We start from the raw sequence: 121,896 nt of genomic DNA, 5'->3' as shown, positions 1-121,896 counted from the left end.
TGTGTTGTGCGAGGGAGAATAAAGTTGAACTTCAGATTTAAGTTCCAATTTTTAAATGAGTGGGTGTGAAAACATATAAATTAAATACTTGGTGTATTTTCCATATAGAAGCAGTACCAGCAAGAAGTCAGATAAATAGAGAGTTTTCAGGCCCAATTTGTAATGCTGTCATCAATTGCAAACACCTGAGCTAGAGATTGAAATCAGGTGAGCTGAGGGAAGCAGACTATAAAATGGAGGTCAGAGGAAAGAGGCAGAGTTTAGGCCTGGAGGATCCCTGGAAACAGCTGGGGAAGTGGTTTTAGCAGTGTCTTAAGGTGGCTAAAGTGAAGCATAGAGTGGGAAAATAGGTTTCTAGGTGTTTTCTGCTGATAGAAACAGTATGGCTGGATGGGCTTTCGGTTTCACTTTTTTGCTTTATGTTTCTGGTAAGTGCAAAGAATTCATGCTGCCTTATAAATCCCCCCTCATTCACTTTCAAGGAGCCTGTGGTTCTCTGTGTGTCTTTAGTTTTAAGTTACTAGAAGCAGCAATGGAAACCTTCCAATGGAAGTCTATTGCTCCCATGATTGGGTTAATTTGGGTATTGCTGCAGTGAGAGATGTTGCAGGGTGTGGATGCTTCTTGCCATGGTCCCTGACAATGCTTTCTTAGTAGTTAGGAGCTGTGTGTTTTCTTCCTTATTAAGGCATTTCTTGTGTTACCTTTATTGTATGTCTAATAACACAAATTCATGGCGGAAGGATTTCCGCAGCAGACTAAGTTCCACACTGTTCTGTCCAGTGTGTTCTTTTGTAAGAACGAAATTGAATGGACAATAAGGTGTTTTCCTGTTGCTGCTCTTCTGCCAGTGGACTTCAAAATCATAAAGGGGATTTTAACTCGCATGGTCTTATCCCACAGCAGCTTTATCCTTGGAATGTAACACCTTTTCCACCCTTACTCTCTAGCCATCCCAGGGGAGGTTATCTTGAGTGTAATACATAAAGGGAGAGAGATAAATTTATATGTGGATTGACTCCACAACTCGTTAAAACTGTAGAATAGGTATGCTTTATTCAGCTGAGGGGCATGTGGGATAGTTCCTCCAAAGGCATGCGCACCCCAGCGTCCTTTTCCCTCTACATTTATTGTCTGAAGTGTTACATATGCAATAGGTTACACAACACGCCTATACATATTCATATCCTTTCCCCGCTTCATATTATAATGAGCTAAAACTTCCTTCACGCCTGCGCAGTGCCTCCTGGTGGTCGTGGGCAGTGGTCTCGAGATGAAGTAAGCGAGTCTTCCTCGCTCTCGAACTTTTCACCTCCGTCTAGCACGCAAGCTCACTAGTCCCTTGGCTTCGGCTCAAACCGCAGTTCCAGTCTCAGCCGGGTCTCAACCAGATGTATGGTGTTGCAAGAGAAACTTTGACCACCAGTTCCCCTTTTCTGATGTTCTTTCCTTTCTTGTAAGAGTTTACATGAAATACCAGCTGCACTTTCAGACAAATACTTATTGTTAACCAAAGAGATTAAAGGGAATCGGAAGAATAGCATAGGTTTAACATTCGATTATTAATTCAGGCCCCCTATCAGAATGATGCCAGCATACCACCCAGTCATGCTGGGATTCTCTTCTACTTACAGATAGAAACATTTCTGTATGACGGCAATTAAAGAAAGGAATCCCCAGTCTAACAAAGAGCTCTGCTAGAGAGCTGCAGCGTTTAGGCGCTGGGTTGGATTTTATTAGTGCGATGAGATAGGAAAAGGAGAAGCTTGTGCTTTCTTTGCTGTGCAGATTCTTGCTCTCTCCCCTTCTCTTTGGGTGCCTCCGCATGCTCCCTCCCTCTCGCTTTGCCGTTGGGGTGGGGAAGCAGGGACGCAGGTAGGACAGGCAGCCCTAGGCTCCCTCCCAGCCCCGGGCTTCCTGGGCTGGGATCCCCTGGGCTGCACCATTGGCATGCGGCGCCCGGCAGGACTACATCACCGCTAGAGGAGATGCCAACGCAGACCGGTGCTGCGCCGCATGCAGCCCGCAGCGCCGCCGGCAGCTCGGAGTGCCCAAAGGTAAGAGCGAGTCGTTCCTTCTGCTGCACTGGAGAGTGGGGAGAAGCTGCTGCTGCAGCAGCCTGTGGGGTCTCGGTGCCGAGAGATGGACAGCCGGGGAGGCGGCTCTAGGGTCAGGAGAAAGCTCTATTAAACTGAAAGATGCTGCTGAAAATGAGGATGCTGGAGGGCTCGGAGTCAGTGTCTGAGTTGGGATGGATCGGTGGGAGCTGTCCGGGACTCTTTTAGCTTAATGAGATTGGAGGGGTCAGAGCAGTCATGAGCAAAGCTGCAATTTAAACCTGCCCTGCTGCTCTGCCCAGCTGCCCTTGCCCTCTGCGGAGTGCGGAGGAGCTGCTGTGCTTCAGTTTCAACTCGGGCTGAAGCCAGCTTTAAAGTACTCCTGGTGTGTGTCCAGGTTGTAGTGGGCTGGGGGGGAAGAAGGTCTTTGCATGGGGGCTATTGTGTCCACATGGGAGCTGTGTGTGATGGTGTGGTGTGGCACCCAGGGATGTAGGGGATGTGCTGGTGCCACACACGCACTGGCCCTAGCACCCTGTTTTAATTGTCCTCCCTTCATTATCTTCCCCAGTCTCCAGGGGAGCTTAAATGCAGCTAAAGCTAGAAAGTACAGCTAGTCACCTCTGTTAGGAAGGAATAAATGACGTTACAGAGAGAAAGGGATGATTTGGGGAGCTCGTGAGGCTCAGTTTCTGCAGGGCAGTTGTTACGGGACATGGATTCTCTGTCAAGAAGTTCCTGTGCATGTGTGCCTATAGAACATCCTGTAACACATCCAGACATACATCTCTGCAGGGACTATTTTTCTTTTAGAGGACAAGTGTTGTTCCAGGGAAATTTACATTATGTGTGTCAAACTGCAGTAATAGCAGTATGATCAATAACACCAAGATCCCATTAAAAATAATGGGCAGGAACTGGCTCCACAAGGATGTTACTTGTCAGGGATGACCTCGTCTCAGGAGGGAAAAAGGGAGTAACAATGCAGTGATTATAATGTGTAGGTGAGGAGCATCACAGTGCTCTGTGCTGAGGGGAACTCTTGTGTTTAGTCTGGTCACTTGTAAGCACATACTGGAGCTTAAAGGGGTGCTCTGCCATACGGAGTCATGGCAGAGATTTCAGGTAGGATGAAAGTAAGTCATGTGTCTGATATGGCATAAAAATTGCTGTTTCATCACTCCTCTAGATCCTCAGTATTGGGAGAAGAGAAAGGAAAAGAGTTAATTCTCTGGCTTACCCAGATATTGTATATTCAATAATGCCGTACTGAGCCAGACGACTGTGGGCACCAGCTTCTGAAAGCACAAAGTGAATGTGAAAAGTCGAATAAGGAGAATAAAGGCACATGATCTAGTGCTGGTATGGGGGGGGTGGGGGAGTGGGGTGCGCGCTTAGTTTCAAAACAGGGATTGATCCAACCTGCACCTGCAGGGAGAGCTCGGGATGCTGAAGATGCATCCCTTTCTTGCCTGTGATAACCTCTAGGCTGGGAGCATTGCATTTGAAGTAGGAGAGGTGAAAAAAGCTGGGAAATCCTCTGTGATCCATGGTGATGCTGTTGCACCCGTACAGCACACTGCTGGACACAACGTGGTGAGACAGGTCTGCACTTGATGCAGCAGAAGCCTGATTCCCTTCCTTGCCTGTGCTGAGTGCGAGCCCCCAGGTCCTTCCTTCTCTGCCCAGGGTGGCCTTTTCCTGGCCTGGTCACAGAGTTGCTAATGGTCCTGTTGGGGAAGCCAAAGCTGACCTTGAAAATCCTCTTCTTGCATCGTCAAGTCAGCAAATTGATTTTCCAGATCATGAGCTGAACCTCTGGAATTGTTCTCTTCTGAAAAGATTATGGAATTACTCCTGTGCTAATGAGTGCTTTCATGTTAATGTGACTAAAAGTCCCAGGAGGATTTTAACAGCCAAGAAAAAAAGGCACTGTAGGGAAGTGGAGCTCATGGTGCCTGTGTCAGACCTTTATCATTTGGGGTAGAGGGGAGGAGGAAGATGCCTGAAGCTGGGAAAAGAGGAGGGTGGAGGGTGATGCATGGTCTGCTGGGAAGCTGATAAATCCATCGTGAATACCTTCCACATCTCCCATCTTCATCCCTCTTTCTGAGAGGGAAAGCAGGGAAGGTAACGTGTTACCTATTGCTTTTCCTTTTCACCAGCTCGCTGCCAAATGCCCATTCCCTCTGGCAGCAGTGATAACCCAGCTCTTGGTGACCTGCCAGGACAGCCCCAAGGGCAGACACAGTCAGGTCACCATCCCCAGCTCTCAGGCAGGCCGTTGCAACCTGCAATGGGATTATCTGAGTGCAGTGCTTCCCCTTCTACCCTCCCGATGCTTTGCTGTCAGGCTCTGTAGTTCAGGACCATGATACTGGTTTCCAAATATACAACAGGACTTTCAATGCCATGACCCCACCAAAAGAGTGTGGCATTTATTAGGGGAAAATGTGCTTTTGGGGAAGTGCCTGCCAAGATCCTGCTGGCTTTTATAGCTACAGTCTCACCTCTGCATTACTAACCCCAGTCTTCCTGCATTGTAACTCCATGGGTTAAAACCAGGTTGTCCCAAATTTGAGCCGGAGCAGAGTTAACCCCCTAGAGATGGGAGGGAGAAGCAGCACAGGGAAAACATCTCCATGCCCCATGAGCTGCAATGCAAGGGGAAGGCTGGCCTATATTTAGGTAAGGGCTCTGCACAGAATGGGTAATCCTCTTTCCCTGAATTATCCAGCTTGGGGATTAGACTGCTTTAAACTCCCCCAGGGCTCAATGGAAGCTGGTGGTGATGGATAGAGGGAGGGAGTGCAAACAGGCTGCTGGTGACTCATGTGGCTGCTGTAGCCAAGAGGTCACTATGGGCCCAGACTCAGTGACACATGAGTGACGTTCAAGGCAAAAGGGAACATTATGGCATCCCTATTAGGAAAGAACATGGAGCTTTATAAATGTGGAGATGAGGGAGTGTGGCAGCAGGTAGGAGGAGGGACAAGAGACCTCAAGCAGCAGTTCTCCAAAGTGTAATATCCTTGCTAGACTTTTTCAAGCTGCTTCACCAGAAAAAGGGATGCTTTTTGCACTGCAGCTGATCTGAGAAGATGCTCCAAACCCACCTGCTTGGGCTGGCTCTGCAAATACAATTATGGGGGTGCAAGTAGGGTTAATCTAGTTGGAGTGCAAATGGATCACTGTCAGTATTCCATTAAAATGTTGAAAGGAGGCCAGTGACACAGCTCAGGGACAGTGGGATGTGAGGAGGCAGGCAAGATGGATTGCGATACATCCTGACTGTTTGACTCACAGTTACGGAGCAAGTGTCCTGTGCATAGAGAAGACAGATTTCTGTCCTTTATCTAGTGCACAGTGGTTGGAAAAAAGGAGAACTGTAACTAATCTCACCCTGGGGACTTCTATGTGCCACAGAGGGGATATTCTTGTCACCCCTACATGTGGATTTTGGGTCTTTTGTTGGGAAGAATGATGTGGCTGAGATCCAGCTCCACAGGATGCCAAAGGGGCTTTTCCTTCCAGTGCCGAAGGCAGCAGAAAAGGTATGTGTGTGTGTGATCCATTTGTGAAGCAGGAGCAGAGTCCTTGTCTGGAAGCCTGGGATAGCTGGCACTGCTGACTTTGTGTCTGGGTTTGTGGTGGGACCACTCTTTTTCCTCCCTTATTCTCCAGAAGCTGGGAACTGTCTCAAAGATCTCTTGATTGAAGACTGAAGCTGAGTGAAGGAAGATGTGATTTATCTGCTTTCACTCAGCATACCAGGCTTTAACTGGGAAATCAGTGCAGCGGTTTGATTTCCCCAACTCCCTTCATATTGTTGCCTGGGTGTTTAGTCGCCTTGTTCTGGAGTTACACTCTCCTGTGGACCCTCATAATACAGCTGCCATCCTCAGCTTCACCCTGGCCACCCTTGTCAGGACTGCTGAAAAATCAGGTTTATTCATTGGGAGGCGAAGTGCACAAAGGCGCTTTATTTTTCCTCCTCTTAAATCAATTTATTCTACTGCCTGCTCCTTATCCTACATAACCTTAATCAGGGTTTCTATCCTATTGCATTTTACCCCGCACAGAACTGGGACAAATCGAAAGCCTTGTCCTGCTGCTCAGCATTCCCTCTTTTACTCACATCTAGAGGATGTCATTTAAATAACTTCAGAGAAGTCTGAATCGAAGAGGGAATAAATGACTGGTGTCCCAGCTCACTGCTAGGATGGAAAATGGCTTGTCTGGCCATACAGCTCCTGCCTTGCCCTGACACACAGAGTCAGTGCAAACCCTGGCTTGTTTCTGCATGTGAGGTTAGAGCTAGAAATCACTGGAGGATGCCTGGATGGAAAAAGGGAATCGAGGAAGGGAAAACCAGGGAAAGTCTTTGCCTTTAATGTGTGCCAGTGTCTTTCCTGCCTGTGTTGAACATCCCCAATTTCCTGTTTAACTTAAAGTCAACACATCTGTCATGCTAGCATCTCTTGCTGCCTGGTTCCCCCAAGCCACCCCCCTCCCATCTGCTCTCCCTCCTGCCTCCAGCCTCCCTCCACTCCTATTGCCTTGCGGCTGCGGGGGGGTGTCTGTGCGTGCGCCTGTGTTTGCTGCTGCCTGATGGACTTTTCCATTGCTTCCGCTTCAGTACCTGGATGCAGTCGCAGCGGGATGATTGGCTTGGCTTGCAGAGCATTTACTTCTAATCTCCGGCTTGTGACATCCTAGCGGAAAGGGGAGACCCTTTCAGGAGCAGCTCCACAGGCTGGAAGGAGGGGAAATGGCTTGTGCATGGCTGTGGTGAAATATTTGCTAGTTCTGGTAAGTGATGCTTTTCTCTTTGGTCTCTTTCCGGACAATCCGTCCGGATGCAGAAGTAATAAGGCTTAATGGGGTAAAAAGCACAGGGAAGGGAGCTGAAAAAAGAGACAGAAAGTCAATGAAACACGTTTGGTTTATACTGAAGCTTTTCTAAGGGTCAGTGCTCATTAAAGCGATTTAATTACTATTAGCAAGAGGCTGGTAGCTGAGCAGATCAGACAATGTGTGTGCCTCAGCACTCAGAGCAGCTTTCACTTGCATGCATTTTCATCACGCACTCTTCTTCTTTTCTATGTGATTTCCAGCTTGGTTAGGGGTACGTTTGGAGCTCATGGCCAATCACCATGGGGTGGTCCTAGGTGAGCTGCTACCTGAATGCTTCTTTTTCTGCCCTGTGCTCTTTCCTGCAGGTTTGGAAGGTCATTCATGAATTCTTGCTCTTAAGCTGATGCATGAAGCCCCTCAACTTTTGTAGCTGATAAACTGTCTCCATTGTGAAGTCTCAGTTTTTCTCTGAAATCAGTTTTCTGTGTTCTGAGAGTAGCTGATATGTAGAGGTGCAGTTAAATGTGTTTGGTAGGAAGAGGGTCTAGCTGGGCTAACACGCTGCTGGGACTGTGAGCTATCTGATGTCCTGGACGTTGCTTTACTCTCAGTCAGAGGTTTGTGAGTTGGTTTATCTTGTATGACTCTCAAAATGGGTCTCCTGCTTCTCAGTTGAGTGATGGCAGAGCTTACAGTAGGGATGAATATAGGGACCTTGTTTAAAGAGGATCAGGGAATAATAAACCTAAGAGCAGTCTCTGCAATCTGGCTGTATTCAATCTGCAAAGGTCTGTACATAACATGCCTCTTGACAGGAAAACAAAGGCAAAATACAGCGGTGAAGCTTTGGCAATTTTGGTGGCAGGTACAAAGCTGTGACCCTCTTGACAGACCTGTGTTCTACCCCAAAGCAGGTGCAAAATTTGATCTGGGGACCAAGACAAATGCTTTCTATATTTATTTATGGGAGAGTTGAAAATGACCCCTGGAGAGCACTGCAGAGATTATTTGTTTATAAAAATATTCCTCTCATGATGTATTCATCCAGGAACCTCCACTTGCTGAAACCTCACACATTTTCTACTCTTTGATGTTAGAATCGGTGACGCTTAGGAGTGGGGCACTGTGGTTATTGTGCTTATTCTAGAGCAGCCTTGAAGTTTTAAGCACCAATTACATCCAAACAGAAAGATCCTCCTCTCCTAAACAGCAAGTTTCGGTTTGCATTTGGTTCATGTTTGTTTCAGGGTGATGCGCTTTTGTGCCAAATCTGTGCCTGGAGATCGGTGGGTGAAATGAACGCAGGGAAGTGGAAGGGGCTTTGCGTGACTCTAAATCCTGGTGCTGTGCAAGCAGCAGAATGCAGGAATTGCCTGATTGGTTGTCTTTGGGGGGTTGATGATTATATCTGCAAGGAAACCTTAGATGAGTGCTTCCTCTAACAGGAAAGTCATGGTTTGTTTCAAAAGGTTAAAATACTTTATTCCATATCTCTTAGGGAGAACACTTCTAAGCACCAGTAATTTCTATTTGTTCTGTTGAATTATCTTCTAAAACATGCAGAAATGTCATTGTCAGCATCTTTCCTACTAGTTTTGTGTTTATGTGCACTTGGCTTTTCTCCCACACGGAGTCTGAGATGTGGGGTAGTGGTGACTGTGCTTTCCTGGTCCCTGTTGCAGTGCTGCCTGGAAGGGTTAATTTCCCCTGTTTAATTAATGGGTCTGTAATATTTATAAAGAGAAAATCCTCATACCCATCTGTGGTAATTCTGCTGTGTCTGCCAAGATGAAATTCTCGGGCCAAATGAATATTGCAATATGCTAGATGTACAGATTTTTATAGCATCCTGAAGATATTTCCTGGGAGATGCTGGCTTGATGTTGTGCAAATGAAGGACTGATCCTAAAGTCTTTGTCTCTGGATGGAAACAGAATTGAACATGCTACAGAATTAATGTTATGACTTCTGATTGAGTTTTAGTCTCTTTTCATGGATGTTTGGGTTAAAAAGGGTGGATTACCCATGTGAATAATCCACTTGGTAAGGACAGGGAGTCATGTGAGATCCTAAATGAAGAGTAGTCCAGATTGTTCCTGTGAAGACACTTGGCATCAATGTGTCAGCATCCCTTCAAGATCTCCAAGGTAATCAAGGAGATGGAAGATGAAACCTTCCCTTGCCAGGGAAACTTCCACATTATTTAATTGGAACTGGAATCCAGTCGCCTCATCTTGGCTCTCCAGATCTTTACCACATCTGCTAGATTACCACCAGCTATTTGCGTTTTAAATGAGGGCTTCCTCCCGCACAACCCATCTGCTCAGCCTGTTTGTTTTTCCCGTGCAGTCACGACTTTGAACACATTTATGTCGGTAGAAGCACAGTGGGTTTTGGGGGAGAAGGACAAGGGGAACAAGGAGGCCTCACAGATTCCTTTGGCTGGGTTGGCTTGGATAGAGGAGCTGGGTTAAAAGAGAGGGAAGAACTTCTTACAAAGGAGAGCTAAGCCAGGGCAGGGGAACCATGCAGCTCAGGCCACTTTGGGGACAAATCTTCTCTTTTACTTTGATTAGTATTTATGATTAGATGTCGTAGACCCTTCCACATCTAAGGTGACAGCTCACCTGGGTGTGTTCTTCACTTAATACCAGGGAGGAAGGAGAAATTAAAACAATCATAGAACAGTTAGGGTTGGAAAGGACCAGACACTCATCCTGATGTATGAAAGCTCTTTTGGATTTACAAGCTATCCTGGGTGGGTAGATCCTGAGTTTAGTCAGGCTTGTAAATCCAGTAAAAGAAGCAAAATTCCTCTGGATTTTCACCAGAGTAAATGATACATAGACTATTATGAGGGATATGGCACCTCATAATGTAATAAACACAGAAAGTGATCATTCTGCTCTCTGTACATGAGCACCCTGGGGCAAAGGGCAAACCTCTTTGCTCAGGGCAAAGAGCACCCTGAAACACGCCAGGGAAGAGAAGAGGGGGGTGATCTGTACTCATGGCTGCTTGAGGCTACAAAGGGTGTGGGACCTCTTGCAACTGGGGTGGGTCCTCACATGCTTGCAGCCCACTGCAAGGGAGGAAATCTGACCCAAGTTCCTCTTTCTTATTCCTGCTGAAGCTCAGAGTGGGCGCTATTGGGATCAGCCACTTCTTGGGGGGGGGGGGGGTGCATTTGTCCTTCTGCATCCCCACACTACGTGCACTTGCAGCCCGAATTCAAGCATGTTTTAGCAGGGCTGTCTCATTGCAGGGATCTAGTGTGCGTTAATTATGAGTGAGGTGTTAAATGATTTATACATGCACCAGGACTGAGAAAATCCCAGTGGTTTCTTCTCCTAATATGTAGCCGCTGTTGGCAATTAGTCAAGTTTTCCTGGCATTCAGGCTTTTTTGCTTATGATACAGACCCGAAGTTGCTGGGCTTCATGGAGGCTGAGCCTTCCTGGTAAGCCAAGACTACCTGTGGCCAGTGTAAAAGGAGGGTGGACCCATTTCCAGGCATGACAAGTCCTGCCATCACTGCTGCCATTCATTAGTGCTCTAGGGATGGTGGTGATGCTCTGGTATTGGGCCAGCCCTGGGAACATGGGGAATGCCTTTTGCTTTCTCAGACCCAGAGGATAAGAATTCAGAGCAATTTTAGTTAATCTTGTATTTATTATTTAGCACTAATTGAATATGCTTTTGCTGCTTTTTTTCCCTTCTTTAGATAAGGGTGTTTCTGGTTGGCAATTAGTATCTAATTTATAATGCTAGCAAGATAGGATCCTTTATTGTTAGGAGCTCACACACTGCAAGTCATGAGAGATACTGCCTTTGTTGTAGCTGTGCTTGGTGCTGTCCCCATGGGTGCAGGGCAGCATAGGCACCTCCAGCCCTGGGTGTCCAGCAGCAGAGGAGAGAGAAGCCAGAGCTTTGATTGGGTGCATGGGCTGGAGAGGGTACAGGACTCCTGCGCGAGACGCTCATGGACCATTTCAGACCGGAAGGCATTTGGTATTTTGACCCTTATTGAAGCCAGGCATGACCACTGACTAAAGCAGGTCACTTCAGGGTTCCTTCTTAAAGCTCTATTTTAAAGCAACTCTCCTTTAGCATAGTGGCTAAAAGCAGAGACAGCATTGAATGCAGCAGAGCCAACCCACTAAAGGATGATGTCCTTTAACCCCTCTAATCCCCCTGATATACACAGGACAGGCACTGAGGGAATGAGGAAAGATTAGGAAAAGCCTGAATTTGCCCACACACACATTGCAAGTTCTGCAAAGCCTTGCCTGGAGCCAAGATTTACACCCTGCCTGCTTTAAAGCCAGGAAGAAGTGGGAGAGAGCTTGAGTCCTGCTGACTTACAATTGCAGGGCACTGAGCACAGCAATTTCCCAGCCATTAATAGGAAAGTAAGATTTACACCTGGGAGGCAGCTGAGGAGCTGGAATTGAGGAGTGCAAAATAGGGTGTTTAAAAGGCAAGCTTTTGAGAGCTGCCTGGTCTGAAGCAGGGCTCCTGTTTGGCTTTATACCTTAGTGAGTTTGGAAAGGAGGTGATGCTCAGGATGGAGGGAGGTGAGGATGGAAACAACCCCCTTGTCTGCTCTGTGTCAGGCAGCTGCTGGTCCCTGCTCTTTCAGGCCATGCAGCTGATTAAATATTGAAAGGGTTTGGTTGCTGTTGCTTGGAAGCTTCTGTCTGGATAAAAATGAAGTTATGTGAGGGCAAGTTTGTGCTGGTGCAATCAGTCTGTTTAAATACGGCTGGCTATGAACAGTCCAAAAATAGCTTGGTGGGTTTAAACATCAAGGCACCATCAGCATGTAGGTTTGGGTTATTCCTTTTCAGAGCCAAGGTGTGGGAGAGCTCCAAGGAGGAGGGTATTGCAGATGGGGGTCAGAATGAGTTATCAGAGAGACTCTGTGGCATTCAGAGGCTGTTGTGGGTGCTCCAGGGCTGGTTGAGATGGAAGCTAATGCCTGAGGTTTGCATGTGCACACAGCAGCCTTGCTCCAGGGTCACCTGCCACACACCCTGGGAGAGCTGGTGATGGATGGAGATGTGGGGAGAGCGAAGGGATTTGTGGTGCGTTATAGGATTAGGCAGAGGCAGGAGGAGAGCTGGGGTTATGGGAAGGGGCCAAAAGTGGATGGAGGGTATGATGAAAAGGTTGATGGTTTTGCGAGGCTGCTTATAAAGAACAGGAGATCTCTATGGAGAGTCAGGCACCAGAGACCTCAAGGAACTAAGCAATGGTAAAAGGAAACCAAGGGTCAAGGAAGGATGTCCTTTGACTGGTGGCACAGCCAAATCTCAGACACACACAAGAAGAGCTGCTTTCTGGCAGAAGGAGGAAACCTGACCATTTTTCTGCTTTCCAGCCAGGCCCACTGTTGCACACTCATTTATGAGATGATGGGGAGTCAGGAGCCTCCTAAGCTTTATGGCTTGGTACCCTCCCAGCAGAGCAGGACAAGCCTTTATGGTCCCCATCACTGAGTACTAGAAATTTCCACAGCTTTTGCATAACATGGGTAATGTAGTCACCAAAATCACTACTAGCACCCGTTTGTGGTTTCATGGGATCATTCAAAATTGATTCTTTCATGCGTCTAGCCCCAGTGAGGATGCAGCGATTTCTGTCTCTGTGGGCTGTGTCCTGCAGGGAATGTCACAAGAGTCAGAGCAGCAGGGCTTGGCCAAAGGCATTTAGTCAGTGAGCAGCACGCGGTGGGCAGGACATCTAGCCTTGGGGACAATGACAAGCTGGGTAGATAGGTGCTGGTGCCAATGGGTCACACAGAGGAAGAAGGGAAAGTGTTTCCATCCTTCCTCTCAGTTCTTGCATTGGGCTGCATTTATTTTAATGTAGGATCATCACTGAAAATTGCTTTCCAGTTTTAATCTGTAAATTCACTCGAAACTGCTGTAATTCAATGGTAGCATCCTATGGTAGAGGAGTCCTGTAGAAACTCCTGGGAGTAAATGTACAAACAAAGCTTTGTTTACTCACAGCTGAAGTGAACTGGGCAGTATTTGCTAAACCCAACAAGGAATTTAGCAGCTGATGTTTTACAATGGACAGAAAAAAAGGCTTGTATTTGTCTTTCTTGTTCTGACCAAGGGGCTGTGTCTGCAGCAGAATTTGCTGTTCCCATCTTTGTTATTTAGAGCTAATTGAAACTTGATTTCAAAAATTACATTTATCAGTTCAGCTTATAGCAGCCATTAATCAGCTCCTAAGTGGTTCTTTTAATGGTGTTATGTGACAGTTGCTAATTGTACTTGATTAGAGGAGCATAATCACCACAGAGCTGATGGATGGGTTCTCAGCTGAGCAATTCTGGATGAATTTAGAGCCCCGAGGTTCTGATCCATAACATATTTGGAATCAGATTAAAAATCCAGACTGGTGGTGTCAGAATGGGATGTGTGTTACCGGTGAAAGTAGTTTGATAGAATTTTGGCACCTTTTTTTTGTTCTTTCAGAGCTTCTACTATAGCTGTTCAGTTTCAATTATTTTCTTCCTAATTGTTACTTAAAAAGTTGCCTTTGCGCTGGGAAATATTCCATCTGGAAGGTTTCCAAAACAAAATATTCCCGTTGACATTTAAAAATCAAATTCTAAAGCAGATTTTTATTCCTACTAGATTTAGATAAACCATTTGAATAAAAACCATCCAGAATTCCCATCTCCAGTGTACTGTGAGATGCAGGACCTGTTAGTCATTATTTAATTAACCATTGTTGATGGGTTTGGTTTTTTTTTCCCCTCATACGTGCTATGAAATAATGATTTTGGCAGATTTACAGCATCTGAGACCATGTGGCTCAGCAGGATAGTGTAACATGTAAGGAAGAAATATAGCACAGTACATCTGTGCTACGCAGGTTTTTCCCTCGAATGGGAAATAACGCGGTGTCTGCCAATGCCATGAAGTTGTGATTAAAGCTGCCCAGGTGAACCATTCAGCTCAGGATAGATGTTTCCCAAGGATCTTTATTTCCTCTGCATTTTCCTTGTAGGCAGGACTCGCTGAATGAGAGGCTTTTCCCCCTTTTGATGCTTTGTGAAGGTTACTTTGGTTGTGGGATGCCCTGCTGTGCACAACCCACTGCTCTCACCAAAAGATGGTCTTTAACTCCCACAGAGGCTTTGGCACCTGAGTTGTTAAAGATAACCTCTGTCTTTTAGTTAGTAAGTCTAGCTGCTGTTCAGCTTCTTCCTTGCTTTCCAGTTTTCTTTCAGTTTGAGGTGCATGGGAAGGACTCAGCACAGAGGGATGAGAGGCTATCACAGTGGGATGGCAGCTGGACCAAGCGATGCAGGCTTGCGGCCGCCCACCCACTGACATCCACATCCCGGCTAGGGAGCCAGCGGATGCTTCAGTGGCCTTTCCACAGCAGCAAACCCCAGCAGCTTCTCACCCTGCCCTTACAGTGGGCAGGGTGGTGGCAGCTGGCAGGTCCCTGCCCTGTGGGGGTACAGGGGATAATGGAGTTGCTTCCCTGATTAACTCTGGCAGCGGCTGCTGTGTTAATTAGTGGTTGAATATGGGATGCCAGCAAGAGGCATTATTAATTTATCCACAAATGCAGCTTGGAGCTGAATAGGTTTGGGGTGGATTTCATTCCTGATGCTAGTGAAAATAGGTATCCAGCTCTTTCAAAGAGAGTGTTCGAGCAGGGCGTGCTATGGCTGTTTCCACTGTGAGGCTCTATCATGAGATGTTATCTATGTGTGATTTCAGTGCAGAGTCTTCCTACCTGGCTTCATTTCCCACCCATGTGGCCCTGCTTGCCCCTGTCAGGGTGGTCATTCAGGTTTCATCTTCCCACTAGGAAGAGGAATCCTACTTGTTCCAAGTGAGGGAGACCTGGTTAGGCAAAAGGGGCTCCTGAGAAGTGTCTAGAAGTAATTTACCATGGTTGCAGAAGCAGTCACTTGCTAGGACCATCCATGTGTGGTTAGAGCACAATAAGACAGTGATCTCTCAGGACCCAGCTCTCATGCAAAGGACAGATGGGATCCACAAAGCCTTTAGTAACTATACACGGAGCAACCCTTCGGGTTTGCGCGTACTTGGAGCATCCCAGTGAGCATGACTTTCCTTGTAGCTGGAAAAGAGCCATTAACAAATGTTCATTACAATAGTAACCATTTAGCCATTGGCTTGTCTCCATGGTAAGATCTGTGCATCAACAAATCTGTTTCCTGCCAGTTCCAGGTAGACAGATGTTTTTGTTGGGGGTGTTATGGAGACTGTAAATGATTTGGATCAGGATATTGTCTGTGCTGCGTCTGCTTTCATCAGATGCTCTTTCCAAAGGACACTGGAGATAACATCTCTTGAGTGGGTGATGAGGGGGGGGAAAAAGGTGGAATGTAATGGGAGAAAGGGTGAAAATGGAGTTGCTTGTTCAGGTACTGCGCAAGGAGGAGGGTTTGACTTTTCTCAGTGATTGCTGAGTCAAGTGTGCATAACGAAGTTTACTGAACAAGCCCATTCTGCATCCTTATGCAAAACCTTGCTTGAAGGCAGCCAATTACAGTGCAGGTACATGCCCAGCTCAGGAGCTAGGCAGGCTCCTAATCTATATTTCATGAGTTTCAACTCTCCCTGAGGCTTCCTGCTCTGTGCTTGCAGTGAAGGGCTCCTCAGCTGCCAAAGTGATGGTGACTCAAGTAAAACAGATGAAGTTCCCTGGATTTACCTCCCCTGGCAGCCTTGGCCTCATCCTCTTTATGCTGGGTGGCATTTGGATGCTCTTTCAGAGCATACCAGCAGTCAGGCACATGCAGTAGCCACCAGCTGATGCTCAATCTACCTGCCATTGGGCTGACAGAAAACAAGCTGCTCCTTGCACCCTGTGCAGGTTGGTAGCCAATAACAGTACTAACCCCCTCCTGCCATGCTCTGGTGTCTTTCCCATCTTTAATTCGTAGAAGGGTTAAGGTAAGGTCTCTTACATCTTCTGGCTCAGCTGTACAATCAGTGCGGGGCTCACTTACAGGATACTTTCCAGCAGGATGCCTTTGTTTTTCAGCATCCCCAATGACAAGATTTTTTTCTTACCCGTTAAAGCCCTATCCTTCAGCCCCTAAATACTGCTGTCGAGAAACTTTGGTCTCAACTGCAGCAGCAGCTTGAATTCCAGGCTTTCACACCTGCTGTGAATGTCCCAGCACCTGGCCAAGCTCATCTCTCATTGCATGTGGCTGGGAATGGGTCAGTAGCAGTGCAGCACTACAGCTTGCTCTCCTGGTGTATTCCCCATGCAAACGTGGCCAGCTCTGCCTGAGAAGTAGACAGGGTGGAGATTCATGACTTGTTGACTGCTTAGAAACTCTTTTTATTCCCAATTGAAATGTCTTTCCAGCCAGTGCTTATTCTTGTTCTTGCATTCACGTTAGATCCTCGTCCATGGCTCTCAGCACAGCTGGGTCCATCTGGACAGTCCATTTACACTATCAATGAAGCCAACTGGTTAAACATCAAAGAGAAGCTCCCATCTCTCTTTGGAGAACACGCTCCTTCCCTCTGGTCAAAGACTGTTCATCCAAATGTTCTTAGAAGAAAATAGATACTTTCTGGACAAGTTGGAAACTTTTTCTTCTCAAACCTTTCCTTTTGTCCATTTCCACTGAAAATGACTGAACCCACTGCAGAATTCTGAAACTTCCAGGAAAACCTGCCAAATTTTGAGGAAAAGTATTGACTGATAGGAAGAAAAAGCTTTCTAACACCTCCATTTTTGATAGAAAACTGCTTTATATGCCTGAATGAAACAGGCAAGCAAGGAGCAGAAAACACTTCAGACCTTTAATATTCAGGGTTATTCTACTTGTTTCTAGTAGATTCCCCATTTTCTAGGCTCTCTTAGTTGGAATCATAAGGAAGAAACAATGTCTGTTCCTATCAGCAGAGCTGTATTTTTAGAAGACATGTAGAAAATAGAGGTAAGGTTGTATTTCTTCAAGTAATGTGTGGGCTTTCCGATTGTGCTCCCCCTTCTTTTCTTACTTTGAAATTAGGGTGGAAATGCTGTGGGTTTTGAACAGCGTTCGGACCCAACTGTGCCTGTGTAACTTCTTTATATGGTTTTTATTGTGGAAAGAACAAATGACTCATCAGAGTTAAATCTTCAGTTGTCGATAGCGCAGCTTTGTATTCTTCCAGCTGGGATCAAGCCAAGGGAATAGTCATGTTTATCTATGCAATGCACATCTCTCAAATCTGCTGTTTGAATTGCTCTGGGGTACAAACCCAGGTGATTTTATGACAGGTAATAACTGCTGTAATTAGGAACCTAATCAAATATCCTCAGATCTTAACCTTCTTTAAGTTGATCAGCTCAGGGGGCTGATTTGGATTCTCCATCTCCATACAGTCTCATATAGCAAGTAAAGCACAGATTTCTGGCATCCTTCGAGGTACCAGATACTGCTCATGAGCATCCCATAGACCAGGGATGAATAGACCAGCAGCACGAATAGTGGCTACAAAGTTCCTGTGAAGTATACTGAATGTGTTAAATCACACAGAATGACTGAGCTAGAACAGGGCCAGGAAGGGCAGGAAAGCTTTGCCACCTTCCAGCAGAGGAAGTCAGCAGCACCCCAACCATCTGTGGCAGCACAGCAGATTTGTCAAGTTAGTGTTAAAATGACTCTAAGAAGGATCTAATCCATGGCTTGGGGCAGGTGCTGAGGGTGCTGTACAGAAGGATCATCAGTTTTGCCTTCACTTGGCAGCCAGGGTTACTCTACCAGAAGGAATCAGTGCTGTCCATGAGCCAAGGGAGTTCTCTGCATGATGTCATGCTGCAGGGGAACCCCTTGCTTCGGAGACCATGGGCAGTGCTCAGCTCCTGTGAAAAGATGAGAGAATAAGACAAGTTGGGCAAAAATTCCCTGCTTGTATTTGGGAGCTTTTCCACCTTGGACTGGTTGTCAGGGGTAAGTGGGGACCCTGAATGAGCTGGGCAGAAGTGGCTGTTGATGTATAAGAACAGCACTGAGGCACCTGGGGATTATAGTGGGCAAATATCAGGCATGAACTTGGTTCATAAAGCCCCGCTGTGTTTTGCAATCACTGTAATGAGTAGAACACTTGTACTGGCCACCCATTTCTGACTATAGGTTTGCTCCCCCAGGTTTGTAACAGCAGCAGACTGGGGACTCTCATAGAGAAACAATTCTCTGTTTCTAACCACTGAGGAGACTAATTTCCAAGAGATCAGGTGGAGTTACTTCCCAGAGCAATCCTGCTCATCTCACAGTAGAATGTCAAGGTACACTGCTTGCCAACAGGAAATATGTGCTCAACTCTCCATCAAACTCTGGTAGCCTAGATGTAGGCACTGTGCAGCTGCTGTTGAACAGATACCTCCTTCAGAGCCTGGATCTCCACTAGCCTTGGAAGGACAGTCTAGATGAGGATAGCTGGGAAGGTGACACATAAGAAGCAGGTAAAGCTGTTACCTGCACTTTTGTAGGGGGTGGACACTGCTTTTAGACACCAACTTTCGAGATGTATGGATTTATTAAAACACCCCAAAAGCCACAATGGACCAAATGCCTCACCTAGAGGATGCTGTATCTGGCCTGGGCTTGTCTGGTGGGTGTGTTGTACCTGTTTATAGCTCTCTAATTCTAAGGAAAATATATTGTACGTGGATGCTGTGTGGTGGGGAACAGGCTTGCACAGCAGTGTGTGGCAATGGAAAGCAGTGAGCTGTAAGCATCCATCTGCCATGTCATGCTGGGGCAGCTGTGGCATGTGGCCTGTGAGTGCCTCCACCAAGGGCTATGGGCCAGTCCTGGGGGAAGGTGTGGGCGCCAGCACTGCAAACAGTGGAGTTCTTGGCAGGACCTCGTCCTGGTCATGGCTTATTAAGATCTATGGAAGCCTCTATTATCCAAGGCATGTCTGACGCTCTGCTTCTCTACAAGGAACTAAGAAATGTGTTGTATTTGGAAATAAAAGCTCTTTCCACAAACCAGTTCTAAAACCCATCTCATCCCAGTCACAGCAGCAAACCCATTTACTGTTGAACAGAGGCAGGCAGTGCCTGGCCCCCTTTCCAACACTGAGCTTAAACCGCAACAGGCTCATCAATGCCTTTTGCTCACAGCTCTGTGCCTATCACTGTGGGTCTTATGCACACAAGAAGAGTAGAGACTCAGAGCTGTCCTTGTTCCATATTCGTTACCTGGGTTCCTCCTGTCTGTGCCTTGCAGGTGAAAGCTAATGAGTGAATTTAGTTTCAGGCAAAGCACCAACTTTACAGCCCTGAAAACCAGCCTCTGCGGCACAAACATACCAGCTTTCCCAAGAACAGCTTTTGGGCTGCCATTGTCCAGCTGAGATACAGCACTGTCTGCCTCTGTTCCCATGCATCTCACAGCGTATCTGAGAGGTAGGAAGCACTCAGTTCCATTGCCAAAATGGGAAATAGAGGCAGAGACAACAGTCACAGAGCCTTACCAAAATTCTGTTGTGGAGAAAGAATATTATATATAAAACATCCAAAATGGATCTGTTAGTCATGGGTCCATGTTTCTCATCCTACCATACTTCCTTCCAGGAATTTATGCCAGCATCCTTCCAGGTATTTATGCCAGCAAGAGAACTGGCCAGCTCTTGCCCCTTCTGCTTTCCTTGCAGGGATGGGATCTATTACTGCACACTTGGCACTACTGGCTACTGTGCTCTGCTTATTCCTGCGTAACCAGAATGATTCTGCAACCTAGCAGATTTTGCATTCATCACTAAAGTGCCATCAGAAGCAGTCTTTTTCCTTAGCCAGTCTGGGTTAGATGAAAAGCTTGATATCCACCCACTGTCTGCAGGCCATTCACTGGCTCCCTGTCAAGTAAGTCTGATGTTACACTTTGATGAATAACTTTTGATCGTCATCTCCTTCTTGCCACTTTCTTCACCTGGGATGTTCTATCCTCTTTCCCACCAAGAGGCACTGGCATGATATGCCTTGAAGTATTTGTTATCCCCTTGAAATTTGCCAGCTAATCCCCTCAGGCTCGTCATCTGGAGGACACCTGCTCTCACACTCTATTTCTTGCCTGCCTTCTCCCGTATATCATCCAGGTTTCCTGCTTCTAGCAAAAGCCTTGAACTTATTTTATCTCAGGTTTACTCAGGATGTGATAGACTGTATTTCTCTCTTCCCCCTTGGGAACAGAAGCCATTTGCTATGACAGCACTGTCTTCTGGTGTCATTTCTTTGTGAATAGTCCCAATGTAGCCGGTCAAGTGAAAGCCATTTCAAGCCTTCCTGTTACTGCTACTCAGAGAGTCCTCTAGCCTGGGATCTCTTCTCTGAGAATGGGCACCAGAAAGTACATCAACTAAACAGTTACAGAATAGCCTACAGCAGAGTGAATTTCTTCTGATGCTTGCCTGATGTCTTGAAGAGCAACTTATTTCTCTGGTAGGAGAAAAAGCAGTAGAAACTCTAATGAAACTCATGTTTTCCTCTCCCTTGCATCCATCCAGCCCCCACTTTCAATGCTGCCAAGGCCTTGCCGTTTATCCCTAGAAGCCTCACAGGTTAGTGTGTAGGTAGGGATTTCCTTGTCCAGGATTCCCGTCTCTTGCCTTCAAATTTCCTGAATATGCCTCTGTTTCTTATTATGAGACCAGACGTAAGTGCATCTCATTTACATTTTTAAGACAAAGAGACTGATTTTATTACTTCCTTATTATAAGAAACAATTCTCATGTACCAAAGCATCCTTTGAAACAGAGCCCGGATTTAAGGGTATGGAGGGCAGATACTGCTTGGAGACCCCTTACTGAGCCTGCTGCCTCATTGTGCCTTCCCTTCTACCCAGCATGGGGCTTGTGTCTGTGCGTTTGCTTAGCCACCCGTGCTGTCTGCCAGCGGGTATCTTCACCCAGCCCTGAGAAGGCGTCTTGCAGAAGTGTTGTCAACTGACTTGGGGTTGAAGGGAGGAATGCAGATAGAGCTTTGTGCAGCTGTGCAGGACGTGATCCCTAAAGCTAGGTGGGGATGAATAGTATCAAAAGTAGGAGTATGTGTGAACAACACATCTCAGGCTGCACTGGGCTGCAGACGCTGCCAAATTCAGGAGTTCCTCTATGAGTACTTGGGAAAGCAGGAGCTAGAGGAAAGCTTGAACTCTCTGATCCCACTCATCTGCTCATCAGAAGCCCGGTGCAGGGATACTGCTGTGGGGGCAGTTGGCAATAGGTGATCTCACAACCCACATCATGGCAGGCAATCCTTAGAATGCTTTTCAAGAGTAGCTCTCCATGCTTTTTAAAGCCCATTGTGCCTGGCTCTGCAGCACACAGCATGGCCAGCTCTCTTAAACCTCAAGACTATCAAAATGATGGGCACACAGCCACCAAACAGGCAGAGCTTTGAGTCGTGTTTGTTGATGCATGCACCAGGGCACATTATGACAGCAGCAGTGCGATACACCATGCCCCTGATTCCCATCAGGGAGGCAGATATTAAGTTCCACATTGCTCATATCTTGCTAAAAGCCATATTCCTCCATTAAACTCACTTCCAGGAAGACAGCAACTGGAATTTCTGCTGTACAGCCCTTGGCAGGCTTGAGCTGAGTAAAAGGGACTGGGCTTTGGGAGGGGATACAGGGATTCCCTTCATTTCAGTATCTGCACGATGGAGCACGCTTACACCAGGGAAAGTAAGGACTGGTCCCCAGGTCACAAGATACTGGCCCTCCCTCTGTGCATGCTAGGGCAGCTCCTTTGCACGGGGATGCCAGGGTTTCCATTGCCTTTCCATTTTTATGAAGTCTGATGACTATCAGTGTCTTTAGCATGTCATCTTTGGGTAGAGCTGAAGTAAGAGGAATGGAAGGACAGCTATGAACCTGTATTATTGATTCTGCTTAGAATCAGCACATTGGAGGTCATTCACGGGAGACTCTGTTCTTGCAAGCATAATTTAATGATCACTGTGGCTTTGGCAAGGACAATCTGAAGTCCAGAAAGATGAACTGTTGAGCTCTGTCAGTGGTTAGAAGATTCACTTCCCAGTTATGCCTGTATGTTCCCTACACTGTCTCTGACAGGTAAGGAAAGTAAGTTATTACAGCTCTTTTGCAGACAAGGAACCAAACCTCAAAGTAACTGTTTTCCCTAAGGTTAATTGAGCCATTTCTGCCGTTACAGAAAACTGGATGGAGTTCTTGATGCTGCCCAAGACATTAAACCATCTTTCCTGTAACCAAACCTGAGCCTGACAAATGGCTGCACAGGCATGTATTTTTCAAGCTGTTTCCTTACCCTTTTCATATTTTTCAGACAAATTACAGGTGAAACATAAGCAGAACTAGCCTGAGTTCAACTCTCCTGGCATAAATTACACTGACAGCAATTTGACTTTCGCTACCATCCGTGCTGCAGTGCCCCTACCCACAAGCATGAGTCATACAAAGCAATAAATAACAGCCAAATGCTCCTTCTGCCTCGACAGGTGATTTTGAGGGTTTTCTCCATGTGCGCACTTGAGCTATGGTGCTGTAGCCTGGTGATGTATTGTAGCTATTAATTTGGGGAAATGAAGCTTTTTCATCATTAGTGTCCAACCTGAGCATGAGAATTTATTAGGCTGCTTGGGAAGCAAATGCAGAGCCTTCTCACTGCTACGAACTCATATGCTTAATTGCTCTTTTTAATTCTCTTTTACTGGCTCAAGGCAACGTTCATTTCCAAGACTGGGTACTCCAACTACTGTTATGCCTTCTCCCTTCTTTTCTGGTCTTAACCTTATCACCCTTGCCTTGTCCTATCCCCTTTGCTATATGTCATGCTTTGCTGTTGCTTTCTCACTCTTTGGCATCTGCAGTATTTCCTCCTTATTTCAGTGGTTTCTTCTTTTTCTTTTCCTCTCCTTACTGAAGAGGCAAAAACATCATTTCAGAAGACTGAGAGACAGTAGATGACCTTTGGCACAGCTGAGAACCACACAACTTAAGGCTTTCAAGATAATGCCCAAACTTAAGGCTCTGTGTAAATGAGCTGCTCTTGCAAAGAACTATCCTAAAGGCTTCTGCAGGAACAAGGAAGGAATATGGGATGCTTAGGAAAAACTACTGCCAAGCAATCCACCTTTTCATAATGTTAAGGGGCCCACTCCATGTCCTCAAATTAGCTGTGCTCCTCTTCTGCTGCATGGTGCAAAAGAAACTGCCGTGGGCTCTTTTGAATTGAAAGTCTCCATATGGGTATAAAACACAAGTATAAATGTAGCGTTGCTATATGTGAGGTCTTATGTTACTGTTAAGTCAGTGCCAATATATTCCAGGTCCCACAGTAATTTTAGCTTGTGCATCTATTCAACAAAAATACATCTATTTTTGTGATATTCTGCAAGATGCTTGTTTTAAAAATAGGTTCTTCAAAGATCTGGGAATCTGACATATTCAAGATGCAGTCTTCCAGCTAAGACAGGCTTTGCAAATTGCCGTCTTAAAGAAGAAAGCGTCACTGTGGTTTTGTTTTATCTGTGATATATGTGATTCACAGAGTGAATTTGATAACCAGATAATGGAATCTGTGGAATTATCATGGATGCTACAAAGTTCAGGTTTTCAGTAGTATTTCATATGCAACAAAAGGGCCAAACTAATCAAAGTGCTATGAGAATGGATGGAGCAAAAACAACTGCTCCAGTGTTTTCCCTGCTACATAACCATGAAAGCAGTGTCAGAATGAACATCTCATTAAATCTGTTGCTGCTTGCACTTCTCCACAGACAAGGTTCATAACGAACAGTGCATTTGCAATTTTGGAAGCTCTTGTGACCACAAAGCAATTGTATTGGAGGGCGTATGCAGAAAAAAGAGGCTGAATTTAGTTTGAGAACCACCCATCTTATAATAATAACTTATAATAACTGTGCTCCTCAGACTTGATTGTTGAGCAGTCACAAAGGGAAACCTAAGCATAAAACTATTAAAGAGCATCATGGAAGCATAAGGCTGGCCGTGACAGACTGTAGCATAGGGGATTTCTTGGAGTGAGCCTGTATTCTGGCACAGTTAGTGCCTTGGTGTATGCTTCACTGGAGCTAGCAAGCAACTGTCTCTAGAGATGGATGCTTGAGCATCCTGAGCTGGGAAAGAGCTGTTCCCAATAGCAGGAACAGTTCCCTGCGGGGAGATTTCTCAGCCTTTGGAAATGTCTCTGCTAAAGCCCTTTCTTAACGTGCTCTGATACCATGGTGGAAAACAGGAGGCAACCTTGAAGGGCTGCTGTGAGGTGCGTGAAATCATTTGTCCTTCTGTCTCCAGTTTGTGGGGAGTTTCGCTGGTGCCCCAGCAATGGAAAGGTAATCATGGACAATAACTGAGGATGCTTTTCAGTACCCAAGACACTGCAGCCATTTCCCATTTGAGACAGGAAATGAGATGATGCATCCTGGCCACAGCAGCGTGGTAACTCTGGGCAAAGAGTGATTTTGTGGCACAGCACGTTGAAGGCACTTTGCATGGAGCCAAAGGAGAGGGGAAGCTTCAGCAAGGCAGAAAGGAGGGAAGGAGTGCTGTGGGGTCCGGAGGCAGGATGAACAGATGCAGCAGACCTTGACGCTGTTCTATTGGAGGCTGGGGAAAGAATGAGGTATTTAATAAAGACATTTGCAGGAATAAAATCCCTTCTGTAAGAAAGCAGCACTCAGAAATCACTCTGGGCTGGGTCTGCTTTCATGACACTGTCACTGGAGAGAATCTATTCATCACAGCCATATATTAATTAGTTAATTAAGTGGCTCATTATTTAATAACACAGGTTGCAAGTGTGATGAAATTAAAGTCCCCTTTATAGCTAGAGGCACGTTTTGCCAATAAGCTAAGCAGTTCACAGCTAATCAGGCATGTTTGCTGTCTGGCACAGGCAGAAGTTGCTGACTTGCAGACAGTTTATTTCCAAGGTTATTGCTTACACTCATCTCTGGGAGCTTGTCAGGGCCTCCAAGCCCAGTAAGGTTAGGCCTGTCCAAGGGCAAATGCACAGAGAAATGCTCATTAAAGTGCACCAGGGCATCATTGTTTAGGTATACATTAAATTACCTCTTGGTTTATGCTGCCAGGTGTAATGCTGGTGGAGGGATTGGTTTATTAATAAGCAGCTAAGCCTCATACTCTCGTACTTTACGATATTTAAAAAGATAAGGATGTAACCGACGCATGTGCTGGATATTTGGCACTGATATGGCTTTTCCAGGTGATTTTGGGAAAGTTTCTTGATTTACATCTACATTAGGGTATTCCTGAGTATTCCTTGGTATCCAGGTCAGGGTTTGTACCTCCGCTCCACATCGGCAAAAGATTTATGGGGCAGAAATGCTCACTGTTTTCTCGGTTATCATATCAAAGGTAGCTGGGAGTGAAGGAGAATCAGATCTTAGCTTGCTGGTCTGCAGGTAGGCTGGGAGTATGGGACACAATGCACAGCATTTCCCATTTCAGTGCTCAGGTGAAGACTTAGTCTCTCTCTGTGTTAGGTCAAGGTGTGTAAAACAAACATAAAGACTTTTTCCAGCCTTTCATGGGAGGGGTGAGCACTGTAGCCTGCTTAAGGTACTATGACAGTGGGAGAGGAGGAGAGGGAACTGAGGGATCTAGGAAAGATTAGAGACCATGAGTATTTTCTCAGCTAAAAGACTGTTAATCTCAGTAAGATGGTCAAATTCCTGTTCAGGCATACGCATTTCTAAGTTCTCTTCGGGTAAATTATCGTTTCCACAAGACTCTGGCACTTGAAACCAGACAATCCTCTCTCACACCCTCCATGGTTTTGTTCTTTTCCCCTTCCCTTCTGACTAAGCTCTCAGCTGTGATTTCTCCCTGCTTTTGCTCCTTGGAGCAAGTCTGTTCATTATTTATTAGCTACCATACTCTTACACCATCTGTCTCAACTCATTATCCATATTCAGCTTGTCAAATTGACCTTTCAAGGCCTTTCTCTGGAATTCTAATGTGTACTCTGTCCCTCCTTATACAGTTTTGTGCTGCTAAACCATTGCCTTCCAACTCCTACTGTTAAATGTCCCTGTCTATCTCACGAGCACCCAGCTTCATTGTCTGTGTCCTTATCTTCAGAAAAGCTGTTTATTCTGCTTGACTGATGCTTGTTCTTTGTTTCATCTGCTACACGTTCACTGTGCCAGCTTGCTGCAGCACATACTGTCTTAGATATGACCTTTAAAGCATCTGCACCAAGAGAATATCAGGCTTTAAGATATAATCTCCCTTTAACAATCTGGAGGACTTTCTGTCCCTTTGTTCATAACAAAATGTAGTGGATTACAAGTTAAATTCAGCACACAGCCACTTTGCTGGGGATGTCACCACCACATAAGGCAATGGCATTTTAGTGCCCAGTGTGCTGGAAACCAGAAATCTCCCCCAGTGCACTCAGGATGGATTAGTATGAAAAAGTGTAATGGCATTAGAGCACTACAGCCAGATTCTTACTTATCATAAATCAGGATAGTTGTTCAATCAAACTGAATTATCTGTGTTCATATCACATCCGGCTCTGCCCCCAAATTCATAAGGTATTGCAGATGCCTCGTCTTCAACCATTATAGCTCCTCTTCACAGAAAAATGTGTTGCTGTAGCAAAGTAATGGGGGACTCTAGGACCAAATTACACAGTAGGTATTTTATTGTGGTGGAACAAAACACACACACTGTGCACCTACACAGAAACACATAAAACCCACCACAGATCAATAGGGATTATCCAGAAGCCGTCAGACAGCTTAAGTTCAATTGACTCTGTAGCAGAGAATTTGGAACTGAAATGCTTTTGTTGTTAAATTATTAATCTGATCTGCTGGCAGCACACTAAATTGCTTCAGCTCTGTTTCCCTCACATATCTCAATATACCAGGGCTGCATCAGCACCTATCTTCTATCATTTGGCAGCATGGGAAAAATGAATAACTGAGTCTTGTCCCAGAGGCCCCAGCAGCATCTTAGAGCAAATCAATGATTTTTACACCGAAAAAGAGACTTTTACCTTACATGTCCTACCTGTGCTGCAGGGGAGCAGCCATTAGGTGCCGTCTATACTGTTGAAAGTCAGTTCTTTGAAGCAGATGATTTCAAGCCAATGACTTTCATATATCTTACTTTTCTTTTCACTCACAGCTACTAATATGGAATCTGTGGCGCAGATAGCTTGCTTAATAAGCTCCATGGAGAGTTTTTGAACCTGTGTTACACATCTATCAAATAATTTCTTAACAATAAAATACAGTCTCAGGAGAAACTTGTTTTTATCCTTAGTTTTCACTTAATGCAGCACTTCCCTCTGAAGCCCTGAAAAAAGACACCTCTTTATCCAGAGTTCAAAGCTAACTCCTTTTAAGGGTAGCCCTGCTTACAGACTTTGGTTTTTAACTCTCTCGTTGTCCAGACCCAGTTAGCTTCCTGTAAGTATCTGCAGCCACAATCGATTGTTGTAGACATTAACACCTAACTTTATGCCTGAAACCCATACATTGACATGCGCACACCTATAATCACTGTGTCTTTGTTTTGGCAAAGTGGCTCCTTTTTGCCTCTAGCTACCATGTCACTGAATAAGGGAATGAGAAAAGTCACATATCCACCCTGGTTTTCCTGGACAAGAGCAGAAAAGAGACTTAAGAAAATACATCCAGGGCTGACATTTCCAACCTAGGATTGTGATTTAGTCCTCCCTTAAGAACGCTTGACTGTGGTTTCTTTTGGATATTAATTGCAAGGACAAATTTTGCTGCCAATCTTGTGAGACTGGAGAGGGAATGGGAGGAACCAGAAGGCATTTTTATCTAGGGCTGTATGTAGTGCTCCCATACTAGACTATAATCATATATAAACTTGCTTCCCAAGGGCTGACCTGTATTTCCAAAATAGAGACCATATCTCCAGCTGCTTAAATCACACTGATTCTTCAGTGGCCAGTGTTCAGATCTGAGAACATCCTCCTGGAAATTGCCCAGGGCCTCATTTCTCATCACCACCATCTGATGAAGATATCTTATGGAAAGGCAAAGTAAGGAAGGTGACTGCTGAAGACCTGCATGAAATGTGACCTATTTTGATACAACCACCACCTTAGATAGCAGTAATTACTTTTATCCTCTCACAGCTATCTTCTTCCTAAAGTGCTTTGGAGTTCCCTGCTCTGAGACTTTCCTCCCTGTCTATTATTCTGTCAGTGAAATAAAGTTGCAAAAAGTGAAGCAAGAATTAGTAAGAACTGGGGCTGAGCTCTAGCAGGGATAGCCCAAGTTGGGGTTATAATCCTTAGATATGGTGAGAACTGCTGTTACTCATAAGCAGTAGGTGTCTTTCCCCCCACAGTTTGTGGATCAATAATATATCATGGCTTTCATCCTTCCCTGCCCATTTCCCCCTTTATTCTGAGCATGATTTGGACCATTAATCCCTGTCCTTGCTCCTTGACTTTCGATTTCACTCGGTTTCCACCTCTCTGCATTAGAAGCCTCCTCATTTCCTTTTTCTGACTTCCCTCACATATATATTCTCTCTTGATCTGGCAGCTTTTCCCCCTTCAGGATCCTTGCCAAGAACCCAACCTTGCCATCTGCCCAGGAAAGTGATGCTACTGCTCAGCTCTCTTCTGGATGTTGTGTGGCTGCAGCAGCAATGTTAATGTTAGCCAAAAAAAATAGAGGATTATCAGAGCCCTGTGGAAGAAAAGCCTCTTTTCTGCCCCACAGCACAGGTACTTTCAGTCATATGTGTATAACTGGCAGGGTTACTTTCCCTATATTCTTTCTCTGTGTTGCACCTGCGATAATGTTCTGTCCATGAGAGTAAAATGGAGAGTTTCCAATGCAATTTTCTTAGTAAGAAAATGCCAGTTTTTAAAAACCTGGAGGTTTTTTAGGGGAAAAAAAAAATCAGTTTCAACAACTGTTTCCAATAAAAAGTGGATTTAGCAGCAGCCACACTGGCATTTCTTAAAGCAAATGTTTGGGTTTTGGTTTGAAACATCTCCCCATGAACCCGCTTTTTTTTTTGTGCCAATGAAAAGGGCAACCTTTTCTAGTATAAGATGAAATATTTTTAATGGATGGCGATCTGAAAGTATTGCTTTTGTGAATTATAGGCTTGCAGACTAATATTTTAGAATTTTTTTATTATTATTATTTGTACTGGTTGGAAAGAGGAAAAGTTTCAGCATTCTCCTAAGGGAAAACCGCACTTGTGTTGCTTAATAAAGGGCAAGAATTCAGTGAAAACCTGACGAAAACCCTGGGCAAAACATTTACTTTTCCTGGGCCTCAGCTGTGAAGGAGGGAGCAAAGGGACCTCTTTTCTCCAGTTTCTGGTTTATTTAGGCTTTTGGGGGTACATGTTGCCATCTATTCAGCTGTAAAGGGTTCGAGTAACTGATCTACAATTCACACCAGAGGAAGGCTGTGCTGTTCCCATTGTGCAGCCTGGAGGGACACAGAAATGCTGAGAAGCCAAGGGACAGACCCAAGGATGCTCAGCCTGCAGCACAGAGCAGTGTCCCAGGCACGGCAACACTTCACCTCCATATGGCAACATGACCATCAGACGCTGCTCCAGTACTCAGTCTGTCTAATAATGTTTGTGTAATTGCTGGCTGGCTGCCTGAAATCCAGGATACTGCTCCCCTGGGAGCTGTGAGTTGTTAAGCATCTCAAAAATCTCGCCCTTCGTGTGTGCAAATGGATCCATTAATTGCATCCTCATTGGGAGGCTGAGATTGGAATTTCACAAAACCTTATCTGCACCATTTCCTTTCTCTGTTCGGAGAGAAAAATTTCCTCTTAGGGATTTTTTTTACAGTCAGCTTTGTGACTGCAGGGTGTCCTTATGGTCACTGTAAGATGTGGGCATCTTCCCATTGGTGCCAGCAGAAAGCAGCTCTGGGGGTGAGGGTTGTTTTGCTACAGCGGTTGTCCTTCAGGCAGAATATTAAACTGCTCTGCCATCTGTTTTACAGGGATTATTCTGGTGAATGCTAAGGATCCTTGAAAGCATTTTTATAGTAGCCCTGTATTGCTTCTTATCCTTAGCATTCGTATAACCTCTCCCTTCAGCTGCTGACTTGGAGAGTTTTCCCTTTCCAAGTATGCAAAAAGAAGGATCCGTATGTCAGCTCCAAGCCTTGGCAGTCTCCCCACTGCATACATATGTGCACCCACACCTCCCTTCAGGCTCTGGCCTGGCTCCCACAAGACAACAACCTTACTCCCTTTACCTTCCCAGAAACTCCATCATGTTCAATATATTTCATAACAAATCACATCTTCATAACTGCCCTGCTCACTGATTTGCCATAAGTTCTGTTCTCTGCTAGAGCTCAGCTCTCTAACAAGACCCAGACTCTCTTCATTTGATGCCAGCTACAAGAAACCCTTCCCTGCTTTCCTTCTAAGCTCTGCTACCCTTCAGCCCACAGTTTATTACCTGGGCATGCCAGGCGCCTCCCTTACATACTCTTTCAGGGGCAAACATGGGTGTTAAGCTGCTCTTAAAAGTCCCTTTTCCTACAGGAGATGCCATTTCTGTTATGAGTATATCCAAGGCTGTAGGTTACTATTTTAAATTGCAGAGCTCAAATGAATTCCTGGCTAAGTATGCAATATCTGAGCTGACTAAAGAGCTTAGGAGTGCAAGAAAAGTGCAAGGTGAATAGTGTGTATTAAGGAGTTGCTGTTAAAGTGTGCAAGATACAGGACTAATTGAAGGAATTACAAGTGAGGAAAGGAACTGTATTCCCAGTACTTCAGGTCTTTGTGTCCGAAGCTCAGTTTAATGGGTTACTTCAGGGAGACCCATAATGAGGCTTTCCTGCCTCTCCCCTCCCTCCCCTGCAGACTTTGCCCTACAGAGCCTAACATTTGTTGTGTGTTTAAACCTCGCTTGCATGTTTCAGAAAGATAACTTGGTTTAAAAGGGTCCAAGGTTGTAATAAAATCATAGAATCATAAAATCATTGAAAAAGGCCTCTAAGATCATCAAGTTCAACCATTAACCAGGCATTTCCAAGCCCACCACTAAACCATGTCACTAAAGGCCTCATCTACACATCTTTTCAATGCTGCCAGCAATGGTGACTCCACCACTTTCCTGGACAGCCTGTTCCAGTGCATGACAACATTTCTGGTGAAGAAATCTTTCAGAATCACAGAATCATAGAACGGTTTGGGTTGGAAAGGACCTTAAGATGATCAAGTACCAACCCTGCTGCTACGGGCAGGGACATCTCACACTGAACCATGTCACCCAGGCTCTGTCCAGCCTGGGCTTGAACACTGCCAGGGATGGAGCATTTACCATCTAAATCTCCCCTGGCACAACTTGAGGCTATTTCCTCTTGTCCTATCGCTTGTTACTTGGGAGAAGAGACTGACACCCACCTCACTACAACAGACTTGACGTGATGTGTATATTTGTCTCATGCTCTCATGCATCACTGTGAAGGGTAATTATAGCAACTCAAGCCTGCAATGTATATGAGAAGTCATGATTTCGTACCTAAATGCTAAATGGGGCTGCTAATATGAGTGAGTGCAGCTCAGCTTGAGCTGAAATATATATATATATATAAATATATAAATATAAATATATATATAAAGAAAAGTCATTAAAGGATCAGGCCTAGAGTGTATCAGCCCGTGCGTATGTGGCAATGAAAGGAAGCAAGCAGTGTGAAGTATCAAAGTAAAGCATTCAAGAGTCCTAAGTTATAGCCTGTCTCTGGGCACTGCCTGCCTGTTTTCCTAGAGTGATCCCAGAAAATATCCATCCTAGAGACTGAATGGGAAACCGGTGAGTACTATTTGCCACAACCTTTTTTCTGAATTATATGTTCTTCCCAACACAGGTGGCTGTCACTGGTCTATGAGAATTGTCAGCTCATGCCTTTATTTCCTATGATGCCTAAGATGTAAGTGATCTCATATGGTAAATAACAATTTCTGTGTACCAAGGACAGTGTGTGGATGCCTTAGTGGGTCTTTTCTAAGTTTGTGATCTTTGGTCCTGTTATTGTGAGAGGTAAAGATTTCAGCTTCCAGCCTCAGCAACTTTTTAATAGGGAATGAAAAGATTCCCAGCACTTAGCCTTCAAGAACATACTTTTACCTTTAGAAAAAGTAGGGGTAGGGCCTGTGGAGGCTCGGAATCTGATCAGTTCTGTTACTGATCATTGGTCTTCTTATTACTTCATTTCCTAAGATGAGTTTTCAATCCACTTGTGTAGCAACCAGAAAGGGACAAACATGGTGAGGTCACCGTGCTTCCTGCTCCGATGTTTGAGGTCGCTTTGAAACATAACCTGCCAACACATGATGTTTAAAAACTTCCAAAGCAAGACCTAATGTTCCTTAGCACATATTGTTCTTTTTTTCTGTTTGTAAGAGAAAGGTTTTTCCCCTTATTTTTCAAAAGAAAATCTATCTCTTTGGAACTACGTTTTTATTGCCTTGGAGAACACGATGTTCATTCGTGACACAAATCTTTGTGTAAACAAGAAAGTTACTTCAAGACTGGGAGGTTCTGAGACTCAAAAGTGCTGCTGGATTTTTTAACCATTAGTGGTCACCCTCCAGCATTGCAACAAAAGCTGTAGAATCTTCTTACATGCTTCTGATGGCTGTCAGATATATTAACTCCCTTGCGCATTAACACTTCCATTGCGGATGCGGAGCTCTCTTTACTGCTGCCTGCACTGGGGTCTCCTGGTCTTTCTAACCTGATCAGAATACCTTTGGGATTTATTTATTTATTTATTCATTGCTTTATTGATTGCTGTTTTTCAGCCCTGGAAGAATGCCCTGCTGCCTTTTTAGCTTCATGCAAAATGCATTGTGTGGTTCAGCATAAAGCAAGGGAAGAGGAAATATATTGAATGCAATGACAAATGGCAGAGAGGTCAGAGGAAAGGAAGATACTCTGGCAGGGTCTGCAGAGGATGTCTTGTAATTACGTGCCATAAATACATAGGTCCTAAACAGAAATGCAGAGGAATGTTTCATGAAGTTTCTTGGAACAGCGTAGGCAAGGCATGGCCATGACTCCATGCCGACAAGTCTGCTCTTTGCTCATCCTGAATGTTTGGTCTGCCAAAAAATCACAGCATTTGCAGAAGGAGTGACGTCCTCCTGAGAGTGCTTCTACTGAATTTCTCCTCCAAAGTCATTTTAGCTGTATGTTACCCATACTGTCTGCCAAATAAGATCACGAAGTGCAGAGGTAGCACTGTTATTTACGGTGTGTGCATTTGCTCACTCTTCTATAGGTCAACTGACTGTGTAGGTAACAATGCCCACATATATACAGACATGTGCCCATCCATGTCATTTCATAGCTCATTCACACTTTATTTATGCAAGTAACTCAAAGCTTAAAGGGAGGTCCACGTCTTGTGCATGCCTACGCTGTGCACGCTGTAGCGTGACTCTACTCAGTTTCCCACGTGAGTCCCCTTGCAAACTCCTTGTCTACAGCTGTGTGCAGCAGCAAATGCAGGAGAGCACTGGAGAGCCAGCTGGCTGAAAACTGCCTGAAAAGTAATGGAAATCAGGTGTCAGAAATGAGAATGTGCTTAGATGTGACTTGGCTTCCCTTGGTTTTCCCTGCAGAGAGCAGTGATTCTATATTAGCTTTGTTTTTTGCTCTCTGTGAAAATCATCCTCCGTTGATGGGTAGATATGGGAAGAACAGAGCTTGGTGTGACTTTCAGTGACTTTATCTTGGCAGACACTGCATGCAAGTTGTGCATCTGTCATACAGACGGAGAGACACTAGGGAAAAAAAGAAGCCATTAAATAAGATTAAGTTTGGGATCTGGATGAAAAAAGAAAACCAAACTCATCTTTTGTGTCATTATGATGTTAGGCAGTTGTACGTCCCTGGATAGATGGATAGAAACCTATTTATCAACCTGAGAGCTCTGTTCCAGCAACCCAGCTCCACAATGTTCTGCTCTCCGTAGAAACCAGGACCACATGTGGGAGGCAGGATTTCTGGGAATGAAGAAATTGGGATGACACATTACTTGACATTCTGCTTTAGGTTTCCACTTAAATTGGTCATTTTTAATGCTCTTTTTCATTTTAAGGCTTTGGGTTTTGATGATGCAGAAACATTCCTCAAACACTCTGTTGCCTTTTCTTTTTTTTGCAATAGAAAAGCGTGTCTTCAAAATGTTGGGTGTTAAACTCAATGCATGTGTGCTCGCCAAGGTTATTGCTGCCTCACTGCTATTGTTTCCTCTTTCTCAGGATATGACCTTCACCACCACAATGAATCAGGGAAAACCTGTCAAATCCTCCTAGCTCCCAGGCTGTGCAATTTGCTGTTCCTTGCTGTTCACCAGACAGCAGCTCTTCCCACCCAAAGCACAGAAGAAGCCAGCAAGTTACAAATGACAGCTGAAAAGTGAAGCATTATCAAAAGCTGTGTGAGACTCTGTCAAAGAGAAACTTTATATAGTAATTCTCCTTCTGAGCCTGGGAAACTGTGTATCCCATCAGTTCCAAAGAACAGAGAGAAGATATGTTCAAGTAAGCAATACCCAAAATTGCTCAAAGTAATATATATATTAGAGTATCTACACACAGTGATCTACAGCAATTAGAAATTTCCATTCAGAATGGATGATGGATATCGAAACACAAACCTCTATCAAGGGGGCAGAGATGCAAACCAAGTCTCAGATGACTACAGGTACCAGGATGGTAACTATGAAGGGTATTCACCCAATGACGGCTACTACCGTGGTGGGGATGAGCCTGCTCATGAAGAAGATGCCCAGAGTGATGTTACTGAAGGCCATGACGAAGATGATGAGGTCTATGAGGGAGAGTACCAAGGGATTCCACACCCAGATGACATTAAAGAGAAGCAGAAGAAGCGAGCTCCTGCCATGGCTGATGAATACAGAGACCGTGCTGACCTCATGGCAGAGAGGATGGAGGACGAGGAGCAACTTGCGCACCAGTATGAGAACATCATTGAGGAGTGTGGCCATGGACGCTTCCAGTGGACTCTTTTCTTTGTTTTAGGGTTGGCACTGATGGCAGATGGGGTGGAGGTGTTTGTGGTTGGATTTGTTCTTCCCAGTGCTGAGAAGGATATGTGCTTATCCAGTTCCAACAAAGGGATGCTAGGTAAGTGCCACATGCAAACAGCTCTTCTATGCAGTTAACAGTAGCTAGAATATCTTGTAGTGAACAGCTGATTTCAGGATCTTCTCGTGTCTCTTGTATTGCATTTCATACATAGTCATGGCTGGGTGGATCTGACTCAAGGGGGATTTGCATGGTCCTGAGAAGGCAGCTACTCAAAAGCAGCAGAATTGCACCACATCAAAGCCCACCTTATGAATGTGCTGTGACCCCAGTACTGAACAAGGCAGCTCACAGTCAGCAGGTCCACAAAGCAAAACCCACACAGGTGCTCAGGGACAAATCAGTGAAAGGTTAAAGGTGGCTTTTCCTACCCGAGGATGTTGTGACTTGATTTCAATGCTTTTAGAAACAACATTGTAATGAGAAGTCCACAAAGCAGTACCATCCGAGCATGACAGTTATAAAAGACATATGTCTGTTCACTCCAGATCAAACGCTGTGGCTCCTGATGCTGTCCTGCTCTCCAGAGTTTTCCACTTTGCTCGGGTTTCCCTTTTCTTTATCCCAAAGTCCCAAATGACTGATCTGTGCAGTCTGTTCCTTCTGCACGCTAACTGCTCAGTCAGAGCAGTTTGCTAGTGAGTACTGGATCAGAAGTAGTCAGTGGAGGTTTGTCTTAGGTCTGTGGAAGGCAATTAATGTGCTGAAGCTACTGGCAACACCATTTTTACATCACCGTTAACATCTCCCTGTGGTGAAAATACAAAGGCTTAGTTATTGGGAGTGAAACTGAACGGAAAGGTTTGGGTGAACAAGATTTTCCCTTGCACACTGTAAGCCAAAGACAGCAAAGCCTCCCAAATCTCCAAGAATCAGGAAAGGATCCAGCATGGCCTATAGTGAGAGACAGCTGTGCAATAGTACAGTACATCTGGAAGGAAAACAAAGTAGCTCTCAGAAAAACCTCTTAAAGAAAGCGAGGGTATGTCTTGATGGACATGTACTGGGGTTGTGGGGAGATCCTCAGGGTCTGTAGTTCATACAGTCTGGCCTAGAAGCCCTGTCTGAAATAAGGTAAATGCAGATTTTGGATTAGGCTCTAGCCCTTGATTCAATTGTATTTGCAATGTTTTCATACGACAAAGGCAATGGATAATTATCCATATATAAACCTCTCACCTTGGTGTACTGAGGTCCTACACACTTTGCTTTTTCTCCTTTTTCCTTTCACTGGAGGTTCAGGATGTTGTTTTCTATAGTTAGCAAGGTTTGGACTGAATTCTGCGCCTTAAAGATTTTACTAACTGCTTTTGGTTCAGAAACCACTTTAAAAACCTAGCTCAAAATATCTCAGGTCAGATACCTAAAAGCAAACTGTTCGCAGTTGAATCCTGGTTTCAAAGGGACTTCCTAATTTACCGGCTCCCTGTGGGACACTGGGCTGGGCGCCTTTTCAGTGATGAGACCTTCTCTGGAAAGCAGGTCATTTATTTTGGTGCCTGTATGAAAGCTGAGATCTTCTGAAACCCTGACCCCATAAATACCTGTCTCTGTAGAGCTCAAGCTCTCGCAGGCACCAGAGTCAGAAAACTTCGAATGTCACAAGAAAATCTCTCTTTGAAGTATTTCTGGCCCAGCCACAGGTAAAAATGAACAAGAAATCTCCCCAGTGAGCTCGTTCTGCTTTTCCCAGCTTAATATTTCCAAGGCAGAAAGTTCAGGGTGTTCTGATAAGCTCTGTAGGAGAAAGGAGGCATTTGGGTTCATATCCAGTCCTAGCTCCAGCCTCCCGCACATCAACCAAGCTAATCTGGAACTGCTAATCAGAGGAAGAACTCTCTTTTCACTGCCTTTCCTGCCCACTTTTAAAGACAGTTTTGAGAACCTGGTTTTGCAGGACAATTTCTTCTGTCCTTAGGTTGTTGTTAGGGGGATCTGCTGCCAAAGCTGCTGTTTGTGCTATTTTGAGGATTAAGTATGAGGAAAAAGAAGAATTTTCCTAAGCCCAATAAAAGTTGATTCATCTTAGTTTGAGGCAGAGTGGAAAGTGGGTATCTATGATAGTACTCAGTTGTTATTGATTGGCATTGAACATGAGGCAGGTCGCTGATTCAGACTGGTTCATTTGTTAAACATGCTTTCTTGTCTGCTGGATATTTCTCTGCTCTAGGTTTCCTCTTGGATCTGAGGTTTGTGAGATGTGAAAATGAATTAAGCATGGCTTAGAAAGCCTTAGATTGCAGAGTGGTGCAGGGGTATGAGTAAAGAATCCCCAAGGGCATGAGGAGGATGCAGTGGGTATGGGGCTGCCAAAGGGTGCAGTAGGGAAGAGTGCAAGCCACTGGGTCTGAAAAGGACAAGGAGAGCTTTCTGCCAAACTAAGGGCAGCAGCAGGGAGTGGAGGGTGTTGGAGGTTTGGCAAGCAGCAGGGCAGTGCAGGGACACAAGGTTTGGTTACAGACCTGCCTCCAGCACAGCCTGGTGTGCCGAGAGCTGCGCCTGCAAGAGGGTTTCGTTCCTTTTCTGAGCAGCTGTGGGTGCACAGCGTGATAAGGACAGTCGGATATCAGCCTCTGAAGGGAAAGGCTGGGAAGGTGCTATTGACGGAGACAAGAACATAATCTTCCTCAAAACCTTTCCTAGATTAGCTTCAGCACCCATCCACATACAACTAGAAAAAGGTATCTCCTAACAAAGCTCTGAGCCTCCAACACATGCTCATTTCCCTCTCTGTTTCCATTCCCTCAACACTCTATGTGTTGTGCTATTGCAAATTTATCTTGCCAATGCTCAGGGTTCAGTGACTGGTTGACTTGGTGGCAACCAGAGCTCTTCACCTCAATTTCTGCCTAATGTGCACTGATGCTCTTGGGAAAGTGTGTCTGCACATAGTGAATGGAGGGACTGATCAGAGAAGGCACAGATTTCCCTCAAATCATCATGAGTTTTTAAGGAATCAGGGTTGTTACCCACACGTGATTACTGCTCCTTTCTTTGCCCCTATGTACCAATAAATATGTACAGACAAACTCACCTTTATTCCCAAGTGACTGCTCACCAGGTGGAGTTCAAGTTGTTTCCAGTTGCTGAGATCTGAACACACAAGAAGGTCTCAGCCTTAATAAGAGAGGCCAGGAGGGAAAAAAATGGGAAGTAAGTCAGATAAGTAATCAACCACTTGCTGGAACAAGAAGGAACAAATAAGAGAGCTAAAGTAGATGCCCCCTAAAGACCAATCTAGTAAAATTCAGCGTCTGCTAAGAGGACACTTTGCATTAAATACTCTGTATATTGCCTATTTTCCCTCCCTCAGAAAGCAAGAATGGAAAAATATCAAGCAAATTATGGCCAAATTATGCAAAAAATTACAAATAAACAGATGCCCACAGTGTTTCATGAAATGTGTGAAATGGATATGACACATCTTAGAAAACGTTTACATGTTGTTCTGAAAATAAACATCTCACCATCAGATGCAAATTAACAGCTATCTCAGCCCTAAATATCTCTAGCGGGACAAAACACGTAATTGGAGGTTTTCTGTTACATGAAATGCTATTCTGAAGATGATTAAGGGGTATTAAAAAAAAAAGAGAAAAATAAACAATAACTGTATAGATTTTAACACTTTATTTTCATTAATTTTTACCACTAGTTAAGAATAATTTTGGGTAACTCGTAACAACACTATTTGTCCATATTCATTGGCTATATCAGCTTTGCTGAGCCTTTACCAAGAGTGGTCATGCTACTAATAATAAATGTCTGAAATTTACTGGAAGAGGATATTCCTTTTCAGTATAATACATCCTGCCATAAGCAGAGGGGTTTTTATCAGCTAAGGGTAATCATATGAAAAGTCATATAATTTGTAATTATTTACTTGCTGAAAGGCACACAGTATCATTATTCGGAGAAATAGCATATAAATGTATATCTTCAACTGCTTTTAATCACCTCTCAGGACTAACCATTCTATGACTAAATATGTTTACAAGCGTAGAGCATTAAGTACACAGCAAGTATAAAAGATGGTGCCACAGTGATGTTTTAAACTTCTTCACATCCTGCATATAAAGAACTCAAGGCACAGATAAAGAATCAGCCTTTCCCAGATCCCCAGTTGCGTTATCATCATTTCACAGTTCAATAAACTGAGATAAGAACATTTTTAAGGGCTTTGCCCATAACTGCAAAACAGCCACACCAATGCCGGGAATAAAATGGAGTTTTCAGGCACAGAGCTCCCTTTTCCTTCTTATGATTTCATAATAATATTTTAAGGAGAATATCATCTTACAGACTCTTAACCTCACAATGTTAGATAAAAGTACAGGGAAAAGATCCTATTAGTGATTATGCAGTTAGGTAGCAATTCAAGCTTGGCTGTGTGAGTCGGGTTAAACAGGATGTGTAACTATATCCCTGCTTTTAGTCATGTGAAGAGGAAGTTTTATTATCAGCTGAGATAAATTCCAGCCTTTGCTTCTCATTGACCCGAATTCACCTGATATTACAGTAAATCCTAATCCCCTTTGCAAAGCTTCATGGATTTTCTCCACTTCTTGATTTTTTTCTTTCCTGGATAAGCACAAATGAGCCCAGCTGTGGCTCCCTTGCTCTGCCATGGCTTGTATTGCACCTTCATAGCCACAGATAACCACCACAGCAACCAGCTAAACCCTGCTGAGATCTGCATCCCAAACACTGGGCATGAATTCCTGGTGCAAATTTGCTCTTGGGCAGAAAAACTCCCAAAGAGCATCGTCACCCTGAATAGTAGGGACATCTTAGGGAAAAAAAGGTGGTTGTGATTTGGGATCACCTTCTGCAGGTCTGATATGGGGATGGCTGCATCTCCATTTATATACACTGCAGGAATTTCATCTGACGGGAGCCAGCACAAACAGGTTTTCATTTAACAGCAAAGGGTTTGTTTGGCTTCCTCTGTTGAAAACTTCGCTTTAGCAGAGGGGTTGGGTGGGGGGAACCAGATGGTCCCATGAGTATTGTAGTGATGGACAAGTCCCGTGGGGGGACTGTGAAGCCGGCTGAATGTAAACAGCCACCCACAGCCTGCTGGCAATGCCGGCTGAAGCGTTGGGCGCGCGTTGCCTCGCCAGTGCTGCGTCAAAGCGCGCATGGATTCACGCATCCACCTTTGGCTTCCGTGTGCAGAATAGCCTTGATCTCAGCAGCCGGATTCACCCGGCATCCACCCCCAGAGCTCTGAAAATGGAAAGCTGCCTTTCACATGGGTGATCCATTTCTCCATGGCAGAGTCATCAGCTGTAGATAAAGTCTTTCTGCTTGTGCTTAATCAAGAAGGCAAGAGCAATGAGACAGCCCTTTCATTCGATTTCCATTTACAAGGTCATGGGGAAAGCACTAATAAGCCTACAAGGAAAAGCAGATTAGGAATTTCACAAAGAAAGGGTAAAAAATGATATTCAGCCCTGAGGTCATTTGCTACTGATACTGTGCCCTGTTCTGGGACACTCCAGCCATTGCTAGAGCACAAGACAGTCGCGTGTATCACTGGTTTATTCCTCTCCTTATATTACTTATGGACAATCAGAACCTGTTCCTTCCCTTATCCCTCTCCCAAACTGCCCAGACCTGACCCTCTAAATTTTGTCTGTGTCCATAAAGTGCACCCATGTATAACAGATTCTTCACCAGTAAGAGTGTTTGGGGTTTTCTTCTTATTACAGTTCGAACTGCAAGATATATAAGGTCCTAATCCTTCTCTGTTGTCCAAATGCTTTCCCTCTTTAAAAACCTTCTGATTTTTACCATAGGGCTGTACTGATAGTAGCTTGGGCTTTGAAAGCAGGTGAGGGCTTCCACATTCCTGTGGTTACTGGCTCCATGCAGACCTGTTAGCAAAGGCAAGAAAACCTTGCTCCTGGACCCAGGCAGCCTCCTCGCTTTCCTGACAGCCCCAGGGACTGCAGGATTAATTCTTCCCATTGAGCTGGGTTCTTTTCTGCTCATTTTCCATTTATTTTACAAGTCTTTGTCCTGACATGGAAGGGATTATTTTCAGTTGTGCCTTATATTTAAGAACTTTAATCCCATTAACTGTCAATGAAAGAAATTCATGCTTGTGGTGGAGATTTAGGTAAATCTTGAATGTTTTGATTTCTTTCCTCATAAGTATACATTTAATCATATTGAAATAGTAAAATGCTAGTGTATTTTACTATTGTGCAGCACACACATAGCTGTATACTGCATCTGCCTTTCGTTTTTCCTATAACTTCAGCTTTTAAGTCCACAATTCCAGTCTAACATGGAGTGCACAGCTTCCATTAAGGCTAATAGATTTCTCAGTGTGAAAATCCTGTATGTGTTACCGCTTTTCGAATGGGAAGAAGCCCAATCACATATTTTCCTTATAGCTTCAGCATTGTATGAGTCATAACCTGAAATTTATTCTTAGAATTCCTGCTCTTTCGTTTTCTACTGATTTTATGGAAAGCTATTGCAGACTTTCCCACGGGTATACGTTATACTCCATTACCTGTGGCATTACCCTGCAAATAATGGCTTATTCAGAGTTGTCTTTAACATTTCACCTAAGCATTGTATGTGTTAATTTGAAAGCTGAGCCCTCATAGCACAGCCTAGGTCTGCATGGTGTGAAGCTGAGTTTCTGGTACAGACTGTTGTGGTATTGTTCTATAGAATATTTGGTGGACAAAAGTAACACAGCAAAAGAATACCATTTAGTAACCACTTTTCTTGGCCTAATTCTCCTTAAAATAGAGTTTCTTTGATATGATCTGGACCTCTTTCAGAGGTAACAACCATCACTGTGCTCTCCAGAAGACTGTGTCTCCTGCATGGAGGCTGAGTAACTATTCCAATTCTTCCCTGGGTCCCTGCCACAGCGTTAATCCAGGACGCCTCAATCTGCAAAGCCTGACATTGTTCTGCACCTTGGGTCCCAAGATCCACCAGATGACAGTGTTTTATAGCAGCTGCCCCAACAGTTTTAATGATACTGGCCAGGACATGCAGTCTTCCCAGAAGAGACCTCTCCATTATAATAAAGCATCCTGATGATTTTGTTTCAACCCTGCAGAACACATTTTGTTGCCAGGATCTTTCCCCTCATAAACTGGCCAAGCAGACAGCCTCTGGTCATCCCTGAGGCTTCTCTTACAACGGATTTTCATAGTTTTAAATTTCTAAGGGACAATGCATCCATCCATTAATTTATCACATACAACAGCCAACTAAAGCCACATCTTCTGAGTTCATAACATTAACAGCTCTGCTGTGATTTATGTTTCTCACTGTTTCATAGAATCACAGAACGGTTTGGTTTGGAAAGGACCTCAAGATCATCTAATTCCAACCCCCCCGCCATGGGCAGGGACATCTCACCCTGAACCATGTCACCCAGGCTCTGTCCAACCTGGCCTTGAACACTGCCAGGGATGGAGCATTTACCACTTTGTGGATGCTGTCTTACAGAGATGTAATCTCTCTTCCATCACAAGTTTGGGCTCCTCGGTGAGAATCTGCAAGGGTTTGCTCACAAAAGCAGCTCCACTTCACTCCTTGATGCCCTGTTTCAAGCACTGCCACATTCCATGTGGGTTGGGCTGTGCTGTGAGCCATTGTGCTGGCAGTGCTCACTGTTGGATGGGTGGCTGTGATGCACCAGTGAGTACAGGGTGCATCATCACTTCCGTCTGCTGGCTGCAATCAGAGCTGCTCCATTAAATGTAGCTCAGGAGCCAGAGTAAAAGCATTAAGCCTCACAGCACTGCATTAAAAGTCATCCTTCAAAACCATTTTGGACTAACGTAGTTTTTTATCTGTATTGCTTATAATTTGTACTTCACCAACAAACTGGAGGCCAAAGTTGATAGAGAAAGCGATCGCACATTCTCAGTATGTATTTTCATTCTACTGTATGTATCTTCTCTGACTGCTGCAGATCAGCATGTGAAACCTTTACACACTTACATATCATCTCACCAGGACAGCTCAGGTCAGGAGGGAAGGGCAGGGGATGTGGGTATTGATTGCACAGAGCCCCATGCTTACGGTGGAGGTACAATTGCACTGATAAAATCCTGTGCTGTGGTTCTGGTACAAAGGCTGTTAAGAGGCGAGAACATTTATTTTGCCTTTGACACAAAATCCTGTTGTCCATTTGACATTGTGTGGATAGGAAAAAAAGTAGCATTGTTCATAGAGAGGTGACCTCACCACCCTGCTGTGGAACAGGAGGGATTTCAGAAGTCCAAACTTTTCCACTTCTGATTGGTGTGAGACAAAGCATCCTTCAAATGCTCAGTGGATCTCTGCTGTATACTTTTTATTTAGTAATGCATTTCCAGTCAAAAGAATGACAGGACTGGCTGCCAAAAAACCCTTTGCATTAGTCCTTGGCTAGCTTTGCTGCATGCCACAGAACAGTCTTCAGCCATCCGAACGATTGACTTGTTTAAACATCAATGAATTGCAAAAAAATTCATTGTCACCTTCTTTTCCAAGAGATGTGCTTGGCAGAACAGGTTGTGAGGAAGATGTTAGCTCTCAAGAGAAGTCAACACTTGGTTCAAGGTGAGGAGCAAGCCTCCAAAGGGTTGTCCTTCAACCATGCCTGAAAAATGTTGCTTTTAGCTGCACTTCTTCAGTCAGGCACTGTATTTACTTGCTCAGCATCCGTTGCCTTTACTAGGGGTCAGGGAAACAGGGACCACTGCTGCTTTTCTTGAGTTACGGTATTTCCTTCAGCCTCTGCTCAGCTGGGTTTTGAAACTGACATGCCCCCAGTCTCCAAACATCTCCAAGACTAATTTTTTCCTTCAAGAATTCCCTGCACTGCAAATTCTGCTTTCCAGCAAGCAGGTATTCCTCCATCCTGACATAGTTCAGCTCCTCTGGATCATATCCAGTCATGATCCGATCCCATCAGGATATACACAGCAGGACTGTGTAGCATATAGGCATAGACTATCATCCTGCTCATCCTGCCTGCGGTGTCCAAAATGATACAGGAGGCTGGGAGCAGCCTCTTGCACCTCTCTGCTCCTCAGGAAACCACCTTCTTCTGAAGGCAGCGACGGTGACGCTGATCCTACTCTGTGGACCACTAGCTTTCAGGAGACAGCTCTGAGAGATACACAGCTTAGTAGCCAAGGAGCTGCTGATGCATTAACAATGTTCTTGGGTGTGCTGCCCCAAACTTTTCTTGTCAGCAGCTGTCAGAGCCATTGGAGCATGCAGTAAAGTCTCCCACTCACTAAGGGTTTTGGTCCTGCCATGCTAAGGCAGAGGCAGCCACAGCCATACACAGCAAGCAGACAAAGCATGAAAGGCTTTGTCTTTTGCACCAGGACTTCAGCAGCATTAATCCACCCATTGACAGTCTGACTTCTTGTGGTCTTGCCTCATCTGGGCTTTTCAGAGGAGCCTTGGAGACATATGATCCTGCCTGATCCCTTCCATCCTTACTTCTTTCCTGGCGCAAAGGAATGAACAGAGATTTGTTCACAGATGATGCTAAAACAAAACTCTGAAGCCCAGAGGCCAATACAGCCATCAAAGCCCTGGTCCATAGCGAGCCAGCTGCTGCACTGATCAATTCCCAGATGATGTTCCTTAACAGCAGTATAAATCATTTCATTCTAGTTGATCAGTATTTTCATCCCTCTGGCACCAATTGCTATCAGATTTTAAATGCTTAGTACCTGATCCTCCTGTTCTTGCTAGCAAAAGGACCATAACCTGTGACTCTTCCTAGGACTACTGCTCACTGAAGTCTCTATATCTGGAAAGCAGATAAAATAAATGGGGGAAAAAAAGTATTCCTGGACCTTTGAGCTTTTATTAATTGGTCCTAGTTACACTGGTGCCCTCATAAAGGAAAAGGCATAATGACAGGTAACCCTTCTGGTGGCAATGTCAGTAGAAGAGACAAGGACAACTGCTGTGTTTTCTAGGCCAGAATCATAAGCACATAGTGAGCTGGGTACAGGGAGCCTATTCTTTTCTATTCAGCCTGGCACTAAATGTAGCCTCTGAAATGATCTTTTGAGGACCTCATAGTAGAAGATCTAATGAAGTCAAGTTAAAGAGAACAATTCGTTTTCTTAACAATGTCAGAGCAATAACTCTACAGAGCAAACTGTCAAGACAAGCAATAGATTCTCCCTTCTCCTGAAATTCTCAGATCGAGACTGCACTCTCATCCTTGTCTTTTAGTTAGATGCCAGATCTTGGCTCAGTAACAAGGGAAGTAGTTGTACTACACAGGTGAGTCTCGGTAACAGACTGATCCTTTCAGATAAAACTAGGAAAAACAGAATGGAAGAGGTGATACACCGCAAAGGAATCATGTGTAGGATAGGTAATGTGCAAAGAGAATTAGCTATGCTTTAGCACTCTCTTTGCTCTCACAGCTTTCTGAGCATAAACATCAGCCAGAGAGAGCCCCACACATCCTCAGTCCCATTGTGCTCAGGGGGGTTAGTGCGGTTAAGACACCAGACTTCTCTTGTATTGCTGGTGGCACATAGCTGGGACACGTGCATCCTAAGCTGCTTATGTGTGGCCATTGCTTACGTGCAGGGGATATGTGAGCAGCAAGGTTGGGAAAGAAAGATTTGGGTCTAATCAAATGAGGGTATGTCTGTACTGCATGAAGCAGTGCAGTAGGAAGTGATGAAGGCTCTTGGACACAAGGTGGGAAAGCTAGGTTCCACCAATGGATAGAGTTTCTGGGACATGAAATAGCTAATGTGGGGGGATACGAGTATCTCCACGTTATTGCATAATATGGCAGCTAAACATCAGGTACTATACACACACTTTAAAATCTGCTTCTACATTGCATGCCATTTCCACCTGGTTACCAAACTCACTGTCTCTCTTTCTCACTTCTAGGTTTGATAGTCTACTTAGGAATGATGGTGGGGGCTGTCATGCTGGGCGGCCTTGCTGACAAACTGGGAAGAAAGCAATGCCTCATCATATCACTTGCAATCAACGCTGCCTTTGCGTTCCTCTCCTCCTTCGTCCAGGGATATGGATTCTTCCTTTTCTGCCGCCTTATCTCGGGCCTCGGGTGGGTAATTGGTGAATCCATCCCATGTCCTGGAGGAGTCTCATCATGGCTCAGCAGTTTGGATGTATGGGGTGGGAGAAGGAAGGCTGATCAGGAGATGCATCTCTGGTACCAAGCCGGGATGCACTGCTGTTTAACATGTGTGGTTGCATTACCTCACTCTTGACCCTTAAAGCATTAGTGGTAAGAAAGTTTGGTCATTGGCATTCTTCTGGTACTGTCTAAATTGTGCAGTTGGTGAAAGAGACTGATAAATGCCCACCTCAGTTTACAGTTCTCACTGACAGGGCCTCCAATGAGGCCCTCAGCAGTTCCCATTGCCTGCCTGTATTTTGCCTTCCTAAAACGAGTGATCACAAAATAACACCATAGAAGATGTCTAGGTGAAGAACAGGGCATTACACTGCCTTGATATAAACTGTACAGGAAATTCAGCTTTCATAAGAAGGACCTTGTTTATCTTTGATGTCTAAGACCAGCCCAGCCAAAGAGATAGAATAATTTTTCCTAAGTCCCACCTATGTGCAGCGTATCTGTGAGTGTGACCTTCCTTCTTTACATGTGCAATCCTACCTACAAAGACGTGGAAGATGTCTCTTATTCTTCCCATGTGCTGTTTTTTCTCCTCAGAATTGGGGGTACCCTCCCCATCGTGTTTGCCTATTTCTCTGAATTCCTATCTCGTGAGAAGAGGGGGGAACACCTGAGCTGGCTTTGCATGTTCTGGATGATTGGTGGCATTTTTGCCTCAGCAATGGCTTGGAGCATCATCCCACATTACGGTAATTGCTTTGTGCTTTTGATTTTTCACACCACCACATTCCTGCATCACTAAACTACCCCAAAACCCCGCACAGGTAGCATTATTCAGTCCTTACACATCCCAGCATAAACAACACTGAAAATAACAGATACTTGAAGTGCACACAAAATATCTGATAAATAGACAGCAGATTGATTGACTGATAGTAAGGCTGTAAATAGTACTGATGAGGGCTGCTTTGCATCAAAAGCTTCAAATATACCTCTGGAATTATACTGCCAGAGCCTGAGCTCTTAATCTAAATGTCAGTGTACCCAGGGAAAACCGGACTGAGATTTTGTTGCACAAAATCATCCAATTATCAAGAATAAGTAACTTTAACCAGGAAATTACTGGGTGCTATAAATGATTGCAGTGAGGACAGTACGTATTCTTTTCCTTAACCAAGTGTCAACACTCTCAGGGCTGTATATCTGGCAACACATCTTGCCAGCATGTGATGGGCTGGAGTCACATCTGACTTCCCCTAAATGGGTTTAGGAGCGGAATGGGTTCCCCGCCCAGAGCTGGAAGTAGATGGATGTACTCTGGAACACACTGGTGCTCTGAGGAGCAAAAATCTGCATGTTGTGGTTTTCCTTGTAACTCGCGTATACCCCAGGAAAACATCAGAAGCAAATATCTACTGGAAAAGATTAATTCCCTTGCTATTCAGTGACACCAGCTGTTGGCAAAATCCTGTTTGAGGAAAGGAGGACAGGCCACAAAGACCATAAAGAAAAACACTAGCATATACCTATCAAAACATTTTTACCATGTTTAAAGTGCACTCAGCATAAAGAAATGTTCACGCTTTTGATTGATTTGACAGAGACTGTTGGAACAGGCAAACTTACTGCAGAGTGGTGTCAGGTTGAAAGAGTTCTGTTATCTGCAACTACACTTGCTTTAAAAAGCCCTCACGTATTTCCATTACATTTCTTTTTCAGATGAGTTTTTGGGGCTGTATTTTTGTAGCTTCTCTTTCTGATTTCCCATGTTCCACCTACTATTTTGGAACCTGGTGAAATGAGTAGAACACCATGAGACTGATTCAGATGAGACCGCTGCAAAAAACATCACTCGATGGTTTCCTCAGTACGTGGATAAAAATGTTTATAGAAAAGAACAGAATTAAACATTCCTTCTAAGATTTGAGCCTAGAGAAGATAAAAGGAGCAATGTAAGAATGATGCTGTACTTTCTAGTCCTTAGAAGGGGAATAGCTGACCTGGTTAGGTATCAGGAAAAGAGCAGGAGAGGGGGAATCTCAAACACAGGATTAAGATCTTGAGTCTTCTAAGTTTGAATCCCAGCTCAGGTCTTGTAGGTCTGGAAAAAACCAAACTTGATTTCCTAGCTTGCTTCCATGAAATGTGAAAAGCATGTGTGATGTAGGAGACGGAAAGGAGCTGTCTCTAATGTGCCTCTCAGATCAGAGAAGCTTTAACCTTTATAAACTTTTTATAACATCACCAAGAAGCAGTGAATTATGGCCCTGATTCCTCTACCCTTTCCCAGCTTTACTTCCTTACATCTGCATGGAGCTATTCTTATCACTAGCTGATTTCTAAGCGCAAAGATAAAAGTTTGTTAAAAGGCAGAGCCTAAGCAAGTATGTCCCATTTTCTGTAATGAGCATGAACTCAGCGGCTGTTACCTACTGAGCATGCTATTGAACCTCTAAGAGTCATCATTACTAAGAATAGCAAACTTCCAGCCTGTCCCCATGTCATACAGTGCTGTAAAGTTCAGAGCTGCTTTCTGAGAGAAAGCCTCAGAATGCCTTTGTCAGTATCGTTACTTTTTGGCTTTTTCTATTTCCAGGCTGGGGGTTCAGTATGGGAACCAAGTACCACTTCCACAGCTGGAGAGTCTTTGTGCTTGTCTGCTCTCTGCCCTGTATCGCCTCCCTGGTGGCACTCAAATTCATGCCTGAAAGCCCACGGTTTTTGCTGGAGGTAAGATGATTCATCTGAACGTGGCAGTCTGCTATCAGCAGAGGATAGCTGGTCCCTAATGCGTCACCCTCTGTCTGTCTTTGTTCCATCAAACATGCATAGAACAAGCTCAGAGGTAGAAGGGTCTACATTAGCTCCGCAGATTGCTTAAACCCCAAAGATAACAGACTGCGGGGTCAGTCACGATGGTTAGTGGTTTACTGCCACGTGTGGTACAGAAAGAAGGTGGTGAGGGCTGGGAATTTTGTGAGTCAAAGGCATTTTGAGAACATCTCACAGAGTTTGGGCATGTAACTAATGAATCCTGAGGGAAAAGCAAAGGGCAGAATACATTTTACTGAGTAAAACATAAATCTCAGAAATCTTTCGCAACTATTATTTATTCCCGTTTCACAGATGTGAAATGTGGCAATACCTAGTGCAAGCTAACCCTGCAAGTCTTCAGCAGAGGTTCAATTAGAGCCCTAAATCTCCTCATCCATCCCCATTTCTTTTATCTGGTTTGAAAGCTCTGTTCCTGACTCCTTTCCTGCCTCAGACAGTTTTAGGGTAACTCATTTCTTCAGCACAGAGAGGCTGCACTCTGTGAATGCAAACTGCTGTCAGCTCTTTGCCTTAATGCAGCCAGTGCTCTATGTGTGCTTCTCCACTATACTGGACCTCTAGAACTGGTTTCTATGCTTTGATAAATTACTGAGCTGGAAACTCCAACATCTGTTTTCCTTTCTTTGGTGCTTTCAGATAGGTAAACATGATGAAGCCTGGATGATCCTCAAGCAAGTTCATGACACCAACATGCGGGCCAAGGGCGAGCCAGAGAGGGTGTTTACGGTGAGTTTAACAAAGCCATCAGTATGTAAAAAGTAGGTAAAAGCTGGACATATCTTCCTCAGTGCAACACAGTGCCAGTTTATTCCTCCTGAACATTCTTTTAATGTAACCTCCCCTAGTAATCAGAAAAAAGTCTTTGAGATACATTTTATGTATTTAAAGTTTGATGTCAATCTGGCTTCATTTCAAGAATTAGTCAATCCTGTGAATTGCAGTGAGTACTCTTCATTCCTGGTGTTACTCTATAGCACATAGACCAGTGAATTTCCAATTACATGCACAGGTAATTAGTCTGCTTTAAGAGACTAAAACCAAATAAAAGAGGTATTAATCATGTGAGAGACCTGAGTCACTCCTTTCTCCATCCTGGCTTCTAACCAAACTCTGATTAAACTTCACTTACCTTCTAATGAGCTTCCCAAACTCCACCTGCCTCATATCCAATCTTTAACCTCTCCAAGGGAAAGTGGGATGAGTGGCTATTACTCATTAGTCTGCAGCTTGTTGTGAAAAAGGTCACACCAGTGGCCTTCGTTAACAGTAAAATCAGGTAAAGGGTCTATGCTGGGGTTAGGTGCAAATTACTGTTATTCAGTTGTAAGCTCCCAGTGAGCCAGCCAGGGAATAGCTTTTGATTTATGCTTTTAGAGATGAGAGGATGTGTGCTCTTAAATGATGGAGAAAAGGGGATATAGTTATATGTAAAATGCCTTTTTTAAGCAAGGAGAGCAGAGCTCTGTGCTTAAAATGATTGTCTTGAAACAGAGCTCCTCAGGAGTGATCCTTCAAGAAAATTAAAGTTTAATATCTGTGCATGACAACTGTGTGCAGGTTCAGGTGGGTACTTAATGAGCACGGGTCGTTTTTAGGCTACTGGCCATTTGACTAATGTGAGCCTTGATAGCAAAGAGAAAACTTCTCTTTAAATCCCTACTTGGCTTTGTTGTAATACTGAGCTGGGCTGGCCAGTCCTTCTGCATGGCAGGAGGAAAAGAGGGCTGAAATTCAAATGTCTATGTATGTGTGTGCATGTATATATAGCTATATCTCAAAGTATGGCACTATGAGAGCCTGAGCTGAGTAGGAGAATGAAGGAGCAGCTGTACAACACCCATTAGTGCTCATTACTCCATCCAACAGTGTCATGACTGCTACAGCATGAGCTGATCTCTGTATCACACCTCGAGGTGTGGCGCACCGGCTGACTCAAGATGTGCTGACATCCTCTGGCATGGGCAGGCAATCCGTGCGGCTGGTGTAGCACAAACTGTCAGATTCCATGTTTTTCTGATAGGCCAGAAGTTGTCAGTTTGTGGTGAGTCAGCTGGTGCCAGGACAGTTCCCAGATCTGACATTTAAATGGTGCCAGCAACAGGAAGAGCTGAGCCAAGGCGCTCATTCATACGTGGAGATTTATTCAGCAACTTTTCACCTCCTTCTCGTATTTACTAACAGATCTGGTTTCCCTGAATACGTCCTTCATTTAAAGTTACTGAACAAATATTTTTGGGGTCCTATTTTTAAAGTTTCTTGATCAGTCCAGTTCAGGGGCTCAGCGTTGAGAGTTCAGGCTGGTTTAGTGAAGTGAATTGATTGCGTGGTGCGGGCTCACTTGATGACAGGATGCATTTTCAGATGCTGAGATTCCCATCTACACATTCATTTGTCATAGCAGTTCTGCCAGTGGTACTTAAAAGGTGCTGAATGAGAAACATTCCTGCCAGTTGTCTTTAAAAAGATCCTGAGAGTACAGTTAGATGCAAATACAAGTGGCTGATCTTGGAGATAACTTTTACTGTAATTGCCTGGTCCTAATTTCTAGTGAGAATCTAAGGCATAGAGAAATAGTAAGGCAGCACACAGACGCATTAGCCAATAAATTGAGGTGGATGCGATGCACTGAAAATATTTCATGGAAGGAGAGAAAGAAAGGATGGAGGAATCGACGGAAGAAAAGAAGGAGGACTGGCTTATTTCTGTACTAAAATCTCTTGCTGTAATCGAATCAGTTAGCTCATTTGTTAGTGATGACATTCAAGGAAAAGATAGTATGGGATATCAGGGGGAATCATTGTCCAAGGGACAGTGGAATTTAAATCCACTGAAGATCAGTTGTAGAAACTTTGGTCCAATTTTTGTTTTCCCCTTCCCCAGGTTTCCTACATCAAAACTCCAAAGCAAGTGGATGAATTTATTGAAATCCAGAGCTCAACAGGGACCTGGTACCAGCGGTGGATGGTCAGAATCTCAACTACTTTTAAACAGGTAAAGAGAAGAAAAAACATCCCACAAGGGCTTTTGAGCTTCTTGAGGCTCCAGTGCCTCATTGCTTCAGGTCATTGTGTCTTGAAACCCTGATTCTCACTCAAGAATATCTCCTGCTGTTTGCAAAGGGCTGTAATCTGATTGCACTTCTAATGCAGACTGGTGAGTCTGCAAACTGCCACACTGCCACCCAGGGCCCAAAATGCCCCTGTAAGCATCACAGTAGTCCTGCTGTGCAGAGCTTCCAGGACAAGTGCCAGGCATTGACTCTTGTGGGCAGATAAATATTGATTTCCTCTCCCCCAAGCCGAAATGAATTTACCACCCACAGTGGCTTCGGAAGAGTGTTTGCACCTTGTTCCTGCTGAGGCTGAGTTTCTAACAAGGTTATATTGTCTCTTCTGCTAATTTAACCTGTCACACGCTATGCTGCTTACCTACGCCCATGCAGAACTTGGTGGAAAATCTTGCTAGATATAGCATAGGAAGATGAGCTTAAAGTAAAGGAGAGTCGTTCTTATTCAATAGCAATAAAGGTGCTATACTATTACTATATTTATGTAGCAAGTTAAGAGCATAGTTGCATCCCCTCATATTCTTGGCAGTATTTTCTGCAACAGGTCAAGATGAGCAGGTTTTGGACTGCCTCCTGCTCTGCTTGGCTCCATCCTGGTCTAAGTTCATCTTATCCCTCCTAAACGGCCAGCTGCATTTGGGTTTTTGCTCTTCAGTGAGCTTTGGAGCTTGATTTGAAAGCTCCTCTGAGACCATGCATGTATTTGAAAAGAGAATGTCAGAGGGTTTGAGAAAAGGCTCATATCCACATTTACTGATGCAACCTGAGAGAGGCACTGCTTCACCCAGCTCAGCCCTAGTCATGCACTCCAGCTCATCAGGGAGGGTTCAGATCAAGCACCCTGGCACATAGCTGAATAAGTGATCTTTTTATAAGCCATTTATCTTGGTAAATGTAATTCTGAGCGAACACTGAACATGAGCCATACATCTGAGCCCTTTGTGAGCTCTTTTTACTGCCATTAGATTTATGGTGCGCTCAGAAAGAGCCTGTTAGGGTGTCCTTGTAGCTCATTCTTTCTTGTGGATTTGTAGGTCTGGGACAACGTGCTATATTGTTTAACAGCCCAGTACAGGATGAACACACTGATGCTGGCTGTGGTTTGGTTTACAATGGCCTTAAGGTAAGGTACTTATTTAACTCAATGTGCTTCTGACATAAGTTGAGTGTTTAGAGTAAGGAGATGCTTTGCTTGGTCCTGTGTCAGAGCTAAGCAAGAGTTTGCATCAGAAATGCATTTGCGTTAGGTATTTAAGAAGTTTACATGGTATGAAGTAGATCATTGGAAAAGCACTGCAATATTTGCAGTGCTGGTATCTTATATCCCTAATGTATGTCTACCATCCTACTACAGTTACTATGGCCTTATTGTCTGGTTCCCTGATATGATCCGGTATCTCCAAGAAGAGGCATATGAATCCAGAGTGAAGGTCTTTGATGAGGAAGAAGTGTCACACTTCACCTTCAATTTCACCCTGGAAAACCAGATCCATAGAAATGGGGAATACAGAAATGATAAGTAAGTGACGAGAACTTGGTTTGATGCATGTGAACTGAAATTCATTTCTAGAAAGCTTTTAGATGATAGATAGATAGATAGATAGATAGATAGATAGATAGACAGATAGATAGATAGACAGATAGATTTTTTCACCACCTTGTAAATCCGTTGTTCTTTTTGACACACAGTCTGTAACTCTCAAATCCCAAAGACAGTTTTCCACAGACCAAATATCCTTTTTATCCTGGTTTTCACACGCTCTGCCTCAGCCACTCCATCTCCAGATCCAAAGGGATGCCTGTGAGGAGTCCTGATCCCAGCAGCCCTGCCTTGGGAACAGGGCAGTGGGTGCCGCGGCTGTGCTGAGGATGCTGAGGTGACTTCTCTTTCCTTAGCGCGCACTGACATCTACTGGTTTTGAGCAGCAGAGCTCATCACTTGCAACGAAACTGCTCTCTGCTGCATTGCCAAAACAAAAAGCTATTTCTATTGAAGTCCTTGATATGACTTATCCTGCTCTGCATCCTACAGCCCATTAGTGTGTGCTATGCCATGGCCAATTGTACTACTGGTGTGCTTCTCCCACACTGGCCAGCATCTCCCCACAGAACGAGCGTGTCACCTTCTCTTTTAGTGCTCTGAAGTCACTGAAGTTACTCTGGCAGAACAACAGTGTTCTCCTCCCTTTCTTCTATTTGGTCTGGGCCTATTGGTGTTTGTTCTGCATCCAGCCTAGACCAAATCACTATAGTGATTCCACACTATCACTATAGTGGTTCCACACCACTACAAATCCTAGTGATTCATAGCAGGCTATTATTACTCGTCTAAATACCAATAAAATGGGTGAGAAAATACCCCTATGTAAATTCAGTGGAGATGCCATTGCCTCAGGCTACACTGGGTGTTGCTCCAGCTGCCTTGCTGGAGGTGGGGAGGTCCCACTGCATGGTCAGTGTTACACAAAACATGCATTGTTTTAGTCTTCACAGATGAAACCGTACCTCATCATTCAACCAGGTTGTTCGTCTTCTCTCAGAAAGTATTTGTCTCAATTTCCTTGGTATATATCTGATAGACATTGGTGGGGGACTCCAGCATGTGTCCCCATGTCCTTCCAGAGACCTTCTCTGCAGCAGGAGCTGTGTTTGATTGTGCAAACCTAGCCCTCTATGGGCATAATCCCCTGCCTATCAAGCAGCCAAACAAAGTCTAGTAAGAAGTAGGTGGTGGTGAAATTCAGAGATTGGGGATTGGGGACCCTTATGCCCAGAGGAGGTGCTTAGTTTAACTGCACTGAGAATTAAGGATGTTCAGTACCTTGCAGGATGAAGACAAAACTGTGTGCATCACTATTTTCCTGCCTTGGTCCCCTCCAATTCGAAAACTCAAAACCTGATGAAGCTACACTCCAGTAATACTCAGAGCACATCTCAGTATGATTCTAGCTGTGTTTTCCCTCCAGCCTTTGCCTGTGAGGTAAAACTCCATTGAACACTAGGCCATTGCTACATGACTCTTTTAAAGATGGGTATTAAGAAATCAAACTGCAGGAAAAGGGGCTTCTAACAGCCTTTGGGAGTAAATACATCACTGGCTATTACTGAGCAAATGCAGAACAGCTTAAGTTTTCCTGTAACCTCTAAGACCTTCTACATGGAGCAAAAGACTTGAACAGTCTTCTTGTGGTATTTTGTGCATTAGTAATATCTGTTAGTAGCTTCAGTTAAGAAACCCTGCAGTGCCCATTTACTGATGTAAACAGCCATCATGCTACACTGTGTTGTAAGTGCCCAATTCAATTAGGTTTCTGGGTATATGTTAGAAGGTGACAGGTATATGTTATTTGGTGATGGTTGTGGCCTCTTTAACTACAGCAATAACGGTTGTTCTTAATAGCTCTTTACGTCTTCCATACATGCCTGTGCGTTAAGTAATACATCTTCTCAGTGTCCCTGCAGAGTTTCACAGGTAAATCAATATTGTGTCATCCTTCAGGCAGGCAGGTCAGACGTGTCAAGCTTCCCATCAGAGGAGAAATCAATCACCTGACACAGTTGATTATTTTTACTGTAATCTGTTTTCATTACACGATAAGCAATAGCGCTCAGAGATGGTTACAAGCAGAACTCAGATAATCTTCCTCCTCTCTAGAAACATTTTTTGCTTAAAAATCACTTCAAGCTTAAACAACTGTCAGAAGCCTTTCACCAAAGGGCTTAATGGGCTCCTGACAATGCCTGGTTTTATTTATGCTGGAGGAAGGGGCAGAATAAAGAAAGCAGCAAGGTCAGCTCACAAAGAGAATGCCATGCACTGAGTGAAATATGTCTTCTTCAGATAGACTTGTACTGAATGTGAGAGCATTTCTGTCCACTCAGCCCTAGAAGCACATTAAAGGTCCATCTCTCTTTAAAAAAAAACCAAACCCTTTTCAAACCCTTTTCTCTTACTAAAATACAAAATATGTAGGTATGGAGCTGCAAGAACAGTTACACATTCAAGCAACACCTCTCCCGTAAATGACCCTAGAAATTGCCATTATGCTCTGTCTTTTTAAACAACCCTCACATGTTGTACAGTGTAGAAAATATCTTAAAGCACAGAGTGAAGTTCTGTTTCCTGCTCACAGATTTATTGGCATGAAGTTCAAGGAAGTGAGATTTGAACATTCATTGTTTGAGGACTGCTACTTTGAAGATGTGACATCCAGTGAGACCTTCTTTGAAAACTGCACCATCATCTCTACTGTCTTTTATAATACTGGTAATGGGACTCCTGCTATGGTCTCCTCTCCATTCCTAGTAATCAAGCACTGTTTTATCAGACTGTAGGAAAAAGGATGATAGGGATCTGTGTGTTTGTGTGTGTGCTGGGTAATGAGAGTGATGATGGAAAAAACAGGGTGATGCATTTGGAAGGAGTTTTCAGGTTGCTCCGTTGGTGTTTTTAACCACATGGCTTCTGGCATGATTGGCTGCCGCACTGGAAATGCGAAAGACTGGGCTCAGACTTTGGTAGGTTAAAGTAATGGCAAAATGCTTAGCCCTTTATCAGCTCAATTCAACAAATACAGCTTAAAATACAACTTTATCCAACCTGTGTTTGATGACCATAAGCAGTATAATATTTATTGATCTATCCTGAGATCAATCAAGCAGGATTCAGACTTTGCCTCTTTCCCTCACAGATCTCTATGAACACAAATTCATCAACTGCAGGTTCATAAACAGCACGTTTATGAAGGAGAAGGAAGGCTGCCATCTGGACTTCGAGGAGGACAATGATTTCCTGATCTACCTGGTCAGCTTCCTGGGCAGCCTGTCTGTGCTGCCAGGCAACATCATCTCTGCGTTACTCATGGACAAAATAGGGAGGATAAAGATGATTGGTGAGTGGGCATGGTGGGTGCATGGAGCAGGTCATGACTCTGCTAATAGCCAAGGTTATTGTGAAGGTCTCACTACTGATGCAAGCAGAGATGGCTCAGGTGAGGATGACTTGTTCCCATATCAAATACAGCAGAATGGTCAAAAGGTCTTGAGGGTGAGGCAAAGGATATACTCTGGCAGTGAGCAAGTTACCTGCTCCCCATCTCCTCACCCTGCTTTTTTGTGTATCATCTGTGACATCCTCCTTTTTTATGTTAGCTTTTATGTCAAAGCCTGTATGTTCATCCAGTGCACAGTGCAACAGGGTCAGAATTGAAGCAGGACCCCTTGGTGTTGTTGAGTTGATGCTGACATCCATAACACTCTGTATAAATAAGCCCTTTGCTTGTAGCAATGAATATTCACAAAGATTATTTGATGTGGCTGCTGGACAGCCCAGCAGTTCCCTCTTTCGGTTTTCTGATTTCCAAATGATTTTACAAACAGCTTCAAGGAGCATATGTTAGATTAAGTGACCGTGCCACAGTCAATCCCTTTAGCATTATGGGAATAAATTATCACCTTACCAGCTTTATGGTTACTTCGGGAATGTCTGGTGTTGCTTGCCCCAGGGTTCAGACCTTGCTCTCCAGGTACTATGGAAATCATGCCTCGAGGGACAGCCAAGTGAGTTTAATAAAATCAGCGATGTAGCTCAGGGGTAAGGGATGAATCGCTTTCTCGAGCTCACCTCTCTTCTGAGAACAGGGGGATGTTTCGTTAGCTTAGCCTCACCATCAGACAGGCTAAGGTAAGCAGGGTGACCCCACCAATGTGTCAGGAAGGCACCCTGAGCGTTCATGTAGTGAATTTGGAAAAGACCCTAACAAACCAGAGGGTCTATGGGAAATAAAGCAAGCTGCATGAGAATCAGATTGCTCACCCAGCAAACATGTCAGCATTTCAGCACTTTGATCGGGAACTGAGCTGACAGCTGGAATCCTAAATGCTTATTTCTCCTGCAGAATGAAATGTACAGGGCAAAAATTAGTAAGGACACACTGAAACGTTTCACTGTGGAATTTTCAATTGAAACAACCTTTTGGCATCCCACCCGCATCACTCTGTTGAATGTATTATTTCTGGTCAGCTTAACATGAAAACTGAGTTTTCTTTTGCATTATGTGCCTTGCTGGCACTTCGGTTTTAACATGTTGCACTAAATCCTCCCCTGTGCCAAACAGCAGATCTCCTGGTGCCCACATGGTGGCCCTCATGCAGACCTGCGCAGTGGGGGATGTAGTTGTGTGTGTGGAGTCCTTCACTGCAGCTTTTCATAGGCACAGCCCCACAGCAGGCAAGATGCAACGTCATGTCCAAAATGAAGCATTTCAGTTCCAGTTCAGCATCCATATAATTCTGGATGGTGCCAAATGGATTCCAAAAAACCCAAACAAGCAAATTGTTTGGTTTCCTGACAGTAAATAGAGACATTTCAGCAACAACAGAAATTTCCAGTAAAAGGTACTCCAACTCAGCAAGAATTGCATCTTTCAGGTGGAAATTCCCAACAGGGTAGAAGGCAGCTATCCATCTTTCTGAATCTCAACTGTGCCTAACTGAGCATGAACGCTCTCACTTTCTCCCTCAGTGGTATTCATAAAATTATGGCTCCTGCGCAAATGTGCCATGAAATCTAATGATGTTCTGATAATTAAAAGAGACCTCAAGTATTTAATACAATTGACTGTAAATTATCCTAACTGGGACTAGAAATGTAACAAGTGATTTCAGTAAGATATGAAATGCACAAGCTCTTCACACAAAACTCATCCTGAAAAACCTTCACAGTGATTCTTCCTCCCCATTGACTTGCCTGTGCTCTTCTTGGGTCCATCTGGAAGCTTGAGATGCTGGAAACCTGCCTGGAAAAAGCCTGTCTTCAGAGTCTCCATAGAGAAGACTATCATCAAAATCAGATGGTCATTGAGAACATTTTCAGTCTGGTTTCCAGCATCAGAGAATGATAGATAGGCAGTATCACGGTACTTTTAGATTCTTGAAGTTTCAATTCATTCCGGGATGAAACACCATCACTTGAAAGCCATCTTTATCAACAAATACGTTTGCTCAGCTGTGGACAGGGGAAACCAATGCCAACATTCTTCTCTTGGTTGCCCCCATAGGTGGCTCGATGTTGATCTCGGCAGTGTGCTGCTTTTTCCTCTTCTTCGGCAACAGCGAGTCGGCAATGATCGGCTGGCAGTGCCTCTTCTGCGGGGCCAGCATTGCTGCCTGGAATGCCCTGGATGTGATCACTGTGGAGCTCTACCCCACTGACAAAAGGTGCTCAGAATATTGCTCCTTTTAGTCTCCATCCTCTGACACACAGAATCATTAGGGTTAGAAGGGACTTCCAGAGATCATCTAGTCCAACACCCCTACCAAGTCAAGTCACCTAGAGCAGGTTACACAGGAACACATCCAGGAGGGTTTTGAGTGTCTCCAGAGAAGGGCACTCCATGAAAAAGCCACTCTAGACACATGTAGATGGGGAAGGTGTAATTTTTTATTCATCTTCACCAGTCCTTAAGGGCTGGGTAGTTCTGCAGCTCTGTTGGATGTGCACAGACATTCATGAGCATAATTCTGTATGCTTGGTGGCTTGCACACAGGGAGTCCTGTGGGTGTATGGAAATTATAGGCAGACAAAATACAGAGTCTGTCATTTCCATGGATGTTCGTGGAGGTTTGGCCTTTCAAGTGTATCCTCCAGCCTCTCGCCATAGCGCATCACTGTGACAGCCTTCCCCTCCTCAACCTGGAGACAGCCATGTGCAAAGATTGGCTTGAGAGGTGGGGCAGCACAGGAAACTTTGGGAGATTGTGCTGCAGATTATCTTTCCTCACAACATCATTATAAGCCTTTTTTGCCTTTTCCAGGCTGCTGGGGGAAGCCTGAAGGGAAGGAGAAAGACTGTGCTTTGAAGGCACAAGCTTTTGGGTGAAGCAGGATTTGGAGGAGAGCTGTGTTTGGCTCCCTGGTGACAACCCACTCCTGGCAACACTTGGAAGGGTTTTGACAAATTCTAGAGTAGGTTGTGTCCTGCTGTATTTGAGGAGGCCAAAGGCTGACATAATGGGGCACTGCAGGACTGGGGAGAAGCTAAGATGGAAAAGAGAAACAAATACACACAGACATTCCACTTAATCACACGGACATGCAAAACAGTGATATCTATTTATCCCTTTATTTATTCTGCCTGGCTTTACTTGCTAGAAGTGCGGCCTGAGGAACACAAGAGCATTCACAAAATCAGCCATCCAGATCTTCTGCGGTTACACCAAGAACCTTCCTCCTAACCACTGCTCTCTGCTTTTCTTTTCCACAGGGCAACAGCCTTTGGCATCCTCAATGGGCTTTGCAAGTTTGGTGCCATCCTGGGGAACTCAATCTTTGCCTCCTTTGTAGGGATAACTAAGGTGGTTCCCATCCTTCTGGCTTCCTCTGCTCTGGTTGGAGGTGGTCTGCTTGCTTTGCGCCTGCCAGAGACTCGAGAACAGGTCCTGATGTGATCAAGTGAGGCCAAAGAGGTTGGGGGGGGGGAGCAGATGCAGAAGAACTAAAAAGAGCCGTGTCTGGGAAAATCAAAATGTCCATTTCTACACTGCTCTGTCGATACCTCAAAGAAGACAATGGAAGCAAAGAAGAGCCCCAAGGGATAAAAACACCCCCCCTAAAACACCATTTAACAGTCACAACTGGTGCATGCAGCTACCACACACCCCTTGCAGAGCTTGGGTTTAACCTTGCCTACGCTGGGAGCCTGCCCTTTCCTCTCCACCCCAGTGTAACAACACAGAAGAGAACATCAGTTTCATGCATGTGCGAGCGTGTCTGATAGGAGAACAGATCCTGACCCCCCCATGCCTTTGCTGAGCTGTGAGATGCTGCCTTGCCCGGTGCTCCTTGGCAACTCATGTCAGCTATGCTCAGACACGAAGGGCATTCGGAGTGGAGGCAAGTGGCAGATCTACTGTAGGTGAACTCCAGCAATAGGGATGGGAGCAACAAATGTGGCTGGTGACCCTAACTGTCTTGGTTTGGGGTTACCAACTAAACCACCTGCAAGAGTGAGAGAAGCCTGCTTCCTGGAGGATGTGATGGTGGATGCTCTGCTCTCTCAGAAGACTCAGGGTTTCAAAGCCCTTTATTGTCTTTACTTGGGCATAGAGAATCACTATGGTCTGGGAGCGGAATATATACATAATTTTATATATATATGTGTTTACACATACTTGCAAACGTACACACATATTGACGTTATCAGCTATTGAAATTTGCAATTTTTAATCTCAGCACCCTTAAGAAGATCTTAAAAGAGACACTAAAAAGGAATCCCAATAATTCAAGATTATCTGCAGTCATAACCAACTTAGTGACACTTCATTCTTTATAACCAGACACCAAATATTTAAATGTATTGATGGCTGGGAATTCATATTTCTATGATGATTCAGAGGGTTTTTTTCCTACTGTTTTCACAGAGGATGAATTGATAAGATGTTGGAGCATTCCACAAACCAAATGTGTACATATTATCCAGTGTAAATAGGGGACTTTTTTGTCAACTACCTTAAGTATGGTAACTGTGAATTTACCAGCATTTTAGCCATATTATTTAAAGAATATGATGCTTGATTTTCTTATATACTTGGGTCTCATTGAAGCACTATAAGCACAGTTACTTAAAGCCATTTAACTTGTTACACAGGGAGTGCACGCAGCAAGCTTTCACTGTACAGAACATTAAATTCTCCATTAAGGGGCCCATTTAAATTTGATATCGTGTAAAGACCATTTCTGGAATTCATATGCCCTTTTTATCATACAACTTAAGTCCTGTTGCATCTCAAAGCAACGTGAGTTGTGTAATTTGGGCTGTATTTTCTTAGGAGGCAAGAATGAAATGCATACCATTAAATAACACACCAGTGCTCACAACTGATGAGATAATGCTAATTAAACCCTTTTAACAATCCAAACAATAGACCACAATTGATCAGAAACTGTCATATAATGCAGGAAATTTGTCTCACCAGGATACTTAGTGACATAAAAAGTTCTTTGTACTTTTGTAATTGATCTCCCCATTTACCTTTCTTTGGATCCATTTTTTTCCTCCTTTTTTCCACTTTTCTGTTAGAAAAACAGGCAAGGCTAGGCTGAAATCCAGCAGGTCTAAAGTCTAACACCTCTGCCTTCAGCTGCACAGCCAAATACTTTAGCAGCACAGGACCAGTCCCATGCAACAGTGGGAGTCAGCGTTGGTGCTGCTGCAGGGGACAGCTGAAGGACACAGAGTGTGGTTAGATCACAAGAAGGAAATCCTTTGCCGATGAGGCAAAGCCCTCTAATGAGCATCACTTTTATCATTGTGTCAGTCAGGGATAAACACTTACAGAGCAGCTAGGCTACAATGGGCTACTCGGGATTTTTGAGATTTATTCTGAGGCTTATGAAATTGATAGAATCACAAGCTGGCATAATAACTATGCTTATTATGTCTCATTTCTTCATTTTATGGGTAGCTTAGGGCCTCTTTTGATTTGTCTTCAAAACAGCAAGGTTCCTTCTCTAAGGTAGGAGTGAATGTAATTATGTCCTTTGGCAGCAGTTCACAGCTTCTGCTGAGAATCATAGCCCAGAACATGGTTTTGGTTTTTTCTCTTTAAGAATATCTGGTCCCTTCGCACGGTGAGAAGCAGCTAGATACATATTTCAACACAAATGATTGCCATGGTCTTTAAGTTTCATCCATTTTGTTGGGCTGTGCATACCAATTACCACATTCCAATGTTTCATTTTCTGGACTGTTCTGTTGTGCCGCTCTGTGGAGCCAAAGCCCCTCTCTCTCTCAGCTACCCATGTGGCTGCAGAAACCCTTTGCACCCCTAAAATCCATGGGTCAGTCACTTGAGGGCTAGAGGACAATGCAGGTGTGTTGTGACAAGGTGCCTGTCGAGAGTTTGCGACCTAATAGGAAAGGGCAGACATACACAATGGCCTGGGAAAAGACAACACTGAACAGAGAAGGAAGAAAGGAAAAGCTAATGGGAAACAATATCGCCTAGCCTTAGACACCTATGAGTTAGATGTCTGGATCTGAACTCATTGCTCTGTGTTCCCATTATTCTCAGCTGAAACACATAGGCAATATATGTGACCATGCTCAGGCACCTTGCTGAGAAGATGGCTTGCCCTGGATAACTCTGCTCTTCTTCTGTAACAGAGAAATACAGGGCAACAGCTCCAGCTCAGGCATCAACCTTTTTGATAGCTGGACTAACATCTCCCATTCAACTTCAGCGTGAACAAGGCTTAGTCAATACTCCTCATGTGTTTGTTTATTGTCCTTGTCAAGGTGTAAATCACTGTAGGCTTCACACTACTGCTCTCCAGAGCAAAACGATTGATGGGTGACGTCCCCTCAGACTGTGCTCTGGTTTGCATCTCAATTTCAAGCCATGAGATACCTGCCAGGCTAAGCCTGAGCCATTGAGTCCTGGAGCATCATGCAGGGGGAGATATCTCTCAGGCTCCTCCTCTGATGGCTCAGCTTTATTTCTACTGCAAAATCAGCATTATACCTTCAGTGCAAGGGACCAGCATGCCTCCTCCATTGGTTCCTCCTGCCTCTCTTTGCCACAGTGAACAGTCTCCTTGTCTTGGATCATCCGCAGAGAAAACTGCTGACCACAGGTCCACTGATGATCTCTGCAGAGCACTGCTTCCTTGGATTCATGAACTTTACTGCGACAGGGACACAGAGAACCAAGATAAGGGACTTGCCTTAAATCCCAAAGACCTCTTCCAGAGGACACCAGGACCTCTTCATGTGTGCATGGCACACCAGTACAGCCATGCAGCCAGGGACTTTGTGGCGTGGGAAAGGTGGGTCTAGGGAACCCAAACTGGCCTGCTGTGATTTAATGTCTTTAGGGGTACAGCAGTGTAACAGGGCCACAGGGGGAGTTCAGTACTGAGTTTCTAAGCATGCAGAAACAGGCATTTAGAGGAACACAAAGCACTGTTGATACTACTGTAAGACACCAGTGGTATTACAATAAGAGTTCTGCCTCCTTATCTTTCCTGTTGATTTAACTGGCTGTTGTATACCTATTCCTTTAATTTGGTTGTGCAGGACAACTCCTGTCCCCTGCCTTTGGCTCTTCTATGTCCTACTGGTGGTGGCTGCAGCTTGTGCTGGGTGGGGTGATCCCCTCCTTGCCCATATGATCCTTATCCCCTTGGAATGTTCTGTGACTTATACCCAGTGCTATATGGATCTTTTGGACTAAGAAAAGGGTCACTGATGGAAAACCTGTATCCAGATCCGGACGTTCAGCATACTGGGGAGCAGTCAGGCAGCCTGATCTCCTTCGGTGATACCGGAGAGGTGCACTAAGGGATATTCCCTGAGCCTGGAAGTGGTCCAGCCCCAAGGCTGGGTTCACGCAGGGGCACAGAGTGAGGCTGCATGGAGCTGAGCTTTCTGCAGATGTGCAGGTCTCCTCCACATCCTGCTTTGAGACCTCCAACAACAGAGTATACTCTGATACTGTTAAGGAGGCCCTAGGTCCATTTATGTTCCCTGATAATGTCCTTTGACTTTCCAAAGGACATACAAAACCTGAGAGTATATTTTTAGGTTTATGTAGATTTGAGCCCCATCTGTTGTATTTCCATCAAGTTTCTCCCTCGGTTTCTTACCCTTGTGTTAGCAAACGCCGCTTTTAAGAAGAATCAAACCTGGGAACTGTGAAGGAAACAAATTGAAAGAAATTTCTTTGCTCTGTGTGGTGCTAGTGCTCTGTGAACGTCCACACACTGCGAGTTCCACTGTAAATAACACCCAGTGTTGTGCATTTAATGAAATGTTTCGTTTAGATGTTCTGTCGACTGTGTGTGAAATAGACAATTCCGGTCCCTTGGTTCCTTTTCATCAATTGAAACCTTTCTTCTTCTATGAGTTTTTTTATTTGATCTGTGTCTGGTTGTCACTGGAAATTGCAGCTGTTCCAATGGACTTCGGTTTTGTTCTCTCTGTCACATTAAAAAGCTGGAAATAAACGAAAGACTCTTGTAGTGTTTGTGTTTCATGCGCATTTCGGTTCCTTTTACAAGGGCTGCTGCAAGTAATTTCCCCAGCCTGACAACGTGGGGACTTCTGATGTTGGCTACTTGTACATCTTTGCTCTCTCAACTAATCCCGCCTTGATTAAGTCTCACTTCTATCAGAGTTCTTTCACACTGTGTACTTCCTAACACACTACATTCGAAAACCTTTGTCCTGAAAAGGTTTTTGGTGGAGGAAGCATGAAATATTTTGAAGTGCCATGCAAAACCAGATTATGTCCTAAAAAAGTGCTGCTTCTTGTAGCTTGGCTGATCATTTGACTATAGTATGTACTCTTATGGATGTATTTCTAAGGATGTGTGCTATTTATTTGCAGCTGTTTGTATAAATGTGATTATCCACCCCATGCCTTCAGAGAAGGATGACAGAGACCAGTATAATGTTAACAGCCTGGAAGAAGAGCTCATGGCATAAGCAGTGAAGGCTGCTTGGCAGATGATGGGGACTGTGCATGAATTTCACCTTCACGCAGCCATGTCTCTTCCCCCAGACCCACTGAAGGTCAGTAGGGTTTTAATTCCAAGTCAGCTGTGGCTTGTTTTTAAGACATTCAGGTGCTGAAAGGTTGTCAGGTCAATCAGCACTTAGTCCTCTCGAGGTAATGCTGCACATGCACAGGCTAAAGTTAGTATTCAAGTGAGAGATAAAGGGCGAGAAGATACTGGAAATACAAAGGAACCATGAAGGTACCTCCACCATCAAGAGGCTACATGAGGTGTTTTTCTGCATCTGAGGTTCAACCAAGTCCCATAGCACCCATTTGAGCTGGGGTCCTGTTGAATGAACCGAAGCCAGCAGCAGTCTGGGGGAGCTGGTAAGGACTGGTCTCAGGTGGGAGCTGCCAGCTGAGTTTTGCAATGCTCATACCTGACTGCTGAGTACAGAACTATAGAGCCAACAGTCTGTAAGCATCTTCTGTGTGTTCTGCCTTCATGTAGGAATCGGTGTATCAGCAAACACTGTCAGAAAGCTGTTTTCTATGAAGTGGGCTTTTAACTAAGATCAGAAATTTGCACTAGAAGCCTTGGAGGTGCTTTCGAGTGGTCCTTACTCCAGGCTAGTTGACATTCTGCGTAAGGCTGAAATCTCAGGAAAAACCCTTATTTGAACGTTCATACAAGCTTGCTGATAAAAACTGTGCATAAAACAGCCCGACTAATTTTACAGTAGGGCACGGGGAATTTAAGAGTAGGATTATGTGATACGGCTGCCTGAGATAGCATAGGATGGACTGGATGATAAGAAAACCCTCTGAAATCTGGGTTCCTATTTTTCCGTATTGATGATTCTACCTCGACCATCTCACGTTTCTCACTATGTGGAGTTTCCAGCACAGATTCCCATAGTTACTGATAAATGACCCAGATTCCCTGGACATCCAGGTTCACCCAAGCTGTCACAGAAGGTTATAGGGTGGAGGAAGAAGGCTGGAAATGACGGCATTCCATAGAGCCACTAAATCCAGCAATAGGTCTGAGTGATGCTTCCAAATTCGGAAGTAACTTGATACTGGGAGTAGGATTTCAGTTAGGTTATGGTAAGCAGCTCCTATATCTTATACCCTGGGTTTGAGACTCTTAAAGTAGACCTCAAACTTATCAATTTGAGTTCATGCTTGTTGAAAAATCAAGGGAAGAGCAGCAACTTGTCCAGGCACTTATTGCTGGGAAGTGGAGCCCTGTTTTTCGAGCTTGTATCAAATTGCTGGACGCTGAGTACCCTACCAATTCACAACCATTGATGTGACTTTGTGGCTGCTGTTGGGTAAGGCTGTGTTTCTCAGACCAGTTTCTTGTAATCAGAACTAAATGATCACACCTGACTTTACTGATTCTGCCACAGCTGTTTCGGGCCCGAAATTAGTCCTAATTAGGCCAGAAGATGGCAGCAGTTGCACACAGCATAAACTGCGGGCTCCTCGGTGTGGTATTGACTGCTGAAGGTTGTACCTAGGAGCAAGGTTCGCTGCTAGGACCCGTTCGTGCACAGATGGGATACTGCAGCAGTGCTGTCAGGTACAGTCACAGGGCTCTGACCCCCAAGAACCTCATGGGAAAGGGCAGTGATTAGAAAGTTCAGAGAAGAAAGAGCCCTGGTTACTACTAAAGCTTTTGAAATGGGAGATGGGCAAACCTGAATCAAAGCAAATGTAATTATGGGGGTGAAAATATGAGAGTTTCTGCTTCAGTAAACTTGTGCAGTTCTTGTCAAACTTTCTTAGCCTGCTGCTCTTATGTGTTTTTCAGGGGAGATGTAAATCCCTTGTAAAAATATGGTGAGACTCCAGTTAGAGGAGAAAAGCTCTGGGCTGGCCAGTGCCTTACCTATAGGAACCACTCAGCACAAGCAGTGACCCTTGGGGCAGCCTGTTGAGATGCTGCAGTGAATAGGTTTCATAGACAAGATCTCCAGCCCAGCCAATTGTGGCAAGATATCACCATCATTTCCTCCCAGGTGCCTCTTTCACCAGCCTCGAGCAGAGGCAGAACCTTCTGCAGTCAAAATCTGAGCTCTTAAAATGACAAGGTTCTTCCTAGGGTGGTTTTGTTAACACTTCCCACATCCCTGTGTTAGAAATATAAGACAAGGGACAACACAAAAAGGACATGGAACTGTTGGAACAAGTCCAGAGGAGGGCCACGAGGATGATCAGGGGACTGGAGCACCTCCCGTATGAAGACAGGCTGAGGAAGTTGGGGCTGTTCAGCCTGGAGAAGAGAAGTCTGCGTGGGGACCTCATAGCAGCCTTCCAGTAGGGATGCTGGGGAGGGACTCTTTGTCAGGGACTGCAGTGACAGGACAAGGGGAACGGGTTAAAACTTAAACATGGGAAGTTTAGATTGGATATAAGGAGGACGTTCTTTCCTGTTAGGGTGGTGAGGCACTGGAATGGGTTGCCCAGGGAGGTTGTGAGTGCTCCATCCTTGGCAGTGTTCAAGGCCAGGTTGGATGAAGCCTTGTGTGGGATGGTTTAGTGTGAGGTGTCCCTGCCCGTGCAGGGGGGTTGGAACTGGATGATCTTGAGGTCCTTTCCAACCCTAACTAGTCTATGATTCTAACATGTATATTCTTAAGTGCTATTGCTTACCACCTCAAAACAACCTGATCCTCAATGCCTTCCCTAACTGGGTGGCAGGTGATTCAGACCAGAGTACTGAACCTGCTGAAAATTAACTGGGTAACACCAACAAACACTGCAGTTTTCCTTCTTGCAGCTTGTAGAAAGCACAGAGCTCAGTTTGAGACCTGTGATGTAGATAAGCCGGGGCTTTACCCCAGCCTTATGAGCTTGCTGCCATCATAGCTGGATGCAGCTGCTGGCCACCATGGGCTTTATGTTGACAGTTTCTCTCTGAGAACCAAGAGTTAAGGATTCTGTGGAAAGCTTTTGCTTCACCATAGAAAATAAACAAAGGAGCCATCGGGTAAATGCAAACAGACCTAATTGTAAGGAGACCAAAGGCAGATCTCAAGTGGCTTCATTCCTCTCTTTGTAACCCTGGCAAAGTAAAGAGACTCACTCCAGGGATCTGTCTCCACGGTGGAATGCCACAGGCAGGACAGCAGCTGGAGCCGGCTCCACACCAGCTGTGGGGTATCAGAAGAAGTTGGTCATATTTCTCCAGAGGGAGCCCTTTCTTCATCTTGAAATCTTCTGCTCCAGCTTGGGATGCAAACGTTGTACTCAGCCTCTTGAATGCATCTTTGAATGACAAATTCAGTGCTTGAATTCTTTCTTATTCAGGATAAGAGCTCGGAAAGCTTCCCAGCATCCTGTTCCTTCCCTTGGACCCCTGAACAACAAACTGCTCCTCAGGAATGAGCCGGGTACTGAGCACATAGGCCTATAAATATTTCAGAACAACTTCTTTACAGCCTTGTTTGACCCTATCCAAAGAAACCACAAAGAGTTTGCAGTCCTGGCTTGGTCCAGCTGTAGGATCCTGCTAATCGCTTTGTCCTCTTTCACATCCCACCTGGATACGGACAGGATTTGTCATGTTTGTGTTGGTCTCTGGGCCAGATGCGAGTAGTGACTCTTGCTCTGAGTTGTGACCTCTGCATCAGGGGCCCAACTGATGTTCTCTGGCAGATTTTCAGAGGCTTTGGGATGCCAGTTACTATTGAATGTCCTGAAACACTGTTGTTTTGCTGGCTTTTATTTCTGGTGTGCAGCATGTCCCTCCTCCAGGTCAGTTAAAACAGCTTTTTCTTTGAAGTGGTGCAAACGTAGCTCTGGGTAACCGGTTCCCTTTTCTCCTTGGGTCAAGGTCCAGTATAAAACCTAAGTGGGAGAAATGCTGGTTAAAGAGAAACAAGAAGTTACTCTAGGTCAATGTCACACTCACCACAGAGAAGTTCAAGGCTGAAGTGTACCCTTAAGTCACAACCATGACTACTGCACCCTTCTGATGCCCACTGGGGATGAAATACTGCCCTAGATAGGCCTTAGAGTTAGGATTTTACAAAGAAGAAGAAATCCAAATGGGAAAATGATGCCAGGAAATATTAAAAAAACAACCAAACAAAACCCTCAAATTCAAACCCAAACCCTTTTATGGCCATTACCTGCTCTTAAAAACAAAGTTTTAGTATTGCAGCTTTTCATGGCCACTCCAATTTCAGCTCTGGGAGAAATTCTTATCTGGAAATTGATATCCCAGTCTGCTCCTTGGCAATGCACAGATAGCCTGAACAGCCTGGTGGTACTTGTCTCAGAATGCTCAATCAACAGCAGTTAGAAGATAAACCTCTCATACCCTCTGAGAGAGACAAGACCAAAGCTTATATCCACTGTTGCAGGAGTAAACGGTGCCGCAGACAAGTTGAAATCCGCAGTTCAAACCCTGTGCATGTAGGGGAGAATGTGTGGCCTGTTGTTGGCAGCCTTGTTCACTTAGGGATGGTGTTTTGAAGAAATTCATTGATAAGAGAAGCCTGGAGAAAACAAGATTAGCCTGGAGAAGAGAAGGTTGCATGGGGACCTCAGAGCTGCCTTCCAGTATCTGAAGGGGGGCTATAGGGATGCTGGGGATGGGCTCTTCATTAGGGACTGCAGTGACAGGACAAGGGGTAACAGGTTCAGACTTAAACAGAGCAAGTTTAGACTGGATGTAAGGAAGAAATTCTTTACTGTTAGGGTGGTGAGACACTGGAATGGGTTGCCCAGGGAGGCTGTGAGTGCTCCATCCCTGGTGGTGTTCAAGGCCAGGTTGGACAGAGCCTTGTGTGGGATGGTTTAGTGTGAGGTGTCCCTGCCCATGGCAGGGGGGTTGGAACTGGATGCTCTTAAGGTCCTTTCCAACCCTAACTATTCTATGATTCTATAACAGGAGCAGCTTTGAGATTGGCTCCACGGAGGGGAAACTCAGCAACCTCCAGTCTGCTATCATTCCTTTTTCAGGACTGCCTTAAGACTTTGGAGCAGGCTTAAATAGGGATTTTAACATTATATTGTTTGGATTTTATCAGAAATATAGAATATTTTATTCTCCTGTGCTATCTTTTTGGTTGCATTTGCCAGCACAGGATGCTGAGCCCTTTCAAAGAAACAGAACAATCCCAGATAACTCCCAAGAACCACAAGTAATATAGACAGAAAGCCTGTATGCATGAGATAGTTGCTTCTGATGAAGTGCGCATGTGATCTTACACAGGGTAGCTGTTCACTGGAAAGCTGACAGTTCTTTCTCTTCAGAAGAAAGACTTTGTGAGTTAGATGTCTGAGGTGATTCACAGCGCAGCAAAATCTGGGGAAATTGCCTTCTGTCTCCTTTTGTTTCTCTCTGTTTTATGTCTTAATCTTCAGGTATGGCTTCCCGAGGTATCCACCCTCATTCGATACAGTTGGATCTGGTGACATGATGCAAATGCAATGTTGATATTTAGGCAAGATTATGTAAATCCAATATATTCATTCACTGTAGTCCTGGGAATTCTCTTATCAGCAACATAATAGAGAATGCATTCCTCTGGTATGAGAGAGTGGCGGGGAAGGAATTAGGGCTGAGCTAACCACCAGGCATCTCTCAGCCAGGATTTCCTGATGCATGACAAGGAACGAGCACAAGGTGAGAAGTTTGTACAACAGAGATTTCCACTCAGCGGCCCTACAAAAGGCACACCGGTCATTCTTGTATAACTGCACAAAGCGTTAAAGCCAACATGGAGTAAAACCTAGATCTTTCTGTTGCTTCATAGGGATCCTAATTTAGTTCGGTGTCTTGCCCTAGCTCTGATTTAGGGATAAAGCCTTAGTTTCCTGTCCCGAGTTGCTCTGTGGTTGTAGCTTTAAGCTATTAGTTCTTGTGTTCCCCTTTCACTCTGTAACAAGAACCTGTTGCCAGACATCACACTTACGGGTAAAGTCCTTGGATGGTGGCCTGATTAATGTGGTTTCAAAATGACACATGGGTGATGATGCTGTCAGTACCTACATTATGTTCTTGCATCTTTCTTACTACTTACCTTTGCAATCACAGCTCACAAGTGACTCCTTTGTTTTCCTTTGGACATAGTTGAGCTTTATTTATTGTCATTGTTGTTATGCTATTATCAAGGTAACCTGGCTGATGGACTTACAGGCATTTGGTAATGACTTCCGCAAATCACAAAGATAAATATACCTTCCAAACCGAGGCATAAGCAGAAGAAGGACAAGGTGATGATGAGTTTTAAAGAAGTGTCCTTTTAAGTCAAAGATTCATTCCAGACTGAGCTTATCATGCAGTGAATAATGTACCTGAGTCTTTGACAACAGGAAACAAAGGCACCCTGTTGCAAATATACTATCACTAACGTAGCAACTCACATTATTAGTTGAGAATAATTATTTTCTCCAAGGAAAGTATAGACCTTCAAAGGAGATAACATCTTAAGTCACAGCAAATTTTAATTTAAATTCAAAGTGTAGGAATGCACATAATGCCCCATCTCTCTGTTGTCTGGCTGGATTGGTGTCATTATAGTGCTTTAAAGACAGCCCCAATAATTGAACTAAATACCTGCAGCCTAACACTTTGCAATTTCATTTTCTCCTTGTCAGACTGTGTAATTGATATTTGTACTGGAGGTAACAAAACAGAAAATGTGAAGGTGTTGATAACTGCCATTACTGTCTCTTAAACTGCCTGAGAGATGGTAAGGACTGGATGACAGTGAGGAACTGGTACCTTTATAATAGAATATAAAACCATTCACGTGGCCTAAACCTGTAGTCAGTGCCTGCCTGGATTAGGATTGGTATGGATCCGATACTGATCTTGTGTGCTAACTTCCGCTAGCAGAAAACCCAGTCCTGTAATGAGCCAAGAGCATTGACCTCAAGCTCCCAACTTGCTGCAGAATATGACTGGGGATCTAAGTTTCTTGAGCTCACCTCTGTGTTTGCAGTTTGCAGCAGAAACCTTGTTGACATCACTTCAGAATCATAGAATCCCAGACCGGTTTGGGTTGGAAGGGACCTTAAAGTTCATCCAGTTACATCCCCCCTGCCATGGGCAGGGACACCTTCCACTAGACTGGGTTGCTCAAAGCAACTTGAGTCAATTCAGTGGAGCACATTGGAAGATCCGTTTTGACTACACTGATACGGGTATTCCTCTTTTACAACACTGGTGCTATCTATGTTCATGTCTGGAGAGACTAGAATGGCTGCCTTAGCAGGTCTTTTCTGAGGAATCAGCTATAACATAGGCCATTTTCCAACTCCGGAGCTAACGTCAAACCAAAAGCTAGTACCTATCTGCAGACTGCTGCCTTTCCAGGTGCTGCAGCAAGCTTTTCCTTAGGATCACAGCTCTGAAGCTATGTAAATGCCCAAAGACTTAATATCTTCCATTGCTTTCTGATCCTTTTAAAGTTTTGCTTTCAATGGGGCTGATGGGTTGTGGAGATGCAAATGGCCTGTAGAGGTGACCCAAAACCTGAGGACTTTGAGAACCAGGACTTTTGTGTTTAAATTACTTGTCAGGAAAACAACAAAAGCAAACATCACCCCACTCCCTTCAAATATTGAATCATTTGTTGAGAACATCTTCTGGGGTGATAGATAATTGCTAACTGTTCTGCCTCCAAAGCAGCTCAAATCAACCTGGTGACATTTGTTTCAAATGGAGGCAGTTATTAATAGGCTGCATACTTATATGACTTCTTTACAATGCAAATTGCTTCTTACTGAGCTGCCTTTATCCCAGCTTTTGGGCCATTTTATCCATATGTTCCTGACATCTCCTTGGTGCTGTCTTTTCCTCCATAGAGGAAAGAAGAGTGAAAGCCCAGTTGACTCCACAGCTTGAGGTAACACCAGGAGCTCTGGGAATGTCCACCAGGGATGTAGGACACTGCTCCAACAAGGATTTGAAGGCCCTGGTGCCTCCTTTATTGGTAAAACGGTTACCAGAATAAGCCCCAGAATATGGCCAATATACTTGTTATCCAGTGCTCAGAGAACAAAATGCTTGTACCCATCTACTTGGCAACGCTGATCAAATAGAGAAGTTTAATTTATTTGGATTTTAGAGAGGCTTTGGCAATGTACAGTGGGGATCACCTTCTCTTCAGCATTATATGAAATGTATATTCCTAGCACTTCAGAACTAATTTTTCAGGCATTTCCTGGCTTTAAGCCTCTCAGTTTGAAAAATAATCAGTAAAACATTCAAAAAGGCTGAGGGAAGGTACCAGGGATGGGGACAGCTGTGAGTGCTTGCCGATGTTCCATGTTGATTGCTGTTTTCATCCTCAGTGTCAGGAAGCAAAACAGATAGGAGAAAGCAAATACAGTGCAGGCTCCAAACAGGATATGTAAATGCAAATCAGCATAGAACAGTAGCAATGACCCAGGGGCAAGCACTTGCTGGAGAACGGAGGCTTTCAGGCTCTCAGATGAGATTTAAAAATCCACATCCTGAGCTCTTCTTGTCAATAAAGGATTAATGAAATGGACAGGCACACTGTGTATGACATGGGAAGGTATCAGAGAAGTAAGTACTGAAATCCTGGCTGTATTTTTGAGTGCAGCACAGTATACTGAGTTGCTTTAAGAACGGAGCTTTTGTTTCTTTGAAGACATGCCCCCACACTGAAAAATGCCCCTGTATTTATGCACTGATGTAATTAGACTTACTGCAATATGTATATTATATAAACAGACGCTGGTAGCTCTTGTGGTCAGATGTAATTTAGAAACGCAGATTACTATTATTACTAATAACTACGATCACGACCAGCTGGGGTTTATAACCCAGGACATGTTACTTCTGGCAGTCTATTACTAATGTATGTGTCCTGATCATTATCTGATAAAAAAGCCAAGCAAAGCGCTATGCTGCATGTAGGAAATCATCTCCTCTGCACTGCTAAGTGAACTAAATGCATAGGTACCATTAGTTCTCCATTATGTACTCTTCCAAGTACAATTAAGCACAGAAAGGGGCTTAAACTGGGGCCTGTTGTTTTCCCCAAGTGCGTGATGTAGGTGGAGTTGGTTTATTATGCCCATTTCAGTTCTTGGTTTTTCAAAGAAAAATGCTAAATGGTCTCATTAAAACCTCATAGAGGAAATTTATTCATCCTACTGAAATACTTTTGGGCTCTTCCAAAACCAGTAATCAGAGTCTGAAGACAGTCATCTGCCTTGCTAATGGACAACAGTTAGACGTGTAATTGATTAATTAAGGAAGGAAAATCACTGCTGGGACCAAGGGAGGAATCCACAACTTCAGCGGGCGTTGAAGTGAAATAGCAGCTCCTCCTGGGCAAAGCAGCTGAGTTAGTTTCAGGTATTCTTGTTCTCTTTATATTGCTTCACCTTTTCTATAAAGGTTCTTAATTAGTATCCCAGTGTTTGCTGTGTGTAAGAAACAGGGAAAACAAGAAACATTCCTCCTTTTCCAGCTGGCAGAAGGGTATAGTTTGATGGAAGTTTAGTATTGAGTGTATTTATCTCCATGTGGTCGTTCATTGGCTTTATGTGCGTGAGCAATAGTGTATCTGTAAAGAGGAAACAGAACTCGAACAAATGAGCTCTTTGGCAAGCTCTGGGTGAGCATGGTGATGCCTTATTCCTTGCAAGCTGTGTGTCATGATTTACCTCCTATAGAGGTTGTTTCTCCTGCCTCACTGCTTGTTTGGAGCTTCACTGATGCCTCATAGCAAAGGTGTCTCGCAGGGCCCTGGCTGATGAGATTTCACACACGGGAAGAGTCAAACATAAATATCTCAGCAGATAATTTGAATGGGGAAGCAGCGCAAATTAAAGCCATTTCTGGCAAGCCCATGGTGAGTGTACAGCTAGGCGGATGAATTGTGCTCTATGGGAGCTCTTTTGAGGCATAACACTTCTTCAAGAACAGAAAGAAGTGGGACACTGAGGGATGCTGCCTCCACATAATATCTGACTTGAGAGTCACCTTTTGCTTTGAAAAGACTTTCTGGTCTTTTCAGTGATATGGGTATTAGTGGCTGCATCTAAGACAAAAGACTATTGGCTTAAGTGTTTCCCATCACCAAACGTATTGATTTTTCTATGGCTCTTGTACACCTCCCATTCTGGGTTTGTTAGCTTAGCCTGGCACAAAACTCCAGGAAGATCCAAAGATCAGGCAGAGATTATAGTGGGTTAGAAAGAGCCAGGGAGTGTTGAAAATTGATGAAGATCCCTAAGCCTATGTGTTAATAAACATCCTGAGACCTCTAATAGCCGAGCCATTGGCAGTTCAGCCAGGCAGCCCAACCAAAGCCAGTTTTTAATAGTTAGAGACCAAGCTGTTCAACTTGCTCTCTTCATCTGCCCATTAGACACCTTTCATTAGGCATTGCCACCCCATTTATGCACTGGTCAATGAATTTTTGGAGAACAGATGGTTCTTACAAATACCACAGACAAATTCAGACCAGAAACAGGCAGGTTTTGTTATTATGTTCTTGAACATATGTAGACTTCAGGTACAGGTTTGGATTCCTCACTCCCTGTACTTTGGACCTTTCATAGCCAGCCTACTACATATTCTTTAGAGGTTAGTTTTGCAGTTGCTGGTGTGCACATGAACTGTTCATGGTAGTGATGAGTTATCTCAGTTGGTCATGACGCGTCAAGAGACTAAATGAGATAACAAATGCTTTCCACCCAAGTTGTCTTATTAGATGATGATTTTCAAGTGTTGGAAATTGTCGGTAAGCAGCTACAAAAGAGCATCCCCGGGTTACCTTCAGATTTCGTAGAATGTAAATTTAGCTTTTGGGCAGATGAAATATACAGAAGTCATCAGGGGCTTATGGCAGGAATGAGCAATTTCTATCCCGAAATTCTTAAAACCAACATTTTTGTGCATTTGCTCCTCAAAGCTTTTGTGATTATTCTGAAAGCAAATTGAACTTTCTTCTCTCAGCTTTACTCAGATTTCGCTTGTGAGTGGCAAAGATCTGAAGTCACGTACATTTCCCTAACTGCTCTGAACAACTGTAATAAGCAACTTTTTGGAGGTCATTTAGAACAACATTACTATCCAGTGTCATATCAAGTTTTGACAAAGCACTATTCATTTGGGCTGAATTTTAAGCATGATATTAACTGTGTGATATTACCAACTCCGCTTGGTATCAGTGGGGCTAACAATGAGTTTTAAATGCTACACTGAATAAGGATGGATTCAAGCAGGTGCTTATTGTTAAGCATGCACAAAAGCACCTGACTGATTCAGGACCTAAGAGAGATAAATGGAGAAAGTTACAGAGCAGCTGGTATCTCTGCCTTCCTATCAGTGTGATTTCCATTCAGCGAGCAGGTGAAAAGGTAAAGGAATCAAAAGATAAAAACTAGATTAAATTAAAGAAGGAAGACAAACAGGTGTTGGTTATGTCATGGGCATGTTCAGAGTGGCACGTTGACCCTGTCTGACAGGCCCCCTTATATGGATGTGCCCTTTCTTTGTGAGGAGCAGATCTATCTTATGGTTATGAATGATGGCCCAATAGAAGGATTATCAGGATAATTATTCATAGTCCATAAACTATCAGAGGAGAACCTCCTGGTCTTCTGATTTATGTCAGCTTTGAGACCAAGCCAGAAAGCCTGTTATTATGGAGCAACTTTGTATGCACGCGCACGCTCGTGTGTGTCTGCGTATGCAAAACCTGTCACTGTCAGACGCAATAATGGCATTTTATTGGAAAAAATTAAACTTCCCTTGCCCTTCTGGGCTTAGATTCATCTTGGAGAGGCAAAAATGAGGGACCTGCTGCCACCTCAGCTTCACTGACTTATGATTGAAGCTGATTTTATTGTAGATTTTGTTTTCTTACACATTCAGATGATAATATGGTTGAGAAGGGAGAGAGCAAGAGTGACAGCCAGAATTCCCATGTTTTCTTAAGGATTATGTAGTTTTCTCTTGTTTGATCTCTCAAACAATTTGACTTCCGTACTGGGTTTTGTTTTACCTGTGAAATGAGAATAGTGATACTTCTCTACCTACCTAAGAGGAACCATAGTATCATACCATGGTTTGGGTTGGAAGGGGTTGCCATGGGGGTTTCACTAGACCGTGCTGCTCAAAGCCCTGTCCAGGCTGGCCTTGAACCCTTCCAGTGACGTAGCATCCATAACTTTTCTGAGCAACCTGTTCCCATATTGCTCGTATGTGCAGTTTTGTGGGTTTCCTGTCGTTCCAGGATTGTGGAACTGGGAGCTGTATTGAACTGTCATTTGCCCCTTCTCTGGATGGGAATTTGTTACGCACACACACAAACACCATTCAGTTCATGCTCTCATCTGTTGGGAATATTTAGTCTTCTCATGATACCAAACCCAGTTCAAGGAAATCAATTCATTCAGACTTGTGAAGACAAGGATACTGAAGGAGGGAAATAAATTAGTAGAGGATGTTTAGTCTAATGGATGATGAAAAACTAAAGGGTTTTAAATGTTAATTTATTACCACTGAGACTAGCAATGGGATTTAGAGGCAGGAAGAACTGAAGCTCCTGAGTCAGATTGTCTTCTTGCTGTTACCTCCATTCTTCCAGTAGAAGGCCCAAGGTTTGTATCTGTTGGTTAAAGTGGACAGTGTGTGTAAGGCACAGCAGATAGCCTGTAGGATGTCTGCTTAAAGCTATCAACCTGTAAAGACCCTCATTCTGTCACTATCTGAAGACAGAATAAAGGTGGCATGTAAGTGTTTAGGACTGAAGGCTAAATCAAGAGAAAACAGAATGGAGGATAAGCAAACAATGAAGCGACAACAGCGAACATGACAGGCAGGGACATCTGCAGAGCAGCCTCTGCAGTCCTGATCTGCAGAGGCTAATCATGTCAATCTTTTAGTTCATCCTCGTGCAATTAAGATCTGCTATAACAGATGTAGTCTATGGTTTCCTTGGAGCTGTTCCAGCCTTCAGAGACCACCCCGGCAACATCTCACAAGCGTTTGATAGAGCTTGGGTCACTCTGCTAACACAGACATAGCTGCTGTAGCTTCCCCTGGTAAACTGCGCCTTTAGGAGCATGTCTCCTTTCAGATCTTCTGCAGAGGTAAACACAGTCATTCTGACAATACTCTGTCCCCTGTAAAAGGTTTTAAAAGTGCAGTAAAATGCTGAATCATTTTACAGCCTTGACCACCCCAGCTACGCTGACAAAGATTAGCAATGCTTTTCTGGCCTTTATTTAGCTCTATAAAGAGCAGACAAAAGTCTCCTTTGTAGCCCTAGTGATTTTCAGAGGATCAAGGAGAGACATTCACCCCACCTGCACAAAGAGATTTGGCAAAAGAAGCAGGGACACATTACTGGAAGCTGATGACTCCCATCATCTTTTGATTCTTTATCTGCTGCCTAAGAAATGGTGCAGTTACAAAGTGTTTGTTGATGGTAACCATCAAAAGCAGAGAGTATATGAAATACTCAGACTTGTAATTACTTACTACAGTAAAATGCAATTAAGTGCCCAATTCCCTTCTAAGCACCTCCTGCCTTCATTTTGCCTTCCTCCCCATCCTGCAAAGCCAAGCAAATTAACAGCAGGAAGGGTTAGATCATAATAATGTTCCAGTGAAAACCCTAAAGCAGTTGGCTACCCTAATGTAGCTACCTGAACTCGAGCATGGGCTGCTGTCTACTGCAAATACAATTTCCGTATTCTTACTTGACCTGTGCAAAATTAAGTACTAGACAACCTGCTTAGCTTCACTAAATGGACTTTATTTAATAACATCAACTTTGTCTCCTCTTCCCTTTCATTGTGCCCCTCCCAGAGTCATTATGTATACTGATGGATTATTTTGCAAGTAGGAAGCAGAGAAAAAGCTTTTTGAGTGTTTTCAAATTTAACTGAGTTTTGCTTGTTGTATAGAGGGGTTTGGGCTAGGAGCTATCAATGGGCACACACAGAAGTGTACTTTTGCGTGGTCCCCTCTCCTGTGAAATGTGCAGGAGTCATTGCTGAGAGGCACATGGGCAGAGCTGGTCCAGCTGAGTCCTCTGGGCTCACTGCTGCTCCTTCGAGGGTGTGGCTTGGCTCCTGTGCCAAAACCTAGTCCTCAGTGATGGTTCAGAAGGAAAATGCTCACATGTCAGGAAATGTATTATTAAACTTCACTTGTCAGCTTGAAGCCTGATGCTGATGTTGCTGCCTTAAAATGAACTCCTCCTTCATGCTAGTGCTTTAATTGTTCTACAGTCAACTGATCTGAAACAGCACTCAGACCATCAGGGACCATCATCACTGCAGCTACACCAAAATCAAGTCAACTTTGCTGCTTTGTTCCACTGGGGCTTGGGTCCAGCCTCTGGGTTTCTATATCCATGCAGAATGAGCAGCATGTTGTGGGCATCTGATGTGTGAAGTGTGGTACATTCAGCTGAGCCCCTGAAGAGGAATGTTCTTCTGACAAACATAATATTTGGTGTCTGCTGAGACAGAGACCCAGTAGAACAGACTGGCCACTTAGGCAGGGAAAAGATAAGAGATTGTGTTCAATGTACTGTATACAGGAGTCCTTTTTTCAGCATATATCCTATTAAATTAACTGGAAACGAGTGTTCATCAGTCTCTCAGGGAAACAGCCTGAAGCCTTTTCTTTTCTCTTCACATCAGACATTCATCAGGCCTTCGTGACTACACTGGCTTGCAGGAAAGGTCAGAAAACAGCTCTGCAAATACAAGTTGGATTTCCAAGGGCCAAATCCTTTAGTCCTTACATGGGAATTTTTCAATAAAATAACGGTTAAATTCCACAGGTCAATCCTGTTCTTTTTAATCAGCCAATGATGTTGGGGTTGTACAGAGACTTCGAATTCCCCATTGCTTCTCTCCAAAAGTGGGATGAACTTGGAACTGGGGTAAAGTTATCCAATTTGTGCATGCTGAAAACCTTCAGGTCTTTCTTCTTATTCCAGACATCCGCTTCAAGAAAATTCATACTGATGATTGTCAGATATTATTCCACGTTCTGGCAAAGAGCTAAGGATTTACTTTAGAGAAAACTGCTGGCCTCAGAAGTGCTTGTGAATACTTCTTGTTATTTCTGGTGGAGAATGAATACTTCTTCTGCTTTGGTGGCAAGGTTAAAGACACATTTAGATCCATTTGTTGTGACTCCATTTGCTTAGGGAGATGGAGATAAAGCCCAGGTTTGGCTTTGTTCAAGTGTCTCATTTTAGTGCCTCTTGTTATATACTATACTATTCATGCTATTATATGTTATAAAATTCTACTTAGAGATAAGTGAATTTGAGACGGGTGAATCTCACTTCTTTGTGGTTGAATTGGGTGGCAGAGTCCTGCAGAAAGCACAAGTTCAGTTTTCCTTCTCCTATTTGTATTTGTGGAATAGATTAAAAGTGAACTCCTGGACCCAGGCTCTGGAGAGAAATTTAATGCCTCACTTGCAGTCTGCATGGCCACAATTTGGTGAGGAAAAGCCATCACACAGGCTCCCTGGTTGATGACACCTCCTGCAGTTATGCCATCGAAGGGGCCTTTCTTGTGCCTTGTGAAGCTTTTCCAAGTGATAAATGGTGCTTTCCTGTCTCTCCATAACCATCAAAACCTCTTAATGAATTTCATTGCACTTTGACAGTGCGCTATTGCCATAGGAGTGAATTAACATGGAGGGAAAAGTCAGTTTTCCGCTAATTCACATCATGTTTTTCATTTGTCACATTATCTCCTCAGCTTTAAAATCCTTAATGCTCTGGGTATAAGCTACTGATAAATGACACAAACTTTCCCCATTCATTTATGCACTTGTATAATGCATGAAGAGTGCAAGGTAAAATCAGTCCATCTATAGATCTTCTCTCTCCTACCCTTGAGGCTCTGCAGTGACCTGCAGGAGCAGATGTACCTTGTGGAATGTCAAGGGTGAGTTAACAAGTCTGAGAGATTTCAAGTGAAAGCTCTTCAGGAAGCTGAAGGAAGAACACCACTGTCAACTCCTCCATTTCAAGTGAGGATGACACAGCCCAGTCTCCTTTAGCAAATTCAATCCTGACGATAACAGCGCAAGGAAGGTTGGCTCTTGAGGTGAACGTTTGCACTGAAAACCCGCAGAGCCTTCAGGGCAGCCTTGAAATGCTTTCAGAGCAAATGCATATTTGGATTAGCTTTTGCAATGGCTTTTTCTTCTTATTAACTTCTTGCATGCAGAAGTCTGTGTAAATGTTTGCCAAAATCAAATCTGAGGGAATGAAAGCACTGAAACAAAGGCTTCTTCCTCCAAGGGAATGGAGCAGTGTTTCCAAGACTCCAGCCAGGAGCAGTGTGTAAAAGCATATGTTGCAGTCCAGGTTGTTGCTTGCCTCCTCTACATTTAAGACTCAAACAACACCCAGATTTTGGGCCACTATATTGGCTTGTATTGGCAAGCTATACTGGTTTTGTGGGAAAAGAAAACTGAAAGGGGGTGGTACTTGTTCCCCTTACAGGATACCTCATCATTAAACAGCCCTGTCTTGCTTAACTGCTCTAAATCATCCTTCTGACATGCTGACTAAAGGGGACTGTGGCCATTTTTTCTTCTCATTTCCAACTAGATCCAAACTCAAGTCTCCATGGATGAATAAATGAATGGATTTGTTTTATGGCAGCACTTGGCCCTCGGTAAATGTCAGAGGTAAATTGGGATTGGGTTAGGGTTTTTTTTATGTTCTTGGGTAAGAATATTCTGGGCATGTGCTGTACATGTGCTTCCTGAGGAAATTAATTATTGTGTTGTTATTATTATTACCATTTAACACTTGTATGGTGGTTTACATCTTCAAAGCACTTTGCAAGCGTTTAGCTAATTAATTAAAGTGCATTTCATGCAAATCCGCTTCCATCTGGATTTACAATCAGCCCTCCTTCATGGGGAAATTATGTCACACATAAACTAAACTGAAAAGCTTGTTGGAGCTGGGAGCAGTAGCTTGTGTGAGCAGTGGGAGGTGGAAAGTAATGATGCCTCTACAGCTGCCTCCCTCGGCTGGGGTCCTGGTGGCTGCGGCATTGATCGCTGTTCTGGACAGCCTCTAACACCAAGAGACTCACAGCGAGATGCATGCTCAGCACAAGATTTAGAGGCAGCCCAGTGGCTTTATTTCAGAGGCGAGTTCTGGAAGTGTTGACAAACATCTGCTGTTAATGGTGTTCCTCTGCCCTGTTTTTATTATGGGATTAACAGCAGTTACTTCAGTTTTACCTCAAGTCAGAGTGATGGCAATGACATCCTCTAAATGTCTCTGTCCTGGAGACAGAGATAACATCCAAAACCAATGTTCATCTCAAAGACTTTCTTACTCCTGTTGGAGTTCAATGAGGCTTGAAAGACACTGAGTGCGAGTGACTAAATGGGAACATTGCTTTTGACAATGTGGCATTGGGGAACCTGTGGTATGTTGGTCAGTTTTCTCCAGCACCACATGACAGGTTTGGCTCTGCCTGCCAGCCCGTCTGTCTCCCACATCAAGCTGTTACAGAGAGAAATGTGCTCAGGCATTTGGATGAGGGGAGGAAAGAGTCCTCCCTGAACTCACCTGCGCTGGCTCACAAAGGATCAGCGCTAGTTACTATCAGAAGAGGCTTTGCCTCTGCAGCATTTACTAAACAACCAGCATAATCCCCAGAAGTACCAGATATAATTCAGTAGATGCAAATAGGGTCTTAAAATTGAGGAGCTCCTGCTGCCTGAAATAAATAGGGCCAAAGCCACTACTTGATAGCCTAAGCTAAGGACATCTAGGTTTGACTGGCATCCTGCTTCAATGCCAGCTGCTGCAAACCAAACATACATAATATATATGTGTATATTTTATATTATTTTTCTGGAGAAAATAGTAAAATGGAATAAAAGTTACATGTCAAAATGCCAGAAAAAATCAATCTGAACACAGGATTTTCCATTTAAGCAGGAAGAGTAATTAAGCAGCAGAATAATTTAGTGTCACAGGTGTCTTATTCTCCATGCTCTTTAAAACAAGACTGGATGCTCTATCAGAAGCTTTGCATTAGCTGAACAGCAGCTTGTACACTCAGTTCAACTTAACTTGATGAAGATTGAAGGTGTCTGACATAAGAAGTTAGATGAGAACATTAATCTTTTGTCCTTGAGCTCTGTGATTAGTGTAGCATAGAACACCTTTCACATAGAAACTGATGTAAAAGGAGTTCAGCACTGGTGGGAGGATTGCTCAGCTGATAGCAGGACAGAGCATCGCTCCAGCCCCTGGGGCTTTGCTTTGCCAGGCTTGTGGAGCAGCAAGGAGCTCCAGTTCCTTTGTGCAGGTGTTAAACTTACAGGGGTGATCTTTTCTAGGGAAGCAGCAATGTTGGGAAGGGATGGTCTGGAGCTGTCAAGGAAGAGGAGAAAAGGGATATAGTTTGTACCAGTGACCTGGTGAACATAAATCAGAGGAAAAGACTTCATCAAAGAAGAAAAAACTCAAACATTTTTGTCTTTTTTTGTCAGAAAAAATAATTTTTTTTTTTTAAATAGTGAGATGCTGATTTTGTTGCAAAGACATTTTAATTGCTTTTTCCCATTTTGTATTAAGCTAAAATTTTGGCAGTCAATGGTCAGTATTTTCCAGCTGAAAATTAAAATATTCTCTTTCAGGACTGCAATTATATTTTTAGGAGCAAGCTCAGACTTTGAAGGGAAACATAGATATGTCCTTAACATTTTTCCCTCCAGAAAAAATGAATGTTCTCTTGAAAAATAGGTTTTAATGGAAAACTTAGATTGCCGTAAGAATCTGTACAGTCATGGTAACATAAGAAGCATAGTAAATTGTGTCTATAATAATTTAAAGCTATCCTGCTTCTCTCCTTGCATCACTGCTATTGGGTTATATGGCCATACCGTTATGTGGCTGATAGTAATTTAACTATTGCCTCAACTCCATGAAAATCCTTATCTGTCATTCAGTCAAAACCTGAAATCATTTTTGACCCCTGGTGTAGTCAAGATAGCTGTGTTTTCTCTCACAACCTGTTAAACATGTCTAAGATTGAAAGGAGTGAAGTAGAGCAAACAGGATCTCAAAACAACCAGAAGCTCATGGCTGTTTGCTTTTTGAGTTCTAACACAGATACTGCGATGTTAAATTCTAATGTACGTTTTCCTCAAAGGGAAGAGGGATCAGGTGAAAGTTAGCTATGAATAGACATTAGCTGCATCATGGCAGCATTCCAGAGGAAGCCTCCCCCTCCCTCTAATGATGCCCTTTGGCTCTTTAGTTATCTAGGTTGGTTTTCCACTTTGATAATTTCTAAATTGTTGCTTATTATTGTAATCTCGGTTCTTTGCAGAATGCTTCAAGCAAGATGTTTTAAAGTACAAGGCATAAATGCTGTTGCAACTATTACTGATGATCTCTACCATGCCCTCAAGACCTTTTCCAAGCTGGGTAGTGAGGTACTACCAAAGCTGTGGCAAAAGTCAGAGCTCAGGATTCCCCTTGTCTGAATGTTTTTGGGTGCAGAAAAGTCTATGACCAAACTTTTATGTCTTCAGAAGACAAAGCAGAACTCCTCACACTGAGACCTGAGTTGGCTCCAAGAGCCACACAGACCCATGGCTTTGGCTCCTGGGGAACCACAGCAGTTCCAAGGTGACAGCCCTGAAGTTAAAGGTGCTCTACAGAGCTCTCCAGTTTGGCTGGGCTTTCTGCACAACACATGGGGTGGGAGAGCTGTTTATCTTCTATCTATTCCCTCTCCAACACTACTGACATCTAAGCATCTACTCCTGGTAGGCGAACATCTCAGTGGCACCAGCTGACCATGCACTGACTGTTACCCTCAAGGTCACTTATATGTGCAAATAGTAGCCCAGACTGAGTTTCCTTTGTCCCTACCAGAACAGCTGACAGGATTAGTCATGAAAGAAATTGCTCAGCAACATAGTTCATACTTGGCTGCTGGGGTTCCAAAGCCTGACCCCCAGTGGGTTACTTTCCTAAGCACAGGAGAGAAAGCTATGCATGGGTGATTGGTTAGAAAACACTGGGTTTAGCTACAGAAATCCAAGGAGAAAATAGTGAAGAAATAATCTTCTTTTTCCTCTGTGTCTTCCTGCTTTCTTGCCTTCCTGACACTCAATTTCTGTAGCTGAGCCTTGGTTTTCAGCTCTGTGGCACCTCTCTGAACTAAAGATTGAATACAGTGTGATAGAATAGCTGCAGAGAGATTGACCCATCAAGTTCAGATCTTGCTCTGCCTTCATCTGCTTCTGTGTTTTGGGGTAGATTGATAGTCAAAATGCCTGGTGAATTTTCAGGTTGTCAAAGTGCAATCCAGGAGGCTTCTTCCTTCTACCTCCTTTTCCCACTTCTCAAGTCAGAGTCCAGCTAAGGTATTTCTTGAAGTTGCAGCAGATTCTGAGGGGCAGATCTAGGCAGAGCATCAACATGATCTTCCACTTTGTCTCCATCCCCTTGTTTCACCTGCTTTTTGCTTCATTCTTGAATGCTGAATTGAACAGGACATGTATCTTCTTCACATTTGACCCCCCCTCTTAAACTGATGGGGGAGGCAGTAAATGAAGATTTCAGTGGCCCACACTGTGCTTTAATGTAATGAATGGATGTCACATGGGAAGAGCCTACAGTGACTGATGTCATGGCTGGCTGGGATCACCTTTACAGATGTACCTATCAAGGTATTCTTTGAGGAAAGGCCTTTGTAAATCATTCGGTCATCACCATCTTGATTGTGCTTGTCCATCCTGACCTCAGGGCAGGATCACATCACCTCAGGTTATGCAGAATGTTTCTGCTCAGGGGTTATTTTCATTTCTTTAGGCTGCCAATACCCTGTGATATTCCAACAGCAAAAGAACTATTTGTTCTTGGGCTCCATTTTCCAGACAAGGAGTCTGTCAAGTAGATTTGCATGGTTTAATTTCAGTGACTCTTTGTTTGCTTAAGCCCTGATCTTCTCCAGGTTTTGAAAAGTCACTTTTTCCCTGCTTTTGGTAAAGGCTGATTTGTTCCATCCCTCAAAATAACCTGATGAAGCTTAAAATGAGCTTTCCTTTTCAATCCAGAGCAAACAAAGTTTGTGTCCTTCTGTACTCAGCTGCCTACCGCGTTCTTGGAAGCAGGTTTGTTGGTTAGCTTGCACTCTTGGACTGGCTCTCTCTCCTCCTCCAGCAAATGGTGAGTTCAGGCACAGTATTTTCAGGGCTGGCACAAACAGGCTTCCTGGCAGCGCTTCTTGGTGATAGATGAAGGGGAAAAAACACACATGAATTTATGGAACCTCTTTCCTGCCATTTTGTGTCTGCTGTTTGGATTATCCTGGCTTTAATAGTCTGGACTGCAGCTGAACATGAACCAGCAGTGTGCCCAGGCAATTGAGGCATCCAACAGCATCCTGGCTTGTATCAGAAATAGCTTGGACAGCAGGACTCAGGCAGTGATTGTCCCCCTGTACTCGGCAATGGATCCTGTGTTCAGTTCTGGGCTCCTTACTACAGGACAGACATTGAGGTGCTGGAGGACATCCAGAGAAGGGCAATGAAGCTGGTGAAGGGCCTGGAACACAGTGTGATGGGGAGCAGCTGAGGGAACTGAAGTTGTTTAACCTGGAGAAAAGGAGGCTCAGGTGGGACCTTACTCTCTACAACCTCCTCGAAGGAGGTTGTAGTGAGGGGTTGTCAGTCTCTTCTCACAAGTAACAAGTGATGAAATGATTGGTAATGGCCTCAAGCTGCGCCAAAGGAGGTTTCAACAAGATATAAGGAAAAATTTCTTCACCAGAAGGTTTGTCAGGCATTGGAACAGGCTGCCCAGGGAAGTGGTGGAGTCACCATCTCTGGAGGTATTTAAAAGACAAGCAGATGTAGTGCTTAGGGACATGGTTTAGTGGTGGACTTGGAAGCACTGAGTTAACAGTTGGACTCACTGATCTTAAAGGTCCTTTCCAACCTAAATGATTCTATGACTTTCCCATCACTGGGGTGCTAATAATAGCTCTGTCTTACACCGATTCTCTAGTGTCTAATAAGGAATGCTGGTTCAGCCCTAGTATCAGCCTGAAAATAAAAACAGATGCTTTCTGCTTGCTGGCCTGTTTCCTTCTGGGAACTTAATATTTCTCAGAGTGTTCACATGTCTGGTACAAATCAGCCAGTGGACATTACTCTATTTAGGGAGCCATAAGCAAAGAGACAGACAGTCACATGCAGGGTATGGATCACAGAAACCTCATTTTCTCAGGTACGCTATCTAGAAACCATCTTCATCTGTTTGGCTGCAGATCCATCCAGGCCTGCAAGAGTTCTGTTAATCAAGACTTTGTCTTCCCCATTACATTTGGTGACATCTTCTGCTCTCTTATCTATAAACTACAGTAACTTATCAGTCACTGCTCTTTTCTACCACAGCTCTGGTTAGAAAGGTCTGTGGTTAAACCATCTCGCTTCTGTCTGTCTGGATCTAGATGTTCCAACCCATTGTCTTAAAAAGAATACCTGGCTCCCTTTTCCTTTGGTCTGTGTTTCTAATTCATTCTTAAACCAGCAGCAAGTCCCACCCTCCTCAGCCCACTGGGCCCCAGAGGAGCAGAACACTCTTAATTAATTCTAATGAACATCAGCCAGCCAGCTCCCCTCTCTTTGCACTGGGACAGGGATTACTTTTATCTCCACCATTTTCCTCCCTTGATCTGATTTCCCCCCAGCTAAATTAAATCTCCATCCTCTGTTTCAATTGATTTTTCTTTTCTTGCTCTTTTTAACTGAAATAAGTTTACATAAATGTAAAAGTAACAAGGTAGGGGCTCGGAACAGACACGTCAGCTGTCTAATGTGGCCCAGGCTGCTGTAAATCAATAGCAGTGTAGTTTAATTTGTATTTTCATAGCTCATTCACTTCCCCCTCCCCTCTTCCCTCCTAACCCTGAATGCTAAATTTTATTTAATGTCACCAGGTCCTGGGAGACTTGGATGGAGCTGCCTGGCCCATTGGACCATTCATTTGATGCAAGAGCCATGAAACGCTCAGATTTATGTCACAGAAGCAGTATTTCTTCCATTAGCTATTTACGGATTTATGCATCTTTGCATTTCTCAACAGTAAATAAAATAAATAACAGGCATCGAAAGCCTGGCAGCAGGACAGGGACCTTTATGGGATGCAGAACAAGGACAAAATTAAAAGCAGAGAGAGTAAATAAATCTGTGACAGGGCTTCTGACACTTGCGTGGGTAATTGCTGCACTCTGTGCTTTACAGTCCTCATTACATGTGTGCAGGGTCAGAAAGAGTAGACATTCTCCAGAGAGGATGAGGTTCTTGCTGTAGCGTTAGACCAGCCTTGCATAGGAAAAACTTGGAGAGACTTGGCCTTGTGTGGGGAAATGTGGCTGCCACCAGCAAACTGGCTTAATTATTTGCAAAAAAAGCTTTGGGGGTTATGGATGATGAAGGGCAATATTCAAATTCATTTGGATGAAAGCAGAATTCAACAAGCTCTTTGGATTGTGGACAAAATTCAGTCAGAGATGGCCAAGGAAAACCTCACTGACTTGTGAGACCCCTTGAAGGGCACAGCAAAACTACTCAGCTCGACTGCATCCTGTTTGCATGCAGCACCGGCACTGGGTGGGAAGCTACAGTGGAGGGGCAATGATTTACACTACTTTGCCTTTCATCATCTGACTGCTCCTGGCTTGCTGGCTGTGCTTGAGCTCACAGATTTACCAGGATAATAAAGTTCCCATCAAAAAGCAACTTTAAGCATGTGCTTAACTTTCACCACATTCAGCTTAATTCCATGGTCTTCTTGCAACTTAAGGGTGCATTCTATTGCCTTGCTGAATTTAGGCTTGAAGTTAGAACAGATGTGTACACACAAACATGTATGTGTGCATATATACCGACATATAAAAAGCATATAATATTTGCTGTCATTATGACAACAGAATGTCTGTGTGCTGCTGACGCCTTGGTAACAGCATCTGTATATGCCTACATATGTGTATAAGGGCAGCCATGGGGTTGGGTGTAGCATATACTTAAATAAAGATGTAAAATGCATAGCAATAGGAAAACCTAATGAGACATCTATCTGCCAAATCATTATCCCTTTTACATGTGTCCTTACAACCCCTGCCTCCAGTTCTGCTCTTTATTATAAGTAAGGAAGAGTGAAAAGTCTCAGGAGCATCCTTTTTTTCCTGTGTTTCTCCCCAAAGCCCAACATGTACTAGACAAAGGATGGATAAAATTTGGAGGAAAATAGCAGTATTACAACACGATGACATGTGGACAGGAGTGAAACCTGTTTTCTTTGGTGAATCCTTTACCCCTGAAGAATGAGTACAACAGATCATCAGTAATAATGCACCAGGGAGAAGGAAAGCAGCATGAAGTCAAATATATTTACCTTTGTCTAGTCCAAATGGCAAGAAATAGCTGTTACTCCACAGCAACCATAACAATTAGAGACAGTTCTGAATCCCTGACTTTCTCATATAACAGTTAACACCAAAAAACATCAATACCATCATTGATATCTAAACCGTTGCAGTAAGATTAGTGAATTTGCTCGGTACCTTCTGAAGAGAAATAAGTCGGGCTGCTCACATCCATAGACAGAATTCAAGGCACACATTGCTACACTGGCCCCTTTCTAAAAGCCATCTTGAATAATTAGATTTAGGTGTAGCCATAAACTATCCTGAAATTAAGTAGTTTTACAGATTTCAGGATAAAAATCCCAAAGCTTAAACAATAAACATCAAATCATTATAAAGAAGCACTATAGGACAACTGTGTGAGGATCACGAGAACTCTGTTTATATCAAAATAAAGCTATTACTTCCATCCTATGTAGTCATGCCCGTGAACTCAGGGATCCTTGAAATTCCCCTCCTGCATTTTCCTGCGTCATTTGCACAGGTTTTATTAAACTGGAAGTCTAAATCCTGACCTGACTGCTATTGCATCTCAGTCAGTAAGAAATCATATTTAGCAGCGATGGAATTAATGCCTGAAGGGACACAATAAACCACAAAGAGTGAAAGACAAAAAATGTCAGGGAAGAAAAGAATAGCAACAAAAGAAACCCAAGGAGCAGAGCTGCATTAGCCTGTGTTTGATTGCAAATACAACTCTGATGTCAGTGCTCTGCATATTGTGGCTCCAAGCTTTCACACAATCAAAATGTGGGAAGTGTCCCTTTGGAACAGGGATGAACTCCTCTGCAGGGCTGTCTTCAGCCTTGCTGCATATGAAATGCTTTTTTTTCATGTTTCAGAAGGCCTGATTAGTAGTGCCTGTCTCCACACCCCTGCTTGTACCAGTGACAGTGTTTTACAGGTGGACTCATTTGCTGGCAAATTTGGCTGACAAGCACTGCCCTTGGTCCATATGGGCTGGTAAACACCCAGTCCCCGATCACCGTTTTATTTACCAGTCCAGTTATTGTAAAACACCAGCTTTCCATAGAGAACCATGTGTGATACCAACTCCTGGAAGCCTTTTCTAGCAGCTTATACCAGTAATGCACAGGGCTGGAGTTTAACCAAAGCCTGCTAACGAAGGGCTCTGTAGTGTAATCCATTGAGCCTTGCAAGACTTCACTCTAACATGACTGCATATGTAAAAGGAATCTAATTTTAAAAGCAAAGAACAGTTCTATGAGCATGAAGAAATTCTTATGAGAATGGCTGGTTTCTGCAGACTTCTTCAGCTCTTATTGAAAAATTCTGTAGGAATCCATAGGAAAAAAATAATAAACGTCTCTGAAGAAGTCTGCGGTGAGGAGGTTAATAGAAAAATCATATCTCTGGTGTGGAATTCATTTTCTTCCAGTGCACCTCAGTATAGCATTCTGTAGGGCAGCTAAAAGGGGAAAAAATCTATCAGAAAGTCATATTTTCTAATCTAGTTGACTGCAGTTCTGGCCTGCAAAGAAATGAAGACTCTCTCATCCCATGAATCTGGCAACTGTGAAAAGCAGATAGGAAATAATTTGTCAATAGATTTGAAGATATCAAACGGATGCGAGAGGTTAGGACAGGCACAAGCCTCTGCACAGAGCCGTAACTCGTCTAACATTTTCCTTAGCAGTTCAGGGAAAGCAAATAGTTTTCCATGAACCTTTTCAATGGAGGGCAATAAAGAAGCAGGCTCTCAGCAGCTGCTGCCTTTAATTGCTCTTCAGGTGATCTCAACGCTAGCATCTTTTGCCTGCTGCAAGGACCAAAAACCAAAGGAAGATTTCAAGCAAAGGTTCAAGGTAAAAACCAATTCCACCAGTTAAGAAGACTGTTCAACAGGTTTTCTGTTGAAAACAGGGTGTACTTACCTAAAGTCTGCATTTGTAAGGTAAACCTAAGCAGCCCAATAGCTAAAATAAGTCAGTATGAGCACCTAATTCCTTTGGCTTCTTGCACATCTACTCTAGGATCATTCATCCAACAACCGAGGAAGTGCCAGAAGCTGGTTCAATCACAGCTGTGATTTAAGCTACTATACAAAACATTACAGTCCAATGATTTCATCTGCTCTGAAAAGAAAGTCCTGAACACCAGTAAATTCAACAGGCATTAGCTTTCCCTGGCAGTAAAATGTTGTGGGTTTATTTGTAGCCTATTAGTGCTCAGGAAAAGAACAATAGTCAGCAACTGTGCTGCCAGTTAGAAAGTCTGCCACTTTAGCGTTCCAGCTTGCTCCTTAACCAAAACCCCATTGCCTTTTCCTGCTCTTTGCCTGTCCATTCTCATGCACTTTACAACCTCACATATCCAGATGGGCTAAAGTGTCCAAGCTCAGGAAATTATACATTGCTGCTGAGCAGTTTAAACCAAAACACAGGGAGTACAGAAGTATTGAGAAGATCCAGAGGGTAATTGTTCTTTCTCATAAATATTCTGGTAGAAGAATATTCTAAATAAATAGAAATACAAGTATTCTGATACAACATGCATCCTATCTTTAGGATAGGATGAAAGAAGAGTGAGTCATTCTTGATTATTAATTGAATTACTGAATAGAGGCTCACCAGAAACCCCAAGCCTGGGTGAAATGATGCCCAGGTAGTGCTGTCTGCTATGGAGAACCTTCCGTCCTCTCTATTCCCACCTCCAGGAGAACAGAAGTTAGCTGACTGCCAGCAGCTACTGTCCATCTACATTAGGCAGTGAAAAGTCAAGGGAGGGAGAAGTTCACTTTTGCTCTGGAAGAGATGCTTCTGCCTATTTAGTTGGTGTCTTTGGGTAGCTGTTTCCTCTCCTGCAGCAGAGGCTGGATGCAGTTTGTGAGCCATGCTCGTCTTGGCCGTGTACCAGATGACTTCCCTGGGGGTGGTAGTGAAGATGACTCTAGATTCAACTGAAACTTGCTGGTGGGCTTCAAGAAGAGAGGAGCAGCAGGGAAGACCTGGGTAGCTTATACATCTGCTTGATTAAGGTCCAGGTAATTGCTATGCATATCTTTACTCCTGATTTTCTAGTGATACTTGAAGTTTTAAATAATCCTAATGATGGTAGTACTCAAGACTTTCCTATTTCTAATATCCATCTCACCTATCTTGGGTTGGATTGGAATTGCCACTCTTGGCTGGCCCAGGCCTGTGATAGAGCAGTCAGTTAGAGCAGCAGCAGACAAAAGAGCAAGAAGATGAGTCCCCCTTCCCTGTGGACTAGAGTAAAGCTAAATGCTTGGAGTCTGTGTGCTTTTGGCTTAGAAACAGGACAGAGCAGTAGAGGCAGAAGGAGACATCACATCCTACTTTCATTGTGCTACAGCCCAAAGGCTCATCTGTGTGCCAGAAGACATCTGTAACACATGCTAAGGCCTCCAGAGTCTTGTTCTTCACTTCAAACTAACCCCTTCCCTCTCCCTCTAGTGAGAATAAGCCTGGCTAAGTTCTCTTCTGTACACATTTGCTAGAAATCATGGATTTGAATTGTCCTGGAGCTCAGAGTTATCTGGCACCTTTAATTGTGAGCTAGGCCGCATATGAGACACTGAGCTTGTGGAGAAATCATCTAAAATGGGCAGCTGGGACCCAGATTCTGGTGACTGGTGTGTTATCTGTGTGGTCCACAGAAGAGAATGGTTTGACTGCCCCTACTTAAGCAGCAGTGAGCAACAGAGCATGAGGAAAGGGAATACAAGGTCTTAAATGAATCCAATTACTCATGCCATTAATTTAGATTTACTTGAGTAGCTGGAGCATGCTAAATAAACAACAATTGATTAGTTAAATCATGTTCGTTTGAAATTTAACCATGAGTGGGTGAATATTTATCTTGCAGTCTAATTGTAAAGGTTTGCCAATGTGTTTCGGTTGATTTTAAAAGGTCACTCGGATTTTTTTCATCTTGGATTTGCGACTATTCCCAAGATCAGTTCTGTCTTATTCCCTGGGTGACAGTGCTGTAATGATGACAGTTGTAGGTGGCACTTTCTTCCATGTTACAATCAAACTAGACAGACACATAAGAGTATGTGTGGAATTAACCCCAAGGTTTACTTTTAGCTCATTTGAAGATCAGCTACTGCTCACAGAAGGAGCTAACTCTAATTTTTGCATTTAAGAATATTGCAAGTATATTATTACATTCAACTATAATGCTTTGAACTGTACTTGAAACTTCCATCAGTTACAGCAGTTGTAGCACAAAGAGAGAACAGAATCTTCATGGCTTTGCAATGAAACCAAGCCAAGAAAGAACTGATGTAGTTCTGCTGAATAATAGTTCAGTACCAGCTGAAGAATAGTAACTCGTTTCTCATTGACTACATGACCTCCATTAGGTTGTGGTGGTGAAAAAAATGGGTGTTTTTATTTACAACAAGGAAAATTCCCCTTCTTCCCTTGTCCTCTTGATAAAATTAGTGTATTTCCTGTAACAAACACATCTGGAGGTAGAGTCCTTTCTCTGCTCCCCAGATACACAAAAAAATGGATGCAACTTTACTCAACACTGCGCAGTGACCTGTTCTACCTCAACCTTTTTCCTACATAAAATACAGCAAGGATTATCTCCCCTCTCAATTGCTCCTAAGTACTCAATTCCTGACAAAGAAAAGAGTGAGAAATCAATCCTTTTGGAATTTACAATGTTAATCTGAACCCAGGTAAAATGATTATAAAGTAATGTGCTTCTTAACCACATTACTAACGGCCAACATTTCCTGTCTGTTAATAAGTTTCTGAGATTGCTGCATGGATGGAAATGGAATTTAAAAACTAATGTACTATTTCCTCCAGTGAAAACACAGTTAGGAAGTAGGTACATGTGAAAACAGAACATTCTCTTATGTCTGGGGGGGTCTACATAATGTTCTCTTTCACAGGTACATCTTGACTTTCATCAGGCGTTCGTGTATCTTTGTATTTTACTCTCTCCATGTATTCAGTTCCAGTATGGTTTCAGTATGCTGCTTTTATGATGGAAATGCTTTGACAGTATTGAGATAAAGCCCAGTTTTCCCAGCCGTGGAATATGTGTGTAAAGAGATCAGAATATTAGAATAAGCTCTGCGTTGTGAATCACAGCAGCGTTCTGCCGATGGCTTATAGAAAAGTAACAAAGGCTTAGTTGGCAAAACTGAGCCGTTTCTTTGCAGATTTTATTTGCTCGTTTCATTTGATGGTCTTCACTGTTTATTAATTCAGTTGTTTTTATCTTTGATGTTTTCCATGTCCCTGGGTACCTAAGTCAGTCTCCCTCAAAGAATGCCCTTGGGAATGCAATATTATCTTCTCCAATGCACTCTTTAAAGAAAATTAAGTCCTCTCAAGTTGGAAAAACAATCAGATCTGGCAAGTTTGGAATATTTCAGTTGTGTCAGGTTGTATTTCAAGTAGACAGCTCTATGTGCAGTCTTCTCATTAAAATGAGCAGATATTATCAACTTATTAAATTAGAGTCCCATCTGGTAATTTTATTTTTTAAAATAAAACTTTTTTCTGCTAAGAAACAAAATCTGAAACCAACATAAGACCTAAACTGATCTTGATACTGCCAATGCAACAAAGTCTTCTGAATGATGAGGGTGATATTGGTGTAGGGAAAAGGGAAGTTGATAATCCTTATACTAAGTCTAGTAGTAGAAGATATGGACTTTTGTGGGGAAGAGGGTGATAATGATTCTGAATGTTTTACTTGCTGCAGATCAGTTTTTGCTGTAAGAGTTTTTCCTGATACTCCCAGCATCCCTCTTCCATTGCTGTGCGAGTCCTATGACTCCTGCCCTTATTCTAAATAGGGCAAGTAGATTTAGAAATAGATGTATGTTATTAATTATATTAATGTATATCACATATTAATAATTTATATGCCAAAAATGAGGGAAAGTTCATCTAAGTAATCATTTTATTAAAAGTCATTCTCAAATCCCTTATCTCACTCTTGGTACCTTCTAACATTAGCAGCAGTGACCATTTGGTAGGTAAGGTGTGGGTTCAGGTTTTTAGGCTTGGTCTGAACTTCATCACCATGTGTCCCACTCAGACAGGGATGTCAGGCATGTAGCTTCCTTGAAAGCTGTGATGCTACAAGCTGCCAGTACTGAGCCTGTGGTTATGCTTGCCCCTGCCAGGGACAGCAGCAGTAACACATGCTCCAGACCAGTCCATGTGATTCTCCTCTGCTTCATTCCAGCACTAAGGGGTGTGCTGAGAGCCACTTTGCTGCTGTCTCCAGCTGCACAGGGACAAATGCCCACCCTGGAGTACTACTCCCAAGGGAGAAGAGGAAGAGGGCTTTCTTCTCAGCTCTTATTCCATGGTGCCCTGACCTTTTTAACAGAGGGATTGTCTAATATTGAAAAAGTAAATACAAAGAAACAAATTCCAGGGACTCTGTGGTGAAGTTTAACTGCATGAGTTTTCACTTACAAAAGCCTAAAATAAGGCTGAACTTTGAATGCTCTTTAATTGGATTAATTCTTCTCAGTTTTGTCTGCTTGCATCTGTGGGAATTTGTGTGCACAGCTTAAAGCATCTTTTTTTCTTATTTCTTTCTTCCTCTCATCTGGAAAATCACTTCCTGATGCTTTGAAGGCTCCCCAGGACTGGGGGCTCAAGGATTAGCCAATACTGCTCTGGCCAACCAAGATATTGGAGACGACCGGCTCTGCAGTCATTTGCAATACATTTCCATTGCCAAAACCTACACTGCAAGGGAGAAAGAGTGGACAAAATAGGGGTCCTCAGCCCTGAATATTTTTTGAATCAGGAATTTGTGGGAAATCAAAATTTAATAGATAGCATCTGCTGTACCTGGCAGCGGTAGCCTAGAACAGATCCAGGTTCTTACAAGCTTATTGCATATGACTCAAAGCCACCCTTCTGAAGATGCAGAGGCTGTAGGGTTTGTAGGAGGAAGGACTGGAACCAAACATACCAGTTCCGGGCAAGCAGTGTGACAAGGACAGATCCATCATGTCAATGGTCTTCATTTTTTTTGGCTTCCCACTGCCTGGAGTCAGTGAATAAGGAGCAAACTGACAAAGGAATAGCTGTGGCAAAGCATCTGCTGAAGGAGAAAGGAATGTAACAGTCAGAATTACTCAGATGGTCAAAGGTCTTAAAAAAAATATAGCATTCACTTCTGAGAATGGAGATGCCTCAGTTGAGACCAGGCAGGGGGCTGTAGTGTAATGGGCAAGAGCAATCTCACCCTGGCAGCACAGCCAGCACCAGTGCATAGTGCTCACTGCATTCATGTTCCTGCGCTGAACTGTCAGCAAGGGGCAACAGCACGGCCTGCACCCTGACTTGTTGGTAGGTTTCTGGCTGCGCTGATCCTTGTGATAAACCTAAAACCAAAGTAGTTTATACTACTGACAATTTTGACCCATTTTTGCTGTGAGGACAACCCACTGAGATTACTATAGCAGCTTAACTCTGAGTGGCCCTTAACAAAGCTTTCCACTATGTCAGAAGGGCTTTTGTGCTGTACTGAGAGGAGTGTTTTTGCTTCCGCATGCTGTTACACTTGTAATGCACATAAGAAATAATTAAACATTTTCTTTTTCCCCTTTCTGTGAGTGCATCCATCCAGTCTTAGAGTGGGTGCAGATTCAGAAGAATGTGTCTCCTTCCAGTTATGAGTCTGGGATAAAGAGCTCATTGCTCTGAGATCCAGTTGGGATCCTGTCCCAACAGGATGAGGCAGTAACGTTACTGTTGGATACCAAAGCAAAAAAGAGAATTTTAGCCCTTAAATTATTGTGTTCAGCTCCCTCCCCAGCAAGTCTGCCTCCACAGAAGTGGTAAAAAAATCAGAGAGGAGCATTCTGTTGGCAGATGAAGCAAGAAATTCAATACAGATGACATTTGCTTTGCAAAGCAATAAAATAAGCTCAATCTGTTTAACTGTTAGGTACTTTAAGATAGGTTTTAGCACAGAACATTTTCAGAACCCCATAGCAATGTTAAACAATCAGCCCCTAGGACAGATGTGGGGTGGAGGTGAGGAAATGGAGGCAGAGAAGTTGAGAGAGAGACTTGTAAGTTAAGCTGTGGCAGAATTGTAATTAGGACCCTGGGACTTTGGGGGGTTAGCCCAGGAGCAGGTTATGTCTAATCCTGCCTTGCTGGGTCGGGAAACCAGCATGGCAAAGACTAATCAGCATTTCAGCAGCAAGCTGGGCATCTTGAACTTGTGCTCTCCAACACAAGAGCAGTGAGACCTCAGGTTGGTGCTCCTAAGTAAGCCAGAATGGCTCACACCTACCCAACTGATGTGACATCTTGCATCTTGTGCTCCTGTCTCAGCAGTACTGTGTTAACGACTGCAATGTTCACAGCCCTAACAAAGACACTCCTGCACATGACACTGATGTTCCTGTCTTTGCTGCTTGTTCTTTCAAGACAAAAGCACCAGAAATCTGTTTTTAAAAGGCAGCTCTTTCCTTAGTTCAGCAGCATGTGCCAGTGTTTAACATGTCACGGCAAGTCATCCCCACAAAAATGCACATCTGCTTTGTGCTGAGATAACATGAGATCCCCAACTCACGCCTGTGTCAGGAAATAATTCAACTCTTTGTAACTGGATTCAAAGGGCAACACTGACTGTGTAGGTCAATGAGGTCCTACAAAAAGCTACCACAAAACCAGCCAGAGCAATTAACATGTGAGCATCCAATAAGTTGCTGCAAAATGGCCTAAAATACAAAGCAGACTAAAGCCTTGGCATATGTTATTTCTGATGCAAACAAAATCTTCCAATTAATATTGGAATATGCAAAATGCCTATCACAGCTTCACAGATACTCAGAAACAACAGCTGGTCTTTTCATGAATGCTTGTAGTCGAGACCTAGCACAGGTTAAAAGTTCTTTGTTTCCATTATACTATATGTTTAGGTATATATACACAGCATGGATGTTTGGTGAGGGTGGGCACATCTATTAGCATTCACTTCCTGGAAAGGGTCCCTGCCTGTATGTATCTGCTTGATGGAAAGGTCTTGTTCATTAGCTCAGGATGTTCATATTATGTATATTCTATTAAGCACATATTGAATATGCATCTCATTTTCATTTCAATTAGGATCTGAGGGCTGATTTCATTCATGACTATTGATTCCTTCCAGGTCATTTGCATTTTATTCTGTTCATTAGTATTTATATGCTCTGTGCTGTGTAATTTAAATATCCCTCTCCTGATTGCCCTCAAGTGATGAATTATATACCTTCCTCCAAAAACCAACACAAGCCCTGCATTAACCCTCTGATTTTTTCTCTGTGTATTTATGGGGCTTTGTGTACTCAGGCTTCAGTGCCTTCTGTTGGGTTAGGAGCAAGTGATGCATTGCACAGTGAAGACAATTTACTGCATGACAAGCTATCGTACCGCCTGTGGTTTTCCAGTAGAAAGACACATTTTGCCCCCAGCTCTGGTGGCTCGTATCTCCCTGCCCTGTCAGCCTGCGGGGTCTCCAGGAGCGGCTGACAACATGACAGCTGAATCACAGATACCATCCCTCCTCAGAAACAGTTTTGTCTCTAACTCGGGAATGAGAACAACCAACCCTTCACTTCCAAACCCCCTCCCTCCCCAAGGACACCCTTTTGCCTGACATTTCCTAGTGTCATAGGATTAATGAAGTGTTCTCCTCCTGTTTCTATATGAAGGCTGTGTCCTTTTAGATGAGATACTGTGGTTTAAGGGTTTTTTAAGAGAGAGGTTTTAGTTCAGTGGTTTGCATTCACAGATGTGTGTGGCTGAATTTGCCTGGTCCCTGAACTCCACAGGGGTGAGTGAGGAACTGGAGATTCTTCCTGACAAATGGAAGGCTCCCCAGTGCCTGTTGATGATTTAACAAGTACTGCTTGAGATCAAATTTGCACAATCCTTAGCTTGGAAATGAGCAGACAGGAAACTTCAAAAGAGCTGGAGTTGCAATTTAAATTGCAAACAAATTGTGTTTTCATTGGAGGAGTTATGCAATAATTGCTTACTTAAATGTAGGTCTACATCTGAAAAGGCTTTTGGGGGCTTTAAGAAGGTCTGCACATTCATTCTGACAAGAGCATATGCTCTTATGTTATTTTGATCTACCTTAACAGAGCTGGAAGGACACAAAAGTGCAATAAAGATAAAATTCAAACTGAATGTTTCTAAGCGTAGAAGAAAGTTGTTTGCTTGATAAGGTTTAGATACAAACAGATAAAAAAAGGAGTGGAAAAAATGCAAAGGAAATTATGTTTTCTGTTAACAAATTAACCTGTATGTCCACAGTTCAGGCTTTCATCCACCCATCAGACAAGGCAATGGCATCACGGCTCATGTGCAGTTTCTCTTCAGAATGGAAAGGATAAAACCTTGGCTATCAGGTCTGCTGTTGCTTTTCCCCACTCACTTGGGGAGACCTGTGCTGTGATATCAAGGCGTAACAGAAGGCAGAAAATCCCGAGGCACTTCTCCAACACACACGTATTAAGGACAAGTTTAAGCTGGACAGATGTCATCTCGAGATCATATTTTTGGCTCTCTCGTCGCCAAGTTAACTGAGTAATAAGTAGTGTCCTGTCTACTCCTAGGGGGGATGAACACAGAAGGAAAAACTCACAGTACAAGTGCAGTTTAAGTGCTGAGGATTCCTTTATAGACTGCAGTTGTGGGGGCAATAACAGCTCTTCAGCCCTTCGGATGTGTAGGGTACACAGATAACAAAGAGAGAAGAATAACAAAGCTTTCAAAAACTGTGTTAGGCATCCTTAAACAGAACAGGGAAGATGAGATGATGGCCAAACTTTCAATTTCTTATGGCAAAAAGTGCGTAAAAGTATATATGTATTAGCATTTCTCCTGGTAAAATTATTCTAAGGAAAACCAGTAACACCTTTAGTAAAATATGTTAAGGTTGAGCCATTTCACAGTTTTCTGTGTCTAACTAGGTGGAGTTTTGGCTATTTATTTTTATTTAGAAAGCCTCACCTGTCTTGTGATTTGGACCTATGACTGGTGGACACTTTTTCACACCAGGCTGCTGAGTGATTACAGAGCCTTCCAGCCAAGCTTTGTTTGCCTCTTTTCCTTAAAAAAGAATGTTTTAAATCCATCCTGTATCTCATCGGAAAGGCAGCACAATCTGCACCACCGGCCCTGCCCTGCAGTTATTTGCAGCTATTGACTCTACCTTATCTGTACTTCAAAAGACTGATTCGAATGCATGGGAAAGCTGAAGTATCCTGGCTGTAAACGCAGGCAGAAAAGTGAAGCTTTTGTCTTTAACCAGCAGATGACAATGTGGACTCAGCTGACAGAGACAGACCTGTAAAAATGTTACCTCTTACAGGGAAATTTGCTAAAGGTTATTTTCAGGACCAAATACCTGATCCCATGGGTGATTGTGGGGAGGCAGGTTTTGCCCTGTTTGGGATTCCTGGTGTAAATCAGAATTGGATCCCAGCCTCTATCTGTATCCCAAGACAGAGCTCCATCCCAAACACCTGGATATAAGGATGTCTATAAATTACCAATGACATTATCAGGACTACTTAACTAATTCCTCTACTGCAACAGAAGCAGAATGTATGTGATGTACAGCGCACTGTCTCACTCATTGCCTGCTGCTTGCTTACCTCAAATTAAGACACTTTCACGTCAGTGTGTTGAGATGCCCAAAACCCTGTCATGAGCTCAGAGAACTTCTAATACAGGAAAAGGAGGGAGCAAGGGCTTGATAAGATGCCCCTGGAATTTACTCTTGCTGCATCAAGCCAAAGAATTAGTTTCTAGAATTCTTGCTGCCGGCTGTCAGACACATCCGGCTCAGAAACTCAAGCCAGTTTCCGGGGCATATTAGTGAAGAAATCCATCATCCTGTTTGGATTATCAGGGCCTTGTAAGCCAGGGCAGACTGTCTTAATTACAGACTCCTCTTATAAAAGTTGCCTATTCCCAAAACCGTGGGAGGGCAGGGTTTATTTCCACGTAAGTCATCAACTTTGCCTGTACAGAGCTGCAGCTGAGAAGCTCCCCTCTTTTCTACCAACTTCTGGGATGTGCCCAAAGAGTCTCTGGGAAGATAAGTTTCCCTATATCATTCTTGTAAAAAAAAGCCTATTTAGCTTAATGAACAAAAGGCCCCATTGACACCAGAGACTACTCTTGATAGAAGTCAATTATGTTGTACATACCCCTTAAAAAATAAAGGTTTGTGCTTCTTTTGTATGTTAACTGGGTATTCCCTAATTTAGCTTGGAATAAATGCTATTAAGCAGCCTGTAATGCAGCAAGGCAGATAAAAGGGCTCTGGTCCTTCCCTCTCTGCAACAGCCGCTGCAGATGGCAGAGAGGTGCACCCTCCCCAAACCCCACACTGCTCAATTCTTTCACTCCTTGAGTCTAAGCTACCATCACCATCTGCAAAGGTTAAACTGTGGGCTGCACGATGGAGATAAGACCCAGAACTGAAGCACTAGCAGATGACAGTCGCTATAGAGCAGCACCAAGGATTCTTTAATTAAGTCTTCCCTTCCCCTTATTAAAATTCAGGAAAGATTACCAAGGAATTTGTACTGTATCTGGAAAACAAATCATAACAATTACAGCAGCCTGCCCCAGGCTGGCTAGATTGTAGCTTATTATTCCACAAAGGCTTGATAAATGTGTAAATTTATATAGAAGGCTTCTGCGTGTCATCATTGCTGTGCAAAGACTCCCTGCTTTCCATATCCACTTTTAGAAGGAAGACCAGCTGGCTAGAGTCCCTTGAATTATTTGCTGTTGTTGCTGAATTTTTAAAATACATATAAATTATGTCTCCCATCTACAGTTTATCTACAAGCTGTCAAACCGGGACTCATTCATGCTCTTTTTGATGCCTACTGAAAAGCCGCCTAGCAGCTCAGTTACCCCCTGGCCCCACATCCATTAAACGTCACAAACCCCCCAAAACAATGGCTTTTGGATTTTAAACATGCATTTTTAAATGCCAGAGGCCTCTCTTTAAGGAAAAAAGCATACTTTAAAGCATAATTGTTTTATACCTATGATTGCCTTATAGGCATAAAACAGGGTGATTTGTATATGTGCACATCTGTAATGTCAGCCTGTGCTCCACCCCGTAATTGATTAAATGGAGGGTCAAGGAGGGGGGGCTGGGTGAATCAACAATTATATGCATTTACACTTTAAAGGGGAGCTTTGAACAAACAACATCAGGGCTAGATTTGTTCCTCTTCATCACATCCTTTGCGTCTATGATTCCATGGTGAAGGCTGGAGTGATGGCATGAATTATTGACAAGGCTTATGGATTATAATGCCAGAAGGGACTGCTGAGATCATCTAAGCCAACTCCTCTGTGTAAAACAGAGCAGAAAATGTCTCTGAATTAACATCTGGATGAAGATCAGAGCTTTGGAAAACATGTCCACTCTTAATTAAAATATATCCATCCCTGGATAACCCCCTAACAACCCTGGAGAAATGTTGCTAGTGGCCACATTGTGTAACAACCATCTCTTAGTCACAGGACAGACAGAACCAGCTTCATCTCTTAGCTACTGGATTTTGTTCTCCTCTAGCAGCAAACTCAGAAGAACACTCCTGAGTTTTTCTTCCAACTGCAGCTATTGGAGATGATGATGTGTTGCTCTTTAGGCTCATCAGAAATACACTAAATGGATTAGATGGTTTTATTTATAAAACACTATCAGATTGCTCAATCTTCACATCTTTTCTCTAATTTTTTAGTGTCCTTGAAGCAGGAATATCATACTGGGACATGGCACCCGCTTGAGCCAACTTCTGTGCCTGATACAGTCTCTCTAATTGTACTATTCTCCTGATTTTATACCCAAGACTTCAGGCTACAGGGTTGCATAGGGAGCCCCTTCACTAGGCTCCCGCACATATTACTATTTTTACAAGTTGAGAGTCATTTATCTGAAGGTGGTTCCGTGTGCAAGATACCTTATGTTTGCTCTAAAAAGGAGGAAAATGTAGATATTTGAAAGATAGTGCTTACACATTCTGTTTCCCAATTAAACCAAAATAAATGTGAGGTCAGCTCTGCAATCGATATGTTACCAGGCACCTTCAGCTACTGCTCAGAAGTTTCATGGAGATGCCTTCATGGATACAGGGATCTCAGTTCTGCGTTTCAGTAATCCTTTCTATTCTAGGCAAACTTGTACCTCTGTCTTGGGTTCAGCAGTAGCAGTCAGTTTTTTTCTTTCTTAGTAGCTAGTGTAGCACTGTGTTTTGACTTTCAGCCTGGGAACAGAGCTGATAACACCGATGGTTTTAGTTGCTGCTCAGTGATGTTTACTCTGACCAAGGACTTTGTGAGTCTCATGCTCTGCCAGGGACGAGGGGAGGCTGGGAGGAAGCAGAGACAGGACACCTGACCCAAACTAGCCAATAGTGGCCCATACCACAGCACGTCATGCCCAGGGGGGGTAACTGGGAGTTACCTGGGAGGGCACAGGCTCTCTGCTGGGAGTTGGGCTCATTCAGCGGGTGGTATTGTATTCTCTTCCCTTGTTATTTTCTCTTATCATTATTATCATTGATGGTAGCAGCAGTGGTTTGTGTTATACCTTAGTTACTGGGCTGTTCTTGTCTCAACCCATGGGAGTTACATTCTCTCGATTCTCCTCCCTATCCCTCTGGTAGCCGGGGGAGAAGGAAAGAAAAAGGGAGGAGAGTGACTGAATGAGCTGTGTGGCTGGGTTTAAACCACGACAACCTCTTAATTCTCTTTTCTTTCTCATGAGGCTGTGGTTTTACCAAGACCTCAGCATGTTTTGTCACTGCCAGATAGACCACTAAGATCTTTCCTGGGGCCATCAGGTATGAGGCACTCTGATAATGGTGTCAAACTACAACGATTAGAGTTAGATGCTAAAAATTCTTACTCTAGTGTTTTCCAGGGAAATACAGCAATTTTTTTAGCCATGATCTGTAAATACTGTGTAAAAAAAAAAGGGGGGGGGGGGTGTTCAAATCCCAGTAAGACTAAGGATGTTTCTGTGGAAGTTACTAAACATAATGTAAGAGACATTTGGTTATGGTACAGCAGTCAGTTGCTATAGTCAGTCCTCTGATCTGGTTTTGGTGACCTTTTCTTGCATGATGTTAAACACTCAAATGCACACAAACCCATTTGCGAAAAACATAGCAGGGATTTCCACAGTGCCTGAGAGCTCAAAGCACTATGTGAACGCTTTGCAAGTGTTTTAAATTCTGGTCATTTAACTTCAGTGATAACTTGAAGACAGGACCCCAGAGCCTCAACCCACCATGCTTTGCTAAATCAAAAAATCCAAGCTACAGCACTCCACAATCTGCAGGTAGAGGGATGGGCTGTAATGTGATGTGACCAAGGCACTTGAAGAGAAAAAGGGAGAAGAGCCCTTCAAACTTCCCACAGGAGGGAAAAGGACGTAAGAACTTCTCATTTTGCAGTGCTTTTATTTCCTTTTTGATTTTAAACTACATTTGTCATTGCATGTCTGCGTAAGTAATTAGAAGGAGATACTCAGAAACCTTCTCCAGATCTAGTCCTTATTCTTCCTTTTATTCCTTCAAAACCTCTCCATCTGGGTTTGTCCAATGAATCAAAGTCATCAGCTGATCATGAAATTAATAAATTAATAAATAAGGTGACACATTTGCTCTCCACTGCAGATGAGATTTCCCATTTCATGCTTCAGTTGCCTGAAGTAAGAATGCAAGAGAGAGAGATTTTTTTCTTGTGGTGGTAAGGAAAGCTGATGCAAAATCACCTTAAAATCCCTCATAAGGGATGAACAAGCAAAAGAGGGCTTTTTTCCCTTCCCCTTAAGAAAGATAAAAGCAAATAAATACATAAAACAGAAGGGGGAACACTTTGTATTGATTTTCCTGGTTCTGCATCAAGGCATCATTCTCCTGGGGACTGTGGGGAGAGACAAGCTCAGATGAAGAGATGAACAGATGCCACCGGCGTGTGGGCTGGCTACCAACATGAAGTGCGGATGCGGTGACGCTCTCCTTGCTGCCCACCTACGCCTCTCAGGGCTTCTGTTCGGCAGTCCTGCCCAGTCAGGTTTCTTCAGTGAGCACTCACAATCCTGTCCCTAAAGATGTGTTAATTTAGAAAGAAGGGAGGCCTCCTGTACTGAAAGAAGAAGGAGAAAAAACTCGTTGCCAGTTTGGAGGGGTTTTGCATACTCTTGCAAAATGTGGAGGGTTAGAAGCACATTGTGAATTTCAGTGGGATAAAGTGGCCTCCAGTTCCTGAGCTAAAACTGTTCTGCAGAGTTGTGGAGTGCCATTAAAAGGCTGATGCACTCCAATGGTTGGAGAAAGAAATTCTAGCCCAGGCATACATTCATGAGTATACAGACACATGACCCAGCCACGCATTCCTTAGTAAAATCATCTCATTGATAAAGATATGCTAAACGAAATTAATATCTCAATCAATAAATATCTCATCAAAGTAACCTAAGTTTCTTTCTGTTAAGAAAAGGGAGACAGAAACACGTTTGCAGGGATGAAAACATCTGAGAAAATACAAGCGATCATTACTATCCTTTAGAAAATGGCTTAATCATATTTTTGACTGAATATATTTGGCATTCTTCAGCAGCTCATAAAAGATTAGAGCTTCTGTTTTGACTTGATGGATTTGGGATGTCTGTCCTATTAGTGTAAGGAGGGAAATGCTGCATTATTCTGTAAAGTGTTTTTAAGGCAATGGGAACTTCAGAAATTATCTCTTTAACCTACCGGGCAAAAAGAAAATTGAATATGATCAGTGTTTCTTTGTTCAGAGTACCAGATTGTTCATTGACATATAAATCTGTATCTCTCATATATATATATGTATATATATATATCATTAAGAAATAGTGTTTTCCTTTCAAGAACAAATGGGGAGGTGGTGGTAGATCATCGGGACCAGAAAATCCATCTCTAAAGGAATAGATACACATTTCCTTTGAAAAATGAGAAGGGAGAAAGATGTGTGGCCACATGAGGGATTTTGATCTAGAAAAGAAGAGGTGCTGCTGAGAGGCTGCCTCTCTAGAGACTTTATTTCTGCCTCCCCCTGTACAAAACAACAGTTACTTCTGGCACACAAAAAAGCAAATTTATTCATCAGAAATGAATGCTTGTTAAATGTTAATTTGTTGATTAGAATGTGCACTGAGTGTGAAGGTTTTGGTAAGCTATTTCTGAGACACTTTGACACAGAGGATACGGATAAGGTATCAGTAAAGTCACTGAAAATAAGTGATTTTGAGAAAATATTTGGAAGATCATTGTGACCTGAATCGTGCTAAGAATAAGGAAATGATGTTACTACACATGAATTAGCTAACCAGTGGAATAATGTATCCCAAAAATATTGTGAAACAATGGTAAATGAAGATGTAAAATCTATGATATCTTTCTGGAAGAGGTTGGAAGATTTCCCCAAGATTTTGTTGTTCTGTTCTCCCAGACCAAAGAGACTGTAGGAAAGGTCTAACAAAATGTTGGGAAAGCTTTCATTTGTACTAGCTCTTCTTTGATTAATAGTAAAAAAGTACTTCAGCTCCACATTTTGGCTTCTGCTTAAAATGCTTTTACTTTTCTAATTTTAGCATGGTTCATTATAGGCATAATTAGCAAAAATGACAAGGGTTAACTTATTTTTCCCATTCTTGGTCTAACCTTAATATCAGGAAAAGCATGGATTTCTAGTCTCTCCTTCACCAGCAGCCGCATCCTACAGCACAAGGCTCATTATCACTCACTGTGGTGATGAATTCGTGAGCTGAACAGAAATTTCTCAGCTGTTGAAGAATGTATTAAATGCTCCCAATATACATTTTAGCAAGTTAATGAGTATATATATGCATGTGTGTGTATAAAAAATGTTAACTTATAAATATATCTTTCTCCTCTCTGTAAGTCTTTATGCCACAGTAAGTTAACCACATAAGCCCTGGTTTATATGACTTCATAGAGTTTGGGGTCTTTTTTCCTGTTTATGTCAAAGGAATTACCCCGGGCTGGGTGAAATTGGGGATATTGAGTGTATAGTTCATGTGAGCTTCTCAGAGGCTGAATGTAAAAGACAAAACTGAAGTTAACAACAAGCTGCAACATAAACAGAGACCAGGGTCTGAACCATGGAAAAACCCTGAGCTAGACATGGCCTCCTTTTCATGTAGCCCACTGCTCATTAACCACATTTCAGCTACCTGGCTTGAGGTGAGATCCTAGTGAAAATAAGGCAGTCTGTACGACAGATATAAAACTCCTTCCTCAGACTTAACTCTGCCTTAGAGCTTCATGTGTCTCACAGACACCTGAAGTCAGCTCTTTCCTCTCTAATAACAGATAAAGTAGAACAGAATTCTTAGGTTTGGGGTTTTTTCCTTTCCCTGAGTCTTATTGAAGCCTCAGGGGTTTTTCTTCACAAAGTGGAGCATAAATCAATGAGCCTTTTCCCTGTAATTGTCACCAATAGCTGTACACTGCAATTGACAGACCAGAAAGCAGACGCTGTCTTTCCTGTAGTTTGATCCCATCCCCTGCATGCTGCTGCCTGCAGGAGATTCAGAGGGCAGCAAGGCTGCGAAAACTGTGTGGGATGAAACCCTAAACAGGAAAGAATCTGTTGTGCAAAAAGCCTTTTGTCAGCTGAAAATTGCACTTGTAAAAAACCCAGAAACCCCAAAGCTTGTGGTTAAAGAGTAACATCTTTAGCTCTAATTTATACTGACAGCACAATAGAGCTATTGCTCAGGTTCTGTCTCCTCTTGCCCCATCACAGCAAGGGTGTTATTAAGTGATAAATCAATTTCTGCAAGGCAAACTGGAGATTAAGTCCCTATACAACGTTCATTTGCAATTGAAAGCAAATAGAAATACCCTGGGACAGGGGCTCAGTGACCCCTTTTCAAGGGCCAAGCTTGAATAAACACCCTACATGGCATCACAAGCAGTGTTACAAGTCCAGAATGAATGCTGTTTCTCAGAATCTGGTCCGCTGATGGACTCTTTAAATTAATAAAGCCTTTAAATAACTTGGATTTAAATGGTCACTGCTGGCAAAAGTGTCATTCTTTGGATATGATGTTAGGTCTCAGCTGTTGAAAGCAGGGCTCAAATAGCCAGACCAGCTTAGACCAGAACCTGTCTCATCTCAGATCCTGTGGCAGGTGAGGGGCAGAGTCTGATAACTCAGACAATGATGCAAGTAAGCCTGGAAAGGAGTCAATTCAGAAGAGATCCATGGACTCCTTCTCCAGGTATGGCACAATCTCTGCCATGTGAGATCTCCCTTTAGGCTTTTGCTGCAGCTGTTTCATACTCTCCTGCATCCAGGTAAAGCTGAAGTGGAAAACTCACTACAGCTATTTAGAATCATGTATCATAGATTCACCATTTACAGTGCCGTTAATTAAAACTAAAAGGAAACAGGCCCCCATCCCAGCTGCTGCTCATCACTTTAACTAGTGCGGCTGAACACTGAAGGGAGGTGGGAAGAAGAAATGGGAAACAAAAGGCTCCTTGCATTCAGCTTAGCAGGAGGTTTTTGGAGGGGCCTCCATAACAACTCACTTTGTGGGGGAGGATTCAAGTGCTCAGGCAGCAAGCAGAGATGGGAGCACCTGTGAGCTATAGGATAGCAAGATGCATCGCTTAATGGAAATGCAATTACTTAAGATCAAGGTTAGCTTTCAGGCTTTCTGCTTTCTTCCCCCTGCCAATACCCCTCCAGCAGTGCTGGAGGAGGTGGCAACACCTATCATCTCCTTTTCCCTTGGAGTGAAGCCAACTGCTCAAAAGATGTGATTACCCTTCCCCTTTGGCTCCTCTTTGCTTTGAGGAAGAATTTTGGTAGCATTTTTCTCCTTACCAGTTGTGCTTTCCTCTGGTTATGTGACTTCTGTAGCATCTCCCCTACTTAGAAGTGAATGATGAACATCTTTGGCCATTGCAGGAGTTCAGAGATGGCCTCTGGGTCAGCTTTAGCTCCAGGTTTAATCTTGGCATCTTCCATTAAACCAGGTGAGTTTTTCTTTGAGTTTTTTCTTTTTGCAAGGAAGCCTATAACTGATCTTTCTTTGGTTTTGGAAGCTGTGCTATAGTGAAAGAGCAGGAAGAAAAAGCTCTCAGAGTTTAGGAGAATGAAACTGTTTAGTTGCAAAGGGATTAGAGGTTTAGAGGCAAAGTCATTTCAGAAGGCATCAGAGAGGAGATCCTCGCTTTCCACCTCTCCCTGGGTATGCCGCTTGCAGAAGTACCAGTCATTTTGTCATCGCCGTCATTGCACACTGGAATGGGTTAGAGGGGGGTCCCATGAGCTTTTCATCTGGGGGATGTGAAGGGGTGGCAATCGCTGTGTGTTGGAGGCTGAGTGGAAACTTCTACATCTGGTACAGAGGATGTGAGTTGATGGCCTCTGGAATCCACGGGTGCTCAGCTCCCTGCAGGCTTTTCCCTGTCATTAACAGGCTCTGTGTGTTTCAGTGGTGCCATTAACAATGTGGCAGCAACATGCGGTGAGTAATTCAGTGCCATTGCTGCAAATGGCACCGCTTCAGATTGTTACTATAGATTGGGTAGCGTTATTCCTCTCCCAGCAGCAGTTTCATTTGAGTTCAACCAGATTCCACCCAATATTCTAACGCAAGGAGATATTCAGCTGCAGTGGAAAGGGGTTTGCTGGTAAGTCAAGGCTTTCAAAGGTTTTCATGGGTTTTCAACCATTCCCTCCATCCCTGAGGTGTTAGTTGGTTGCTAATTGTCAGCAGGGAAGACAACTTAGCAATGAATGGGGAAAGGAAAGGAGAACAAACCCCTAAACCACAGATGAGCAATATGCAATGCACTGTGTTCCCAAAACTGTTTTTAGTGATTCTTCTTCACTTAAAGCTGGTTATACTGTGACTTGAAATGAAAAATAAAGATATACCCCCAAGTTCTGTGGTTGGTGCATTTGATCTCTTTTCAGTGCATGTCATACAGATTAACTATAGATTAAAATAGTTCTTATTGGTCTTCAGCACTTCAAGCACTTCAACCTTGAGAAAAATATTTTGCCTTCCTCCAAATACTTGTTGTTTACATGTTTCACTGTCAGTACAAATTCCAGGTTACTGCAAACCATCTGATAAGCCTCCTGGATAGACTGGCACAAAGGGGACGGTGAGAGACTGGGATGTGGTAGCATGCTGGGAGCCAGCTGAGGTCGGGTTCCACAAGAGGAGCAGGGAAGATGGGGCTGCTGCTGCCCTATAAGCCCATAGCCCCTGGCAGAAGGAGCAGCAGCAACCCCGCTGCTTACCCAGGTATAGCAACACAGCAAAACTGAGGGCCAGAGTCAGGCCATCTTCTGCAATAGTTAGACTGCACTCAAGATGTGTCCAACTTACACACCACAGCTTCTTCACTATGAGAACAGGGGTGGGTGGTCTCAGAAAGTAGGTGACCTGAAACCACGAAGTTCTTGCTTCTGGATTCAGGGCATGGTTATTCACACCTCTGATTCAGCAGCAAAACCAGGTTGAGAAGTTGTACCGTGGTTGCTGGTCTCACACTGCCATCTACCACCCCCTCCACTGTGCCACCATGGCAGAGTGGTAACACACCTCCTAAACTGCATTCACCTTCAAACCATGCTTCATGTAGCCACTAACCCGGGCATCGTACAACAGCAACATCTAAGTCTTGGAAAGGCTGTCCATGTTGTGGCACAAATTGTCTAGGAAGTACCTTGTAGGACAAAGCACCAGCATCACTTCTGCTCATCGCAAGTCCTTTATCAGAGATCCAGTCTTCCCCATTCATGTAACTCTGTGATTTGTTAACCAACAAGTAGAAGACTGTAAATGAAAAACACACAAAGAGGTAGAAATATGGAAAACAAATGCATCTGAAGACACTGCTGCTGCTGGAAATAGTAATGTGATAGCATTCTAGAATGCACAAGCTTGACGTTTTATACGTTTGTGTTAAGAAATTTGTTGCACAAAAGGCAACAAAGAGATCCAAAGCAGTTTTGTCCCCATTCCCTTCATGATAGGAATCTGTTTCTTTTTGCAAACAAACCATGCTCTTCCCAGCTCATCCCTCCCTGAATGGTGGGAAGAGGCAGAGACAAATTCCTTGTGTTCATGCTGCCCATTGGGTTTTTGCTCATTGCTCTAAGCTCCTTTGTGACCTCTCTCAGAATATTTTCATCTGCTTGTTTAGGGAGAAACTTTCCTCCAGGCAGGAATGGAGGAATACAGGACATTACAGCAAATTTCTTCTTGTTCAATAAAAATAATCCAAGGTGAATTTGGTCTCCTATTTGGATTCCCAATTGCTTACCTACAGAACGATGCTGTTATCCCCTCTGTGAAAGGAAAGCCAATACCTTCATATAATGATGTTTTTCCACGGTCTGTCTATCCTCTGCATTCTAATTTCCACTGTTAACTTCCAGACACTTCTAATGTTTCATAAAAGGCAATGATCCATCTCAAATTCCTTGGGACATGTCTCATTTTCTGAAAGATGTGTGTTGTTTACTGCTGGCTGAGGGAAGAAAATATAATCTTCCTTGCTGTTGGCCTTTATATCCCAGAGTTTATGTCTTTTTAAATCCTGATGGAGAAAATGGGAAAGGTGTTGACCCCCATTTTATGGAATTTCTACCCAATCAGTATTCCTGTCACTGATTTCTTGGGGTTGATTTTACATCCTGAAAATGATGGTCTCAAATTAAGGGCAATATTTCCGTAATTGTAGCTTTCAAAATGATGCTTGGGGTCCTGGCTGTGTTTAGTGACTGTGTTTATCTGGTTTGGCATCTTGGTCTCAGCCCTGTAGAAGGGCTCAGAGAGTCTTTTATCTGTTCTTTTGCTGTACTGCCACGGTTTGCTCAGCTAATTCAATGAAAGGTACCACTTCTCTGCATCTTCACTTGCTCCTTTCCTGGGCAACATTCCAGATTCCTGGTTATTATTCAAGGAATGCACTTGGGCTTCTGGGCAACTTTTCCCTGGTAAGGCTTCGCATGAATATAAAGCATCCCTTCTCCCTGGAACAGATCTTGACCTTCCCTGAAGGAGGTGGAAGTAGACTTTACAAATAATATATTCCCTGCGTTTTGGTGGAAATGTCCTGATATCACCTCTCTCGTCCCAGTTGAGCCTGCACAGCCTTTTCCACTTATTCTCAGGGAATACATGCTGGATCTGCACAGCAGTGGAGAAAACAACATCATATAAACCCCTGCCAATATTCCAGGGAATGCTGATGCCAGGAGGGCCTGAGCTCTCTTGTTTCATTCAGTACAGTAATCAGAGCAGTACAAAGGGGCAGGAAGGGCTGCCTTTCCCATAGCAGGCACACAGTAGGACTTCTCCTCTGGGAATTATTGATGGAAATATTGCAATCAAGTTGTCTTATAGGACAGGGCAACTAAATGTCAGGAGCATTCAGACAGGCAACGAAAGTCTCAGGAGGTCCCTGAATCACAGATGAAGCATATCCATGTGGAATTCCCAGCATGGTGTGCCCTCCACAGCCATTGACCTTGATGAAATCACGTGGCTTGCACTGGCACAAGCATGCATATAAGAATACAGAAAGCCAACATCAGCTTTGCTGTTCTGTTCCATTACACCTCGCAGGGAACAACTCTTTACACCTTCAGTAATGCTCAGGCATCAAAGTCAAATAAGTACCAGCTTTATGGAGGATTTTATGTATTGATTTCTAAATAGACAAACCAATTCTGCCTGACTCCCTTAAGACATTATTGATATTTTCTGCTGTAAAATCTTCCTTTCTTTTGTGTGTATTTATCAAGGACAAGGCGAATAAATGACAAGACTCATGTTTTGTAAAAGTAGCTCTGGAATGAACTGTTGAGGAATTTGTTTCCTCTTTCCTTTGATTGAGTTAATTCTTAAACTGATACTATATAGCAGTGAGTAGAATTCTGTTACCCATTCTTTATTGGTTTGGTTAAATTTGGGATTGATCCAAAGCTTTGGTAGTTACTCAGCCTCTCAAAAGAGTCTCTTGGATTTATAGGTTCTTACTTATTCACACAGAACCTGTGATCCAGCGTAAGAAAACAGAAATAAGCTTTTGGATCTTTAACGACCACAGGTTGACAACCCTCTGGTGGGGAGGCACATTATGGTGCAGGAGACCCGAGATCTAATGATCCAGCTCTCAGCATCTCTGTGTGATTCCTCTATAAACAGGAAACAAAGTTAACCAAATGCAATAGCACTGATTATGGAGGATGCTCATTTACTCAACTTCCCCCCAAAACCCATGACCTATGTAGATTAAATCCTAGCCCTTTGTGATCCTGGCACAGAAGATATTCCAACTGAGAATCTCCCAAGTTTTTGCTAATGAACCATTGCCAGAATTTGCGATCTCCAAAGCATGAGTGAGATTCAAAAAAAGAAAGCATTGTATTTTAGTTCATTTCAATGCACCTTCTTCTTAAGCCCTGACACTGAATTCAGCCTTTACTGTGCAATCCTGCTGGCTAAAAACATATTCCTTCTTCTTACCAGTAGCTGAGATTTCTATCTAATCGTGCATCTGCAGGAGTTTCAGTGCTAAGAAAAACATGAAATATCATAACAGCTAGAGAGTTTCACTCTTTTTGGCAGTGAAGAAAAAAATTACATTTCTATCAATTTCCTCCAAGATGAGGGTTTTGCTTTATGATTCCAGGGTATTTTGATTTATAAAAAGATGGGAAAGGTCTTTATCAAAAGGCCTTTAGTGAAAGAGATTCTTACAGGTTATTCCCAACTGATTTGAGATCATACACAATTCAAGTTAATAGAAATCATCCCACCAAATAAGCAGCACAACACCAAGCCCTGTGCAGGCAGCATTCCCCCTTCAGAGGTCTGGGTAGGATCGCAGACTGTTTGACTGGTTCCCCATCACCTGAAACAGCAAAGTGACTTCTTTTATCTTGCTCTTGCCTCTTGTGGGCCAGAATTAAATGTGGTTACAAGAAACTTCAGCAGCCAAACTCCTCAAATCAGAGAGAACACCAGAGTTTGCAAGATTCAGGTGCTCCTTGCTGCCAACAGCTCACAGACATAATAAAAGAAGGCATAATATTTTATCTGGCTTTGGACAACTAACTAAGGACTCCAAGGGGATGGAGAAGTTAAAACCTGAATGTAGGCATTCAGCATGGCATGGGCTGTGCTTTCCTGTTTCATTATCAGCTGCTTTCTGGTGGGGACAAAATGTCTTTTCATCTCTTGAAGATCTCTGTGCCTTTGCACACCACCGCTTCAGGTAGCAAGGTGCTAAGGACTGATATGGTTATGTTGGTAGGGGTGACAGGTTCAGTATTCATCATCTCCTATTTATGGAGCAGCTGACCTGGGCAGCTGGAATGAGATCACCCATTACACCTCTGTTGGGTGATGGTGAAGTATCTGTGCCCAAAATCAGGCTGGATCCATCTCCCTGTCCTGGCCTGATAGTGTGAGCTGATTTTTACTGAAATCAGGAACAAATGGAAACAACAGAAAATCAAATTCATTTTGGGGAGAGATCCACAAACTGAAAAATTTTACATTAGATGTTTTTCATCCAGAAAGGACAGCACTCGGGGCCACCCTGAGCCATCTTTCCATCTCAGACGTGCTGTTGGTTTTATCTTTCCCGAGCTTGAAGGGTCTTTTAGATCATTAAAATTCAGGTGAAAGCAATCTGAAGGAGGGGAAGGTGTGGTGGAGCCAAACTCCTTTCCGCAAGGCAGCCACATCAGAACGCTACATAATTGACACTTGGAACTGGTTTCTTCAGAATCCCCAGAGCAGCTTAAAAAATAATGATGACCTTCTGTCCTTCTGCTCCATTACCCTCCACATGCTTTTTGTTTCACATGGATACGTGCCATAACACGGACAAATACCAGGCAGAGTTAGTCTGCGGAAGAAGTGCTGTTTAAATCCAGTGTTAAGCCATTTCCACATGAGCAGACTACGAGGTACAGAGGAATCGCAGATGAGGAGGAAGTCAGTTATCCTGCAACATTCATCAGCATTGCCAACACTGCTGTTTGACTCAGAAATAATCTGTGGGGTCACTGCTCTTGGCTGCCAGTTTGGAGCTCATCAGGTGGAGGTAAAGGTGTTATGTGCAAAGCAGTACACAATGCATCATGTGGATTTCACTCCCTCTGATGATGGTCACAGAGAGGTGGAAGCAGATTTGGGGTCCTGCTGATTACTGGGATGTGCTTCCAGGGCTAAGATGGATAGCTGCTGTTAGCAATGTCTGTTTTGTTTTCAAAGACTGCTCTTTGCTGTTGATGTTTTTGGTCACCTGTCTCATAAGTTCAGAACAGCCACCAAAGTAATTGCATTCAACAGGAAATGGCTTTGGGCCATGGCAAGCTGGGGTTGTTTTTGAGCTTGCAAAAGAAAAAGAAATCTCTGTATGCTGTTTACCAGCCCTCAGCACCTCCCATTCCCTCCCTCTTCTTCCTCCCCACATTGCCCTTTTTCACACAGTGTTGTGAATTGTCATTGATAGATGGTATCCAAACCCAGGTCCTCTCCCCGCCATGGGATGTGAATGTCAGGTAGATCGTGACTGCTGCACAGAAAGTGGCCTCAATTTTAAAATGTTTGAACAAAACAATTTGTCATCCATGACTGAAAAGAGATGAAAAATGATGGTTTTCACTTCCTACTTTTGTGGTTCCCCATGCTGGCTTAGTCACCATCCTGCCCTGGAGGTTATTGCCAGCTTACAGGAACACGGGACTGATAGCACAACCACCCTCTACACAGTCCTCCATCAGGCTCTCAATTTTCTTCATAGAGGTCATTTCATCAGCTATCATGAAAAGAAGAAATGCTCTCATCAAATGCAGATGGTCTTCACTGCAGCCAGAGGCTTTCCTAGCACCAGCCTGAGATGGGGATGGGTGTTAACAGGGTGCCAGGAGCTTGGTGCAACAGGGTAAATGTCCACGTTCTAGTGTTGTATGGGGAGAGTCGTTTTCTTATGTTCAAAATCAGGTGGTGGAGAAAGAGAGGACCCAAAAATTGGTAGAAAGAAGAATGGAAGAATGGGGAGGGAACGGTGCCTGAAGACAGCAGAAAGGAGTAATGAGGGGATAATGCCTGGAAATAGCAAGGGAGGGAGAACAGTGGCATAATGATGGTGGAGAATGAGGGGACAGTGCCCAGAGCCAGACAGGAAGCAAATGGACTGTTCAGAGTACACTTGCTCTTTTTGGCTCGTAATGCAATAGATAATCTTTTTTTAATTGGCTTTTATTCTTCTTCTCATCATTTGCCCATACCATCAGCCCTGCTTTTAATCCTGAGAAAGGTAACATTTGGGAATAGTTTGGCAGCCAGAATACTGAGGGTGAGAAATTTAACAGGTTTCAGGATGGAACTTGCTAAATTTATCAAAGATATTAAGCAGAGGATGTGCCTATGAGATTTGGTACCCTTGGAGTCCCCTTTGGGCCTGTTTCCTAGGTTCCTATCTCAAAGCACTCTGCAAATGTTTAGCCTGTAAGCCTCAACAACTGGCAAGCTGATATTATCACTTCTATTTTTTATCTAGGGAACATTACACACGGAAAAGAGTTGGTCAAAAATATTGTTGCCAATGAATCTATTTGTAACTGAATTACTAACTGCTTAAAGAGAAGTACATGATTCAGTGCTCAGGGTCATAGCCTCCCTTGTGCTCACTTAGACCCGTATGTGCCTTACAAATGGCACTCTCTTAAGATACCAGCTGGTCCCTTGGTTTCCTCAATGCTTAATGCGACCTGTGTTCCCACCACTACCTTTCACATTCCCAGTCAGATGGCGTTGGGCGTTTTAATACCTTTGACAGCTAGGGGGGTATAGGAATGCATCACGTGTTATTCTTGATAGTTAATGGAAAACTAATGAGACAACAGCTGGCAAAGGCCACCACTTCTCCTTTCTATGTCTGTAATAGCAGCAAGTCAGTGGCAGAGCTGGCAGCTATGGCAGTATGTGTTAGGATACAAAGCAAGCACCTGGCTTTGGGAGCAGAGCAGACCTTCATCAGAAAGCCTCTCCTCTGCAGCCGTATCATTTCATACAAGTGGATTTATCCAGCTGCTTTGCAGGGCTTGTGCAGCACCTATCAAGGACAGTGTGAGTGAAAACAGAGAGGGAGAAACTCGCAGAGCTCACAGCTACTTTTACACTAGTCAGGAGCAGGAAGTGTTTTGTATGGCCAGAATAACAAACAGTGATTAGGAAGAGCCAGAAAAAACACTCAAATTTTTCCCTTTCCTGCTTGTTCTATGATTTTTTTCTTTTTGATTGTCATTCCTATCACCCAATGCAGAAAATACAGTCTGCAGCTCCATAAACATCCAAAGCTCTTCACCTCCCAAGATAGTTACAGCGTGTTTTTCAGGATGGACACAGCCCTTCATTTCCACCTTGTAGAGTAAAAATGCTTGTTCAATAAATTTTACTGCTGTAGCAGTAACTGTGATAGTAACTAAACTGGTACAGCAGCTGACAGAACGGCTGGATTGATGTTCTGTCAGGAGAATGAATTGCCATATAGGAAACGCTTTTAAATGCTCATGAACAATCAGCCATTAGATATTTTTTAAGGACAATAAATTCGAAGCATTGAAATATTTGTTGCTCAGAGCACCTGACTTGAATCCTATTAGGTAGATGTATTTCAGCTTCTCAAAACTCTTTTCTTTACTTTTTAAAGTGGCACCATGCAAATCCAGAGCCAGATTTGCCCAGGTAGCTGGGACTGGACCATCTGCCTACTTGCCAGAGCTGTTTGTTCAGGTCTACTGCTAAAAACAGCGAGTAGATGGTGGAGGATTATTTCTTCCAAATTTAAAAGGCAGCTGAACTCAGCTTGAAGGTAAAGTTCTGTGTATTTGCCGCAAATATTGGTTCAGTCTCATGGCTGCTGCTCGTCCTCTGTGGCACCAAAGCAGAGAAGAATGACACTGAAATCAGATCACTGTCTGCATCGCACAGAATTCCATTCTGGGTGAAAACTGGAAACTTTTGGAGGTGAGAAATCAGGAGGTGAAATTTCACTGCAGCACAGGCTTCTCAGAAAATCAGATTTTGGCAAGTTCTGAGAAAAGAAAACGACTCCTCGCCTGTAGCTATTTATGCAGGTATGTCTCTTCGGTCGTCTTCCGCAACCTCATCATTATTTAGTTCTTCAGCTAAAAAAATGCATGACCATTGTGCATCGATCCACTGGCATGTCCAGGGTAAGTCATAAGCAGCATGTTCAATTTCCATCATTGAATTCTCAAGCACAATTTACTTCTTGATCTTATGTAGGCAGCCCTGTAAAGCCTCCATCAATGAAAATTGGCTACTTGCCCTCAGATTAAGCAAAAGGGTAACAATTTATTTAACACCCTCTCAATCTGTCTGCTCAAAGGCCTTTTCTTTTTGTATTTACTGTAGACAAAAGGCTCTGGGATAACCAAACAAACTGTTGGTACTTATCCAAATGGAATGAAATCTTAGAAACTTTCTTTTCTTGTGAGCAAACTCCTGGCCACACTGAAATGAAAGGCAAATTCCTGTCACTTAAATGAGGCCTTCGTCATTCAATCCTCATGTTCCCAAGAATTACTCCTGGCCTTTCTTTTTCACATGGTAAACTGTTCCTTGTTCAAGACACAGAGAGGCTCATGTCCAAAGTGTGTGGAGTGAGCATGGGCAAGACTGAGGTGGGCTGTGCTGAGCCAGCCCTTTTGTGTCCAGATACCCTGCATTGTGCCTGAGCAAGCAATAACGTTTGTTGTTTGAGAGGGGCTTTTTTTGGAAACTACGTGGGCCTGAACAAAGTTATTTGCGGGCTGTAAACTCTCAGGGCTGGCAAAAAAAGGAGCAGGTCTGCACATCACTACTGGGGGTTGGCATCCTGCCCCTTCTAATGAAGCTCTAGTGCATCATTATGTGCATAGGGCAGCAGAAACAAACTCGGAGCAGCCTGTGGAAAAGCACCTTCCTTTATCATGTAAATTCTAGTCCTTGTCACCAAATTAAGTGAAACAACCTAAAATAATGATCTAATAAATAGTGGTACCATATCTTCATAGTGCTTCATGAGCAGTAATTATTGATTCATTAAAATAATGTGCATCTCTTGTTTTTCCGCACAGTGCAGCGTGCGAAAGCAGCATCTACCTTGAATATTAATGGATGAATCATTTAAACAGTTTACGTCTTCGGTTCAGAGAACAATTAAGTGCAATCCATGTCTTGTTTAAGTAAAATGGAATAGTTGGGTGGGTGGAGACAACATTTTGAGTCATGACTAGGATAAAATCAGGGAATATGGGAATAAGATGGGGTGGTGGTGGTAGTGGTGGAAGAGTTTTAGGAGCTTTCTGAGTCAGTCTCTGTCCTCAGCATCCAAATCTGTTGGGTGCATAGAAAGGTGTGTATATCACTGAGGATAAGTCTTTTCCTGATGCTGTTAAAGGCAGGAAAAGTTAGCTGGTGGTTTTCCCACAGTGAAGTATTTGCCCATCTTTTGGACACAATCTTCTTTCTTATCCAAACAACGTTGTGAAGTGTCTTCCACTAAAAATGTAGCTGCCTAAAGAACTGGGTAAAGAATGAACATTTATGGACACACAGAGGGATTTGGCCAACAAGTCCTTTTTCAGAGACAATAAAACTTAAGAAGATTTATTTAACATGTTATTTTTTCATTGTCTGTGGCTTTCAGCTGCGTGCAACATTTCAGAGATCCTTTGAGCAAAAACCTCTACTATAGTTATTAAACACCATTCCTTAATTTGATACAGCTGTTATGTCTAGGTCTTCAGTCTTCTCTGCAAATGGTCCCCACCTGTTAGGATGAACACTGGGACATCTGTGTCCTCATCCATAGGCTGCGTTGTGCCAGTTCCTAACAACAGTCTCACTGCATCCACATGAGGAGATGAGAACCAATAAGATGAAAGATTCTGCTTTATTCACTAATGGGATGTGTGGTTTTGGGACTGTAAGCAGTTTGTAAAAAGCAGAGATCATGAGTTGTAAATATTAGTAAATCTTCAGTAAATATTATTATTTAGTAACATTTTTACTTAGTAAATCTTTATTTTACTTAGGAAATATTTTATAGGCAAGAAACCTTCACCAATGTGAGCAGTTTGATCAAACTCAGAGCATAATATTTGTATTTCACGTGACCTTTTCTAAGAGAAGTGTAAGGCAAAACATAGAAATCCCCTGATTCGGGTGCTACTGGATCAAGATTTCTCCATGGGGTCCAAGATTTCTTGAACACGTGGAAGATCAGGCTTGTGCACTTTAGTGAGTGCACAGGATTTGTTGTGACACGAACATGTCTGAGATGCCCATGTGTTCTGGACAGATATTGGACAGAGATTTCAGCTGTCTCCAGCCCACTAATGCCAGAAAAGCGGCATTTTTAGTTGAAAAAAAAATACCCATAAATTGAATTTTCACCAGCTTTTAGGAATTACATTAAAGAAAACAGCCTATTTTCTCTCTCATCCTGAGGGATGCCACTCACAATGCCTCTGGAGAATATACATGGCTAATCAGCTTGATGAAGACCAATGAAATCATCTGCTCTGAGAAGCAATTACAAACTGATCTCAGGTGTTGCCCACAGCCTTCTTCAATTAAGGAGGGAGGAAACCAGCTCACACCACAGTGCTTTTAAAGGCCAGTAAGGCCACCTGTAATCACTTGAGAGCTGTGATCCATGAAGCATTAGCAGACGAGATAAGTAT

At 43.5% G+C, this 121,896-nt stretch overlaps 1 protein-coding gene and 1 long non-coding RNA gene across 12 annotated transcripts; both read left to right on the top strand.

The window, feature by feature from the left end:
- Nucleotides 1-276: 276 nt before the first annotated feature.
- SV2B (synaptic vesicle glycoprotein 2B) lies at nucleotides 277-65,113 on the top strand. Of its 11 annotated transcripts, none has more exons than XM_065688296.1 (15): nucleotides 277-428; nucleotides 6,697-6,869; nucleotides 31,826-31,888; nucleotides 34,227-35,114; nucleotides 45,987-46,167; nucleotides 46,798-46,949; nucleotides 48,797-48,930; nucleotides 49,672-49,761; nucleotides 51,916-52,026; nucleotides 53,137-53,225; nucleotides 53,457-53,621; nucleotides 56,236-56,369; nucleotides 56,794-56,994; nucleotides 59,161-59,320; nucleotides 60,367-65,113. In XM_065688296.1, exons 4-15 carry the CDS (start codon nucleotides 34,598-34,600, stop codon nucleotides 60,548-60,550), a joined length of 2,118 nt encoding a protein of 705 aa, XP_065544368.1. In that variant the 5' UTR covers nucleotides 277-428; nucleotides 6,697-6,869; nucleotides 31,826-31,888; nucleotides 34,227-34,597; the 3' UTR covers nucleotides 60,551-65,113. The 11 variants fall into 11 exon arrangements, with proteins under 11 accessions (XP_065544368.1, XP_065544372.1, XP_065544365.1 ...); XM_065688293.1 differs by lacking the exon at nucleotides 277-428 and adding an exon at nucleotides 1,480-2,057; XM_065688294.1 differs by lacking the exon at nucleotides 277-428 and adding an exon at nucleotides 5,373-5,611.
- A 2,002-nt stretch (nucleotides 65,114-67,115) lies between these two features.
- On the top strand, nucleotides 67,116-90,508 carry LOC136018815 (uncharacterized). The gene is made up of 4 exons (XR_010614585.1): nucleotides 67,116-67,190; nucleotides 82,210-82,289; nucleotides 84,965-85,266; nucleotides 88,589-90,508. It is a non-coding gene; the product is annotated as an uncharacterized LOC136018815 (long non-coding RNA).
- The last annotated feature ends 31,388 nt before the right edge of the window (nucleotides 90,509-121,896 follow it).

The sequence above is a fragment of the Lathamus discolor genome, chromosome 8, assembly GCF_037157495.1.
Source record: "Lathamus discolor isolate bLatDis1 chromosome 8, bLatDis1.hap1, whole genome shotgun sequence".
NCBI classification, from domain to species: Eukaryota; Metazoa; Chordata; class Aves; order Psittaciformes; family Psittacidae; genus Lathamus; species Lathamus discolor.
This window is presented reverse-complemented; position numbering and strand designations above follow the sequence as displayed.

Excerpts from the sequence above, each read along its gene's own strand:
- SV2B (XM_065688300.1), top strand. The coding sequence starts at position 34,598 with ATGGATGATGGATATCGAAACACAAACCTCTATCAAGGGGGCAGAGAT. Across the intron at positions 53,226-53,456 it reads TGGTTTACAATGGCCTTAAG|TTACTATGGCCTTATTGTCT; the intron begins GTAAGGTACTTA and ends ATCCTACTACAG. Across the intron at positions 56,370-56,793 it reads TACTGTCTTTTATAATACTG|ATCTCTATGAACACAAATTC; the intron begins GTAATGGGACTC and ends TTTCCCTCACAG.